This window comes from Dreissena polymorpha, chromosome 3, assembly GCF_020536995.1.
Source record: "Dreissena polymorpha isolate Duluth1 chromosome 3, UMN_Dpol_1.0, whole genome shotgun sequence".
NCBI lineage: Eukaryota > Metazoa > Mollusca > Bivalvia > Myida > Dreissenidae > Dreissena > Dreissena polymorpha.
In genome coordinates, this window is record NC_068357.1 from 35,747,586 (window position 1) to 35,881,277 (window position 133,692).

Sequence of the window (133,692 nt, forward strand, 5' to 3'; positions counted from 1 at the left end):
GACTGCATGTAACCCTAAAAACAGGAGTTCCGGTTTGGGGTTATGTGACCTATAGGCAAAGAAGCCATTTTGGTGTTAGCTTGTCTAGGTTTTCTTCCCGCTGAGCCACGTGATTAAGTGGGCGGAGCGATCACTGATATGTCAATTATCGCTTAGTCTTAACAACTTTTGATCTCGTTGACGCAAGTCGGTATATTCCCCCGGGTCAAATGTGACGCATGACGTAATTTTCTCAAGAGTCAAAAAGGGGTCTTCTGTAATTTTCAAGCGTCAAAACCCGGGAGCTCGGGTCAAAGGAAAGCCCCTGTCAGACAATAAAGATAACGCAAAAATTATTGCAAAACGGATTTATTGCAAACCGGGTTGTAATAAAAATATCAAATTGCAATAAGACACCGCAACCCGTTTTGCAATAAAATTATTGCATTTCTGGGTTTTCTTTACTTCAGTACGAACTTGGTTGAAATCACTTTCTATACACATTTTGCAATGTTTTATCATATTTATCATGAAATCGATCACTTATGTCGTTTTTTTTGTCTACACTTATACTTATGTCTTATTTTGAAAAAGAAAATCCATAAATACGACAGTTTTTTTAGACTTTATTTTCACAGTATCCAATAAATATAAATCAATTAGTACATGTGTGATGCGTTTATTGCAAAACGGGTTTAATCCAAAACGGGTTGTTATAAAAATTGCAAATTTCAATAAGACACTCCAACCCATTTTGCAATAAATTTATTGCAAAACGGGTTGTTATAAAAATTGCAAATGCAATAAGACAGTCTAACACGTTTTGAAATAAATTTATTGCAAAACGAGTTTATTCCAAAACGGGTTGTTATAAAAAATTCAAATTGCTATAAGACACTACAACCCTTTTTGCAATAAATTTATTGCAAAACGGGTTTATTGCAAAACGGGTCGTTATAAAAATTTCAAATTGCAATAAGAAACTCCAATCCGTTTTGCAATAAATTTATTGCACAACGGGTTTATTGCAAAACGGGTGGTAGTAGCAAAGACTCTTTACACGTAATGACGGAGTTTTAAATAACTGGTACCCGCTAAACGCTAAATACGTTAAATGTTTGAAATTAAATTTCCTAATTATTGAGAACTGTATTTTTTCATAAATTTAACGGGATAGTATGTTTACAGTGAATAGTTTCAGATAAGCTGCTTTGAACAAATGACTTATTTTTTACAGTGTGTCACATAAGTTATTGTAGTAACCGTTTAGTATTTCGGCATTAAATTACTCAACCAAATGACTGCTAAATACTAATACCAGGGAAAACATGTTATAGTATCATTATACAGACGATGTAAGTAATAAAACGATGTGTTAAGGTTCGTTCCTTTAATTCAACTAACAATAACATAATAATAGGATATGACGTTACTTACAAAACAACGTTACATAAATTGGCGCGATGTTACGTTAACGCGCCAAAACCGCGACAATCATAAATTGTGTTTAATGACCAGACTTACGTGCCACCTGTGGTTTATGACACTTTGTTGTAAGTTAGTCTCAACAATACATATAAAAACAGTGTATACTGTTTGTTTACGTCCCTGATCAGAACGAGATTATCGCTTTTTGCTGAACAAAGGGGCAAGTAACCACCGAAATATACATGCTAAAACGAGTTTATGATAAATGCAAACTCAAACTATCAAATCAAAATTACTCAAGAAAAGGTATTTAAATTGTTACAGTGATGGTTTTCCCAGACAAATACCGTAACAGTCAGTTATTATATTTTGTGTGCATGGAGTCGATCTTTTTTAATCCTTATTTGATTCAGTACATTAACTTAAATTTATTCTGAAAGTTGTTCGATTTTTGAGGGGTTTTCTTGTAGAAAAAGGGTCGCAAATTATGTGGATGTGTGATCACGAAGATGTGCGGATTTTTGTAACTACATAATACATAAAAACGAACAGCGTGTTCAGTACATATTTCATTCTAAGTAAAAAAATAATTACAACAATATAATAGTTTGAAAATGCATTTACTTTTACTCAAATCTTTCACGCAGACATCGGTGTGTAAAATAATATTAAATGTATTGAATTATTGTTAATATTGACTATGATGATGTCAACTTTTTTCTATATTCGCTTATATGGATACAATGCTTTTGCCAACCACTCGTCAACTGGTCTATTGGTGGACCGAATGTTCTGACATGTTTTTATTATATGTTATTTATTGTAGATTTTCAACCTACATGTATAGGTTGGGTTTCCTTCGGGTACTGCAGACCCCCCCCCTCCCCCTCCCCTCACACACATAACACAACTTTCTTGAGTCAAATAGTAAAGAAGGTATGAGTGCTGGGAGACACTCCAGGTCCTCACATAATGCAGCCTCAGGACCTCGTAAACTTCGAAAAACACACAACTATTAGTGGACTGTCCGGTTAGCGCAGTGGATTGTACATCACGCGCTGTGAAACGGTTTCAATTCCCGTTCCCGATGGCATGTGAGTTTGGTTAGTGGTCACCATACCGGACAGGTGGGGTTTCCTCTGGGTACCTCTCTCCCCCCCCCCCCCCCCCCGCGAACACAAGACCGCACTAGAATGAAAAATCTTTCACTAACACGTAAATATCTGAAAATTCCAGCTTGAATTAAAAATGCCACCCAGCTTTCGTGAGTCTTTTAAGTTAATTAGATAGGAGTAAATGCACTCACGCCGGGTCCACACGTAATGCACTCCCATGCACATAAGGACCTCAGAAACTTTCAAATATACATAACAGTTAGTTTATAGTTACTGACAAAGAGTAGTCGCGGAGACGCTGAATTGAACTGTTAAAAATAAACTCTGACTTACACAATGACAGAACGGAAAGTTCTGCCCCCGCCGAGTTAACACCTCAACAAACACCATAGGGTTATTACAATTAAATTATTAACAAAATATTAAGGACTTTGAGCAAAAAGAGACTAGCAATCTTCCTCGAGCGACGTAAGAGCCTTAAAAAAGTTTCCTACCCCTCACTAGCTTGGGTCGCAAATTAAGAAATAGGAAACCTCACTGAGGGCCCTATGGCAGAACAGTGACCAGCCAGGCAGCCCCAAATAGTATATGGACCGAAGCCGAAGGCTGATTGAGACGTATCTACGTGACCGGATGTATTGACCGGAGCTCCTGTTTTACTGACACTGAGTCGTATGCTTCAGTATTAAAGCTCGAGGTGAAGTGAATAAGAGCAGACCCAATGTTAAATCTTACGCTAGTGCACTGTGCATAGTGTTGTATATAATGCTCGAAATCAGAGTTTAATAGCATTTTATTACAATATTTTTTACTGTTCCAAACTATTCAATTTATCAATTGCTTATCATATACTTAGAAAGCTTGAGGAAAGTTATATTTTTATTTTGTTTTTCCAATTTATGATATAATTATTGTCTGGAGCCATACTTAATCAAAGCGCTTAAGGCACTAAAGTTGTTCGCAATTGCTTAATCTTAGACGCATGTTTTCAAAATTATATTATAGCTTTTTATATCGCAAGTTTGAAATGAACACAGCCCATTTATAAAGAGTGTGTCTTAAAGCACATGTGGAGATGTGTGTGCACTGTTTATCCCTATATGAATGTTATAGAGATAACTTAGACAAAATAACAACAATATGTCTCTTTTTTTCGCAATTGGTTGCTGCACTGGCAACCATCTTTAGATTTTTTGGTTGCCTTGCTAAAGAATAACAAGCCTAGAATCATGTACGTGTTGTGTTATGTGTATCTAATACTTTATTTATTTTCATTAAATTATTGAGCAACAATTTTGCCAACTTGACAGACTTTTAATGCATCATGTCTTGTTGTGAGCCGGAATTGAATCATTTCCTAGGCCCAATTGATCAACAGTCGCCAATTTGTATTCTATGTTTAATTGGATTGAGTTGTTCAAGCTTTGAAAAAGCTAGTTGACTGCTTTTTAGCCCAACCGTAACCAACTTTTGAAATTGAGTTTCCTTGGCTTAAGTCTGCTGGCCCCAGGCTAACAGGTAACCACTAAACCTGTAAGATAATACTGATCATAATTACTGATAACAAACAAAGAGTTCTTTAGTGTGTTTTGTTTTTGATGTAGGAAGCCATTCAGGCTATGATAAACAAGGTGGAGAAGACTATTATGCGTGGTAGATGTTTGAAAAAACAGGTCGTTCTTGACATGTTTTTCAGTGTAAAAAGGAACTAAATTAAACTAACAAATGCATACATATACCATTGTTTGTTTTTCAGGGTGCACTGTTTGATTTATGTTGTGCTTTCGAAACAACAGATTAAAGCGGGTATATACGATTTTGTCAAATATTAATGAATTTATATAAACTGTGTAAAAAACTTATTATATATATATTTCAATATAAATTAAAATAAAAGTTAAGAAGAACATGTGTCGAAAAATGCGAAATAAGCCAGATATTTAATTCTGAAATTGAAAACGGCTGTACAGCCGAATTCGCCAGCATGTATGCCATACATGTACGATGTGCATCTAAACTTACGAGGGGTGTTCAGAAGTTAGTGGATTTTCGCTATAACTTTCATTTGGTAACATAAATGGACAAACAAATAGCATGTTAAGAATATTTCGTCCTTCCAAATCTACTCTCCAAATATCATGGAAATACATAAAACAATAAATATATATCAGAGATTTAAACGTGTGCACAATGCGCACACCGACGCACGTGTAACGTTTCTGTTCAACGTCAATGACGCTATGAAGTTAACAACTGTCAAATCTTTTCCACATAATCACCTCCAACGCGAATGCACTATATGTGTCGGGAAATCCACTTGTCAAAAGTGTCTCTATACCAGTCAGCGTCAAAAGACGACACGATTCGCTTTGCTGCAACTGTAAGTTCCTGTTTACTTGCAAAGCGAATACCGCGCAACTGTGATTTAACTTCCGAGAAGACGCGGAAGTCCATAGGGGCCAAATACGGGCTGTAAGGAGGACTTAGGCGCTGTAACGTGAATTTTGCCGTAAATTCTGTTTATCAACAACATTTAAACCAAATTTAAATTCGCGTAACGCTCATACTTATAATAAAATACACGCGTGCGCCGCATGTCGTTACTGAGGTCTCTATGGCAACGCGTTTCAAACGCGCTTTATGGAATTCATGCACTTTTAGCTTATATATAAAGTCCGTAATAATTGGTTTGTATAATATGTAAATTTCATTGACTATTACCAGCAAACTAATAACTTATAGCGAAAATCCACGAACTTCTGGAACACCCCTCGTAGTTTAACGGATTATAATACAAAGACGAATGCTTCGGTTATTGTAGGAAAATATGTACGTCACTATCGGCTCGGTGCGCTAATTTGTCTTTGCTGCATTTTATGAAATTCGGCTTTAATGTATAATTTTTCTTGCCTATTTTGTGTTATTGTAACATATTTTATCAATATATTACAATTAAACACACAATTTGCTGAAAGTGTTTTTTCCCACATTAGACTATGTAATTGACCTTCTGAAACTAAAATTTTCAATCTACCCTTTAAACCGGAATCCTCTCTAAACCGGACTTTTCTCTCGGTCCTGGGTTCCACTGTATTCATAATGTAAGATCTGACAGTGTTTTGAACTCATTCAATTTGCAAGTCTGAAGACATTAAAGGGACCTTTTCAAGTTTTGGTAAATTGACAAAATTAAACAATTTAATAATTTGGATAGTTATGTTGTTGTCGTTATATTTTTTTATACTACGAGGCTATTGCTTATATAAAGTATAAAATACATCTCTCATTGTATGAGCATGGATGGCCGAGCGGTCTAAACGATAGACTTTATTCCAGGGGTCATTGGTTCGAGCCCAGTTGAGGTTAAACTTTTTTGTTTCTTTAATTTTATTCTCGGTTTTTTTAATGGAGCTTTTAAGATCAAATGTTTACATTTATCAATATTAAGCATTTAACGACAAACTGTGAAAAGGTCACTTTTAGATGTTTACTAAAAAATGCCAAAATGTAAAAATGTACAACTCGTTCGTTGTTTATTCGATTCAAAAGTGATTTTGTTTATTTGCCTTTCCAGCCAGGTTACTTTGAAGTTATTATCACTTTTATCTTTTTTTTTTCATATATTAATATAAAAGATAATTTAAGCTTCATTTTGGGATAACAGGGCTTAATGCATATGCATTGATTGTCATCCCAGTACCAGAGACTTTCTTTAAATGAAAAACACCATAAAATCAGACAATGTCGTCCTTGATTAGCATGTGCAAATTGCACAGGCTAATCAGTGTGCACCGGCTTATCTGGGACACCACTTATTTGACATGCATTAAGCCCCGTTTTCCCTAAAAGCAGCCAATATGTACAGATTTCAATGACAAACTAACCGATGTCCTCCCACAAGCTGTTAAACCCTATTGATTACATACACATCCTCACTGTCTGCAGTGTATCAGTGGTAAAGTACAAACAGGCAGATGCCGTGGTTATCGTTTTTAGCGTAGTTAAGAGCAGACCGACTTGCAATGCATACCACTAACATTAGTTATTCGCAAGCGAACAACTAAAAACAAAAGCTCGATAGACCGACACATTTCAAAAGTTGATGGCACAGGTGCGATTGCATGATATCAGATCGTTATCAATAACTCACAGCGACAGTGTGGCGTCAGGTAGGACCCACGACCGAGAGCTCAGTGTTGTGCGCTGTATGCAGAGCTGGACCACCTGCAGTTAAAACCAAAGGCGAAGACTAGAAATTGATATATCAAGGCTACAGTTAGAAATAGACTACATGGGCAGATGGTAAGCAGACCCTTAAAGATGTGCGGGTATGCAACAAGAAGCACCAAGCCCATGTACTGTCGTGAATATTATATGAGATTTTATATGTACCGTTAATTAACAATTTCCGCGAATGAGCACGTTATTATTATTATTATTTGACGTAATATATATTTGTATTGTTGACGCTCAGTTGAATTAAAGGATCGAACCTGAACAGTTATGGTTTGCATATCAACTCAAAGTACACCATTATACCTTCGTGAAATGTACCTCTGAGCATAATCGCACATCAGACCCGAGGTATGTTGATGATACCACGCAGTATGATCCAAAAGACGGGGCACATCACGACTTCAGGCAAAGAACCAGAGCAAGGAACGCACCACTATAATGAGACCAGCGATGTATGATGGTCCCGTGTTCTAGTCCGATTATAAAAAACATTTCGATGATTATGAAAAATTGAAAATATGGACTAAAAAGAGAAAGGACTTTGCCTTGCTGTGTCGTTGACAGGTTAGGTCCATGATGTATTTGGGAATGTGTTCAAGCAATGCAATTACTATACAGAACTAGTGAAAGATATACAAGAGATACTACAGCCGCTCAATCAAACACAATTGTACCGAGTAAAGATTCGATAACCAAAACAGCGTGAATCGGAAAACTTTTCAAAACCGGCACAGTACATCAGAGGACTGACACATTTGGCTTATCCAACAGCCCCAGCCGAAAAACACTTGCAAAATAGCAGTTTCTGGATTCGCTACGCAGTGTAGAATTGAGAATTTGTACAAAACACCTCAGATACTCAAGTCGAAATGCAGTCATGCAGTCGAAATGCAAGCTTACTACAATGGTCAGCAAAAGCTCTTTCCCTCAAGTCAATTTCTGACAACAAGAACTGCTGAATTCATTGTCCAGATCAAACAGCAGAACGACCCCAAGTCATTGAAGCCTGCAATACAGCAATTTCAACACCAGTTGCTTGCATGGAAAAGATATATAAAAAAAAAACAAGGAAGAAAAAGTCAGTCAGTAGGAATACGGACTCAGACAGACCACCGTATAACTTTCAAACACCTAGAAAGAATCACAGGCGTACTGAAGTTCGCATATACATTAATAACCAAATGCCAACAGCAAATAAATCATATTAAAAGGACCAAAGAAGAGGTGACAATGGTGGTGAAGTTAATAAATCCACGTTCAATAGGGCCGGATTATTCTTTGTAGCGGCGCAAATCTATGGGTATACTTTTAAGCTGTCCGATATACACAGGTGATACACTTTTCCTGATGTCAACACGAACCTGGACATATTTTGAAAAGGGCATTTTCATGGCATCTGGCACGCAGCCTACTATCAAATGTCAAACCATAGTAGGCCTACGAATTAATGAAAAAACCTACCCGATTACGACGGTAGTGGCGGACATCAACGGAGAAATAGTGTAAGGTCTTGACTGTTTCAATCAGTATCAGTGTGCTATTGACTTGACGACTTGAGCAGATATGTATTAATGGAGACATATTTTCTCTCTATTGTCAGTGAGCTTCAGGATGCTTGGGTAGTAAACAAGCGGGGTATGACTTAGAGGGTTCAAACATGCATAAGGCAGCTTTGTGAAAACACGCCATTCAAATCGTCTGTGACCGGATCAAAGCACACAGGAAGCAGTTCGTCAGTGACAAAAAAGGAACTGATATATCAGATACATTGACTGTTGTGAACATTGCACAAGTCATCACTGTGGTATAAACTTCCAGGACATGTTCTATAGTCATCAGGTTTGCCATAGATATGGACAACCATGGAGATGCAATGTTTGTGGAGTTGGCAGTCAGTCTTTAGATACTGTATACATAATGCAGTTGCTAAAAGAGGACTATGTGTATTGACTATGTTTCTGTAGTGCGATATTTACAGGACTCAGAGGAGTGTTCTTACCCATTTTGATAATTCTGTACGCATAATCACTCACATTTTTAGGCGTGGCTGTCTTAATATCTTAATTTGCGATGTATTGCCATGGAATTAATTGTATACGTTTGTGTTGTCTGGAATTCTTGTCATATGTTCATAAAATACATAACTCCCAGTGCTTGTACTTCTTTTTGCACAAAATTTGTCTTACGACCTCAGATATATAATGACAACATTTCACATCAGTTTTCGTTTTGCTTTCAAAACAACTAGGCTGAATCCCCCGACTGAATATAATATAACTGGCATCATGCTGGCTGCATGTTACTAGTTTTTTACTTATACCACTGACAACCATAACATAATGATGTATCTGCATTATATATCTTTTTAAATCGTCCCTTGTAACTGCGGATTTGTTGTACCAAATCGCATGTTAAAGGGGCCTTTTCACAGATTTTGGCATGTTTTGAAGTTTGTCATTAAATGCTATATATTGATAAATGTTAACATTGGATCTTAAAAGCTCCAGTAACAAATAAAGAATAAAATTAAAACAAGAGGGCCATGGTGGCCCTGAATTGCTCACCTGACTAACCAAATACAATCCCAACCCAGATTTCATCAAGATAAACATTCTGACCAAATTTCGTAAAGATTGGATGAAAACTGTGACCTCTATTGTCTACACAAGGTTTTTCTATTATTTGACCTAGTGACCTAGTTTTTTACCCAAAGTGACCCAAATACAATCCCAACCCATATTTCATCAAGATAAACATTCTGATCAAATTTTATAAAGATTGGATGAAAACTGTGACCTCTATTGTTTACACAAGGTTTTTCTAATATTTGCCCTAGTAACCTAGTTTTTGACCCCAGATGACCCAAATACAATCCCAACCCAGATTTCATCAAAATAAACATTCTGACCAAATTTCATAAATATTAGATGAAAACTGTGACCTCTACTGTCTACACATACAAATTGTTGACGGTTTTTCTATTATTTGACCTAGTGAACTAGTTTTTGACCTCAGATGACCCAAATACAATCCCACTCCAGATTTTATTAAGATAAACATTCTGACCAAATTTCATAAAGATTGGATGAAAACTGCGACCTCTATTGTCTACACAAGGTTTTTCTATTATTTGACCTAGTTTTTGACCCCAGATAACCCAAATACAATCCCAACCCAGATTTCATCAAGATAAACATTCTGACCAAATTTCATAAAGATTGGATGAAAACTGTGACCTCTACTGTCTACACAAGGTTTTTCTATTATTTGACCTAGTTTTTGACCTAGTGACCTAGTTTTTGACCCCAGATGACCCAAATACAATCCCAACCCAAATTTTATCAAGATAAACATTCTGACCAAATTTCATAAAGATTGGATGAAAACTGTGACCTCTAATGTCTACACAAACAAATTGTTGACGTTTTTTCTATTATTTGACCTAGTGAACTAGTTTTTGACCTCAGATGACCTAAATACAATCCCAACCCTGATTTCATCAAGATAAACATTTATACCAAATTTTATAAAGATTGGATGAAAACTGCAACCTCTATTGTCTACACAAGGTTTTTCTATTATTTGACCTAGTTTCTGACCTAGTGACCTAGTTTTTGACCCCAGATGACCAAAATACAATCACAACCCAGATTTCATCAAGATAAACATTCTGACCAAATTTCATAAAAATTGGATGAAAACTGTGACCTCTACTGTCTACAGACTGACTAATGGGGTAATTTACCCTCGGGACTTCGGTTAAAAACCATTGCCCGAGCACACTGCTTAACATATAACTCTGCTTAAAAAGGTCGAAAACGGCCATAAAATGGACAGCCCGATTTTACTGGGCTGTACCATTGATATAAATATAAAACTTTGCAGTGTTGGTGCGGTGCCTTAATAAAAATCTATTGGTTTAAAAATATATAGCCTTTATAGACGAGTTAACGCGTGACGTCACACGCACCTGCAAAGTTTAGTCTCCGCCCACTGGTTGGCAAAAGAGGTGGAATTTATATAAGCGCATATAGAGAAGGTTGACGAAATCTTCGTTTTTAATGATAATCATGCACAATATCAAATATAATTTTACTAATTATGTCTGAATAAAACATTAGCATGCAAGGAAATGCATCTTTGGAACGATTACATTGTTGTTATTATTATTTGTTTTTACTGACAACGAACTCGGGAGTGGAACACAATCTAAGAGTTCGGTATGTGGTTAAACAAAAATCTCTCTATTCTTGGCACTTCCTCGCGACCATTTTTAGTTAAAAAATGCTCAGAAATTGAAATTCTTTCAGAATAAATTAAATTTAATGAACGAAAACAAAAAAGGATAAAAACAAACGACGAATAGGTCAATTGTATGTACGCGACTTATAGGGTAACTGATTTGAACCTTATATGTCTGGAAAAACTTACCTTCTTACACATTCAATAAATTATATTGTTTAATGTAATTGTTTTATTTAATTGTTCACACTAATTTAGGCACTCTTTGTAGCAGCATTTATATCCCGGTGTTTAATTGCACCTTTGTTATCACTAACCGATTATCTCGTTATGATCGGATACTGTCCAGACAATTACAAAGAAAACATGGTGTCATAAACCCAGGGACCTATACTTGGGCCCCTGCATAAACCACATGTTGCAGACGAGTGTCTGGTCAGTAAACATAAGTCACGATACCTCAATGTCATCTCTTGGCATATTGAGCAATCATTTAAGCCACATTTTAAAGCTTAAAATACTGATAAGTTAATGTTAAAATGAAATATTTTAAAATTTTAACAAAAATGAAGTAATTTGTCGGAAATGTATTAACGGGAACGAGTGTATAAATTTATTAGCCAGTTAAACTTAATAATACATTGTTTAATAACTATACATTTTAAATATTGGGCAATTTTACTGCTATGCAATTAAGGTATTAAACGGGTACCGGCAAAAGTTAACTCCGCTATTACGTGTAAAGATTGTACATTACTGCAGATTCCGAAACACGATCATGAACATAAGCATTCACAAAAGGGGCCGTTAGATAAATTAAATATATGCATTTATCATAAAATGCTATATTTTCATCACTCCTTATTACTAATAGAGATTTCAATAGACATGCAAAAATAGTTCAATTTGCGTAATTAATATGCAGGGTTTTTCCGTTTGCATGCTAAATTGAATTTATATTCATTCAATGTAAACAAAACGTAAATTCATTCAATGTAAAAGAAAATTACCACAATATTTAAAAACAGTACTGTATGCCGCTTTTTAGGGCTTTGTTTTTATAATTGATTAAATGCACCTCTGACTCTATCGATCGCTGATGAAATAAAATACTATCCACACCACTATTAATTATAATACAATTAATATATGTTTTATTAGTGTTGAAATATAATTTATTCAAGTCTTATTATCAGAAAGAATACGGATAATGTATTATTTTGTTTTGCGGAATTGTCAGTATTAAATCTTCCGATCACGTTTACTATATGCTAATAACTACTTCGTATTTTTATGAAGAGGAAATTTTATTTGTGAATATACATTTATTTGGTACTAAATATGCTATACTTGCACTTTTTTAAAAAGGGTTTTAATGTTTATTTCGTTTTTATTATCAATTTATTGACTAAACAAAAGCCCTTTATACATGTTTTACGTTACTGTAACCAGTGTTTTTGCCAACCAGTCAGTGCGCATGCGCGGAAAATCCCGAATGTAAACAATAACAATTAACTCGTCTATATGAAGCGTTAAAAAGACGCAGTACTTTACAGTGGATATGCCTATCGCTGTTAAAAAGCGGCGTTTTAATTGGTTGATGCGCTTATAGAACGATGGCGCTGATTGGCCGAAATTTCTTATTACGGATTGCCAGTAGGTCAATCCGTTTTATAAATAGATTTTCCCACGGCTGAATTTGTACTTTAAGAAAAAGTAAACAATAATAGTTTATATGCAAAAAATATAAATGAAAGAAAAAGATGATAAATCCAAAAGAACTTGGACTTATTTTATAGTTATAAATTATTATGTTTATGTAATGTTACTGTGCTTATTTTTAATTATTATCATATGATGTTGTTATTGTATGTTATTGTTTGTTTTGTTTTTTTAAGGAGGAGAGAGAGAAAGAATAGCCCAATTTTTATAAGTAAAGATGGTGAAAACACACATACTGTTGTATGTGGCATCATCATTACCAGACCCATTGTTCAGTATATACTGCAATGGGTTTTGTTGGAGTCTTTAGACTTTGTGATCTGTGTTTTAAATGTTAGAGTCCAAATAGGACTATTTAAATATAAGTCTTATAGATAAAAGGGATACACATATGTGTAATATGTTTGAATAATACAATAATAATACTCGAGGGTTTTCCAGATCACAAAGTGGTTGAACATTGCCACAATATGTTTACATACACAGTCAAGTACCATTTTTATGAGTATATTTAAGGTTTAAACTAAATGCCACACAACAAGATCTAATCATTGGTGAGATATGTTTATATATATGAACTTTAATTAATAGGGATGCCAGAGCCTGATTTAACAGCTCTCAAATGTAAAGTGAAGTTGCATGTGTACATGTAATTATATGAAAAGGAAAGGAAAAAAAGACAATATATGATAACACATAGGGAGTGTAACTCTCAATTATATATTAATGTTGCAGTTGAGTATTGAGTTGTTAAAAAGTAATGAGTACAAGTTTATGTATGTGGCTCAATGTTGAACACTTGCAGACAGGGAATATAGCCGTAATGCTCCAACGTAAGACCCTGTCTGTATGGAACTTAAGGAAGATTGGGCTATGGCGAAGAGAGGTCCCCCCAGAGTGGCGTTAAAACAATATTTAAAAGTGGGTTTAGTAAAAAACCCGTATATGTTAAGGGCAATAACTTACGTGTCTCCAAACGGTCACCTTCATAGGGCCACATAAAAATTAAGGATAAGACAATGTGCTTTACAGTTTAAAAATGAGACAAAAACAGCTAAATTTGTACAAGAAGGTACATTATTTACAATATGTACAGAACTATATGCATTTATATATTTAAAATACATATTGCCACCCTGGAGGGATGAAAGAAGGAGAGATTTTTTGGAAGTGTAGGCCGATGTGGGTGGGGGAAAAGAAGAGCCAGCAGAGGTGGTGTCACTCAGTTGTACTAAGGGAGGTAATTGTGGTGATGGAGTCTTCAATGGTTGTTTCCCCTGGACCAGAGGGAGTGCACGGTAAATGAAAAATAGTTTGTATACTATTGAAGGAAAATTGATAATGGTAAGATATAAAATGGTAAAAAGACCAAATATTACCTAGATGCATTAAAATAAACCCAAAAAGCTCTAGTCTAACCAACATTATTAATATATTGGTGGTAACAATGGAGGAAATAATACTATAGTACCTTGTATGGTATGCAAAATGACAATTAAACAGAAAAACTGAGGCAATTTGCTATATAAAATAGCAATTTAATATAAAAAATAAGGATATTTGCTCTAAAAGTAGCAATTTTTAACATGAGTTAATGCAATACAAAGTAAAATGGTTGCTATGGTGTAGGAATAGCAATATTGAGATAAAAATTAAGGCAATTTGCTATATAAAATAGCAGTTTTTCACAAAAATAATGAAATTGCTACACAAAATAGCAGTTATAACAATATTTAATGTACTCCAAGGATCAAAATTAGCAGTTTCAACAAAGTCGACAATACTTTGTCCTGGATAGGGCTAAATAGGTATTTATCAAGGTATAAGGCCCTGTACCGTGCACTCCAGTCCGACATGGTTCTTCGAGTTTGAAGGGGAAAGGATGGGGTGTCAAAGAGGAAGGGAGGGGGTGCAATTCAGCCAACAATCCCAGGTTACTGGACAGCCTCGTCCTTTCTTGCAGTAAGAAATGCCATAAAATATGATTTTATTAAAAAACTGAAAAATGTAAATGGTGGACTAACGTCATACTCTCATAAAAAATGTATTAAAATAAAGAAGACCAGGTCAATGCCATTGGCCTGATTTAGAAAGGGCGGGGTAGAACAATAAACCCATTAAAAGCTAAAATAAAGGTTGTGTAAAAGCGACACAAATCCAACACAATTATTTGATTACATCAGGTTTGTGCAGAGATTACACATTTTTAAAAGAAAACAGTCACAAGACTGTATAATTAGGTGGGTGTTGGCTGCTCTCCCTCCCCCAATGACCTAGATTTTGTCAGTTATTTGACAATCTAGTAAGTATTTGGCGAGGGCAGAGAAGACCGGGCCCCTAGCTGCTCCCTTGGGGTCTAGCACGTTGGTAAGGTTAAAAACTAGTCCATGGGAGTGCAATGCAGCTTCGAGGTGGTCCCTCTGCGCCTTATGGTTAGGACTGTGTAGCAGCATGTGGGGCGCAGTGAGAGGTTCCTGGCACCTAGGACATGCAGGGTCTATACCGAGGACATACTTTCCTGCGCCACCGGGTAATAGGGTGGTTCCCATCCTCAGGCGCGTGATGGCTCTGTCAAGCACAATGCTTGCTGAGTATCTGTCAGGCGGCCTGAGGATTTTCGCATGTCTAGTAAAAGTATGTCGACGGGAAGACAAATTGTCAGTCCGGAGATTCCACTCCCCCAAAACAAATTTCTTTGTCAAGGAGTAGATCTCAGAAGGTGCCTGGGGTTCCCCAACATCTACGGCCCCCCTCAAGAGGCCCTCTTTGGCCCCCCTGTCGGCCTGTTCATTCCCACTGATGTTGACATGTGCTGGACACCATACTTATGTGACCTTTAAAGATTTATCTAGGCACTGTTGATGAAGTTCCAAAATGCTAGCTAAAATATCAGGCCTAGATCTGCTATTTCTGTTTTTTATGGACTCAAGAGATGACATTGAGTCTGATAAAATAGCAGTTTTAGTAGGTTTATTGACCAATATCCAGCACAGAGAGAATTTAATTGCCAAAAGTTCTGCTGTAAAAATAGAGAGATTGTTGCTGAGCCTGTGCGTTTTACTAATGTTTTTTGAAGGGATTACAAAAGAGTTGGCTACCAAACCAGAGTTAGGGCATTTGGAGCCGTCAGTGTAGATTTTTAGATGCTCAGCATACATATTATCTATAAGAGAGAGAGCTTCTGACTTGATGAGTTGTGGCAAGTCAGTTTTCGTTCTTTTATTAGAGAGTGATAGGTCAACATCAATGGGTCCAAGCGTCCAGGGGGGGGCCTTGGAGGGCCTCAGGTCTGCTACATGTACCTTGTCGAGACCGGCATCCTCAACCAGGGTCCTAATACTCGCACCAAAAGGTAGGGCGACATGCTTACGCTTAAGTATTTTCCCCTTGACGAAGGTGCCAGTCCCGACAAGTTTGTTAACGGGGTTTGAACCATGCCGAGACTTAACCCTGGCCCAGAAATTGAGGGACTGTTGTTTTCTACGCAAGTCAAGAGGTAACACACCGGCCTCCTCCTCTAGCAGTGCACCCGGTGTACAGTTTAGGGCTCTCACAGCTTTCCTTAGGGCCTTGTGTTGAATGGCATCAACCATTTTTAGGGCGTTTGGCTTAGCACATGCATAGATTTGGGCTCCATAATCTAGCTTTGGACGTATAAGGGACTTGTAGAGTGTTAAGAGGCTATTTTTATCTGATCCGAAACCTGTGCCTCTTAACATTCTCATTAAATTTAGGTCCCTTTCGCACCTTTCTGCCAAATATTTGAAGTGGTGAGTAAAAGTTAACTGTTTATCTAGGAACATACCTAGAAATTTCACCACTTTTTCAAAGATAATTTTGGTGCCGCCTAAATTTAAGTCCAAAGAGTGCTGAAATTGTTCGCCAAATAGTACTCCTACTGTTTTGGTTGGAGAAATTTTGAATCCCCATTCAATTGCCCATTTCCATATGGAGTCTAAGCCTGCTTGAGCCCTCTTTTGCAGGCGTAACATGTTAGACCCCTTTAACCAAGTGCCTGAGTCATCGGCAAACTGGGAGATAACCATTCCTGAGTCTTTTACGGCATCAGGTAGACCGTTTACGATGAGGGAGAACAGAGTTGGGGATATTACGGACCCCTGAGGGGTTCCGCGGTCAGTTATGGCTACCTCTGATAACTCCCCATCGACCCTGACCTGGATTTTACGGCCCTCTAGGAATGCTCTGAGGTAGTGGAAACAGTATCCAGTGCTTCCATAGTCAGCTAGCTTTTTTAGTATGCCGAAGGTCCATGTTAAATCAAAGGCGGCCTGAAGGTCCAAAAAAATTGCTAATACTGATTGCCCTTGATTTTTTGCAGAAAGAATATCATGTTGTAATCTAGCTAGCTGATCAAGAGTAGATCGCCCCTTCCTAAAGCCAGACTGGAAGGGGTTTAGTATATTATTTGATTCCAATAAGTGTTCTAATCTATTTTTGACCATTATTTCTAGTAATTTACCTGCATGTGATGTTAGACTTATTGGACGATATGAGTTTGGATCATTTTTGTCTTTACCGGGTTTAGGAATTGGAATCACTGTGGCCTGCTTCCACTCGGGAGGTATCCTGCCTGTCCTATACACCTGATTGAATAGGTTAAGCCAGATTTTTAGAGTTATGGCTGGCATATTTTTAAACATTAAATATGCTATCTTGTCAGGCCCCCTGGCGGTGTTGCTCCTGCTGTTAATGGCACTTAATAATTCTGTAATAGTGAATGGTAAATTGAGAGGCGTGCTGTTATCCCCAGGCTCATTTAAAATATTTCGGTGCTCAGTCTCAAACCGCTTTTGATAATTCAAAGTTTCAACGGGAAGGTTTGAGTCACTGGAGACAGATTGGAAATGTCGTACCAAAAATTGAGCCTTGTCCCTTGGGTTAGTGGCAATTTCGCCTTTGTATTTAAGTAGCGGTACAGGGGTGAATGAATTTCCTTTAATTCTGTGAATTTTTTGCCAAAAATCCCTAGTATTTTTCTTATTAATGATAGCTGAATCACAAAATTCTTTCCAATTTTGAGTTTTTGCGTCCAAAATAACCCGCTTTGCCTGATTTTCGAGGGACCTATAATTAAGAAGATTATGCTCAGCGGGGTTCTTTTTAAGAATTTTTAAAGCATTTTTACGTTCCTGTACCGCATTGGAGCACGCCTCATTCCACCACGGGACCCTATTTCTGGCTTTGACCTTGCCGGAGGAGACCGGTATGCTACATTCCGCCATGGACAGTATCCTGCTGGTTAAGTTAATACAAAACAGATTTGGATCCTGGGAGTGAACATCTGCAAGGGAGAGATCTGAGCAGAGGTCCCTAAACTGAGCCCAATTAGCTTTTTCCAATAAAAACTTTTGCTCTCCTGAGCATTGGGCCTCAGTTCCCTGTGCAATATAGTTGAGCAGGGTAACCAGTTGTGGGAGGTGATCAGATCCCATGGTATCTTTAACAGTTGCCCATGCAGACGCACTTGCTATCCTGGCATTAACAGCAGTAAGGTCAATGTGGGAGTTTAAACCAGTGGGGTTAAGCCTGGTTGGAGAACCGTCATTGAGCAGTATAAGATCTTGCTCGTCCAACCATTCTATTACCGCCCGACCTTCTGCATCTGAATTTATGGAACCCCAAGCAGGGTGATGTGCATTAAAGTCGCCTGTGAATATTACATCAAAGGGTCCTTTAATGGTCCTTAAAGGTGCCTTTTCACAGATTTTGGCATTTTTTAACTTATTCATTAAATGCTTTATATCGATAAATGTAAACATTGGATCGTAAAAGCTCGAGTAAAAAATCAAGAATAAAAGTAAAAAAAGGAAAAGAACATTGCCCGGACCAGGTTTCGAACCAGTGACCCCTGGAGTCCTGCCAGAGTCCTGAAGTAAAAACGCTTTAGCCTACTGAGCTATTCCGCCGAGTACACATAGTAGACGTATTTTATACCTTATTTAAGCAATCTTCGTAGTTTCACAAAACTTAACGACAAAAACAGAACTCTCCAAATTATTCAATCGTTTCGCGTTGCAACGCTTTATAATTTTTAGGTTTTAAAATCGTCAAAAGATGCATATAATGGCTATATTAGACCATGGTAAATGTTCAGTATTACTGTTTCCTCACAAATATCATAACTAAAACGAAAATTTGCGAATCTGAAACAACTTTTTTCAATTTTGTCAATTTACCAAAGCGTGAAAAGATCCCTTTAATTCCTTAAAGAGGCCGTTCAGGGTTTCAAGATCACATCCTCTTGAATATAAATTGACCAGGATAAGAGGCCGGTTCTTGTCAATAACCAATTTAATTGCTAATGCCTCAATAGCAGTGCTACCATCAGATTTAAATTGGTTGTTCACTCCCAGGTGTTCATAATTAATTGTATTTTTAATATATATGGCAAGACCACCAGCAATATTTTGGTTTGAAGTAACATAATTCTTAAATTCGCAGTTATACCCTGGTATTTGTTTTACAAAAATATTTGAAAATTTAGTTTCCTGTAAACATATGATATGGGTATTAGGGTTGCAGTCAATAAAATATTTTAATTCTGTAAATTTGTTGGCGGAAAGACCACCAACATTGAATGAAATTATTTGCAGGTTACTGTCCATAGTGGTACAAAATTAACTTGCGTTTAATCTGATTTATTGAGTGGTGAGGAGATTTAACTCCTAGTTTGTGGCCTGCACAGGCCCCTTTGAGTTTCGCGGGGGTCCTGGCAAGCCTAACGTGTTTCTTATTTGCAGGGAGGGTACCGCTGGCCGGGGGGGGGGGGGGGCATCCTGGATCTGCTACTACTATTGGAGGATCCCCAGTTCCAGAATGGATTTTATTAGTTAAAATTTTATCAGGGGGGATGACCTTTGTTATTGATTTTCGGCAATTTTTGAATCGAGAATCAATTTTGTTATAAATGTAAGATATAACTCGACTCCCAGTGGGCCTTTTCTGGTCCTTTATTATCTCAGCAACCAGATCCGCCAGCTCGCTGAGATATATTTTCCTATATGTGGGACCTGTTGCTGGCGGATCCTTGATTTTAATAAATGAGTCCCCAGCAAACGAGTTACGTCTGCTGGTGTTGTCGGTAGGGGAGCTCATTGGGGATGTCTGGGAGTCGACCATTCTGGGACGGTTAGGGGGGACACTAACTCGGGGTTCCTCCTCTATTTCACAGATACCAGAGATAGAAAGGTTCTCCAATATACTGGAGTGCACTGACACCAGAGAGTCTCTCCCCGTGATATCAAACATAGAGTCGTCCGACAGTGTAGGACCACTACAGGTGGTGTCGCTAGCACCGTCGGTCAACGTGGTGGACGGGGAGGACCCCCTGGTAGCCACAGGAGGGCGTCTCTGAGTGGGTGGATCCCCCTGGATAGGCGATACAGGGGGGGTGGTGCATAAATCGGGTGTGTGTTAGGTTACCGGTTCCGCAAAGGTAACCTTGGGGGGGGATTCCCTATTTCTAGGTTGAGGGGGGGTACTCTTACCCACTAGCCCCTCAACTGTGGTGCATGTCCTCCCGGCTTGGGGCGAGATAGAACCGGGAGAGGCATGTTTAGGTGAAGAAGCGGAACCGGTTGTGATGATGGTGTTTAGGGCGCCCACGCTGTGGCTCACAGTGTCAGGTGCAAGTAGCCTGCTCTCCGCCTCGGACCAGGTGACCCCATAAAAATTGGCATAGGTGGCTATATGGATAGCCTTCTTATAGGAGGGGCACCCCTGGTAAGTAGCGCCGGCGCAGCGGCAGCAAGAGGTGGTATTAGAGCATTTACCCCTGCTGGCTATATGACCAAAGCCCTGACAATTGAAACAACGGGCAGGTGTGACGGGGCAGGGACGAATGTCAAGGGTGATACTGGTGTCCTTGACTAAGATTTTATTTGGGACTGGTACGGACGCTAAAAAAGAGATTTTGACCAGTCTCGGAAAGCCAGGTGGGGCAGGGCGATAAGGCTCAACCCTTTCCAAATTAGTGATGAGGATATCAGAGATAGAGATTGCAGGTTTAAATGAAAGAGATGTCTGAAGTTCCATCAAATCCTGGCTTTCCGGGATCCCTGCTATATAACCATGAACCGTCCTCATGTTCGACGGGGATAAGGCCCGCACCGCGACTTTGCCAAGATAGAAAGTACCCCTAGAAAGGAGGGTGGCAAGCGCTTGAGCGGACTTGAGCTGCAAAAGCACGCAGCCAGACGCCAGGGGCACCGCCCGCTCAACTAGTCCGGGGAGTACCCCCGCCAAACCTGAGGCCAATTGAAAAATGGTAAGAAGAGACATGATGGGGGCTACACTTCCAGCTGACTGGAGGAGGCACTTAAAGGGCATGGTGTTATGAGATAGGTGATGCCTATCCGACCCTGAACGTGCCTCCCCTAGTAAAGGGGTCAGGTTTTGACACTGCCCCTTAGATGGGTAGATGGATGCTCTTGTAGGACGACATATTGTAGAAATGAAAATGAAATAAAGAAGGAACAACGCTAGTTTCGTGGGAATCTTAGATGTTATGTGTGTGATATAATAATGGTTTTTATTTGACACAGCTCTTAATACGTGTAAAGCACTAAATGCAGGCACCGCACCGGTAAACAACCCAATATAGTTTATATAAGTAAATAAGGTAGTTAATTTGTCATTTGGTAATGTTTATACGATGAAGAAGCCAAAAATAATTCCGAATACCAAATGACGTCCGAAATGCTGCAAGTTTTAGAAATTTACGAAAAAACAAAACAAGAGCACCGCCTTGCGGGTGCAGACCGCTCATCTATTTTCTTTTTAAAGGTGAAGGGACTCTCATTTTCAATCACAAGGGGGAGGAGTGGAGTGAAGAGGGGTGTATAGTGTGGACATTTATTACATTATCGTCCAAAAAAGCGAAAAAAAAAAAAAAAAAAAAGCGAAATAACAAAAAAAAAAATCGGGGGGGGGGGGGGGTGGGGGGGGGGGGGGTTTGGGTGCGATGGTTGGACGGTATTTCAAACATAGCCGTTTTAAAAAAAAAATGGGGGGGGGTATAGTGTGAGGGTGTGGTGATAATTTGTGAGATGATCTTAAAAAAAAAAAAAAAAAAAAAAAAAAAAAAATCAAAAAAAAAAATTGGGGGGGGGGGTGGGGTGGGGGGGGTGGTGTGGGGGTATAGTGTGAGGGTGTGGTGGTCATTTGTAAGATGATCTTAAAAAAAAAAAAAAAAAAAAAAAAAAAAAAATTAGGGGGGGGGGGAGGGGGGAGGGGGGGAGGGGGGGGAGGGCACGGGGGATGGTTTGGGTGAAGTCTATTGTGGTATGTCAGGTAAGAGTAGTTTCATCAAAGTATCAATCAAATCTAATCATAAATAAAGAAGTTATGGCAATTTTAGCAAAATTTAATAATTTGACCTTGAGAGTCAAGGTCATTCAAAGGTCAAAGTAAAATTCAAGTTGCCAGGTACAGTAACCTCATGATAGCATGTAAGTATTTGAAGTTTGAAAGCAATAGCCTTGATACTTCGAGTGGATCGAAACACAAAATTTAACCATATATTAAAAGTTACTAAGTCAAAAAAGGGCCATAATTCTGTAACAATGACAACCAGAGTTATGCAACTTGTCCTTTTACTGTACCCTTATGATAGTTTGTGAGTGTTCCAAGTATGAAAGCAATATCTATGATACTTTAGGGGTAAAGTGGACCAAAACATAAATCTTAACCAAATTTTCAATTTTCTAAGTATAAAGGGCCCATAATTCCGTCCAAATGCCAGTCAGAGTTACATAACTTTGCCTGCACCGTCCCCTTATGATAGTTCATAAATCTTGCAAGTATGAAAGCAATAGCTTTGATACTGTAGGAATAAAGTGGACCTAAACACAAAACTTAATCAAATTTTCAATTTTCTAAGTATAAAAAGGGCACATAATTCTGTCAAAATGCCAGTCAGAGTTACATTACTTTGCCTGCACAGTCCCCTTATGATAGTTAGTAAGTGTTGCAAGTATGAAAGCAATAGCTTTGATGCTTAAGGAATAAAATGGACCTAAACACAAAACTTAACCAAAATTGTCAATTTTCTAAGTATAAAAAGGGCACATAATTCTGTCAAAATGCATGCCAGAGTTATCTAACTTTGCCTGCCCAGTCCCCTCATGATAGTAAGTAAGTGTACCAAGTTTGAATGCAATAGTATTGATACTTACTGAGAAAAGTGGAACTAAACGCAAAACTTAACCAAAATTTTCAATTTTTTAAGTATAAAAAGGGCACATAATTCTGTCAAAATGCACGCCAGAGTTATCTAACTTTGCCTGCCCAGTCCCCTCATGATAGTAAGTAAGTGTACCAAGTTTGAATGCAATAGCATTGATACTTTCTGAGAAAAGTGGACCTAAACGCAAAACTTAACCGGACGCCGACGCCAACGCCAACGCCAACGCCGACGCCGACGCCAACGCCGACGCCAAGGTGATGACAATAGCTCATAATTTTTTTTCAAAAAATAGATGAGCTAAAAAAGAATCAATGGACGGGTAAGGGACAGTGCAGCGAAGTGGATAGATGTTCTGGTATTGTTGTGGCTCTCTGGTTCGTCTGTTTCTCTTTGTTTTCTTTGAAGTGGCGGTTAATCTTTATTTACAAAAAATGAGCTCTGTTCAAAATGGCTGCCGGAAACACGATGATGATACTGTCTACACAAGGTTTTTCTATTATTTGACCAAGTTTTTGACCTAGTGACCTAGTTTTTGACCTCAGATGACCCAAGTACAATCCCAACCCAGATTTCATCAAGATAAACATTCTGACCAAATTTCATAAAGATTGGATGAAAACTGTGACCTCTACTGTCTACACAAGGTTTTTCTATTATTTGACCTAGTGACCTAGTTTTTGACCCCAGATGACCCAAATACAATCCCAACCCAGATTGTATCAATATACACATTCTGACCAAATTTCATAAAGATTGGATGAAAACTGTGACCTCTACTGTCTACACAAACAAATTGTTGATGGACGCACACACGCACAACGGACGCCGGACATCACACGGTCACATAAGCTCACCATGTCACTTTGTGACAGGTGAGCTAAAAAGGAAAAAAAAGTAGCCCACAGCAGGGCTCAAACCAGTGACCCCCGGAATCCTTTAGTAAAAACCAATTAGACCGCTCGGCCATCCTGCCAATTAAATATAGGCGACGTATTTTATAATTTATATAAGCAATCTTCGTAGTTTCACAAAATTAAACGACAACAACAGAACTCTCCAAATTATTAAATCGTTTCGCGTTGCAACGCTTTATAATTTTAATGTTTTTAAATCGTCAAAAGATGCATATAATTGCTATATTAGACCATGGTTAATGTTCAGTATTACTGTTTCCTCACAAAAATCATAACTTAATTGAAAATTTGCGAATCTGAAACAACTTTTTTCAATTTTGTCAATTTATCAAAACGTGAAAAGAGCCCTTTAATACTGGTTGTACTTATCGTAATAAGTTAAAATGATAGATTAAGACACTGGATTTCATATTATCATTTTAATAGCACATAAACCAGGCAGTTCATTTCTGCTTAACAAAACGCAAAACACATTTTTACTTACAAAAAAATGGCACACATAAAAATACATATTATTAAGAACATATCATTTAACATGATGTTGTCATTATAATGTAATATATTAAAGGATGATGGGATTTGTTGCCTTCTGGATGCAGATTACACAATTGATTACTTTACAAAAGGTGTGTTCACTACGATATATGAAATCCATATATCGTTGAACGCAAAATACTCAAAAACAGAGATTTGTGTATGAATATTATCTTTTTAAATCTTGTAGGCATATGTAGCCATTGAAATCATTTCATGTTGTTATTATACTTCAAACTTTCCACTCACTAGCAGATGCAATTATATGCACAGCCAAGAATGTTTACAGAATAAAAATAAACAGTTAAAAAACAAACATAAAATGCAGATCTCACAGTGATCATGTGAAAGATTCATGAACCGCACTGGTAACCATGGTAACTGCATCAATAACATAAACAGACACATATTATGAACTCCTACCCAACAAAAATATTACAAGTTTGAAAACATGAACAATTTATGAACCACTTATTAAATAATGTCAATGGCAAAATGATGTCATAATAGTGATTTATACCTAATAAATATATCATCACACAAAGTTTAGTACTACGCATTTCCGGCATCTTTCCATAAAACAAGACACAACATAAGTTCATATCTTCAATATCCAAAACATGTTTTCACTAAGTCTCAGTGCACCGTCAGTAGTTCTCATACACTTCTGCTGCTACATGCTGTACACTTCTAAATGTCTTGCTGGCCATCATGAGTTGTAATACTGTCCGTACGTGCCCCACCCCTGGGGGTAGTAGGCTGCTGCGTGGTTCTGCAATCAGGTCAACATAAAATAGATACAGCTGCCAAATAATCATGGGTTCCTTTGGATTTAAAACTAATATTACACTTTTTTGTACATTTATTATCACTTCAAAAATGCGCTTGAAATTACTAGAATATTTATATACCAAGATGTTTTTCTATATTAAACCTAGTCTGAACAGAATTCCCCATGTTGAACGATAGCACAAGCACATTAGCCTTGCACTGGTTGAATAAGAGCTAGACATTCTATGTTATATATAAACTGGCTTATATGATTTCATGATGCACTTTCTTACAGTATAAACTATAAATATGAACACATTACTATTAATTTTGATTAATATAACATTTGTTGGTTAATTTTAGATGTTTTGCTGCATTCATATAACAGTAGTCAGTCAACATGCTCATACTCTTCCTGGGCAAGCATTGCTGGTCAAATCAGTACGTCACACATACTTATACAAATAACTGACAATTGTCCTACTTGAATCAGAGGTACTGAGAGAATGCCTATATATATAATGTCCAGACAATCTCTTAGTGTCTTGGCAATGAAGCGAACTCACAAACCCCATGTTAACTGTGCCTACACTCTAACCAATTGATATGGGCGAACCAACATTTCAAGCTAGCTTCAACTTGCAAGCTCCATTAAGAGGTGTGTACAAGACAAATATTATTGAGTGACCAATATGCATGCCTTGTGGGTTATATATAGGCTATTTTGTAGTTCAATGTCTTCACTATAATGCTAATGTCTTTGTATATTGTTTAACAAAAAAAAACTGCCTGATTAAGATTTGGTCAAGAAATTTGACTGTCAAGTCCGTCAGAGCGACAGTTTCGCAGGCGTGTGTCCTACCTGATACTGTTGCCAGTAGGCAGTGTAGTCATGCATCATCTGTGACTGGTCCACCGCCCCGTTGACCGCCACGTTGGACTTTGGCTTCTTTTCTGGGGGAGGGGCTTGCACCTGGGCGGCGATGGTTAGTTCCTCACTGGAAAACAAGCAGAACAGAGCCCAGTAAAATAAACATTCTTAAGTCAATATTATAAGGGTTTGTTCCAATTTTGGAGAAAAGTTTGATCATCATGCTCTGATGTTCTCACAAGTTTTCAGAGTTTTTAGTGTGATTCTACCCTGAATTTGAGGAGAAATACGTATATTCTTATAGCTGAGATTTAAGATTTTTGTTCCCTGAACTACATTTTCTTCTCCACACACAGTTGAATGGAAACTCAAGTCTCATCTTCTGAGTTGAGCTCTAAAATTGATATTGGGCAAAGGGGTAAGAGCAGAAGCAGTGAGGAATCGCGATTAAACAGGACTCATTTAGATTTAGCCAATGGCTTCATATGTCTTCGTTTCATGATTTTGCTTCAATTATTTATAATAGATAACAAGAGATGTCAGAAACACAATGCCCCCTATTGTGCCGCTTTGAAGCCATATATTTGACCTTTGACCTTGAAGGGTGACCTTGACCTTTCACCACTGAAAATGTGCTGCTCCATGAGATACACATGCATGCCAAATATCAAGTTGCTATCTTCAATATTCAAAAAGTTATGACCAAACTTTAACGAAGGCTAAATTTTAGGAAAGAAAAATACAATGATATTTGACCTTGAAGGATGACCGTGACCTTGACATTTCACCACTCAAAAAGTGCAGCTCCGTGAGATACACATGCATGCCAAATATGAAGTTGCTATCTTCAATATTGCAAAAGTTATCAAACTTTAGCCAAGGTTAAAGTTTTGGGACACACACATACAATGAATGACAGACACAGACAGACAGACAGGCCAAAAACAATATACCTCCGATCTTTCGATTTGGGGGCATATAAAACTAGTATGAATTGTATGAACTTTTATAATAAGGACTTTAACTTCACATCCGCCGAACAAATTTTCTACTGAAAAGGTTTCTTTATACTATAAAACATCCCTCCAAAACATTTATAAGAAGCTATTTATAGCTCATAAACAATTTACACATACAACATTCTCAAAATGCTTTTTTTTGGCAAACAGATATGGCAAAGTGAACAGTATACTGAGGAGAGTAGTAAGTTGTATTTAGTATAGCAAGGTCGCACTGGGCCATGTGTGTTGTCTGTGGACTGGGCCATGTGGTAATAAGTTGTAATAGTATAGTAATATTCCACTGGGTCATGAAGGTACCTTGAGTTCTCGGTGGATGCCTTCCTCTTCTTCTCCGAGGACTGCATGTCCTTGATCAGCTTCTGATGCTCTTCATAACACTCCTTTAACCTGAAATGGTGCGAACCTCGTTCTGGCATAACAGGGTTTAATGCATGTGCGTAAAGGCTGCACAGGCTTATCTAGGACACCACTTTCCGCCTTAACTGGATTTTCACTTAGAAGAGACTTCCTTTCAAAGAAAAATACCGTAAAACCATTTATTTTTGTAACCACGAATTTCGCCATTTAAAAAAAAAAGACTTATTCTCCAAATTCGCCAATTTCGTCATGTCAATATCCGATTTGTTTGTAATACATGCCCGCGATAAATCCATTTTTGCAGTTGCGACAAATCATGGTGGGGAAAAGGGGGGACACTTGGGAGTCCTGTTTGTCACATGCCATTTAAATAGTCGTGTTATCAGGTGATAGTAATTGGCCCTTATTATAAAATGCCATTGACAAGTTCATTGTTATGATTAGCGGATTAGCGGGACCGAATAACCATTAACAAGTGTTTGAAACAACAAAGCCAATACCCAATTAGTCAACACCGTTGAAAAACACAATACACACAATGGGGAATGAAGTAGTTAACCATTAGGGCTAATCATTACTATTCTACCTAAACGAAGTAAAACGCACTAGATACAGCTTAACTGCATCCGTATTTTACAGCAATGCCACATGTCAGTTAAATACACTGTGTTATGTGCACCCCTTTGGGTCAAAGCGGGATTTATATTGACTACGAAACAGACTAAGTATGCATGCGTGGACTACATTGAATTTGTATGTCTCATACCTACGGTAATTCAGTCATAGTTTTGTTTAAACAGTGGACACAATTATTTGTTACGATCGTAAATTTGTCGCTCGGTCAACTGACAAAATAGACCAAAATTAATGCCAGACGAATAATAATGGTCTCACAGTACCATAAAAGTGGAAAGTGTCGTCCCTGATTTGATTAGTCTATGCAGACTGCACAGACTAATCTGGCACAACACTTTAAGCACAAGCAAAAGGCAAAGTTTTCCCAGAACATGAATCATAACAGAAATATTTTTGTTGTTCACAACAGTATTTTAGTCCTATCATGGCTGTGACTTAACCAACTTACTTCTCCTGGGTAAGGTGGTTTACCAGTCCTTACTGCACATACTTATACCTGTAGCCGAAACTACCCTCCTTGAATCAGAGGAAGGGGAGAAAGTCCCTACAAAATGTGCTCTTCAGATATGTAACCCACTGCTCTACCAACTGAGCCAGCTGGCTGGATCAGGTAAAGATTTAAGTCTAAAAAAAGGTACAGGGTGGAAATACAGACCAGATGGGAGAATTTTTTTTACAAAAAGCAAAATCCTAAAAATGCCTTAGTCTAACACTTGTAATTTCCGTAATGTTTAAGCATAGTTTTTTTATTTGATTAAATGTATTAAGTTTCAAAATATTTTCACACTTAATGTCCATGTGAGCAGTCCAGAGAGGCAGCTAGGGGTTAAGAAATTGGATATGGAGCTGTCCCAAACGATATTCCATAATGATATCTGGTATTTAAGAATACTACAGGCATAAACCCCAGTACACTCACTGCACGATGCTGGAGCCAAAGTCCTCAAGGAACTCAAGCCTGCGCTGGGACATCTTGATCTTGGTGTTCATGGTGAGGTCGGCGCTGGTCATGGCACGTGAGAAGATTTCAAGGGCACTGTCCACGTTTATTGGTCTCTTCTGATACTCCATGTCCAGCAAGTGCACGTACAACTTCTCATTGCGCTGAGCAGTGAAAACAGAGAGGCATGTGATCAGTGTAAAAAGCACGATAAATGTGACAAGTATGATAAATGTGAAATGTATGATTAATGCGAAATATATGATTTATGTCAACGTTATAGTTAATGTCAAAGGTATGATTAATGTCAAAGATACAGTTAATATCAAAGGTATAGTTAATGTCAAAGGTATGATTAATGTCAAAGGTACAGTTAATGTCAAAGTTATAGTTAATGTCAAAGGCATAGTTTATGTCAAAGGTATGATTAATGTCAAAGGTTTAAACCATGCAGTTTTCAACATTAGGTTGGTTGGATATCTTATAAAAAAATTCTTCAAGGTGATTTTAGGGAAAGGGTGTATTTGGGAAGTGGAGAAGTAATCAGTTACAATTTTCTACTTTGAAGCTACAAATACTACAGAATAATGCAAATAATTCAAATGGCTCCAGGTGGCTATCAAGGGATGAGCAATTGTACAATATTTGTATACTCAGTCTCCACCCATACATGGCCCCTACTCACTGTGTCCTTCTCAAGAGCCTCCATGAGGATCTTCCTGGCCCGGATCTCATCTCCAAGAACCTGGAAAACAATCAAAACCAGACGTGACTTATAGCCCACCAAGCACCTGACAATGCAATCAGAACTAAACGTAACTAAATGGCCGCGCATCGCATTGTCAGCTATATTCAAAGGTAAGTAACTGATGTGTCAATCACTGAGAATTTAAGTTTCGCACATCTACAGTTCATGGCGATAAAGTTTCAATTTAATTGCCTGAGAAATGTGGGAAAAGTTTGTTCCAAAGAAATAAGATAGATCAATACTTAGAGTTACTCATATAACCCGTGGAGTGTGGAAATATGACAATTTTCAAAAATTATCTGTACTTTGCAGGTAACATAATGTTTGGTATGAAAAACTATGTTATTTTGTTTTTTAACAATACTTAATCAACAATATTCTTTACAAAGGCATACTATCTTACTTGTTTTGTTTTAATTTCTTAAGTTATATAAGTAGTAAGATTTTAAACAAAACAAAATATTTCTGCAGTCTAACATTGCTTCAGATGTGAAGAAATCAGTTAGACAGAACTTTACACTTGTTTCAGAGTGAAAATAAAAGTATATTTGCATTCAAAATTCTGAAACAAAATTATTTACCTTAAACAGATATCTTGCATATTTGATGACATAGAAAGTGCGGACATTCATGTCTGTGGCCTTATCAATGTATTCTTGGAAGAGCATCTCTGTTTTCTCGCGGTTGCCGATGCGTCGCTCCAGACTGATCCGTCGCATAGCAACCATAACCATACCCGGCAATGCGTCCTCCAGATTGGACAGGATCTTCCAGGCATCGTTGTGGCGACCTGGGCACAGTAAACATTTTTATAAAATGTGATTTATAACAGCAGTTATTTAAGACTGGTTGTATAGTAAAACAGATAAATGTTATTTACAGAGATTGAACCTGTTTTAGACAATAATCTACCATGACTTAAGCACATACATGCAGGGGTGGCGAAATCAAATGTCCGAGTTGCCCGAGTCGTACATTTGCTTGTCTGGGCAACTGATTTTTTTCAATTAAGTTGTCCGTGGACAACAAGTTTGTTAAAAGTCGGGTCCAGGTATACAAAAAAATACATTGTATTAAAGCCGTAATTAAGTTTTACAAAACCGGATGTTGACATGCGATTACATTGTCAGTGCTATTTGCGGAGCAATCAAACTAAAATACGGGCACTCTCCTGCGCAGTGATCTCCCTTATTCTATAAGAGACCAGGAGCATGCCGCATTTTAAACATTCGGCCCGACTGTTAGACAGTGTACAGACTGGTTTCTTTATTTTTACAATCAGACGGAAATAAAAAGTATCAAAGTAAGATAATCAAAACACGGTCTACCTTGTTATTTAAGACGACTTTAATGGTAAAAATGGAACATTTAGTTTTTTTAAATCTTCAACAACGGAGCAGAAACCCGAAGCTTTGAGCAGTCCACCTCCAAAAAAAACTAAGAAAGATTATGATAAAAATATGATCTAAGTATACGCACCAGAACTTTTCAAGAAACTTGGCTCACAGATTTTCAATGGTTACCAGTTGATGATAATCTGTTAATCAAATTGCTACCAGTAGCGGCGCAGAGCCTCAGTCTGATGAGGTCGACATATTGGATTAGTTTAATTTGTTAAGATTACGATGTACTTATGTTCAACACATGGTTTAACACTAGCTTTTCAAGATTAATAGTTTTAGAAAGTCTTTATATTGTTTATAATATACTGCTATAATGAATGTACTATTGAAATACAACTATAAACAAAACTAGCAAATCATACTCATTTTGGTATATTCCACATTGTTTTACATTAATCAATAAATGCGTTTATAATTTATATAAACATTAACGGACAAGTGTAGTTCAGCAACGGACAAGTTAAATTTCCTAAATGGTTGTCCGTGGACTAGTATAGTTTTTTGAGATTTCGCCACCCCTGACATGTAAAAAGGGCAATTCCTTTCCAATGTCAACATGAATTACATTTTTTATGAAAAACAGCTAGTTAAGAAATTATCAACAAGAGATGTGTTTGTCAGAAACACTATGCCCCCTATTGCGCCGCTTTATAATAAAATTTTAATATATCATGGCAAGTTTAGAAATTATCTCCCTTTTAAAGCTTATTACTTCCCTTGGATTGTATATTTTGACTTTGACCTTGAAGGATGACCTTGACCTTTCACCACTCAAAATGTGCAGCTTCATGAGATACATGCGCATGCCAAATATCAAGTTGCTATATTCAATATTGCAAAAGTTAGGGCCAATGTTAAATTTTTCGGACGAACACACAGATAGACAAACAGACTGACAGTTCAACTGCTATTACCACCCTACCGGGGGCATAAAAACCGTTGATAATCCCCTGTACTCTGAAATTGACAGCAACAAATACTTTTGAAGGCTTTCCATCAAGTTTTATGACTAATTGAGCCACGCTCTGGTAAAATGGGGCTTAATGCACGTGCATAAACTGTTGTCCCAAGTTAGCCTGTGCAGTCTGCAAAGGCTGATCAGGGACCACACTTACAGCCCAGACTCAATTTTTGTGAGAAAAGAATTCCTTTCAACAAAAAATTCCTTCACAGCAGAAAGTTTCATCCCTGATGAGCATGTGCTCACAGCACAGGCTAATCTGGGTCAGAACCTCATGAACATCCATAAAGCCTTGTTTTCACAGAGCATGGTGTGATATTCAGCCAATCCTTATGTTACCTTGTCTCTCCTCAAAGGCTGCCCATGCCAGGTGCACGTAGGGTTTCTTGGGGAGGTGTATGGTGCAGGCTCTCTTGTACACACTCTTCACAGCCTCCAGGCCTGTGTCATCCAGGGGGACACTGCGCTCTGTGGAGTCTGTGGCTGCCTTCTTCAAGTTGGAGAAATGGTCTTCCAGGTATCGCGCATACTAGATAGCAGAAACACAAACCACGCATACTGAGGTAGCAGAAACACAAAATTGAGCTTCAATATTGGAAAATCGGGGCTAAATGCATGTGCAAAAAAGTAGTTCCAAATAAGCCTGTGGAGACTACACTTTCTGCTTGTATGCTATTTTTTGTTTTAAGGAAGTCTTTTCTAAGCGTAAATCGAGTTTAGGTGGAAAGTGTCGTCCCTGATTAATCTGTGCTGACAGCACAGGCTAATCTGGGACAACACTTAATGCAAATGCATTAATCTCTGTTTTCCCAGATACAGGCTAAGCTGCCTTATCAAAATACTGAGGAACATAGGCACCAAGATCTAGGTAGGGGGCATTTTAAGTGATCATTGGAATACAGGGACTTGCTAACATTGTTAGCAATATGTTAACTTAAGCTTGTTACAAAGCCTGGATCAATTAATATGAACAATCTTAACTTGATGTTAGAAAATCTTCAATAAATGTCAATCAAAGCTTTAATGATTACAAGTAAGGTAAATGGTCTATATTTCAGTTGAGGCTAATGTTGAGATTGATAACTATCTTAGTTGTGGGGCCTGGTCCATATTTTAGTTGAGACTAAGGTTGAGATTGATAACTATCTTAGTTGTGGGGTCAGGTCCATATTTCAGTTGAGATTAACGTTGAAATTTATAACTATCTTAGTTGTGGGGCCAGGTCCATATTTCAGTTGAGGCTAACATTGAGATTGATAACTATCTTAGTTGTGAGGCCAGGTCCGTATTTCAGTTGAGGCTAACGTTGAAATTTATAACTATCTTGGTTATAGGGCCAGGTCCATATTTCAGTTGAGGCTATCATTGAGATTGATAACTATCTCAGTTGTGGGGCCAGGTCCAAATTTCAGATCAGGCTAACATTGAGATTGATAACTATCTCAGTTGCAGGGTCAGGTCCATATTTCAGTTGAGGCTATCATTGAGATTGATAACTATCTTAGTTGTGGGGCCAGGTCCATATTTCAGATGAGGCTAACATTGAGATTGATAACTATCTTAGTTGTGGTGCCAGGTCCATATTTCAGTTGATGCTATCATTGAGATTGAAAACTATCTTAGTTGTGGGGCCAGGTCCATATTTCAGTTGAAGCTAACATTGAGATTGATAACTATCTCAGTTGCGGGGCCAGGTCCATATTTCAGTTGAGGCTAACATTGAGATTGATGACTATCTCAGTTGTGGGGCCTGGTCCATATTTCAGTTGAGGCTAACGTTGAGATTGATAACTATCTCAGTTGTGGGGCCTAGTCCATATTTCAGTTGAGGCTAACGTTGAGATTGATAACTATCTCAGTTGTGGGGCCAGGTCCATATTTCAGTTGAGGCTAACATTGAGATTGATAACTATCTAAGTTGTGGAGCCAGGTCCATATTTAAGTTGAGGCTAATATTGAGATTGATAACTATCTTAGTTGTGGGGCCAGGTCCATATTTCAGTTGAGGCTAATATTGAGATTGATAACTATCTTAATTGTGGGGCCTGGTCCATATTTCAGTTGAGGCTAATATTGAGATTGATAACTATCTAAGTTGTGGAGCCAGGTCCATATTTCAGTAGAGGCTAACATTGAGATTGATAACTATCTAAGTTGTGGGGCCAGGTCCATATTTCAGTTGAGGCTACTATTGAGATTGATAACTATCTAAGTTGTGGGGCCAGGTCCATATTTCAGTTGAGGCTATCATTGAGATTGATAACTATCTTAGTTGTGGGGCCAGGTCCATATTTCAGATGAGGCTAACATTGAGATTGATAACTATCTTAGTTAAGGGGCCAGGTCCATATTTCAGTTGAGGCTAAGGTTGAGATTTATAACTATCTCAGTAGTTGGAGCCACTCTTTCCTTCTCGATTAAGTTAATTGATCTTAAGTTGTGACTCACACAATATAATGCTGACTGAAAACATCAATGTAGATGTGCCTTCAGAGAAGTTTTTAAACATGGCTGCCACAATAATATTATACAATGTGTAATTGCTAGTTTAAAAGTTTCAGAAATATATTGGTGCACACACACAAAATGTTTAAGCAGGATTTTGCAAACCATTTCATGAAAATAACCAGTGTTTGATAAATGATGCAATACAATTAAAATATTCCATGAATGTAAAGTTCCATATATTGTCATAGTTGAGTTGACAGTGAGTCAGCCATGTACCCAGGGTATTCCAGGTTTGATCCTCACTCAGGTCACATTCACAAGATCTTTCCATAGACTTGTATCACAACTCTTTATACATAGACACGGAGTATTGGTACCTCCCATGCAGGACGCATAAACAATAAGTACGTTTTTTCAGCTCCATAAAAAAGACTCAATTGTGTGTTTCAAGGCTTTGGCTTTTGCTGCAAAAATGCATTAATAAATATGTTGAATGGTTCCCGACCCACCTTCAACCAGAAGTCCTCATACAGAGCTGCACATTAATAACAAGGGACAAAATTGTCACAAAACCAGGTTTTCATTGTGAAAAAAAAATCTGATAAAGGGAGAAAATTAAAACTGAAGTTTTGAAATGAACAAACAAAATTAACCCCCTTTGTAAGTTTGTTTTTTAAAAAAATCTATTTTTAGTCGTGGCGACCTTGACATTGGAGATATTGACGTGATTCTTTCGTGCGACACACCGTCCCATGATGGTGAACAAATGTGCCAAATGATTTTAAAATCTCACAATGAATGACATAGTTATGGCCAGGACAAGCTCATTTATGGCCATTTTTGACCTTTGAACTCAAAGTGTGACCTTGACCTTGGAGATATCGACGTAATTATTTCGCGCGACACACCGTCCAATGATGGTGAACAAATGTGCCAAATGATATTAAAATCTGACAATGAACGACATAGTTATGGCCCGGACAAGCTTGTTCCGCCCGCCCGCCAGCCCGCCTGCCAGCCCGCCCGCATTCGCCAATCTAATAACCAGTTTTTTCCTTCGGAAAACCTGGTTAAAAACCTGGTTAAAAATGTTGAACGGTTCCTGACCCACCTTCAACCAGAAGTCCTCATACAGAGCTGCACATTAATAAAAATGTTGAACGGTTCCCGACCCACCTTCAACCAGAAGTCCTCATACAGAGCTGCACATTAATAAATATGTTGAATGGTTCCCGACCCACCTTCAACCAGAAGTCCTCATACAGAGCTGCACATTAATAAATATGTTGAATGGTTCCCGACCCACCTTCAACCAGAAGTCCTCATACAGAGCTGCAGCAATCATGCACCTCTCAAAGAGCACGACCACCCTCTCGTGGGTCCCGAACTGGATCTCAAAGTCCAGGTACTCTCTCCAGTTCTTCAACTGGGACCTTTCTAGAGGCTTCACATGGAAATAGGGCCGCTTTATCTGAAAACATGCCAATAAACAAGGATCAGCAGCATGTCTGACTTAAATTGACAATTGTATAACAAATTTAAGTTACCATTATACGTTGCCATGTGGCGCCATTTTATGAAAAGTATAGACGAGTTAACGCGTGACGTCTGACGCACCTGCGAGTTTAGACTCCGCCCACTGGTTGGCAAAAAGAGGTGGAATTCATATAAGCGCATATAGAGAAGGTTGACATAATCATCGTTTTCATTGATAATCACGAACTGTATCAAATATAATTTTACTATTTATGTCTGAATAAAACATGCATGGAAATTCATTTTTGAAAGGATTATATTGTTGTTATTTATTTTTACTAAAAACGAGCTCTGGAGTGGATCGTACACTATCTACGAGCTCGGTATGTGGTTACCACAAAAATCTCTACTATACGCATCTTCACGTCCATATAGATACAAAATTTCAGAAATGAAAATTCTTTTAGAATAAATTAAATTTAATGAAAGAACACAAATAAGGATGAAAATAAACAACAAATAGATCGCTCTTTGTTCGCAACATATAGTAACTGATTTTAACCTTAATATATCTGTACAAACTTACCTTGTTACACAACAAATACATTCATGAATCTAATTGTTTTATTTAATTGTGCACACCAATTTTGACACTTTTGTTTCAGCATTTCTAACCTGGTGTTTAATTGCACTGTTGTTCGTTACAAGCATATTATCTCGTCATGATCGGAGACCGCCCAGACAATTACACAGAAAACATGCCGGTGTCATAAACATAGGGACCTAAACTTTAAATGGGTCGCTGCATAGACCACATGTGGCAGACTTTATGATACCTCCATGTCATCTCTTTGCATATTGAGCAGTCATATTGAGCAAGCCAAATATTAAAGCCAAAATACGTAACATTTGCTTTAATAAATAATTTAACATATTAAATAAAGAAGATATTTGTCCGAAACGGATTAACAGGAACATGTGTATTTATATGTTAGCCAGTTTAATCATAATAATACAGTGCTTTATAACTTTAAATTTAAAATATTGTTCAATATTACTGCTACACAATTGATGTATTTAACGCGGGTACCGGCAAATGTAAACTCAGCAATTTATTGTAAAGATTGTACGTTCTTGCAGTGAACGTAACACCATCATTAAACCAAGCAATCACAATGGATAAACAATATTTGCGTAAAATAAATTAAATAAATATATATATTTATCATAAAATGCTAGATTGTCAATTGTATCACTCCTTATTACTTGTTAAGAGATTTCAATATACATGCAAAGACAGTTCAATTTGCACAAGATGCAGGTTTTATTTCCATTTGTATATTAAAATTTATTAATATTGTAATTCAATGGAAACGAAACGAAAATTCATTCTATGGAAAAGAAAATTACCACAACATTTAACTATTGTGATGCAATCCGTTTTTTATGGCTTTGTTTTATAATTGATTAAATGCGCCCCTTATAATACACTTTCGATCGCTGATGAGCAATAACGATTTCCACACTGTTTATAGTTATAATCAAATTAATATATCTTTTATAAGTTTTGAAATATCATATTTTAAAGTCTTACTATAAAAAAGAATACGGCAAATTTATTGTTTTGTTGTGTGGTATTGTCAGTATTTAGTCTTCCGACCACGTTTACTCTGATGCTAATAACTAATTTGTATTTTTAAAAGGGGAAATTATATATATGAATATACATTTATTGGTACTAAATATGATATATTTGCACTATTGTTTAAGAGTTGTAATGTTTATTTCGGATTTTTTATCGTTTAATTGACTAAACAAAAGCCCTTTAGACATGTTTTACGTGACTGTAACCAGTGTTTTTGCCAACCAGTCAGTGCGCATGTGCAGAAAATCCCGAATGTAAACAATAACAATTAACTCGTCGATTATTGCTAATCACCAATTTTTATAAATAGTTATTTTTGGTAATTATATTTTTATCTTTATCTGTCTTTTATTTTAGGAACATAGTTATACTGACCATAGGATCATTTCCTTCGAGCTATGTGCCTCAGTGAAGATAACTTTCTTCTATTGAGTATGAGATAATATTCCATTGCCCTCTCGTCAACAAGTTTCTACTATACACCCTACAAACCCCCTCATTATAGACCCATCTCCTGCTGAATGCCTCCACATAACTCTTAAACCTGCTCACCCCCTCCTTATAAACCCATCTCATGCTGACCTCCTCAATACTCTCGAACCTTTCTCACCCCCTCCTCATAAACCAATCTCATGCTGACCTCCTCCTGATTACCCTTGAACCCAACTCACCCGTTCCTTATAGACCCATTTCTTGCTTACCTCCTCCTCATTACTCTTAAACCCGGCTCACCCGCTCCACATAAACCCATCTCATGCTCACCTCCTCATTACTCTTGAACCCTGCTCACCCTTCCTCATAAACCAATCTCATGCTCGCCTCCTCATTACTCTTGAACCTGCTCACCCCCTCCTTATAAACCCATCTCATGCTGACCTTCTCATTACTCTTAAACCCTGCTCACCCCTCCTCATAGACCCATCTCTTGCTGGCCTCCTCATTACTCTTGAACCCTGCTCACCCCTCCTCATAAACCCATCTCATGCTGACCTCCTCATTATCCTTGAACCCTGCTAACCCCCTCCTCATAAACCCATCTCATGCTCACTTCCTCATTACTCTTGAACCCTGCTCACCCCTCTTCATAAAACCATCTCATGCTGACCTCCTCATTACTCATGAACCCTGCTCACCCCTCCTCTTAAACCCATCTCTTGCTGACCTCCTCATAACTCTAGAACCCTGCTCACCCCCTCCTCATATACCCATCTCATGCTGACCTGCTACTGATTACTCTTATGTTCTGTTCTGTTCTTAAACCCTACTCACCCCCTCCTCATTAACCCATATCATGCTGACCTCCTAATTACTCTTGAACTCTGCTCGACCCCTCCTAATAGACCCATCTCATGCTGACCTCCTACTCATTACTCTTGAACCCTACTCACCCCCTCCTCACAGACCCATCTTTTGCTGATTTCTCATTACTCTTGAACCCTACTCACCCCCTCCTCATAGACCCATCTCATGCTGACCTCCTCATTACTCTTGAACCCTGCTCACCCCTCCTCATAAATCCATCTCATGCTGACCTCCTAATTACCCTTGAACCCTGCTAACCCCTCCTCATAAACCCATCTCATGCTCACCTCCTTATTACTCTTGAACCCTGCTCACCCCTCCTCATAAACCTATCTCATGCTGACCTCCTCATTACTCTTGAACCCTGCTCACCCCTCCTCTTAAACCCATCTCTTGCTGACCTCCTCATTACTCTTGAAACCTACTCACCCCCTCCTCATAGACCCATCTCATGCTGACCTGCTACTGATTACTCTTATGTTCTGTTCTGTTCTTAAACCCTACTCACCCCCTCCTCATTAACCCATCTCTTGCTGACCTCCTCATTACTCTTGAACCCTGCTCGACCCCTCCTAATAGACCCATCTCATGCTGATCTCCTTCTCATTACTCTTGAACCCTACTCACCCCCTCCTCATAAACCCATCTCATGCTGACCACCTCATTACTCTTGAACCCTACTCACCCCCTCCTCACAAACCCATCTCTTGCTGACCTCCTCATTACTATTGAACCCCGCTCACCCACTCCTCATAAACCCATCTCATGCTGAACTCCTACTTATTACTCTTAAACCCTACTCACCCCCTCTTCATAAACCCATCTCTTGCTGACCTCCTGCTTATTACTTTTGAACCTTACTCACCCCCTCCTCATAAACCCATCTTGTGCTGACCTCCTACTCAGTGATAATTTTTCATGTGCGTTTTGCGCATTAAAATTACCAAAAGCGCATACGACAAAATTATCTGCATCTAAAAAAGCGCATTGATTCTCAAGAAAGACAAAATCGGAAAGATACTTGTCAATACTTAACACGGCCCAAATTTTTCCGCATTTTATCAGAACGCAAAAGGTGATTTTTACTGTAACACTGGCTGTATGTGTACATCATACTACGTCATTTGTATCTGCGTTTTATATTGGTTGTCTGCTTTGTGAATGAACTATAAGGTTGAATAAGACAGCGTAGAGCCATCCAAATGTTCGCATCCACTTTCGCTCTCTGAAATGTCAAAATGCCACCCCAAAAAACATTAAACCCTGTCAAGATAAATTAACTTTGAAGGCTGCACTTTGAATTGCGGAAAGTAATGAACATGTAGCATCATCCGAGAGCATCAGCGAGGCAAGTACATCTACTATTTCGAACAAGTTTTTGCCTAAATGGCAAATAACTTACAGTTGCTTAAAATACGAAAGTGAAGATGACTTTATGTACTGTGGGGTATGCACTGACACTGGCATGAGAAACGGCATGCACCAACGTTTCCGAAATCAGACATTTAATCATACAATATGAAAACCAAAAAAACTAATTGTTTTTGGAAAAATCTCATTGTTTCAGCACATGTGCACTTTAAAAACTCATCAGTTAAAAATGAAAAATTATCACTGCCTACTGATTACTCTTTTATGTTCTGTTCTTAAACCCTACTCACCCCCTCCTCATAAACCCATCTCATGCTGATCTCCTACTCATTACTCTTGAACCCTACTTACCCCCTCCTCATAAAACCATCTCACGCTGACAACCTCCTCATTACTCTTAAACCCTACTCACCCCCTCCTCATGTACCCTTCTCATGCTGACCACCTACTCATTACTCTTGAACCCTACTCACCCCCTCCTCATAAACTCATCTAATGCTGACCTCCTACTCATTACTCTTAAACCCTACTCAACCCTCTTCATAAACTCACCTTGTGCTGACCACCTGCTCATTACTCTTGAACCCTACTCACCCCCTCCTCATAAACCCATCTCTTGCTGACCACCTCCTCATTACTCTTATGTTCAGTTCTGTTCTTAAACCCTACTCACCCCCTCCTCATAATCTTGTGCTGACCTCCTACTGAACATAACTCTTAAGTTCTGTTCTGTTCTTAAACCCTACTCACCCCCTCCTCGTAGACCCATCTCTTGCTGACTTCCTCCTCATTACTCTTGAATGTGCTCTCTCTCTGCTTGAGGATCTTATCTCGTATCTTGTTCGTCTCTTCAGGATTCTCCTATGGATCATACAACTGTTGGTTCACCAAAACACAGATAACAAAGGACAAAATTGTCACAAAACCAGGTTCTCAATTTGAAAAAAAAATTCTGATAAAGGGAGATAACTCAAACTGAACTGATTGTTCATAGTTACCCCCTTGTTTGACAATAGATCTATTTTTAGTCGTGACGTTCTTGACCTTGGAGATATTGACATTATTCTTTCGTGTGACACACCGTCCAATGATGGTGAACAAATGTGCCAAATGATTTTAAAATCTCACAATGAACAACAAAGTTATGGCCCGGACAAGCTTGTTCCGCCCGCCAACATTCGCCACTCTAATAACCATTTTTTTCCTTCGAAAAACCTGGTTAACAAGACTATTGCTAAGCAATATAAGTCACTAACCGGTGAAACTTCACCATTTTCAGATTTTTTTCTTTATATTATTGTTGCCATAGCAACCAGAATTCTTGACGTAGGAACAAAATGAAATGAAGTGCATAATGCCCATATTGCCATCAATCCATGCTTCAAGTTTCATGAAAAAATATGAAGTACTTTTAAAGGGATCTTTTCACGCTTTGGTAAATTGACAAAATTGAAAAAAGTTGTTTCAGATTCGTAAGTTTTCGTTTTAGTTATGATATTTGTGAGGAAACAGTAATACTGAACATTATCCATGCTCTAATATAGCCATTATATGCATCTTTTGACGATTTTAAAACCTGAAAATTATAAAGCGTTGCAACGCGAAACGATTGAATAATTTGGAGAGTTCTGTTTTTGTCGTTAAATTTTGTGAAACTACGAAGATTGCTTATATAAGGTATTAAATATGTCAAGAATGTGTACTCGGCGGAATAGCTCAGTAGGCTAAAGCGTTTTTACTTCAGGACTCTGGCAGGACTCCAGGGGTCACTGGTTCGAAACCTGCTCCGGGCAATGTTCTTTTCCTTTTTTTAATTTTTTTCTTGATTTTTTACTGGAGCTTTTACGATCCAATGTTTACATTTATCAATATAAAGCATTTAATGAATAAGTTTAAAAAATGCCAAAATCTGTGAAAAGGCCCCTTTAAAGTTATAGCAGGATCCAGAAAAGTGTGACGGACAGACTGACAGACAGAGTGCAAACCATAAGTCCCCACCCGTTTCATCGGTAGGGGACACAAATCTCATAAACACCCGGTACAGAACACCTTCAAGATTCCAGCTTGCTCACTCGCCAATTAAATAAAAATAAAAATATCAACAATATCACAAAGTACTTATTTGAAACCATATTTTTCAATGGAATTAATTAAAATTTGTAAAAGTCACCTCGCACCAGGTCCTCACACATCAAACAATTGATTCTTAATGCTTGGGCCAACAGGCTAGTAAAAGGTTGTCTTTAAGAAAACTATCCTGAACCGCTGGTCATTTCAATGACTGCACCAAGTACAGACCACACAGTACAGACCACAAGCACATTGCTATGAGCTTTTTAACCATATCTACTCAGGTCTATCACTCACAAACACTGGTTACATTATACAATTTTTTTGTCAAGAATGATGCGATTTATTCAGACAGGTTAAAAAATGAACATAGCTTTAGCAGAAATCTGTATCAACCAGACTATTGTCAAGCAATATGGTCCCCTACTGGTGAAACTCCATCATTGTCAGATTAAACAAGAGCTGTCACCATAGGATGACTTATGCCCCCTATAAACGCTTAATGAGCTTTTTTCGAAACCGAAACACAGATATCTAAACCTAAACGCGAACCCTAAGTTCAAGGTCAAGGTCACAGGGGTAAAAATTTGTGTGCGTATGGAAAGGCCTTGTCCATATACACATGCATACCAAATATGAAGGTTATTTCTCAAGGGACAAAGAAGTTATGAGCCTTTTTCGAAACTTTAACGCAGATTTCGAAACCTAAACGCGGACCCTAAGTTCAAGGTCAAGGTCACAGGGGTAAAAAATTTTGTGCGTATGGAAAGGCCTTGTCCATATACACATGCATACCAAATATGAAGGTTACATCTCAAGGGACATAGCAGTTATATGCATTTTTCGAAACCTTAACGCAGATTTCAAAACCTAAACGCGGACCCTAAGTTCAAGGTCTAGGTCACAGGGGTAAAAATTTGTGTACGTATGGAAAGGCCTTGTCCATATACACATGCATACCAAACATGAAGGTTATATCTCAAGGGACATAGAAGAAATGAGCATTTTTCGAAACCTAAACGCAGATTTCAAAACCTAACCGCGGACCCCAAGTTCAAGGTCAAGGTCACAGGGGTAAAAAACAGCGGACAACATGCTCAATTTTTAAAACGCACTAAGTGACTCCTTGACTCCTTGACCTAGTTTTTGACCCAGAAAGGCCCATGTTCTAACTTGGCCTTAACATTATCTCCATAAAACTTCTGACCAAATTTGGTGAAATCGGATGTAAACTACTTGTATTAGAGAGCGGACACCATGCTGAATGTTAAAAAATGCACTAAGTGACCCCGTAACCTAATTTTAGGCCCGGAATGTCCCATGCTCAAACTTGTTCTAGAGATCATTTAGATAAAACTTGTGACCAAGTTTGGTGAGGATTGGATGAAAACTACTTGAATCAGAGAGCGGACAACATGGTGAGGTTTAAAATGCACTAAGATACCCCGTGACCTAGTTTTTGAACCGGCATGACCCATATTGAAATTTGGCCTAGACATCATCTAGATACAGCTTCTGACAAAGTTTGGTGAAGATTGGATGAAAACTACTTGAATTAGAGAGCGGACAACATTGTGATGTTTTAAGTGACCCCCTGACCTTGTTTTTGACCCGGCATGACCCATATTCAAACTTGCTCTAGACATTATCAAGATACAACTTCTGACTAATTTTGGTTAAGATTGGATAAAAACTACTTGAATTAGAGAGCGGACAACATCAGGCGGTTTAAAACACACTAAGTGACCCCGTGACCTAGTTTTTGACCCGGCATGGCCCATGTCCCAACTTGACCTACACATCATCTAGTTACAACTTCTGACCAAGTGTGGTGAAGATCGGATTTAAACTACTTGAAATAGAGAGCGGACACCATGCTCAATATGTAAAACGTACTCAGTGACCCTGTGACCTAGTTTTTGACCCTGCAAGGCCCATGTTCGAGCTTGGCCTTAAGATCATCTAGATAAAACTTCTGACAAAGTTTGGTGAAGATCAGATGAAAACAACTTGAATTAGAAAGCGGACAACATGCTGAATGTTTAAAACGCACTAAGTGACCCCGTGACCTAGTTTTTGACCCGGCAAGACCCATGTTCGAACTTGTCCTTAAGATCATCTAGATACAACTTCTGACCAAGTTTGGTGACAATCGGATGAAAACTACTTGAATTAGAGAGCGGACAACATTGTGATGTTTAAAACGCCCTAAGTGACCCCGTGACCGTGTTTTTGACCCAGCATGACCCATATTCAAACTTGCTCTAGACATTATCAAGATACAACTTCTGACCAATTTTGGTGAAGATTGGATAAAAACTACTTGAATTAGAGAGCGGCCAACATGGTGGGTTTAAAACACACTAAGTGACCCCGTGACCAAGTTTTTGACCCGGCATGGCGCATGTTCGAACTTGACCTACATATCATCTAGTTACAACTGTTGACCCTGTGTGGTGAAGATCGGATTTAAACTACTTGAAAGAGTGCGGACACCATGCTCAATGTGTAAAACATTCTAAGTTACCCCGTGACCTAGTTTTTGACCAGGCAAAAACCATGTTCGAACTTGGCCTAGACATCATCTAGATACAACTTCTGACCAAGATTGGTGAAGATAGGATGAAAACTACTTGAATTAGAGAGCGGACAACATGCTGAATGTTTAAAACGCACTTAGTGACCATGTGACCTAGTTTTTGACCCGGCAAGGCCCATGTTCGAACTTAGCCTTAAGATCATCTAGATACAACTTCTGACCAAGTTTGGTGAAGATCAGATGAAAACTACTTGAAATAGAGAGCGGACAACATGCTGAATGTTTAAAACGCACTAAGTGACCCCGTTACCTAGTTTTTGACCCGACAAGGCCCATGTTCGAACTTGGCCAAGACATCATGTAGATACAACTTCTGACCAAGTTTGGTGAAGATCGGATGAAAACTACTTGAAATAGAGAGCGGACACTGAATACGGACCGACCGACAGACAGACAGACAGACAAGCTCACTCCTATATACCCCCCTAAACTTTGTTTGTGGGGGTATAATAATGACATACATAATCTCCATATTGCCATCTATCCATGTTACAAGTTCAGTGCCTTCCCCAGGAATTTTTTCAGGCGCCCCGGGGCCGAGTGGGGGTGGGTTTGCGAGGGGTGTCCCCTGCCGACGTTGATTTTATTTAATTTAACATGTCAATTCACGTTCTGTGGTGCGTTATAACTCAAAGAAAAACAGCGTCAAAAGACGTCATTTGGTGCGCTATGACTCTTCAAAAAAATCCCCCAGTCATTTAAAAATATATTTTTTTATATTGTTTGTTTTAAAACTTTTCCGCACAGATAGTAAAATCCCGACTCGAACGATTCCCCAATACATCCGTTTCAACCCAACTCTTTTACTGTATACTTACTTTTTTCAAGTTTCTGTTTATTACCCAATTATCCCGTTTACTCCGTTTTTATCAATCTCTTTCTGGTAAATATTTACGATAAAAGCTTTATAGTTTAATTCTTTAACACAAACCTTGCCATTTTTTAAGTGACTATTTATAGATTTAATGAAATATTGCCTCTGAATATGCGTCAATCACCTAACCTGTTGTGCGCTTGTTAAAACGCTCAATACACGCCATTTGTATGCAATAGACGCGACGTTGTACATGCTGCATAATTTTTGCGCTCTTTTTAATTGAGAAAAAGATTCGACACAAAATAAATTTGCACTGCTAATTTGAAGCAAAAATATTTAACGTTGCGGTAACATTTACATTCAGAAGTGTGTTTCGGATTAAAAACGCGTTAACATCGACATTTGAGATTTCAACAAATAATAACCGTTGCGTTATAAATTCAACGATAATTTGTTTAAACACTTTACGAGTCGAATAAATGTTTTGACGGAATTATGCATGAAATTCACGTTGTCCACGAGGATCACGGCCGGTTGCCATCATCAGTCGTTTAACTATCGATTATCGGACGAAACATTTACAAGTGTGCGTAATTTATTCAATGAAAATTTGTTAAAGCGCATAACGTGTCGAATAAATGTCAGAAAAACGAGGTGAATTAGTTCTATAAATGGACATTTTGAAATATACATGTACTGGAATTAAATAAATTGTTATCACATAATTGTAACCAGGAGTCATTTGCACAACTTACTCGCTATAATAATTAATTGTTTACCACTTGCAATTAATTTCTCCTATTAATTATGAGTCATAGGTAACACTTGTTTACAGTAAAAAGGTGTGATGATGATGCCCGAAACCGTCCTTAATGTTCTGTACTGTACTAATTACCGGTTTTATATTACTCAAATGGTACAACTTCTTGCTTATCAAGCTGCGATAAACTCTTACCGGTACTTCATGCCCGACGTCAATCAAAAATAATGGTCGATAGTTAACCCCGCCCTCATAAGCATTCGCGTAACCGATTGGACGATGAACTTCACAGTTTGACGACTGGAAAGTTACCAAATACATCCTTTTCAGCATTTAAATGACCGTGTAATGTGGCTAAAATAATCGATACGCGCGCCATGCTATTCTCTTATCAGTGGATTATCCATTACCCCATGTGGTGTTTATGGCTATTACTTGTGAAAGTAGGTACCGAGTGCTCTTTTAAAACAGGGAATATTGATACACTGATAGGGAAACCTTGATTTTTTTGGACAATCTACACTTTCTTTTACTGAAGAATACACTGATCGCTTAAATGTCCTGGGGAAGACCCTGAAGTTTCATGGAAAAATATGAATAACTTATTAAGTTATCACAGGATCCAGAAAAGTGTGACAGACTGACTGACTGACAGACAGACTCACAATAATATGTTGTATGAAACCCTCTGCATTGACGTTTCACTTTCGGCAGTCACTCAACTTGTGCACATAGACAACTAGTACCTCTTTCTTGTCATCTATCCCTGGGGGTGCCTCGACACCGGGTGGAGCATCGTCGCTAGGGGCCACTGACGTGGGGTCAGTCTCACTCACGACCTCGAGTCTCAGTCGAATGAACTCATCCACGACGAGGATGTCCTTGGGGTGGTGGTTTAGCACGTGCTTCTTGAAACTGAGACATGGTGAACAATTTATTATATCATTATGATGCTTCTTGAAACTGAGATGTGTACAACAAATTGTAACATCATAAGGACTGTTGACCCACTGAATTCTTAAAGTCAAAACAAGAATTAAACCAGAATCATGGCAAAGCCACAAAAACCAGGTTGTCAACGTTTCAAATATTAAAATAAATACTTCAGCAATCCCAAGCTAGGTCTAAGTTGCCACTAAAAAAAAATTCAGAATAATACCTCCATCCAAACTCAAGTTATTTAGCAGAATTTTTTTTTTTTTTTTTAATTGCAATTACCTTGACCCAAAGCTTGGTTTACATTTAAGCTACCTTCACTTAAAAGTTCAACACAATTTCTCTTCTGTTTCTTTCTAAGTTTAGTAACAGTGACATTGACCTTGAATAAACTGGGTCAAATGAAATCCCATTTGAGGTCAGCAACCTACACACAAAATTTCAGTGCAATATCTCCATACATCTTTTTTATCCGAAGCATGTTTCTATGTTAAGTAACAGTGATCTTGACCTGACTTGCCTCAAATGCAAGCCCATGCTAGATATGTGTGTAGTCTAACTGCACACACAATTTCAGTACAATGCACGCATCTGAACTCAATTTACTGAGAGTCAGCCATTTTTCTATTTTTAGTAATTTCAAGTCATGATCTTGACCTTTATTGAGCGAACACCGTTTTTCTTATTTTTTTGGCAAGCAGTGACCTTGACCATGCCTCAAGCACAATCCCAAGCTAGATTTTAATGCAAGGTTAGTAAATCCAAATTTTATCAGTTAAATTTCTAGCCATAATATTTTATTTGAGAAGGAAAGCAATCATAAGGGAATATAGTGTTTGGCCGATTTTAATTTAAAAATACCAGTGTTTAGTGCACATACCTATGGACATGTAACTAAATCTACTGGAGTTAGAAGATGGACACTCACAAATGTTTTATTTGGTTCAATTCAAGGCCAGAATAAGGCCCCATTCCCAATATTAAAAAGTATATATTTTTTCCCATATGGGACCTTAAAAATTCTCAATTGAAGGTTTCCACACACACACACACACAAATATATTTTAATAACAATTTTATTTTTTTATAGATCTCAACATAAAATTACCATCCAGCTCTAAGTTACACTTTGGGAAGTATAATATTGAAAACACACATATTTTCCAATTTTACAATTTTAGACAAAATGCTGAAAATTTTCATGATCAAAAGGGACCCAAACCCATTCTCAAAATGATGGGAAAAAAAACAACACTACTCACTTTTCATAGTGGTGACTGTACAACTGTGTAGGGATGTGGAAAAGTCGGTCATAGATGTTGGTCACCCTCTTGAGATCTGTTATCTTCTCCCAGTTGATGTAGCTGTCCCACAGCTTGTCAGAGCGGAATTCTGTGCCCGCAGCGATGATTGCTTTCTCATACAATCTGTGGTGAGTAAACAGACATTGTCTTAAAACTTCTTGAAATGGTTGTTTAAAGTTGTAACCGTTTGTTTAAATAATCATAGTAAAGGTTATTAAAAGAAATATATCTTTCTGAATTGAATACACTTTGCTACGAAAGCTAAATTCTGCAGTACTAGTTAATACTTTGTGATGATTCTCTACAGATTAATTGCTCACAAATATCCAATCTGCATTTGAATGTTAACCACAGTTAACCTATAGGTAAGAGTTTTTACAACTAAGCCATGTAGTACAGATGAGAGAAAAAGGCGAAGATTGTTCTGACATTCACAAATATGTACCTTGAGATTTTGTTTCATACCATGTTTATGTTGTTAGCAGAGCGATAAACTTGACATGAATTATAACCATTACCCATTTAATTGGAACCTTACATATTTGAAACTACCCTCATTCCACCATTACTGAAAGTCATTAAAGAACTGCTTAAATAAGTTTGCCTTAACTTTTTAGATACTTTGAGTTGTCATGTTAAAATAATTGTTTTAAGCAGTCTAAAATATTTACCCATTGCCTGATCACCAGCATGAATGAAGTTTCAGCTTGAGCAATATAAAAACTGTCTATTGATTGCTCGGTTTAGCTTTGTCCTTTTTTGTCAAGCTTTAAAATTAGATTTGAAAACCATGAAAAAAAGATTTAAAAGTTCAGTGTAGAACTCACAGAGTGAATTTACTCCTGAATGGGAGAATATAAATAATGTAAGTAAAGAGTGAACACCGCTACTTTGTTTACAACTTTAACTCCCAATTGATATACAAATATATATCTATAAATGTTTTACATATTGTCACTATAGAATAAATATAAATAATTTTCGCTATAAAAATTTGCCTCTGGCTATGAAATCTTTAAAGTTTCATAGCCATATTGGCTATGAAGACAAAAAAATATGTTTTGTAGACTTATTTCAAGGCAGTGGTATTTGTCATGAATACCCTATGTATACATGATGACATATCATGTAGAGTACAAACAACTAGTACCTTTGATTGTGGGGCCGTTTTATCTGCAGAAAAAATCCTAATGTAAAACAACATGTTTGGTGTAAAGTAATAAACTATTGATAAGTAATTCATAAGTGTACTTACTTTATATAAAGATTGATCATATTATATGTCAAGGTATGAAATCATGTTTATAAGAGCCATGCTCTGTGAAATCTGGGCATAATTCATGTGCGTTCAATGTTGTCTCGGACTAGCCTGTGCAGTCTACACAGTCTTCTCAGGGACAACACTTTGTGTTAAATTGATTTTTCAATTAGAGGAAGAATCTTCAAAACAACAAGAAATGTGTTTGTCAGAAACACAATGCCCACTAATGCGCCGCTTTTTTTGTTGACCTTTGACCTTGAAGGATGACCTTGACCTTTCACCACTCAAAATGTGCAGCTCCATGAGATACACATGCATGCCAAATATCAAGTTGCTATGTTGAATATTAACAAGAGCACCGCCTTGCGGGTGCAGACCGCTCATCTATTTTCTTTTTAAAGGTGAAGGGACTCTCATTTTCAATCACAAAGGAGGGAGGAGTGGAGTGAAGAGGGGTGTATAGTGTGGGGTTGTGGACATTTATTACATTATCTTCCAAAAAAGCGAAAAAAAAAAAAAAAAAAAAAAAAATTCGGGGGGGGGGGGGGGGGGGGGGGGTTGGGGGGGGGATGGGGGGGGGGGGGGGGGTTTGGGTGCGATGGTTGGACGGTATTTCAAACATAACCATTTTTAAAAATAAAATGGGGGGGGCATAGTGTGAGGGTGTGGTGGTAATTTGTGAGATGATCTTAAAAAAAAAAAAAAAAAAAAAAAAAAAAAAAAAAAATTAGGGGGGGAGGGGGTGGGTGGGGGGGGGGGGGGTATAGTGTGAGGGTGTGGTGGTCATTTGTGAGATGATCTTAAAAAAAAAAAAAAAAAAAAAAAAAAAAAAAAAAAACAGGGGGGGAGGGGGGGAGGGGGGAGGGGGGGAGGGGAGGGCACGGGGGATGGTTTGGGTGGAGTCTATTGTGGTATGTCAGGTAAGAGTAGTTTCATCAAAGTATCAATCAAATCTAATCATAAATAAAGAAGTTATGGCAATTTTAGCAAAATTTAATAATTTGACCTTGAGAGTCAAGGTCATTCAAAGGTCAAAGTAAAATTAAAGTTGCCAGGTACAGTAACCTCATGATAGCATGTAAGTATTTGAAGTTTGAAAGCAATAGCCTTGATACTTAAGAAGTAAAGTGGATCGAAACACAAAATTTAACCATATATTAAAAGTTACTAAGTCAAAAAAGGGCCATAATTCCGTAACAATGACAACCAGAGTTATGCAACTTGTCCTTTTACTGTACCCTTATGATAGTTTGTGAGTGTTCCAAGTATGAAAGCAATATCTATGATACTTTAGGGGTAAAGTGGACCAAAACATAAATCTTAACCAAATTTTCAATTTTCTAAGTATAAAGGGCCCATAATTCCGTTCAAATGCCAGTCAGAGTTACATAACTTTGCCTGCACGGTCCCCTTATGATAGTTCATAAATCTTGCAAGTATGAAAGCAATAGCTTTGATACTGTAGGAATAAAGTGGACCTAAACACAAAACTTAATCAAATTTTCAATTTTCTAAGTATAAAAAGGGCACATAATTCTGTCAAAATGCCAGTCAGAGTTACATTACTTTGCCTGCACAGTCCCCTTATGATAGTTAGTAAGTGTTGCAAGTATGAAAGCAATAGCTTTAATGCTTAAGGAATAAAATGGACCTAAACACAAAACTTAACCAAAATTGTCAATTTTCTAAGTATAAAAAGGGCACATAATTCTGTCAAAATGCATGCCAGAGTTATCTAAATTTGCCTGCCCAGTCCCCTCATGATAGTAAGTAAGTGTACCAAGTTTGAATGCAATAGCATTGATACTTACTGAGAAAAGTGGAACTAAACGCAAAACTTAACCAAAATTTTCAATTTTTTAAGTATAAAAAGGGCACATAATTCTGTCAAAATGCACGCCAGAGTTATCTAACTTTGCCTGCCCAGTCCCCTCATGATAGTAAGTAAGTGTACCAAGTTTGAATGCAATAGCATTGATACTTTCTGAGAAAAGTGGACCTAAACGCAAAACTTAACCGGACGCCGACGCCAACGCCAACGCCGACGCCGACGCCAAGGTGATGACAATAGCTCATAATTTTTTTTCAAAAAATAGATGAGCTAAAAATGTTATTGCAAAACTTTACTGTACAGTAAAGATTTGCGACAGAATTTGTATGCCCTTTGACCATGAAGGATGACCTTGACCTTTCACCACTCAAAATGTGCAGCTCCATGAGATACACATGCATGCCAAATATCAAGTTGCTATGTTCAATATTTCAAAAGTTATTGCAAAACTTTACTGTACAGTAAAATTTTGGGACAGAATGACAGACAGAAAGAAAGAAAGACAGGCCAAAAACAATATACTCCCGATCTATCGATCCGGACACATAAAAATCCAGTCAAGGCATCAAGTGTAATCTCCGATTAGTCTGTTCTCAATTTGCAGGCTAATCTGGGACTACACTATGCACAGTCATGAATTAAACCACATTGTCCCACAGCATGGCTAATATTTCTGTACTACCTCCTGGTCTCTTCAATATTCTGAAGCTCCTTGATGTAGAACTGAATGTAGTGTAGCCACAGCTCCACACTCAGGGGCACCGCCTTCACCCCGCGCTCAAACACCTGTCAAACAACAACCACAAGCCTGCGCGTTACTAACTGGCAACCAGCATTCTACGCAATACAGATGACCTCGTGAGAGTGACCCCACAGGTATAATACAGTCATTTCAATCAATCATACGAGCACAGGAATCGGTCATGTGACAGTGTCAGTAGCGCGAATTACCATCAAACCCAAGGGAAGTAATCTAGCCCCACTGTAAAATGTGTCACCATCCAAAGTTGCGGCCCCTTGCGCCTCTGAGAGGGGTTAGCTAGAGGGAGCTAACTCCTCAACAGAATTACCAAAGCAGATCATTTTATTGATGTGACAAGGGTGAAATTCTCTGGAATAAAAACATGTCCAGTGATAATACCCTTTCAAATGTGTTCACTCATAATGATGTATGTAGAGCAGCATTCTGGATTAAATCTGGGCTTAATGCACTTGCATAAAGTGCCATAACAATTTGCCTGTGCAGACATCACAGGCTAATCAGGGATGACATTTTCTGCTTTTATGGAAGTTTCGTTCAAAGGAAGTCTCTTTTAAACAAAAAAAACAACAATTTAAGCAGAAAGTGTTGCCCCTGATTATCCTATGCAATTTGTACAGGCTAATCTGGGACAACATTTGAGCCACATGCATTAAGCCCAGTTATCAAAGAACGCCACATATGGATCTGAACTTCCAGATTCTCTTTAAAAAAAGAACAATTCATTGGTCAACATATGACACAAAATTTTCAAACATTTGGCAATTCTTTTGTTCTAGCACTAGAAAGGAATAGGTAAGAAATTCTAAGATACATACTTAAGTATTTGTTACAGAAATATCAAGACTTTTAGATACAGATGGAAATGTAAATTCGCTAGAAAAATAAGCAAATAGAATAACATGAATGTTAAGACACACTAACAGCTCACAAAAATGGACACAAGCAATTACTTCAATTGATTAGTTTTCACAATGCAAATTGTTTTTAAAATTAAGCATCAGAATGCAGAGTATTCTTTAAAAAAACAGCAAAAAATAGCTCTCAAATGAAAATTGTTTTTAAAAAAAGAAACAAAATTGAAATGATAATCCTTTTGCCGTTATTATTGAAAATAGCAATTTGTTAAAAATAAAATTGAAATGATTTACAAACAGCTAGTTATTCCATATTAAAAACAAGAGCACCGCATAACGGGTGCCACGCTCAGCTACGGGTGCAGTTTTGATTTAGAGGCCACAGTGACCTTGACCTTTGACCTAGTGACCCCAAAATGGGTGTGGCGTGTAAAACTCATCAAGGTGCATCTACATATGAAGTTTCAAAGTTGTAGGTGGAAGCACTTTGATTTTAGAGCCAATGTTAAGGTTTTAGCACGACGCGGACAGCGGACGTCAGACAGCGGACGACAGGACGAGCTGTCAATGACAATACCTCGAGTTTTCTCCGAGCTCAAAATGGACATAAGAAATTGTTAAATGATTGGTGCACTATTGCATAAGGAATATATTCAACATTTGGCAAAATATTCATAATGATAATGCATCCAAAATGACTATTTTATTTGAAGTCTCAACAAAATCTTGATTTTAAAAAACACTTACATCAATGGCGTTAGCTAGTTCATTATGTCGTTTCTCAAGGTCTGCATATTTCTTCCAGTATCCATAGCAATACGGGTAGTTGGAGAGAAACTCTTCATATGCTTCCCTAGCGTTATCGATATCATCCTGTCAGTATACATCAATAACACTCATGACATTGTGAACTAAAGGCTGCAAAACGATTAGAAGAATTATGAAATACTAAAAATATTTGTTCTCACGTTTTTTTAAATTATTAGCACCTTTATGAAGTGCTTGAATAACATGTCAAGTTATGGAAGATTCTTGTAACAAAGAAAGGTATGAATGTCAACCGAAACTTCCTTGGGCCAATAGAACTTACCTCAAACACTGAACTGGTGGACTCTTCTCTGTGTTTGCAGTATCAGACAGACCCATACACATTTTGTGTAAAATACAAAGTAAATTTCAAAATCACAACCGTTTATTCATACTATCTGTGTGGTCAAAAAAGTTAATAACAAAAACAACATCATAAATTGAAACTTATGTTAAAAACTGTAGAACAAGTTTAAACTCAAGTTCAAACACAGTAAACATTCAACATAACCCTGTATACAATACCTCTTGTTCAACATATTGCAGTAAGTAAGTCCAGCCAGTGAAGTCATTGGGGTTGCTCTTCACGGGTTTCCAGTACTTCTCCAGCTCTGCTGACGCTACCTTCACATCTGGTTTAGTCTCAGCAGGAGGGTCTGCTCTCACCTCAGGCTGGGGGTCAGGGGCAGCAGTGGGCGGGGCAGCAGTTGGCGTAGCAGGGGGAGGGGTGGGTATCGAGCTCACACTTTCTTGGACAGTTTCCATGGGCTCTTCTGTAATTTCCAAATTTTGTTGATAAGGAAACACTTAATTGTCACTTAGAACAATATTTCTAGCTTTACTTTTTCTAAAATAGCAACGGGAATAAAAGACTTTACAAATAAAAGATTTGTTGCCTTGGCACTGTGCCCTTAGGTTCTTCTGTGGAGACCCTATTTGTTTAAGTGATTTTTTGGTTGGATCTCTTATTCGTCATTATTTTCCTTATAAACATGTGCAATAGAAAGTGAACCATATGCTTCCATGGCTCATTACTTCGCCAAAAATCTAAGGACCGGAACAAATTTCATACTTTATCTGTAAGTCATGTAATGTAAAAAAAAAGTTAAGTCCAATGCCAATTACTTCGCTAAAAATAAATGGACCAGAACGAAACTCACACTTCATCTATAGGCCATGAAGGTAGACTCACATACCATTAATCAGTTCAACATCTCATAGCGTTGCCTAAAAAACCTCTGGAAAATGAAAAATTGCAAAGGCAAAGGCCCATAACTTTGCCAACAATCAATGGACTGGATTTAAACTCACACTTCATTGGTAAGCCATGTAGGTCAGGTAGCCTAGGTAGACTCACATACCAACAAGAGCATCACCTTGTGGGTGCAGACCGCTCATCTATTTTTCTTTTTAAAGGTGTAGGGGCCTATCTCAATTTTAATCACAAAGGAGGGAGGGGTGGAGTGGAGAGGGGTGTATAGTGTGGGGGTGTGGTCATTTATTACATTATCTTCCAACAAGGGACAAAATTGTCACAAAACCAGGTTTTCATTGTGAAAAAAAATCTGATTAAGGGAGACAACTCAAACTGAACTTTTGAAATGAACAAACATAATTAACCCCCTTTGTAAGTTTGTTTCAAAATAAATCTATTTTAAGTTGTGGTGACCTTGACATTGGAGATATTGACGTGATTCTTTCGTGCGACACACCATCCCATGATGGTGAACAAATGTGCCAAATAATTGTAAAAACTTACAATGAATGACATAGTTATGGCCCAGACAAGCTCATTTATTGCCAATTTTGACCTTTGAACTCAAAGTGTGACCTTGACCTTGGAGATATCGACGTAATTATTTCGCGCGACACACCGTCCAATGATGGTGAACAAATGTGCCAAATGATTTTAAAATATTACAATGAACGACATAGTTATGGCCCGGACAAGCTTGTTCCGCCCGCCCGCCAGCCCACCAGCCAGCCAGCCAGCCCGCCCGCATTCGCCAATCTAATAGCCAGTTTTTTCCTTCGGAAAACCTGGTTAAAAATGCAAAACAAATGCAAAAAAAAATATTAAAAAAAATTGAAGGGGGGGGGGGGGGGGGGAGATTCTTGGGTGGGATGGTTGGAAGGTATTTAAAAAACGAGAGCGCCGATGGCGTTAAAAGCATAGGTGCAAGATACAGGGAAGAATGGCGTCACGTGGTATAATGTAGTTCGATATCGCCATCCGCGAATTTCTCAAATCAATAATTTCAAACAATTACCGACTATTTAAATAGATAATCTTTCCATTTACATCAGTGTTTGAAACGCTTATGAAAAATAATTACCCAAGCCTTTCAAAATTTAAGCACGGACAGATCTGTATCTTTTCACAAATGAAAATAGACGCTACCCTATTCGTCTGCGTCAAGAATTTGTCGTAAAACTTGTGGTAAGCGTTAGATGCAGACGTGCACAACAGATTGAGTTCTGAATACAGATTTCTGAATGCAGATTTTTATAGAAACTCCTCAAAGCAGTTACTTCCCTTGCTTCGCCCGGTCAGGAACTTCTAGTATAAGGGAGGCCACTGCGTAGGAGATTGAGATTTATAGTGCAGATAGAATTGTTTTACGAACGAAATTTGTTTTAGGTTATAAGAAGATTTTTTGACATAAAACGGTCTTAGAAAAATTCACTAAAAACGGTGTCAGCAATATTCTTGGAAGAAAACGTTAGAAAAACGTTTCCAATTTTTTTTTGTAAGAATGACCATATACTAAATTAAATAGATATTTCGTCTGATTTTTGATCAGGTAAGGCTTCAAAATGGGTAACCGAGCGATGTGGATTTTTGAAATGTGGTATATACCATAAGCATAGGTGCGTAAACGCACCTATGCTAATAAAACAATAAAAATAAATATTTGTGTCTTTTAACCATGTTTGAAAAAAAAAACAAGAGTAAAGTAGTGCGCCTCTTTGAAAAAAAAAATGTTTTTTTTTACCTTTGACCTTGAAAGATGGCCTTGACCTTGAACTTCCACTACTCAAAATGTGCAGCTTCATGAGAACGCCGCTTTGAATTTATTTTTTTTGACCTTCTAGGATGACCTTGACCTTTTACTTCTACCACTCAAAATGTGCAGCTTCATGAGATACACATGCATGCCAAATATCAAGTTGCTATCATCAATATTAAAAAAGTTATGGCCAATGTTAAAGTTTTCGGACGGACAGACGCCATATATTTGACATCTGACCTTGAAGGATGACCTTGACCTTCACCTTTCACCACTCAAAATGTTCAGCTCCATGAGATACACATGCATGCTTAATATCAAGTTGCTATCTTCAATATTGAAAAAGTTATGGCCAATGTTAAAGTTTTCGGACGGACAGACGCCATAAATTTGACATTTGACCTTGAAGGATGACCTTGACCTTGACCTTTCACCACTCAAAATGTGCAGCTCCATGAGATACACATGCATGAAAAATATCAAGTTGCTATCTTCAATATTGAAAAAGTTATGGCCAATGTTAAAGTTTTTTCGGACGGACGGACAGACTGACTGACATACTGACGGACAGTTGAACTGCTATATGCCACCCTATCAGGGGCATAAAAATTGAGTTGTTTTGTCAAAGAATCAATCAAATCTAATCATAAATAAAGAAGTTATGGCACTTTTAGCACAATTTAATAATTTTACCTAGAGAGTCTAGGTCATTCAAAGGTCAAGGTAAAATTCAACTTGCCAGGTACAGTACCCTGATGATAGCATGAAAGCATTATAAGTTTGAAAGCAATAGCCTTGATACTTTAGAAGTAAAGTGGATCTAAACACAAAATGTAATCATATATTCAAAGTTACTAAGTCAAAAAAGGGCCATAATTCCAAAAAATGACAACCAGAGTTATGCAACTTGTCCTTAACTGTCCCCTTATGATACCGGTAGTTTGCGAGTGTTCCAAGTATGAAAGCAATATCTATGATACTTTAGGAATAAAGTGGACCAAGACACAAAACTCAGGGTTTTTTTCTGCCTATTTTGGGAAAAGGAGTCTGGCCAAATTGGGAATTTTTATCGACAAAATTTGCCAATTTGGGAATTTTTGCTTCGATGAAACTGCTCATTTTGGAAAAAATGTGAATTTATCATGCTTAAATAATTAAGTGGTTTAACAAATAAATTGGTTTTTATTTGTTATTTTGTCTTCTTTTTATAAACAGATGCAATATTTGGCATGTTCAACGTTTATTCAAGTATTGCAGTTTTGTTTTTCAGTTACAGTTACACTCTGAGATAAGAACTGTACAGTCAAAACCTTATAGCAGATATTTTTGACCAAAACAAACACTGGTTAGTCACACAAGTTATAAGACACTTCATTCTTAAAAAAAGTTTGTTTTTTTTTGTTTTTTTTTTAATTGGGATTTTTTTTATAATTTCTGTTTGGGATCGGGTCCGTTTGCTTTGAGAGTGCCTCTGTTTTCCGGAGGCGCAGACAGTGCTGAAAAACACCTGAAACTTAACCAAATTTTCAATTTTCTAAGTAGAAAAAGGGCACATAATTCTGTCAAAATGCACGCCAGAGTTATCTTACTTTGCCTGCCCAGTCCCCTCATGATAGTAAGTAAGTGTACCAAGTTTGAATGCAATAGCTTTGATACTTTATGAGAAAAGTGGACCTAAACACAAAACTTAACCGGACGCCGACGCCGACGCCAAGGTGATGACAACAGCTCATAATTTTCTTTCAAAATAGATGAGCTAAAAAGGTAGAATATATCATGTAATCATACATACCTACAAAAAATTAATTTCCCATCTGAAGGGCTGTTTATACATGTACCTTCATTGTACATTGCTATGAAAACAATGATATCCTCCAAATTTGTCAAAATTATTGATTTAAAGCTTAACATAAATATAGCTTTAAATATGTCACTTTCACGACTCTGGTACATGTAGCTTATTGATAAGGGTTATCTTAAGCAAACAGGTCAGAGCTTTTCCCCCCAAGGGACTTCAAGCACAGTGACACCCTGTGCGAGATTTTCATATCACTATAATCAGGGGTAATCCTGTCGCTGAATTTCCAAAATGGGTACCCCAATAATTATTGACTGAATTTTCAATTCAGGAATACTTGTGCACAGGTATTGGGCGCGTGGCCAAGTCACCTTATCACTTCTTGAACTCGTAGAAATGCTAGGTCAGCTTCGATCTGACCGAACGTTCAGTGCCAATTTTTACAAGAGTAAAAGTATCGAAATACCCTAGCTACCGCATGTATTCCGCATTAGTACAATAAACAAATACGAGTTTATCAACTAACAACACAGATTTGTCTTATTGTCCACACCAAACACTAATATAATCGTTATGTTTGAATGTTTATTTCAATCGTGTATGATGATCCGTCCTTCACCTTACGCTATTTATTCAAATTTTGGTTCTGCGCCTCAGAATTACCGAAAAACTGAAACCGAGAACCGTATTTAACTTAGAGCGTCTAATCGACATAAAGCTTGACTCGAAATTGCCGATAAACAATTCCCGAATTACATCGATTTTGACGTAATAACGCAAGCAAAAGGAAAAATCTGTGTTTAAAGTTGATAAACTCGTATTTGTCTATTGTACTAATGCGGAATATGTTCGGTAGCTGGGATATTTCGATACTTTTACTCTTGTAAAAATTGGCACTTAACATTCGGTCAGATCGAAGCCGACCTAGATTTCTACGAGTTCGAGAAGTTTTTCTTATAGTTAATGTTGGCAAGTAGCCGTTCGTGGTCATTTTTCGTCACGAGGCATCCTTTCCCAACAAAATGGTACATAGTTTACGAAAATCGACCGCCATTTAGGCACTTAATGGCATTAAAATGTTGATGTAGGTGATTTTCCTGTGTCAAGAGATACCTACCTATGTTTATATATATTATATCAGATTTTTTTTATGAAAAAAGTTGTTTTATGACATATTGATAGTGTTTAAGTGACTTGGCCACGCACCCAATACCTGTGTACTTGTGTACCCTAATTTCCAATATTATATGCGTAAGCTACTTGTTTTAGCTCTAACGAAATTAAAATAGGAAACAATAATAAGCAATTTACAATTTGCCTTCAAAGATTTATTTATTTCCTGTGAAATCCATGTCAAATAGTTTATTTACAGCATGTTTACCTATACACACCTGCAATAACATCCACTACACGTGTTGTTTACATTGAATCAAAACATCACATCCGAATAGGAAGAGTACCTAATGCAATAGGCATTAGGCCGACAACGCTTAAAAAATTCCAATCACTAAACATATTTATACAAACTGAAACAGGAATTTAAGTTTTTTACAACTTCTATTTACTAGGTTTTTGTTAAACGGCCATTTTTCTTTTGAGTAACATTGACACGTAAAAGAGCTCAAGTATTGCAAAAACAAAAACCTTCCCCATTGTTGAAATCAATTTCAGCATATATTTTTATATAAAAAGGTTTGTTAAAAATAGCATCCAATCCGGACGGGGTTTACCAAATGAACATGTGTTTATCTTTATGTCACCTATTTTCGTGATGTGTGCACACAGTTCTTATTCTAGATTGTTTAATGAAACTTTTTCTGAGAATCGGGAGAAAGTAAAAGTACTTTCTTTAAAATAAATGATAAAAACAAATACAGAAAAGTGTTGTGTTCACACTAGCACAGTTGTCTGCTTCACTTAGCAATGTATGTGGAAGTTTAATGAAGAGAACCAAAAAAATTAAATGAAATAGGGATAAATTTGGCTTATTTCGATTGAAGTAAGAATTTGAAATGCAAATTTTATTCGGCATATGTATTCTCGCTGTATCCCAATTTCTGCAGTTTTTTGATTGCGCTGCCACAAGTTATTTACCTGTCAGATTTGGTAAACCAATTTCTTTCACCATCAGAAAACAGTATTTTCAGTTATCATGAGCAATAGTTTGGTAAGTTGTGATTGTTATACATGAGAAATACGTTTTTCACCAAATTAAACAATATTCCCATTTAATTTTTAAATACTTTATCTTTTTTCAACTTGTTACATATCGTCTGCTCATACTTTTCCGATCTCATTCATATGTAAATTTTACAAGGTCTGCCAATATGACTTAGATTAAACATCACTATTTAAAGATAAGGCCTTAGACAGTACCGGGTAATAGGCCACTTAATTTAATACTGTTGAATGAACCTGAATGATCATAAAGGTTGGGTCTTAAAGGTGAGACTATTGTCTATTATGACTTGTGTTGCACATGAAGACAAAAATTTCAACCACAACTCATAGACTTTCCTTATGTAAAGTTGATCGAATTGGAACAATATGATGTTTGTAAACATTAGGTACATCTGACACACTGCACACATGTTTAAGTGCTCAGAAGAGAAAGCACCTTTTACTTGCATCCATTGTCCAGAGGAGTAGAATTATGACTGTTGTGCAATTCAAACCATTGTTAAACTGTTAATGTTCATGTTAAAATCAAATTTAATCTTTAATAATTAATGTTATTATTCATAAAGTTTAAGCTTATTAGCAGCTATCATGTGTTAACTGTGATTTAGTGACCTAAAGCCTGTTGACCTACTTACAGCGAGAATATGAATATGGCGTCTCATATGCATCAGTGAACAGTATGGTTTATTAACTACTTGACACCAAATATAAACATTATATATGAATAACATTTAGATGGATATCAGCAGAAAAGTTTTGTATCTTTGCAAAGGAGTCCATAATTCATCAATTAAGTATTTTTTTCAACTTTAATTTTTATTTGAACGTTAGTATACAGTCAGTCAACTAGTTTAGAATCACCCAGCAAAAAACATTTATTCTTTTGACACAATAATTTCTTTCAGGATTTAGTATCAATGTGAGAAGATGTAAAAATAAAGGGTAAAATTTATTTTGTATGATAACAGGTTAGGCCAGATGGCATATGCAGTTTTTTATCAAAAAATAGCCAATTAAAGTTCACCCTTTGGAAAATTATAAAAAATAATTCAACTTACAGAATTAGTATTTCAAAAAATTGTCATGGCATTTGTTTTCAATCAGCAAAAAGTTTATTTGAAAATAATAAAGCCTTCTATGTCCATATGCACATTTTAATCTCAAACTCATTCAATCAGTTCCGGTTAACTTAATGCCGCATGTATCTCCCCTGTAAGCATAATACAAAAGCTTTCTTGCTAAAACTTAATTTATTTATTCCTTTACCTAATGTTTACCTTAGACACTTATCATTTTGTTTTTATTGGGGCATTATGGAAAATTAAATACAAATTTATCAGAACTGCTGATTATCTGGAACTGGTTGACCAACTGTACTTATTTTTTCTTCATTTTGTTTGTGTCTGTTTTTATTTTTAAGTGAAGTAATTTAATTGAAACAGAATACTCAGAGCCCATGATACGAGCCATGATTGTAATGTAAACAAAAATATCCAAATCAGGAGACACTCCATATTAAGAGAATTGTACAGGAAGTTTAAAACAAAAAGTAGACTCCTTGCCATGTATACAATATTCTAAAATCAACACATTGTTCAATACGAAATTCCATACTAAGTAAACAAGGCCTCCAAAAGAAAATGAATACATAACAGCAACGTGGTCTTGTGGAGATGTGACTTGTAATTTTATTAGCGAATTATATTAGTGTACTAAATCTCGAAACAATTATGAACTAACTCAGTAACTGATTTTAGTTTATAGCGAATGTCAAACTACGAAAACTACGTATGTCAAGTTATAAATATATTATGTTACTTATAAGTCAAATGATAATCTCTATGTGAAATGCAGTATGCCGCATAACCCACCTGTTGCAGCCGTAGACATTGCAGAATTTTCTACAGCATTGTCTGCCATCTTTGCAGGAAGTTATGTTGAAAGGCTACAAAACACTCAACTTGCGTGGCGGTAGGTTACATTTCTTTTGCAGCAGTTTTATTTGAGCATTTCTCATGATAGCTCTATCTAACGATTAAATCAAGATCAACGTAAAACAATTACTTAAGCACTGCACTTATCCCTCGGTAGTTCCCGAATTTGTTTTTTAACTCATTCTTATCTACTGGGTTTCGCTTTCTCAAACGTTCAGACTACAATGAGTTGTATATATGTAGATTTAAAGGGGCCGTCCAACAGATTGTGGCATGTATTAAAGCTTGTCATTAACTGCTTTATTTTGATAAATTTAAACATTTTAACTAGAAATCTCCAGTAAAAAATAAGAATACAATTTTAAAAAAGAAGAAAAACGTTAACCTCCACAGGGCTCGAACCACTGACCCCTAGAGTCATGGAAGCTTGGAGTAAAATGTCTCCCGACTTTACCACTCGACCATCCACGCTCACGTCAAATGCGGAGGTATTTTTTATCTATATAAGTAATCCTCGTAGTTTCCCAAAATATCGATTCGCGTCGAACGACGCTTTAATCTGTTGGACAGTCCCTTTAAAGTAAGGATTTTTGGCTGTGACAATTGTGGGCAGAAATATGTCTCTTTGTCTGTTTTGCAAACACAAATCAAATAGCATCATGAAGGTTGTGCATTTAACGTCAATTGAATATCTTGGTGGATCTCTCTTTTCTGCTTTCACTTTTTCAAATAATCACAATGAATAGCCTTAATGATCAATAAGACAGTAATTTTGGATTCCATGATGTTTACACATTATTTATGGCATCCACAATAAAAAAGAAGTTATTAAATTTAATAATGCAGGATGTTACATGCTCTCTTCCACAGCTGACCGAAAGTATAATACATGTTTGATCAGAATCATATGAAAAAAGAAGAGGGCCAAGATGGCCCTAGTTCGCTCACCTGAGAGGAGTCAGTTCATTCAATCTTTACCAAATGTCAAACTTTACTTAGATATTGTCTAGACAAAAATCCTGGTCAAGTTTCATCATTATTGAACCAAAACTCTGGCACATGGAGTGTTTTTATTTTTGTAAGATTTGACCTGGTTACCTATATTTTGAGTTGACCCCCTTAACCCTAACCAAACATCAAACTTTGCTTACAAAAATAAATATGACCATGATTCATAAGATCTGAAACAAAATTGTGACCTCTAGAGTCAGGGTTCCCAGCTTTTTGTATGAACAAAATTCCCTGATATTTCCCTGATTTTTCCCTGATGGAAAATAAGAATTCCAGGATCATAATTTCGACCTATTTCTTGTTTTAGACAACCTCAATAAATATATACAGGTGCATCACAGCTGTTATATAAACAGAGAGAAAGAAGTAGGTATTTACTAATACATGTAGTACACTAAGCTACATGTATACTACAAAGCCACCATAGCCATGCAGATGAATCAATTAGCCGTTTTAATTGTATGGACTTTTCGACACAAGTCGGGAAAGTCTGACCAAACAAAATTCCCTGATTTTTCGCTGATTTTACAAACTTTTCCCAAATTCCCTTACTTTTCCCTGACTGGAAAAAGTGAAAGTCTTTTTCCAGGTTTTCCCCGATTTCCAGGTTGGCCGGGAACCCTGACTCAGAGTGTTTACAAGGATTTTGTATAATATAATGAAAAGTTGGACAATCTAAGGGCAACAAGCAAATTCGTTGAATTGATATCCCCCGCCATTATACTTCTGGACACAAGATATGGCTCCAGACACACACAAAAAGCATTTTTTCAAAATACAAAGGGCCAAAACTCTGTTATTATTCGATGGTGTACAATGCCATTTGGCGTGCATCATCCTCTTATCCATATATATACTCATACCAAGTTTCAATGAAATCTGCCAAAGCACATCCAAGATATGGCTCCGGACACAAGTGCCGGACGGACGGACGGACAACGCCAAAACAATATCCCTCCGCCTATGGCGGGGGATAATAATTATGGCATTAATGTGATTTTGCTCATTATCAAACTTGACTGAAATCTTTCAGCATATTTGATAAAGAATGCTTGAGAAATGTGAATGCTAGAGTGTTTATAAACCAAATGTGGACGGACGGATGGCGGACAAAGACCAATCCTAAAACCTCACCTGAGCAATCAGGTGAGCTAACAAGTGTGTTTCGGCGATCTGAGCAATTTTTCAAATTGTCCGAGAAATCAATAAAACCAATGTATTGACTAAGTTTCACGATGATTAGGCAAAAAATGTGACTTCTAGTGTTCGATCACAAGGTTTCTCTCTAGTCACATAAGGAAAACTGCCCCACCCCCCTGGTGGCCATGTTTTTTTACCGATCGGGACCATTTGCGAACTCATCTGAGATATATATAAAACCAATCTTTTCACCAAGTTTCATGATGATTGGGCAAATAATGTGACTTCTAGAATGTTCACAAGCTTTTTTTACTATATAAATATAATAAAACTGCCCCCCCGGCAGCCATGTTATTCAACTGACCGGAACCATTTTCAATCTCAACTCTTGTATCAAGGAAACAAATGTTCTGACCAAATTTCATGAAAATTGGGCCAAAAATGAGACTTCTAAAGTGTTCACATGTTTTCACTATATACATATGGAGAAAAATGCCCCGCCCACTGGCGTCCATGCTTTTTCACCTATCTGGACCATTTTCAATCTCGTCAGAGATATCAATAAAACCAATGTTTTGACCAACTTTCATGATGATTGGGCAAAAATTGTGACTTCTAGAGTGTTTACAAGGTTTCTCTATAGCCAAATAAGGAAAACTGCCCCGCCCACTGGCGGCCATGTTTTTCAACGGACCGGAACCACTTTTGAACTCAACCAACATATTATTAAGGCAAACATTTTGACCAAATTTCATGAAAATTGGGCCAAAAATGTGACTTCTAGAGTGTTCACATGTTTTCACTATATACATATAGAGAAAAATGCCCACCCCATCCCCCCGGCAGCCATGTTATTCAACTGACCGGAACCATTTTCGAACTCAACTCTTGTATCAAGGAAACAAATGTTCTGACCAAATTTCATGAAAATTGGGCCAAAAATGTGACTTCTAGAGAGTTCACATGTTTTCACTATATACATACAGAGAAAAATGCCCCGCCCACTGGCGTCCATGTTTTTTCACCGATCTGGACCATTTTCGAACTCGTCCGAGATATCAATAAAACCAATGTTTTTACCAACTTTCATGATGATTGGGCAAAAATTGTGACTTCTAGTGTTTACAAGGTTTCTCTATAGCCAAATAAGGAAAACTGCCCCACCCACTGGCGGCCATGTTTTTCAACGGACCGGAACCACTTTTGAACTCAACCAACATATCATTAAGGCAAACATTTTGACAAAGTTACATGAAGATTGGGCATGAAATGTGACTTCTACACTGTTTACAAGGTTTTTCTCTTTTTTTGACCTAGTGGCCTAGTTTTTGACCCAGCATGACCCAGTTTCGAACTCGATCGAGATATCATTGGGACAAATCTTCTGACCAAGTTTCATAAAGATCCGACAATAAATGTGGCCTCTAGAGTGTTTACGAACAAATGTGGATGGACGGACGACGGACGGAAGGATGATTGACAAAGACCGGTCACAAAAGCTCACCTGAGCAATCAGGTGAGCTAACAAGACACGTGTTATTATGGGTCACACCTTTAAACTGACCAAATATGTTTCTACTAATACAACCAACATTAAGGATGGTACAAAACTAGTATGGACATGTGCTCACAGCTATAAAGAAATCATAGAACCTAGACTGCACTGTTTATATGACACTGCACGTTGTCCAGTGAAAATGAAATTGCACACTACGCGACTGATTCATCAAAATCAACATGATCACATGTACACATGGTTATAGAAACACATTGTTATTTGAAAGGTTTGTTTGTTATGACGAAGCATTTGTTGAATGTTCTTTCGTCATGTTTTTGGTGTGTACAAATATGCATGATCATACCCATAGCAGTGCTTAGTAAATAGGAATTTCAGATACCCAGGTGTAGAAATGTATCACTCATAGGGCAGCGGCTCTTCAAACAGGTCACCAAGAAACAACCATAAGACATAGCTGGATAAAATGATTTATTTTGTATTTAAATTATGTCATTCCTTCACTAAGATTATGAATGTAACATTACAGCAAAATATAACTACACCAGTGTGAATCCTCAACATTCAATCACTACATATGGGGTAAAACAGACATGTACATTTGTACAAGCAAATAAATCTCAAAACAACTACTCATTTCACAAAACAATGCATGTCCCCTAGAATGATATAGATTCACAAAACTTAAGGACTTCCTCTAAAAACAAGTTTGAAAGATCATTTAGCTACACATATTTTAATGTTGGTAACAATAAATACTGCAGCAAATTATATGATGCCTCAGTAATATACTTAAGGAAGTAGAATAAACAACAAAACAAGAGACGCAAGATCAATGTTTCCTATCTGATCGTTGGCCCAACAAGGCCGAGGCAACTGGGGATATTTAGACATGCTTTAAAGCCTGCAGGCAGCAGAACTAAATCTGTCCAAAACATGAGTTGCGTTCTGGGAAAACATTGCTTAATTCATGTGGCTGAAGAGTCACCCCAGATTAGCCTGTACAGTCTGCACAGGCTTATCAGAAACGGCACTTTCAGCTTTTTTTCTTTTCTTTTTTTTGTTTAAAAGATTTCTACTCTAAACAAAACTCCTGTCTTGGCGAATGGTGTCATCCATTATAAGCCTGTGTGGACTGCACAGGCTAATCTCTGATGACAATTTACACACATGCATTAAGCCCAGTTTTCTCAGAAAGACTCTCATATTTGAATAACAAACCTAAGTAAATAGTTCTTACCTATACATATAATACATGTGTAAACAATAAGATACAATCAGTCTGATGTGCACATCAGCTGATCCGGCACATTCTGACATCGATCATATGAGCCGCTTTCTGAGAAATCTGGGCTTAAATACATGTGCACAAAGGATCGTCCCAGATTACCCTGTGCGGTCCGCACACGAACTACACTTTCCGCTTTCATGGTATTTTTTGTTTCAAGGAAGTCAATTACAGAAAATCAAGTTTAGGCAAAAAGTGTTGTCCCTGATTAGCCTGTGCAGACTGTACAGGCTAATCATGGATGACACTTTACACACATGCATTAAGCCCAGTTTTCTCAGAACAAGGCTCGTATATGAGCGTCACTGTGCCAACATTGGTCTTAATAAATGTTCTTTAAGTGTAGATCGAGATATTCTCTGCATTCTTGTGCACAGATGGGTAGTTATGAGACTAAGCAGCCTTGCGTGAGGACAGGGCAGCTCCTACCTATTTTCGCACAATGCTGCTCATATGCTGTGAATACTTCATTATTAACTTATTTAAACACATAGAAAACCATTTTTAAGTTGGCCATTATTTGCTCTGATCCAATCACAGTATTGTCCATTTCTTTTCTCAACTGATGCATATCCGTACAATAAATTGATTGAGTTATAAGCTTCATGTACAGAGGTGGGAGAATAATCAATAATACTTATATGTGTAAACTTCCTTTGGCATATCTAATAAAGTGAACTCTATGTAATGTAATGTGCACAACATTGTGCATCATGTATACTTAGGCTTGCATTCACATTAATCTGGGTAAAATTACATAACAAAAAAACATAACAACCTCAGCTGAATATACAAGTTTTTAAAAGTTTTATACAATAATGGGTTATCTAACAACTTTATTTTAAGGGTATGTGCACATGTGATCAATCAATGAAAATGACATGCTATATAGGGTCTAGATATTGTCCTCTATGTATGAGTAAAAGACTGCATATTTTCTTCTTTTAAGTGATTTTAACTGGGATCATTGTCATTGTCCTTGCCTACATAAAGCTATTAGCAACAAGAACAACATTTACAACATTGCACGCTAAAATATTCATAAATTTATCAATCAATTATGACTTAATCACACATCAACCAATCAATGTTAACAGTAACTTGATTTTGTTAAATCAGCCTTTTACAAAAATGACTACACAATTTATGGAAAAAATAATGTAACAAACAATTGATGCAATTTTATTAAATGTGGTTTTGTTTGTAACAAACAAGACCTGTCTTTGAATTAAAAAAAAATTAAGCCATAACAAAACATATCCCTTTTTTAATAACAATCTTCAGTTTCGTTTCAGCATTTCTCAAACTTTTTTTAATATGCAAAAGAAATCAATTCATCAGAACCAACATTGTAAATGTAATCTGTGAGTCAGTTCTATGCATTTAAACAGTTTTGTAAAAAACACATTTTTATATTCACAAAACACTCTCAAAGAATGTTGCTTCTTATGATATTTTACAATAATACATACACCAAAACACATCATAAAAACATCCAAAACCTTTCCTTTATATATTATACATTTAACAAATCAACTTGTTTTGAGTAAGTAAGCGTCAAAACATTTTCTATTATTATAATTGTGCATAACATTTTGCAGTGCCTAAATGAACCACACGGCTTATAAAACATAAATATACCAGTAAATGGAGTACCAGTACATGTTCCTCAAACATAGTTGCAAAATTTAAGAAAATCCATTTACAAAAAGATATTTCAGCTTTCATTTAACATGTACCATCAAACAAGAATACATTACATTAAATATGCCTCTTTTTGAATTACAGCCACAATTTACAGTGTATAATGAATGAACAAATCTGCTTACTGTCTGTACAACATAACACGTAACCCAAATGTAAACAATTCCACTTTGAAAACTTAAGAATTAGTCATGGCAGAAAAAGTGGTATATTTTGACTCCAAAAACATATTTCATGTATTCTTAAGTGTTTGAAGAAAATTTCCACTAAGGGTTTAAAAAAGCTTAGTATATATTGGATACAAATTACTTTGTGGATTCTAGCATGTCTATCCGTAGTATCAGCCCTCTTAATGAATATGTACTAATTTTGGAAGTGAACAAATACAAAACACGCATGTGTTATGTCAATATATAGTTAAATGTGTTTTTTTGGACAGAACAACTAAAACTGCATTTAAATCGACATTGTTTTGTCAAAATACTGGCTAGACTTAGCTCCCTATAGTAATCTGTATCATGTACAATGGTTCTCATAATACATGTAGCGGCCCTTCTGATTGTTGGCTAAGATTTGTTACTATGCCCATGTTCTTGTTCTAAAAATAGTATCTTAATTGAAAAAAGAAAATATTGCTCATTATTCTTAAAATATGTTTACATTTTATTCACAAATAAGCAGCATATAAAACATCTGATAAAGCTACTATTTATCCATAAACAATTTAACATAGTTGTGTGTTATCAAATTAAAAAAATCATAGCATCACCCTGGAATAAGCATGACCTACTTTCCAATAAACACCAGAAATCATGAGAATGACAGTCACAATAGTCATGGATAACCATCAAATAAAATACAACTTTTAAACATTGAAAAAACACTAACTTTCCATTACTTTGTTTTCTTTCTTTAAAGTCACGATACTATGAGGAGGGCCGATACTTTGAGAATAAGGGATACTGATAAAATCAACCTAATTAAACAAAAATGTTTTATTAAAATCATCTTATGTGTTCTATAAATGCCTAATAGTCATACAATTAATAATTATGAATGTGGACAGATTCAATAGCATTCTTTGAATTCAAAGCTTGTATAAAAATAACACAAACATTATCTGTTTAAATGTGGATTTATAAGATATGCGATAACCTAAGCATGTCAAATTATGACTATGATCACAAGAGTTTATAGCAGAAATTCCAACAAGATCCACTATATGTGAGCCATGCTCTGGGTCAATCAGGGATTAACCCTTTGCATGCTGGGAAATTTGTCGTCTGCAAAAATGTCGTCTGCTGAATTTCTAAAATTAGCATTTTCACAGATTTTTTAAAAGAAACCTATCAGAATAGCAAACAGTTTGGATCCTGATGAGACGCCACGTTCTGTGGCGTCTCATCTGGATCCAAACTGTTTGCAAAGGCCTTCAAAATTCAGTTCCAGCACTTAAAGAGTTACGGCTTGTGTGTAAAGTTAAATCCCAGATAAGCCTGTGCAGTCTGCAGTCTCAGATTAGCCTGTGGGCGCCCATATGCATTCATTTGTCCTGATCGGCTCATATATGCACATTGAGCTTGTTGACAGGAGGCTATACCAATGTCTCACAAGTGAAATGAACTTTGCCACACAGATGGGGTTATTGCCACAAGTTAATGATATTAAGCAAGAATGAGAAAAACAATTGTTACACTGTGAAAAGCATGTGTTTACCTGTAGTGTTCCTTCAAACAAAAAGGCATTAATTTCATATTTTATCAGCACTGTTTTGTTGAAGATTTGAAGGATAATGTGTGCAGTGAACAAACATGTAAACACACGATTAATATTGACAATATGGACGGAAAACTAAACAATGATTTCACTAACAACGCTGCAGTCAACTTCAGTGGAACACAGGATGTAATGCATAATGTACTTAGACAAAGCAGACATGGAAGGAGAATTAGTAGAACGTAACCACATAATTACCAAACTCAAGTAGAAATCATACAAATTCTTAAGGTCATTGTAACAAAGCAAAATACATAGAAGCATGCACTTGTATTTGCCAATTTCCTAAACAGGGAATTTCTTACATCTTTTCTCTTAAAAACATTAAACTACATAATTTAAAATTGTGTACAATTTATTATAAGTAATTTAACATGCAGTTGAGCAAATGAGGCTTGTAAAGTTTAACATAAAATGCAGCAAAGTGTTTGAACATTCAGCCATACATATGTGATAGTGTAACAGTTTCAATGTACTTAAGATACTGCATTGGACAAAATGCCCAAACAATAAGTCAATTAGCTCACACATTTTCCTCTAATGGAACATATAAAAGCACAATAAATGGGATGCCGGCTACACAACAACATCAAATCACATAATACGAGTCCGGTTCATGGAAAACTGGGCTTATGCATGTGTTCAGTGTTGTCAAAGATAAGCATGGCAGTCCGCAGAGGCTAGTCAGGGACAACACTTAGGTCTAAAATGGATTTTCCCATAAAAAGACTTTCTCTAAACCAAAAAATACCATAAAAATAGGAAAGTGTGGTCCCTGATTAGCCTCTGCAGACTACACAAGCCAATTAAGGACTACACTTTATGCAAATTCACTAAACCATGTTTTCCAGAGCATGGCTTATATATAAAACACATTATTTAACTACTCATTCAATAGCCACAGCCCTGTGATATGCTTCACACATATGCTGACCTATGAGACTGTTGTATACGTTTATCAAGCTCATTAAAGATACCATAGTCTCACCAGCAACCTTAAATATATACGCACCACAGCAAAAATAAATACCCCTAGATGAGTCTGAATGCATTACAGGAATTACACTGCACTTGTCACAGATCAATAGTACAGAACTGAAGTGCAGAAATCAACCTCGGCTTACTCAGGAATTGTTTCCACAAACATAGCTCCACGCATTATGCTGTCAGAGAATTACCCTTTTTAGGGAAGCAAAAGCAGTCAGTAATTCAAAGGATTGACAATAATTGATGTAACAAATCAAACAAGCTGACGGCTAATTGTTCCATAACTATCTTTCATTTTCTTATAACACCAAAATCACACCATTTACAATTCTATAAGGCCTAGTATTACAATAAATTATGTAGAGATTTTACTTTTTCATTTATTCGTCTACAAACCATTATGCCCGGTATGTACAAAGATACATCTGTTGTACTCAATTGGAATAAATAAACATCACTCAGTGACAGCCAACTGATGCACAATCTTAATCACCTGACGCCATGTTCCAGTCATCAGACACTTAATTCCACCCAGTAGATTAGCTGTAACAAAAGTTTCGAAGTTAAATACCGATGTATAATGTCACACTTGTAAAAAAGTTCATTACAAAGCCATAATAAAAAAATCTGAAATCTGCATACTACAGTCCACTATACGTCGAAACAAGCAGATATTTGTAGATAAAGCTTTTCCCTTTTCTATACCGCTGTAGGAGTCATGAAAACGTTTGTCTGTGGCCACGTATCTGTTGGCAGCCCGTAGGTGCCCCATTAGGACACATTGTTGAGAAGCTTGTTTTTATTTCCAGACTTCACTTCAAGAGTCTCCAATTTCTTCCACAGATCTTCTCGGTCCTTTTCCTTCTTCTTCTCCCTGCAACAAACATCCCAAACATTTACACTTATCTTGCAACAAACCAACATCCCACACAGTTCCACTTATCTTGCAACAAACCAACATCCCACACAGTTCCACTTACCTTGCAGCAAACAAGACATCCTACACAGTTCCACTTACCTTGCAGCAAACAAACATCCCACACAGTTTCACTTACCTTTCAGTAAACAAACATCCCACACAGTTCCACTTACCTTGCAGCAAACAAACATCCCACACAGTTCCACTTATCTTGCAACAAACCAACATCCCGTTCCACTTATCTTGCAACAAATAAACATTCCACACAGTTCCACTTATCTTGCAACAAACCAACATCCCACACAGATTCACTTCTCTTGCAACAAACCAACATCCCTCATAGTTACAGTTACCTACTTACAAACCAACATCCAACACAGTTCCACTTATCTTGCAACAAACCAACATCCCACACAGTTCCATTTATCTTGCAACAAACTAACATCTCTCAGTTACACTTATCTTGCCTCAAATGAACATCCCTCACAGTTCCACTTATCTTGCAACAAACCAACATCCCACACAGTTACACTTATCTTACAACAAACCAACATTCTATACAGTTACACTTATCTTGCACAAAACAACATCCTCACAGTTATACTTATCTTGCAACAAACCATTATCCTACACTGTTACACTTATTTTGCAACAAAACCAACATCCCCAACAGTTACACTTATCTTTCACAGGACTTTTTGCAGTTAAAACTGACTCTTTGAGTAACTCTTACCATATTAATGTGATTTAAATAAGATTTTAGTTGACACCGAATTATGCACTATGTGTTAAATCATCGCTATAGTGAATAGTTGAGAATATTATAGTATTATAACTAAAGGTCATCTACTGTCAAAGGCCAATACACAGGTGAAGTATCAAGCCAATCAGTCAATTTGTTGACGAGTTATAGATCAGAAATGATTTTCACACTTATTGTGACTGTGACCTTAACCTTTTACCAAGTGACCCAAATTTCAATGCACATGGGAAGTATCAAGCGAATCGGTACCTCCGTTCACAAGTTATTGATCGGGAACATTTTTAACTCTTAGTTTGACAATGACCTTGACCTAGTGACCTGAATTGCAATGGGGGTCATCTACTGGCAAGGCCAATGCACATGTGAAGTATCAAGCCAATTGGTCAATTCATTCATGATTGGAAACGAACTGGTCTACCAACAAACTGACAGACAGACAGACAGACACAGACAGACAGACAGACAGACACAGACAGACAGACAGACAGACAGACAGACAGACAGACAGACAGACAGACAGACAGACAGACAGACAGACAGACAGACAGACAGACAGACAGACAGACAGACAGACAGACAGAACAAAATACCTCTCTTCTTTGAAGGGGGGGGGGGAGGATAATAAGTAACCAATCAATATTGCCAATAGTCTGTCAACTGTAAATAGTTAGTGTGTACTACAAGAAACTCGCCGACATATCTGGACAAGATTCCGATAATTTACCCCTTTGTGGACTTAAAACATTAAAAATTTGATCTTTGTTACCTAAATTTTGCAGACTGTTCATCCACAAGAAGTATTGTAATATGTCACCTTTGCTATAAACATCTGATAAATCTGAGTCTTGCTCTGGGAAAACTGGGCTTAATGCACGTCTAAGCTAATTAATTAAGAGCTTTCTGCTTTGATGGTATTTTTCATTCAAAGAAGTCTCTTTTCTCAAAAAATCTAGTTTAGGCACATGCATTAAGCCCAGTTTCCCAGAAGCTCATCTTCCCCTTCTGTAAACACTTTGACTCACTTTTGCCGTTCAGACTTGTAGTTAGCAGTCAGATCGTCAAACAGCTTGCTGTTCATCTCCATGAAGGTCTTGAGGACGTTGTAGACGAGGGCCACGATGGTCTGGTTCCAGTGTTCCTTGGAGATCTTGTAGAGCGCAGGGAACATGATGGGCAGCACCACGCTCGAGTTCTCCTCAATCAGCTGGGTCACATAGTCGTTGTTCCAATAGTACAGCGCACGCTCTGCAACCTGGAACAGAATATATATCGGGTGTGCATGGGGCTATTTTAACAATTGTATTCACTGTCTTAGGAAAAGTCAATATGTGGGGGGAGAAGTGGGGTGGGTTAATAAGCTACAGCTGGGTAACATAGTTGCTGTTCTGTGATCTGGGCAGAGGCCAAGAATATAAAATGGGGTTACCATGGAGCAATTCCAGCAATTCATTCACTGCCTTTGAAGAAGAACTCCACACTTTGGACGTGTGTGTGTGTGGGGGGGGGGGGAGATGGGTTGAACAATAAGTCAGAGTTGAACGTCAACACCAAAGTAATAAATTGTCCCAAAAATATCAACATCTCTATTTGTTTGAAACTCTGAATTAATGAGAGCAACCAGAAACACCGATCTGTCTAATTTAGGCACAGAATAAGACTGTGTTTTTGGGACCAAACTGAAAGTGAGAAATATGTTATTGAGAACCAATGGAAATTTATGGGGACCAACCTGAAAGTGTGGACTGGAGACACAGCGTGCTATCTGCCTGAAGAGTGGCTCCATGATTTTCTGGAACTGTGTGGGCTCTATTACATCCAGAATCTCTTCTATTTCTCCCAGGAACATAACCTGCACAGAAAACAATGAGTCTTGTCCTGGGAAAACTGGGCTTAACGAAATGCGCACAGTCTTATTAGGGACAACACTTTTCGCCTTTACTGCAAAATCTTCAAGAGAATTAATTTAAACAAAAAAAATCCATAAAAGCGGAAAGTGTCTTCCCTAATTAGCCTGAGCGGACTGAACAGGCAATTCTAGGACGGCACTTTATGCAAATGAATTAAACCCAGTTTACTCGAAATGAGGCTCAAATATACACAAGTCTGCACATAACACACAATACACTAAAGTGAACAAGTCTAAATATTATATGTAGAGGGATGATGAGTACAATACATTCAATGAGTGCATCTTAAGCAGAAATGTCATAAAAGACTTGACTGAGCTTAAGGTCCTTATGCAATTCATGGTCAAATTTGTTGTGAAACTTGCAACAGGTTGAATGACAACACCTTCAACACCAGCTGAATAGTGAGATTTGCAATGTTAACAATAAGTTTTCAAATACTTCACTTCATCCATTTTGACTTACAACAACAGAGTCATACATACCTCTTTCTGACTACAAGTCTTTGGCCAAAACTTCAGAAGTCCCTTGATCACCTGAAATATAAGGAACAACACCCATAGAAGGAATAGCGATTGAATGGGACCAGCAGTATAAGAACATCATCACATGAACCATCAAAAATGGCTATATGCAAGCAGCAGAAAATCAGAACAGCTGCGAGTAACTCACAGTCTGTAAAGGTTTTATGCTGTTTGCTGCTCATCAATACCTTATGGCTGGAAATTAAGCATTTAAAACTTAAATATAGTAAGAAATCTAAATTTCCATTTGATTTTCTAAGGGACTAATAACAAGTCAAAGTGCGCGTCTAGGTGGTAAAGGGTTCTAACATTCATTGATATTGATATAACAAAATTTGGTATTTTGTCCGAGTGTAAACATTTCACTTTGAGAATCCTCAATAGACTTTCCACGCTTTCTGCTGGAAGAGAAATAAGCTTTAAGTTGACCAAATAACAATGAGACTACCTCTGAGAACATTTGGCTTTATGCATGTGAATATAGTATCGTTCCTGATTAACCAGTGCAATTAGCATAGGCAAATCTGGGACGACACTTTCCGTCTAAACTGGATTTTCACTAACTAGAGACTTCTTTTAAACAAGACGATTGCCAAGCAATATATGTCCCCTACCGGCTCCACCATTGTCAGAAATTCCACCATTGTCAGATTTTTTATATATATTTGTTGCCATAGCAACAAGAATTTTTGATGTAGGAACAAAATGAAATGACGTGCATAATGTCCATATTGCCATCTATCCATGTTTCAAGTTTCATGAAAAAATATGAAGAACTTTTTAAAATATCTCAGGATCCAGAAAACCACCTTTTTCAGTAGTATTTCTAGTCTATTTGTTGCCATAGCAACCAGAATTTTTGACGTAGGAACAAAATGAAATGACGTGCATTATGTCCATATTGCCATCTATCCATGTTTCAAGTTTCATGAAAAAATATGAAGATTTTTTAAAGTTATCGCAGGATCCGGAAAAGTGTGACAGACAGACAGACTCACAGAGGCACAGAGCACAAACCGGTAGGGGACAATAAAAAAATACCATAACAGCGGAAAGTGTAGTCCCTGATTAACCGTCTGTGCAGTCTGTGATGACACTACATACAGGCATTAAGCCCAATTGTCCCAGAGCACAGATCAAATTTAAAAGCCTGTTTTGAGATTAACATATACTCAACTTTAAGTAATAATTTAAGAATCAAGCAGTCAGATGTACATACATGTTGAGTTGCATATGATATTTTTCAAATGGTTTTACTAAGACGAAAAATAATTGTTACCTTTTTTCAATTAAATGTATACTATAGCTTTAAAATGAACATAGAAACTTATTATTTATAAATAAGGAACATGGAAACTTTTTTCCAGCTTATGAAGTATTGACAATAGTCATGCTTAAATGACCACTGTAGTTTGTCTAAGTTTCAATATCATACATTTCTTTGGATAGGCAAAGCAGAAACTAACTGATCATTATGTTAACAAGTGTTTGAAAAAGCTTTCGTTTGTGAAAGAATTTGCAAAAGTGAGAACTGCATTAAACACGTAAACAAGAAACACAAGTGCTCATTTCAATGAAAAAAAAGTACACCAGACTTTAGAATCAGTACAAAATACCTAAGCAATTGACGAAAGTAAATGACTTACAAGGCAAGCTTATCATAGAAAGATTATTTAACATTCTTGTCTTAAGTGAAGTCATATTTCAATTTAATTGTCAGTTAATATAATCCTTTTGCAAACATGTTACCACATTATACAGAAACAATAAAGATTTTCATTTAGCATATTCTAGAAATAAGTATGATAATGCAAACACAGAGCAATGCAAGCTTTAAGGTAAAATTTAAATTTGCACAAGTTATAGCTACCATGAAAAACTCAACTGTTTGTAATTCACATTTGGAGACTGCAAACTAGATACATCACTGTCCAGGGTGATGTTAATACAGTATAAATAGGGTAAATAAAGCAAAATCAAACAGTTATTTTTTTCACTCATATTTTTGTCACTCACACTTTCTGTTATGCTGAATTTATCATGCTTTTGTTTCGGCTTTATGAAATTAAAAAATATATATCATCTTAATATAACATTAACATACACATATTGAAAGGGTGAAACTAAGTTTATTTTTGTTTTGAAAAGTACTGGCAAACCCAAGGTAAACTTAGCATCAAACCATCCACTGCCTAACATTTAAAGCTTTTCAATGAGTTGTACATGTGTATCTTTTTCCAGACTGACACCTTTCCTAAATAGGTTGAATACACTACAATATCAATTGACTGCTTTCGTGTTTAATGCAGAAAATAGCCCTCCAAATGGATTTACCAAAGCACTATATTTAGTGTTTCTGAAGTTCTGAGAAAAGAACTTTTGTCGAGAATCCCAATCAGGTTTTAGACATAAATGAGCAATCTAAACCTTTAAGACAAGCAATAACAAGGAAAACCATAATAAATGAATTAATTAATATATGAAAAAATAATAGTCAATTGCTCAGGCATGTCAACCAACATAAAATGGAACAGACAACACATTTCACTGAGCCAAGTTCCAACTGCCCAGAACTGGGCCCGTATTCACCAACGGATTCTTAGACTTAAGTCTAAAAAACGAATATTCATAAAACTATATTGTTTTAAACCTATTTGAAAGTTATGTCTAGGATTGCAGTTAACACATTATTACACTATTCTTTGTTTTTAACAATGAAATAATGATATAAGCACCAGTTTAAGCCAGTAAATATTCAAACTCTAAAACTTGCTTTCATGATTCTTCATTCTTATGTCTACCAAACAATTCTTAGACTTAAACCATTACAATAGTTTCTGAAACTGTGATATTCTGTGCTTACATGCGGAGTCCAACTGGGCGCTTATCATTTCTTTTTACATCATTCACTTATAATTAAGAACAAAGATACCATGTATTGTAACATCAATTGTCATTAAGCACAATATGTTAAAGTGATATTATGGGCATTTTTCACTGTTGAATTGAGCTGAAAAGAATTAACTGGTCAAAAGAATTAGTTTAAATGTGATAACTGACTAATTATCTACAACTCATCTTGCTACCAGTTATTTATAAATATATATTATTTTCGATATTTTACATGACTCACCTAGTCCTCTAAGCCGAAATAATCCTTTAACCAAAATTGTGTCTTTGTGTCGTATGAACGAATCTGCATGAAAACTACATTAAGACTTGCATCGTACATCGCATAATTACTGTCGTCAGTTGTCAAAATGAAAGTACGGTTGATTTTCAAATGCATTATTTTTCTCTTTCCGGGATATTGTTTTAGTATGTTGATGCTGTATAAACAAATATAAGAGTATATGAAGTGAAAACACCAAAAATAAACTATGGTTGCGATAGACACCTATAAACTGTTAGATGCCCATAATATCACTATAATAACTACTGGTATGATACTGGTACAATTGGCAGTCTGTATACATGCAATTTCTGAGCTATTTGCTCTTGGGTCAAAGTGTATTCTTGAGTTAAAGTGTACTCTCTATTCTTAAGTCTGAGGCTGGGTTGGTGAATTAGGGCCCAGGACTGTAGAGAAGGTCATGAGCAACGTAACATATCTGCATGTTGGGGATGCTTACATCTTCTGTCAGACTGGCATCCTTCTCTAGAAACTGCACAACACAATACGCCAGCTGAAACAGACACATGCAGTTATAGAAATGGAGGGGAAAATCTTTCTTTTATCAGTTTTGGGAAACTGGGACTTAATGCATGTGCGTAAACTGTCATCCCTAATTAGCATGAGCAGTCCGCACAAACTAATCAGGTACGAAAATTTCCGCCTTAGCTGGATTTTTGCTAAAAAGAAACTTCTTTTAAACAAAAAATTATATAAAAGCGGAAAGTGTTGTCCAAGTTTAGCCTGCGCGGACAGCACAGGCTAATCTGAGACTACACTTAACACACATACAGTAAGACCAGTTTTCCCAGTGTGAGGGTCAAGTCAAAATTATAACTGTAATGGAACTGGCAAAGAGCATTTTTAAATAGGTTCTGGTTGGTAAGTTATGACTGGTTAGCCAGTTGCAATTCTTGTAACGGAACATTTTGCATGACAAACAATCAAAGCAAACTGGTCTAAAAATCATAACTCATTAATGAGGTTTAATTCAACAGTCTCTTGAATGTATTGTACTGTTATCTAATTATACTTCATTGAAATGAACTTACACAAAATTGCATTAAAGCAGCTATAAATTTACTGGAAGTTTCAAATCTTCAAACCTTTTTCATAAAGTTACAAAGCATACATAGAAGTACATTTATGTGGTTAATTTATGTTTTGTTTTTGTTTAAAAAACATTCTTACAGTAATGACTATTGTTATATAAATTAAAACATATAAATAACAGAGAAAATATGCAATTGCTAATATAAACAGTAAGCAAAAAGTCCAAATCTGTGGAAAACATACATCCTTAATTGATCATTGCTACAACAAGTGGACACAATCCCTCCACTTAATGAATGAGGCAAACATATAGAGGATATTTGTTGGGTTCGGTGGATTATCGATTTTAATTCACAAGTGATCATAGAAAATAATATTTTCACGAGTGGCGCAGCCACGAGTGAAAATATACATTTTATATGATCACGAGTTAATTAAAATCGATAATCCACCGAACCCAACAAATTTTCTTTTTATTTTATGCTTTATTTCACAGTTTATATACATTGTTAAAGAGTTTAACTAAAGAATTTCGTTGGGAAAATTGACGTCATTTCGTCAAAAAAATGACGTCATTTAACATAAACAGTGAAAATTATCGATAATTTTCACTGATAATTTTCATTGTTTGAAACAGTGAAATTATCAGTTTTAATTCACTGATATTTCTCTATAAACCACCGGAAAGCATAAAATAAAAATATCTATGATATCAAAAAGTCTGAAGAGGCTCCTGGGAAAGACATTCCACCTCAAATGAATTTTCGGATAGAACAGACTATCTTTTGTCGAACAAAAAATTAAGTGTTGTCCATGATTTGCCTGTGCAGACACTTTTTGGCACATGCATTAAGCATGGACTTCCATGAGCGAGATTCAACTCTTATGTAGCAAGAAAAATGTTACTGTTATCCTTCGAAAGATTTCTATGAAGTAGATCAAGGTGTGTCTGAAAGGGATTGTGTCTTTCATTAGCAATGATCTTGTAACAAAACAGTTACAATGACAGCATCAACTTCAACCAACCAACCTGACTTTTATACTACAAATTAATAACAATGTTTCAATGAAAAAATATGCAGGGCAATTTATTGTAGGTAAAGAATTAATAACAAACCTTGTTATCTTTAATCTCATTTTCAAATGCATCTTGAAATTAAATTTTTGGACAATATTTTGTTAACAGCTGGAGCGATATTGATAAGGATTGAGAAAATGAGTAACAGTGCATTTCAAATCTTGACAAAATGGAGACACAAATACATATACAGGAGTAACAGTTCATTTTGTGAAAATAGCTATGGTGGAGTGATTAACAACCACAATTAATTGAATGATTTTAACTTTTAACATAGTGTTACATGTGCTTCTTTTCATCAAATTGCCATGCAGCATTGATTTGGTGCCCATTTACACTGCATGCCAACACACTTGATCCGCTGTTGCAAACAGTTTCAATCTGTGTGTGTCTTGTCAATTGAGAACATTACAAGATTTTTTTAAATTTTATTTTTTGAAAATACTTAGTCACATCGTTTACCATATAACCTAGCATTTGGACAAAAATAACCATCAGAACGTACAATTGCATGTACGTTTATGAAGTTAAATATTTAAACAAACTATTATTTGGCTTGGAGTTTTTTTTTGCTGGTCGACTGACACAAGGCAAACACACTATGTGTCCATTTAAGAATACTGACATAACAATTACATCAAATAAGAATAAACCCCAAATATTATGTTTATTACAGCTAGGAGGAGGAATACATACCTGGGCATGATACAAACTCAAGCTCTTTGCTTTATGTAGGGGAATTAAAACCTTCATTAAAAACTGCTTGTGCTCCGACTTTAACGGTAACGCAAACCCGTTGATAATGCTGCAATGAGAGGTTAAGAGATGGCAAAGAATTAGTACAAACAGGCCTTCAAATGAATTCTGCATTACAACACTTTTATTAAGTTTATTAGTGTGCTGACAAATGGTTCAACTGTCAGTACTTGCAAACTTATTCATATGGAAATTATGTTGCAAATTCATTTGTTTTTTATTAGTGGATGCTATCAGGAGATAGGTTAAAATAGAATTTAAAGGTATAGTTATGTCATTGATTTGTCATTTGTGGTATGAAATAACGATCTTTTTTCAAAATCTGCATTAAACTGAACATAAAAATTAATTAAATACAAATTAAACACATCTTTGTAACAAAAATAACATCAATAAATGCATCCTATTTAAAAAACAAGAAATGTGTTTGTCAGAAACAAAATGCCCACTATTGCGCCGCTTTGAAGCCATAAATTCGACCTTGACCATGACCTTTAGCCACTCAAAATGTGCAGCTCTATGAGATACACATGCATGCCAAATATCAAGTTGCTATCTTCAATATTCAAAAAGTTATGACCAAACTTTAACGAAGGTTAAAGTTTTAGGAACAAAAAATACAATGATATTTGACCTTTGACCTTGAAGGATGACCTTGACCTTGACTTTTCACCACTAAAAATGTGCAGCTCCATGAGATACACATGCATGCCAAAAATGAAGTTGCTATCTTCAATATTGCAAAAGTTATAAAAGTTTAACCAAGGTTAAAGTTTTGTGACACACACATACAATGACAGACAGACAGGCCAAAAACAATATAACCCCGATCTATCGATCCAGGGGCATAAAAATCGATAAAATCAAAGTACTTCTTTCATTATTGACCCAAGAGGCATTAAAAAAAATTCTTGTTGCTGGTTTGATTGCTTACCTGCCTAGAATCTCTAGTAATTCACCGACTCCATTAAATGACTCTGTTTCATATATAAACCTGAAAAGAGGACAGAGATGTTAACAAATGAGCCTTAATATCGGAAAACTGGGTTGAATGCATGTGCATATAGTGCGGTCCAAAATTAGCCTCTGCAGTATGCTAATCTGGGAGGACATTTAACGCACATGCATTTAGTCCAGTTTTCCATGAACAAAGTTCATATGCTCATACTGAATATGACAAAAGCTTACTATTTCAAACAACATCATTTATCAAGTGTTCTTTTTCTAGTTTGTTACTGAAAATTATGTCCTGTTATTGCATTATATTGATACTGTTATGGTTTAATTATAAATTTAACAATCACTATTTTCAAATGAGATCAGCAAACTCTTCTTAATACCAAACCCTTTGAACATGGGATAACTTTTACTTTCTATACATTTTCAAACAATTAACATACATTTACAATTTCAATTGAAAATCTATTATGTCCCCATTCAAGGTTCTTGGTATTTGTTTCCTTTCCATTATAAAACATGCAACTACATTGGTAGCAGTCTTTTAAGTAACATCCTTCTTTTAGCACTATTACAGATGTCACTTAGAACATGAACACTAATAACTTTTTGTGTATGATATTTTAAACTGATTGTCAACAATTAAGTCATCATTGACACTGCTAACTCTACAATTATCACAATTAAAACTAAACAGCTACCGTAATAACTCTATGTTTTCGGACACTCTAAGTTTTCGGACACCCCCTTTTTTAGCAAAAATAATTATTTTTCGTGACTCTTTATTTTCGGACACACGAGTTTTCGTCCGTTATTTATGTATCTAAGTTTTCGGACAGGATATTTTACAGCGCTATTTTACCTATTTTATCTAATGACACTTCGATCATGGGGTTTTACAACCAGATTAACATCATAAAACATTGCGGGTGCATGCCTGAGGGCAATGGACCATTACATTTGCGTTATTGGGTAAATAACCTTGTTAACAAGTATTAAACAATGGTTTCGCCCGATAGCATAAGCGTTATGACAATAACCAGGGGTAGTGCCAATTAACAGTTCAATTATCTACCGCAATGGTACTTCCCCTTCTCAGTTATATAACTGTGACAAATACTAAATGTTTCAAATTGTGATGCACCCTATTACAAGTTTTACGAACAATGGAAGGTGTTACACAACAACTATCGGAAATGAACAAACAAAGAATTCATAGTTTGCTTTTTTTATTGCGCTAATTACAGGTTTATACAAGCGTGTATCGGTACATCACATGCTCATTTTTGAACTCGTTTGTCAAAGTACAACCTTGAAGTAACTTTCTGTCAAATAAATTAAGCATTTACAATTATTTAACATGCATTGCAAACATGTATAACTGTAATTTATACTATACGGCATGGTATTTTACAAGCGCGTGCCATTACCGGTAGTCGTTGATACAATTGACGCTATTTTCGGACACTTCCATTTTCGACTCTAAGTTTTCGGACACCTGTATTTTGTGAATATTTTTCGTATCTAAGTTTTCGGACACGAAAAAAAATAATTATTTTTAAGTGTCCGAAAACATAGAGTTATTACGGTATCAACAAATTACATACCCAACTTACCTAAGAAATATATTATTAATTTGTTTCCTAATGAAAGCTCGTAAGCCTAAGAATTTGCCATATATCCGATGCAGTACAGTCTTTAAGAAGTCCCTCTCACGTGGGTCTTCACTGTCGAATAATTCTAACAACTGGAACAAACAAAGAGCATTGTTATCATAAAGTTCAAATTGATATATGACAATCATGACCTTTTTTATACTATATATTTCATAGAAAGTTACAAGTTTCAAGACTATGAGAATTGATCATAGATGTCTGATATAGGTTCATACATGTAAGAATTTTTAAACATTGACGATTAACGATATGGCAGCATTTAAATTTTACAATGTACTGAGTATACCGCATTTTCCTAATACACGCGGCAATTACAGACATCCTTTGACTTTTTTAATTTCCAAAATACATATAAATTTATACAAAGTTCATGTGAAACAAGATGTGTTTGTGAAACACTATGTCCCCTCCATATATTTGACCTTTTACCTTGAAGGATGACCTTGACCTTTCACCACTCAAAATGTGAAGCTCCATGAGATACACATGCATGCCAAATATCAAGTTGCAATCTTCAATATTGCAAAAGTTATGGCCAATCTTAAAGTTTGACGCAAACAAACAAACAATAGACAGGGCAAAAACAATATGTTCCCCAGTATAGACTGGGTGACATGAAAAGTATAATGCATTTACGTATTTTCGTTCACACCATCAAAACTACATAGCTAACAAGTAAAAATTAAGGGTGTCTTGTCTTACTCTGTTACGGCTCCTTTCAAAATATTTCACACAATTTAAGAAGCACGAAGAAAACACTGTAACGAGTAGGAAACATTAACCTTTCCTTCCAGGATATCATGGAGTTATTATCATTTAGGAAATGCCAGGGATATGATCCATGGCGTGTTTTAGGTTTGTTTGAAAAATCACGGACAAAAATTTAAACAATAATGAGCAAACATTCCATCGTTGTGTTTTTGTTTTTTGTTTTACAAAACAATAAATAGAACTTTAGGGTAGTGTCTTGATGTACTTGACATCTCAGAAAGGCTCTGCAAGCCTGGCAGTGTAAACCTGTCATTAACTCTTCTGATAAAATCAAGTACAACAAGAGATGTGTTTGTCAGAAACACAATGCCCCCTATTGCGCCGCTTTGAAGCCAAATATTTTACCATATATTTGACCTTTGACCTTGAAGGATGACCTTGACCTTTCACCACTCAAAATGTGCAGCTCCATGAGATACACATGCATGCCAAATATCAAGTTGCTATCTTCAATATAAATGCAAAAGTTATTGCAAAACTTTAACCAAGGTTAAAGTTTTGGGACACACACAATGAATGAATGAATGAATGACAGACAGACAGACAGACAGGCCAAAAACAATATCTTTCGATCCGGGGGCATAAAAAGACACTAATATTCTCTATTTTAAACATAGCAAACTATGAAAGTGCAGAAACTCTATGAAGACAAATTATTGTTTCTAACAACTACTTTTATAACAGAACACCAACTATAAATATAAAATGATTTAAACAGGGATCACCCCCTTGGACCGGTAAATTCAAAGCATTTGGGGGTTTTAATCGGTTTGAGGGCTAATCAAGCCACCCACTTACCCCAGAATATTCAAAACACATATTTTTGTTTAGTTCTGAAAATAAAATACAAGTATACTTAAAACAACAGCTTGTTCATGTCAATAGCACCTTTCAACATACTTACTTGAAGAACAAACTTTTGATCAATAAACTTTTTTGCATGGCTGGGTTGAAAGTCTGGAGATTCAAGAAATCGTAGAAAGAACTCGTACACAATCTGCAAGGAAATAATGCCAAGAAATGAGCCCTGTTCTGGTAAAAATTTGGCTTCATGCATGAGCGTATATTATTGGCCCAGATTAGCCTGAGCAGTCCACACAGGTTTATCTGGGACGACACTTTGCGCTTTTATGGAATTTTTCGTATAAAGGAGTCTATTCTTAATGAAAATCCAGTAATGGCGGACAATGTCATCCCATATAAGTGCAGACTGCACACACTAATATGGAACAACCCTTTACGCACGTGAATTGAGTCCAGTTTTCCCAGAACAAGGCTAAAATAATGCCAGGTCTGGTTTGCATAAAGAGACACATCAACTTGAAGTGTACTTAAATGAAGATGTCACATAAGATTTTGAATGCAAAATAAACTGTTTTCTGCAGGAAAGCAAACATAAAAGTAATCATTTTAGAATTTAACAAGAGATGTGTTTGTCAGAAACACAATGCCCCCTACTAACGGCTTTGATACATGTTTTTTAACCTTTGACCTTGAAGGATGACCTTGACCTTTCACCACTCAAAATGTGCAGCTTCATGAGATACACGTGCATGCCAAATATCAAGTTGCTATGTGAAGGGACATAGAAGTTATGAGAATTTTTCGAAACCTATACGCGAAACCTAAATGCAAAGTGTGACGGAAGGACAGACAGACGGACGGTCCGTTCACTATATGCCCTCCTTCGGGGGCATAAAAACACACTGTTCTGGTTTTAAACTGGTTGCATAAAGCAATTCTCACTTTTCTACTTAAGGGAAAGGGTAAAGGTACAGTAATTCTTTTCCTTCTTTATAAAGTACCCATTAAAGTTACCTCCCCAACATAGGAAAAAAAATTCCCAAATTGCAGTCTGAAAAATTCCCAAAAGGAGAAATTTTATCAATTTTGATCAAACAGTACATTATCTGCAAGTGATCAAATAAAATGCATGTAACTGAATATCTCAACTGGGTCATGCAATTTATACCAAGCAATTAAAAAGACCCATAATTCCCAATCTGAAGAGTTCATGATGCGAATATTCCCAATATCATGGTTTTCAAGCTAATTTTTCCCAATTTGAATGGCACCGGTACTTTTCCCAAATGGCAAACAAAATCACTGAGGTAGGACAAGGAGGGTGTATTACCTGTAAGTGGGGCCAAGAGGCCTCCAAGGTTGGCTCATCTTCCTCTGGGTCGAACTCCGGGTTGTCATTGGGAGGTAACGTGCGGAATATATTGCAGGCGATCTGGAATGGAACACAAGTTATATTTAACAGTTTAACATGGCACTGTAAATAGGAACTGTAGGGGATCATAGCTAGAATGAAACAAGAGCACCGCCTTGCGGGTGCAGACCGCTCATCTATTTTCTTTTTAAAGGTGAAGGGACTCTCATTTTCAATCACAAAGGAGGGAGGGGTGGAGTGAAGAGGGGTGTATAGTGTGCGGTTGTGGACATTTATTACATTATCTTCCAAAAAAAGCGGAAAAAAAAAAGAAAAACAAAATCGGGGGCGGGGGGGGGGGGGGGGGGATTTTTTAGGTGCGATGGTTGGACGGTATTTCAAACATAACCGTTTAAAAAAAATTGGGGAGGGGGTGGGGTGTAGTGTGAGGGTGTGGTGGTAATTTGTGAGATGATCTTAAAAAAAAAAAAAAAAAAAAAAAAAAACATGGGGGGTGGGTGGGGTGGGGGGGGGGGGTGGGGGTATAGTGTGAGGGTGTGGGGGTCATTTGTGAGATGATCTTAAAAAAAAAAAAAAAAAAATAGGGGGGGGGGAGGGGGGGAGGGGGGGAGGGCACGGGGGAGGGCACGGGGGACGGTTTGGGTGGAGTCTATTGTGGTATGTCAGGTAAGAGTAGTTTCGTCAAAGTATCAATCAAATCTAATCATAAATAAAGAAGTTATGGCAATTTTAGCAAAATTTAATAATTTGACCTTGAGAGTCAAGGTCATTCAAAGGTCAAGGTAAAATTCGACTTGCCAGGTACAGTAACCTCATGATAGCATGAAAGTATTTGAAGTTTGAAAGCAATAGCCTTGATACTTAAGAAGTAAAGTGGATTGAAACACAAAATTAAACCATATATTAAAAGTTACTAAGTCAAAAAAGGGCCATAATTCCGTAACAATGACAACCAGAGTTATGCAACTTGTCCTTTTACTGTACCCTTATGATAGTTTTTGAGTGTTCCAAGTATGAAAGCAATATCTATGATACTTTAGGGGTAAAGTGGACCAAAACATAAATCTTAACCAAATTTTCAATTTTCTAAGTATAAAGGGCCCATAATTCCGTCCAAATGCCAGTCAGAGTTACATAACTTTGCCTGCACGGTCCCCTTATGATAGTTAATAAGTGTTGCAAGTATGAAAGCAATAGCTTTGATACTGTAGGAATAAAGTGGACCTAAACACAAAACTTTATCAAATTTTCAATTTTCTAAGTATAAAAAGGGCACATAATTCTGTCAAAATGCCAATCAGAGTTACATTACTTTGCCTGCACAGTCCCCTTATGAAAGTTAGTAAGTGTTGCAAGTATGAAAGCAATAGCTTTGATGCTTAAGGAATAAAATGGACCTAAACACAAAACTTAACCAAAATTTTCAATTTTCTAAGTATAAAAAGGGTACATAATTCTGTCAAAATGCATGCCAGAGTTATCTAACTTTGCCTGCCCAGTCCCCTCATGATATTAAGTAAGTGTAACAAGTTTGAATGCAATAGCATTGATACTCACTGAGAAAAGTGGACCTAAACGCAAAACTTAACCAAAATTTTCAATTTTCTAAGTATAAAAAGGGCACATAATTCTGTCAAAATGCACGCCAGAGTTATCTAACTTTGCCTGCCCAGTCCCCTTCTGATAGTAAGTAAGTGTACCAAGTTTGAATGCAATAGCATTGATACTTTCTGAGAAAAGTGGACCTAAACGCAAAACTTAACCGGACGCCAACGCCGACGCCGACGCCAAGGTGATGACAATAGCTCATAATTTTTTTTCAAAAAATAGATGAGCTAAAAAGCACATGCACCGTTCTCTTGAAAAACAGGACATCATGTGTGTGTGCACTAAGTGTTGTCCCAGATTAGTCTGTGCAGTCTGTGCAGGCTGATCAAGGAGGACACTTTCCATCTAGACTAGATTTTTGCTAACAAGACGCTTACTTCAAACAAAACATTTCATGAAAGCAGAAAGAGTTGTCCCCCATTAGCCTGTGCATATAGTACAGGCTAATCTGGGATGACACTTCACAGTTTATCTTTATAGATAAGTGTTGATTCAGCCTGATGGAAATAGTTGCATCATAAACATATACATGAGCATGCAAGGAAGCAGTAGGGTTATAACTACTGAAATATGCCAACAAAAAACTTGCACAATCAATAGTCTGCCTTTATCCTTACAGCCAAGGAATGAATACTACAATGTAATACAAGCAATCAAGATTGTAGTAAACAAATTAACAATAATTGCAAAATTTATTGTAAGATGATGAACAGGGGTTCCGCTGTCGATCGCCATTGGCGCCAAATGGCGCTAAATTTTTAAATGTGGCTCCAATTTTTTAAAAGTGGCGAATTTAAAAAAATCGGTAAAATCCTATCCGAAAATGTACTGCGAGTCGAAAGCACGCGACCGAGCATTAGCGGCAAGCGTCTGTCAGTTGTTAATATTGATTTACAACGATGTAAGCGACCTACAGTGCAGAGTGCATTAGAAATCACCGAAGCGTGTAAGTGTTACAAACGGTGTTTTTACTGCTATTGTCAATTTTTATGGGGGTTATTATCGGATTAACGGCTCCTTTATGATATTGAGCAATAAGTTAAGTAACACAGAGACAAACTGTCACGACGATCAATAATTATAATGATCATTAGGGCCGCTATTTCTTTGTTAAAATCAAAACCATGGGGATGGCAAAAGCATTTAATTTCTCCACATCAACAAATAAAAACTTGTTTCAACAGGTATTTGTGAGCATTTCTGTTTAAAAGATTCATTATTGTAATGTTCTGGGAAGGATATAAATTGATTAAGATAACAAAAAATTTTGAATTAAATATAAAACATTCACTCGATGTACTATATTTCGGATATGTTAAATTCGGACATTTAAAGATAGGGACATTTGTGTGTTGGTTTGATGTTGATAGTTTGTAAAAATATGTTTTATTTATTTTATGCTTTCCGGTTGTTTATAGAGAAATATCAGTGAATTAAAACTGATAATTTCACTGTTTCAAACAATGAAAATTATCAGTGAAAATTATCGATAATTTTCACTGTTTATGTTAAATGACGTCATTTTTTTGACGAAATGACGTCATTTTCCAAGCGAAATTCTGTAGTTAAACCCTTTAACAATGTATATAAACTGTGAAAAAAAAGCATAAAATAAAAAGAAAATTTGTTGGGTTCGGTGGATTATCGACTTTAATTCACTCGTGATCATATAAAATATATATTTTCACTCGTGGCTGCGCCACTCGTGAAAATATTATTTTCTATGATCACTCGTGAATTAAAATCGATAATCCACCGAATCCAACAAATATCCTCTATGTTATTTCAGGCAACTATAATGGAGTGTGGCAATTATCTGGGCCTTTCTGTCAGGAAAAAAGGCGTGAACAACAGTCATTTGATTGAACCTGGAAATCATCCACCACTAACAGAAAACTTGTTAACAACAGAAGCTGATGTATATCATGTCCAAATTACCAAATATAACTGTTAAACAATTTGAAGTGAGATGCTTTATTTTCTGATTCCCTTTCAAATGATGAACATTGGTGTGATTTTATGTTTAAATAATTAATTTCGAAACATTTATGCAGCATACTGTTTAATACATTGATGTTAACATTATTATATTATTTTGGTCATTTGTGTTGTTTATCAAGTTGAAAAAATGTAATTATATACAAATAAAGCTTATTAAGACGTATGAAGGTATGACTTATGAAGGTACTTATTGTTTTTTTATGAAATAACATACTTTTTAAAGTGATAATATAGTCAATGACATTAATGTAGTAAGGTTTCTTAAAATGATTGTTCTTATTAATAAGGTGGAATAACCGACAGTATTCACGCCGCGAAAAAGTGGCGACAACTTTTTTTGGGCCAGTGGAACCCCTGATGAAATAGCAACCTCATTAAAAGTCAAACACATGAAAATAATAACCCCATATCTTCTTAACAGGTTCACCAAATCCAGCAAATGTACAAGTTTTTGTGTATCATAAAATCAAGCATTATGAAATCTGTCCTCATTATCAAACTGTTGTCTCAATATGTCACTTACTTAATTTTACAAATTTTATTAATCTTCTACAATTAAATTCCAATAAATGTTTGGGCATAGTCAGTCAAAACAAAAGCTGCAGTTGTAAGATGTAAGATTACAACTGCAGCAACATCACAACTTCTGAACTTGCAAACAGTTTCCCATTAATACATTTATATCTCTCAGCTGGAAATTATAGCGCATGGGAAACGAATAACTTTAGTTGTAAATCCTGCCAATTGCCAAGGGATGTTTTAAATGCTCTAAACATTTTAAGTCAAGAAAAAATATATGCATTTGCACTTACCCATATTCATTACAGACTTCCAATTATTAAGCAGGGATGTATGTCTTAAGTCAAACTGTGCTTGTCGATGTTCAAACATATCTGGCTAAAACATAACTTACATTCATTTATTGCCTTATTTATATTCACATGCAGCACACACAATTAAGCCATAGCATTCCATTCCTCCAAGACTGAAAAAAAAGGCAGGGACAAAATTCCTTAATTGGTCGTTCAACTGTGAATGTTTGAGATAGTTTGAGATAGATCAACCGAGAAGTTCAAGAGTTCAAACACAAGCTTCATGACTTACTATGTACATTATATAGTATGAACATGAAAATATAAACTCATATATTCAACCTTCAAGAGTGACCTAGACCTTGAGTTGGGAGTGATATGCCTTCTGTTTGGGTCTTAATTAGCAAGACATTTGAGCCAAGTTTGATGACAAGGGTTAAGGAGATACGGAGTGAGCACACTGGAGGCTTAAATATCTAAAACCTAAAAATGTAACATTTACTCTGAATGACTTACTTACGCCTTCTTCTTTTGTCTCAATAACCTTAACATTTCAGCCAAGTTTTATGAAAGTGTTAAAGGACATATGGAACTGGAAAAAAATGCTACTCAAATATTGACCTTCAAATGTAACCTTGACCTTGAGTTGATGCAAATGATCCATGTCTTCTGTACGTCCATGTAGACTCAATGTCATTCAATGGGTACAAGAAATATGGATGGAGCAGATACATGTATGAACATGACAGACAGTCAATTAATGCAGTATTCGTATAACCAGGGCTTAACACTAAGGCACGTCCGAACGACATTCACTGCCTGTACCTAGGTCCAGGCTAGCCAATGTCCCAGGAACATGCCCGACCGGTCGTGTGTATTTTGGGCGGGATTATGTGTTTAATATCAATAAACTGCGTTTTAAATAAGCTTTTTAAAGATGCAAAAATCTTAATACAGTATGATCAGATGACAATTAAATCCCAGAGTGAAGTCGGAGACAACAAACGGATCGTAACTCGAAATAGATTTGGAACCCCCTGATTGCAATCAAAAGAGGCCGACAATTCAGAAAATCCCCGGCGGTTTTCCTGGTAAAACACGTCAGTACCTATTTTTAAACAGAATTCGGCTAGATACGGTTTTTGATTGGTTTCCTGGAAGTGACGTGTTTTCTCGATAAAAATACGTTTTAAACTAAAAGCCGGGATAGCCCTGATCATCCGGGATCGATGGAGGTATAAAACTCGACATTAACACAAAGTTTCTGTAAAATTATTAGTTATTTATCAATTTTAAATAATTTTAATTTGTTTGATCGAATAGAAGTGTTTTGACAATCTTTTTTACGCAATTCAATTAGCAAAACTAATATTAATGGTCGATCCCGGCTTTTAGTAGAGAGTTAACCCTGTACAATTGTTACGACTAACGTAACACTTTATTTTGCAACACCTAAGATTCACTTACCGTTGGTTGTCAGACGGCAACCGCGACAATCTATGTAAAAAAAAGTTTTAACGTTTCATGTCGTTGTTTAAATTTGGCTTTACAGGTGGGGATGAGGGTTCCTCAAATAAGAAAAGAAAAGGGTAGGAGGAAGTAAGAGAAAGTATTAGGGACAAAAAAAACAAGGAAATTTCTCCCGAAATGGCGTGAAGATTACAAATAGATGTCTCAAGTAGATGAATATTGAATTCATTCGCATTAGTAAGGCAAGCTAATAAGAATGATTGAATCATAATTGCGCGTCTCCACGCACAAGAAAATACAAGTTGAATGATAAATATAAAGGTTTTGATAATACTTGGGTTGGGGCACATGAAAGATTGGTCAGGGCTAGAAGGTTCTGCATTTACTAGCCCGAATGGGCTAGTTTAAAAAAAAGTAAGTGTTAAGCCATGGTATAACTCTCCCTCCCAATTTACATAAGTGGAATAATGATTATCACATGAAAGTGTGCAATTGTAATTTAAGTTTAGCAGAAAATAACTGTCAACTTGGTTTCATTGCACATTTATACTCTATAAATGACCTGTTCTCGCAGATAGTCTTACTATTTAAGACATGCACTTATAATTATTTTAGTACTAAGATGCCATTGCTAAGCTTACTTGCAGGATGTGCATGTTCTCTGTATAAATAGGTAAGGACTGGACATACAGGGTGAATTTAATGAAGGAATATTCATTTACATATATAGAGATTTCCAAATTGTATTCAACACACATAATTGTATAAAAACTTACAAAAGTAAGCAATGTATGATAGGGTATTCCATTTAAGCAATTTTTGTTGTTGTTTAAACCAAATTAATGAATTTACAAAGACTTCAGTAATTAACAAAAATATTATAATCTAGTAAGGTTTAAATACAACTGCAAATATTTCCTTAAATATGTTTTTATTTATTGCTTTCCAATATTCTATTTCAATGGCTAAGGGAAGGAATGCACTGTGTTTGGATTATCATTACTTTTATAATGCCACTGTTACAAGGTTTTAGAAGTATTCAGGCCTGTGGTAAGTCAGACTGGGAAAGGCTATCAATGCGCTTATTCTCCCTTCAATGCCTCATTTCCAGATTCATTTAAATAAGCTGTCTTGCAGCAGTTTTCTGTGTAAATCAATACTGACAATTATTGGCTAATTATGCTAGAAAATGTCACGGATATCGGATAATTGTGTGCATTTTCACCTTGAAGAAACACTTTTTTTTGCTATTAATAGCATATTTCTTTCATAGTTAAAGGTAATAAATTTGACTTCGGTTAATAAAATACTACAGTCTAACCTGTCAATAAAGACCACTCAAGGGATTTGGTCGTTGTGGTCTTTGTTCACAGGTGGTCTTTATTCCCAGGGTCGATTGAAACTTTGCAACATATGCTAGTAGTTTTTTAATAGGTACCTTATCTATGTAGGTGCTCTTTTGTTTAAATGTTTGAATACTTATGCATGTATAATGAAATAAAGGATTGAAAACAAAGTTTTGTTTTTATATTTATTATTTCCATTTTCCCGTATGTTTTTTATTATTTATTTCATTAATCATATACATTATAAATAACTATTCACATACATGTATATGTACATGTAATTCATAATGTTCTGTATTTGATTTTTGCCTACACCAAGATAACTAGCCACTCGTCTACAACTGTGTCCTTTACCAATCAAACTAATGACCTTAACGCTTACGCTTGGAAGCCATGGTGGTAAACTTGAACTGACAATTTACTTATCAATAATCTATGCATGTCTTATTACGGAGAAATTTAAGACGGGAATGACTATCAAAATTATTGTATTTAAGGCATCGTAATTGCTATGAAACCATTAATTTCCTTGATGAGTTAATAAAAGCCCCAAATTTGTCTTTGATATTTTCGGCAATTAGTAAATTAATCGCGAGTCACTTAAATACAAAGGCAAATTTTTACACTTTTGACAAACTGTCAGATGCATAAAAGAAGCAGGCGACTACCAATTAGCAATGCGTGTTAAATAAACAACCAACTGCTATCGAGTGCAATAAACTGTCACTTGTCAATATCTCCATAGCGACCGAGGAGTCCACTGGTGAGATGTGTATCACGTGACTACACAGCGTCACGGTGGCCATTTTGTTTTTTGAAAGTTGCGAAATCATTTATTTTTATGATTGCTGTGGTCGTTGTAAGCTATCAAAATGGACTTTTGGGGATGTAAAAGGGCGGTCTTTGGTCTTTGTTCGCAAGTGGGCTTTATTCGCAGGTTCAATATATAGTGAAATCGTTCGAGAGGAAATCGGTGTTGGTCGCTATTAACAAGCGGTCGCTCAGGCAGGTTGAACTGTATACAAGCAGCAACTTAATAAGTATAGAGCAACACTTTATGACAACAATAGTGTTCGCTTCACAGTTCACTTTTTTACAAGCTTTTTCAAGCTACATTAAGATGTTAATATAAGTCTGAATTTCAATCAATAATTGTCAACAAATATTTCAAACTTACAAATACTATTGTCATGTGCAAATTTTGCAAAGAGATCTTTAAATAAAAGCACTGAAAAAATTAAGCTTGTTTGTAATGTTTTAGTAAATTATCAATGACAACATTCGACTCAAGATTCATTGATAAGCAAGTTATAATACGGGTAAATATAATCCCTGCCTACAATTGAGTGAAAAATGTGTTAAACTGGAACAAGGTGACCGCACACAAAAACTTGTTTTCAATGAAAGTAATATGAAACATAACCATGCGTAACTGCCATATCATTTAATGGTTTATGCATAAAACATGAGATCTGTAGGATCAACACAACAAAATGTTTTCATAACAATCTCATTAAGAATTACTTGAACTTCTTACTTCTCTTATCATTTCACATGAAATAACCAGAAGTGGAATCAGTAACTGTTTTCAAAAACAACTAGAGTTTTGTCACAGAGGTGACGAATACCCCCACATGCCGCATTGACACATAATATTTTACATGTCATCTTCACAAAAAACAGCGGACACCATGCTCAATTTTTAAAACGCACTTAGTGACCCCTTGACCTAGTTTTTGACCCAGAAAGGCCCATGTTCTAACTTGGCCTTAAAATCATCTCCATAAAACTTCTGACCAAGTTTGGTGAAGATCGGATGAAAACTACTTGAATTAGAGAGCGGACAACATGCTGAATGTTTAAAACGCACAAAGTGACCCCGTGACCTAGTTTTTGACCCGGCAAGGCCCATGTTTTAACTTGGCCTAGACATCATCTAGATACAACTTCTGACCAAGTTTGGTGAAGATCGGATGAAAACTACTTGAATTAGAGAGCGGACAACATGCTGAATGTTTAAAACGCACAAAGTGACCCCGTGACCCAGTTTTTGACCTGGCAAGGCCCATGTTCGATCTTGGCCTAGACATCATGTAGATACAACTTCTGACCAAGTTTGGTGAAGATCGGATGAAAACTACTTGAATTAGAGAGCGGACACTTAATACGGACCGACAGACAGACAGACACACCAACCAACAGCCCGACCGACAGACAAGTTAACTCCTATATACCCCCCTAAACTTCGTTTGTGGGGGTATAATTATAGTATTGAGGTGTTTGGTACTGTAGGTCAAAGTATTATGTTTTTTTAATAATCAGTGTTTTTTTCACCATTTCGGGAATGGGGTTAGTTACCTTTGGATTGGGAAAAATCACTTTGTTATGACTTTGTTATGTTACAAAACCATTTGACCTTGATCTTGTGACTTTAAAATAAGTACATGTCTTCCTTAAATCTTAAGTTACTAATTTTCCAAAATTCGGCGGCAGATTTGATAGATTGAGGGCCCTGCACTGTATGAGCACAAATGGCCGAGTGGTCTAAGCGATAGACTTTTACTGAGCCCAGTTGAGGGTTACTTTTTTTATTTCTTTAATGTTATTCTTGTTTTTTTTACAGGAGCTTTTTAGATCCAATTTTAGATCCAATGTTAACATTTATCAATATAAATATTAAATGACAAACTTCAATACCTGCCCAAATCTGTGAAAAGGCCCCTTTGATGTGAACATGTGATTCACATCAATTAAAGCATAATTATCTTTAAATAGTTAAAAGAGTTAATTCTTATTAATGACAAACGTTTAAAAGAATGCCTTAATAAATTGCATTCTCCAAACAAACACTCGGAGTGTTTATCCACAAGTTTCTACAACTATTAATACTATTTACTAGCTAACTTATGTTTACTTATATAAAGCTTAATTTTAACATTAAATAATCAATTTTTGAAGTGCATGTGAAATTGGCATTGAAGACTGAACTAAGTCAGGATTATATTTCAAAAGTTGGCCACAAACCAAAGCCATAAAAGGGGAAACAATCTGTACAGACAGTATAAAACAATTCATAAGTGTATCCACACTAATCTCTGGCTATTCATAAAAATATCAATGAAATATGCACCATGTTGTTGTAACAATACTTTTCAAAACAAGTTGTACAACCAGTTTAAAGTATAGAAACTGTTTAAAGCTGTTAATTTTAATGAGGTTTAATTTTAAATAAAATATTTCAACATTGGTAAGAACCATAACCAATTTTTGTGGAAATTTATTACTAGGAATGCCATTTGTTCAGCATTATAATGTCAATTGAAGAACAAAGTCATAAACCACCATAAACTTGGCTGAGAATAAGATACTCATACTTTTGATGAAAACTAGTTTACATACATGTAGAACAAAGTAAAGCACAATTATGAGTCAATTTTGCCAGCTTTAAAAAATTCTTCTTGCTAGTCTGCAGTATTAAGGACTGGTGTGCATTCAATAAATATAATAACAAGCAAATTCGTTGAATTGATATCCCCGACAATATGCTTCTCGACACAAAAGTGTTATATTTGACACTCAAAAAAGCACTTTTTTAAGATACAAAGGGCAATAACTCCGTTATAACAAGATGGTGTACAACACCACTTGGCGTGCATCATCCTCTTATCCATATATACACTCATACCAAGCTTCAATGAAATCCGCCAAAGAACTTCCAAGACATGGCTCCGGACGGACGGATGGAAAGACGGACAGACAACGCCAAAACAATATCCCTCCGCCGATGGCAAGGGATAATAAAATTAAAATTAAATGCAATCTTCATTTTTATAAAAGAAATATTATTGGAATCAAAAAGCTTAAACTTCCGTTTGGAAAAAAAAACGCACCCTGTTGTAAAGCCTAAAGGCATGGGTTTATGGGGAAATAAATAAAAATAAACAAAAACACAGACCCTCTTGTAGCATAAACCCAGTGGTTAACCGGGCTTATGAAGAAATATGTTCAATACTTTGAATGGGCTAAAAGCTAACCAGACCAACAATGTTTTCATGAATGAAATCCTCATCACTGACAGAGATGGGTGTGTCAAACCTTTTGCAAAGATGCCTCCCCATGCCTCACCCCAGTAGGCTGTTCTACTGCTGTATATGAGAATTGCTTTACGAAAACAAAGGGTAATGCTTAAGTGTCGCCCCACATTAACCTGTGCAGTCACACTTTCGGCTACACTGGATTTGGCTAAGGAGAACCACCTTTAAATGAAAAATACAATAAGAGCAGAAATTGTGTTCCTGATCAGCCTGTGCAGTGGGCATAGGACACAACCCACATGCATTAAGGCCTGTTTTCCCACAGCAAGGATCATGTATACCATACAGTACAGGTAGACACCCAACAGCCTTGCAGGCTAGATGCTGTCTTGACTATTTTGGATACTAGTTCTATAAATAGCACATCAGCATGGTACAGGTATGCATAGACAGAGTGCTCTTACAGCAATGTCAGACATACTTTCCACAGCTTGGAATGTGAACTTTGGCTTCCTTTTAAGCACAAATCAATTGTACATATTCTAGTAAAAAAAATTTTGCATAGCTGTATGTCATATCAATATATGTTTATTCTACTGTTTGTACCAAAATGCATCACCTAGTATGATTAAATGTCTAACGAGCATAAACTTAAATGAATTCAACTTTTTAAAGGAGGTACAAAAGTATAAATGTTTCTTAAGGCCACTCCAAACTGATTTGTTGGTCTACAGATTTTTTTGAAAAAAAAGTTGAAGAGGCAACGAAAAAAAATAATTTTTTTTTTGAAAACAGGAATATTCTCGAGCGAGCGAAGAGCGAAGAATTAAAAAAATCACATATCGATAGAAAAATATTGCATTATCAAGAGATTAAGGTTTAAACAGCTATATTTTACATTCAAATCAATTCTTATACAAAGAATATATATCGACCTCATATTTATAGGAGTAAGTTGCATTATGACCTTTGACCACTAAATATAGGTGTAACCATATCATTGAAGTGAGGGACACATGTCTACCTACTGCTGCTTATATTTGTTTGAAGTTTTAAACAGTGAAAGCTGTGAAAAGGTATACCATGTTGCAAGCTGTGAAAAGGTATACCATGTTGCAATATCACTTGAACTTTGAAAGGGGACAATCATCAAAATGATAATGAAAGACAGTCTGACAAAGGCAATGCATATAATCCATTGTCGCTACCTTATTTTTAAAGGGGCATATTGATGGCTAGTACAGTATTGTATTTTTCTGAAATAAATGTATACAATATAAACAAGAACTTATTTGATGTTTCTGAAATACACGGACCTTGCTGTTAAATATGTTCCGTCAACCATGTATTTTAAAAATGATAAAACATTGTCCCTGTGAAACTTTTAGAACCAGCATTTAGTGATTTTATGTTTATTTTTTGTTCACTTAAAATTGTGTTATAGGAAAAATTTGCCTACATATAGGTAAATACCGTCCATATGCCCATTTAATTAAGAAAAAGCATACAAAATCTTACGTCATGTTTCCCGATGTTGTTTGAAATTTAACATGCTTCAACGGTATCTGCTGATAGTTGCATGTTCGAACGTAAACAAACACATTCAAATAGGTAACAGACCGTCAAAGATGTGTTTATATTTTTAAGGGTTGGCTGCAGCAACTTTTCACCGCAATTTGTTAAAACTGTCACGACAGCGAAACATGTACTGGTCGTCTCGATCGAATTTTTTAGCGTCTTATCCATTAAAAAGGTTACGAAACACTATATTTGGCATTGTATTCAGCGTCAAAATCGTTCCTGCTAGATCGCGTTTTTTTTACAAATTAAAAAAACACATGCGCTTTGGTTACAGAAGGACACAAAAATGAGTGCGAGCGGTAATTTTTTTTTTTTTTTCATTTTGTAAAAATAGGTGAGGCAAATCCGACGACCAACATATCAATTTGGAGTGGCCTAAACTATATTATGCCACCCATCAACTAACCAGCACTAATACAAGCATGAAAGGCCCAATTTTTCTATCCTTAAAAATCGTTTTTTTAAATAGATCTCAACATTTAGTTCATCTCCAATCCAGCTCTTTAAATTGAACCTTAGTAAATATAGTATTGAGAACACTATTCTCAATTTTGAAGCATTTGTTAGCCAGACAACAACAACACTAATTTCCCAATGTCAGTAAAAATGACGCAATTTTTACCAATCCAAAAGGACCCGGCCACATTCCACAAAATGGTGAAAAAAACACTGAAAGGAAAAATCCATCACACTGCTGATACCATTCAACTTGTTTGTGTCTGGAAAACTGAGATTTATCTTAGGACCACCATTACACATTACTAAGGGGGTTTGCTATCTATCGCGGAATGCGACAATAAAGTTGCAAAGGTGCTGACAATGTTTTGAAAGAGGCAAATTTAATTTGCAGACAAAATAAATGCTAAGCTTGCTTATCATAATCTGTACTACAAGAACTCTTATTGAGTGCAGATACACTCAGAGTACAAAGTATATAACTATAATGTATACGATATTCATTATTGTTCTTATAATTTGAATAATTATAAAGAGATATATTTAGTTTTTCCAAACAGTGGACTTTCAGCAGAATTGGTTGTTATTTTTTTAATGGCCAGGAAATGGCTTCATGATGTATCAATATTTGTTGATAAAAAAAATATTCTAATTTGGTCCATTAAGTTCATAAAAAATTCCCAAATATACCATTTTATCAATTAAAAAATTACCAATTTGACCAGACTCCATTTTCCAATGGCTAAGAAAACCCCTGAATTACCATGACCAGAATCATTCAAAATAGATATCACAGTACTTAATGTCACAGACAATGCCAATGGCTAACAGAATCTAAACCACAGAAAGACTACCCATTTTAATATGCAAACCCAACCAAAGTCTCAACCTAGCTAATGGGAACAAACACTTAGTTCCTATCGCCAGCTGTACAGAGCCAACATATTGTTGACACAATTCTTGCCTACAGTAATAACACACAATTATTTTCATTAGAAAGATTCCGCCTGTCTCATTCAGTGTCCGACAAAAGAACAATTATTGGCGAAGTGTCAGTAGTCAACTAGGCATCACACACAAAAACATTCAACAAAGTAGCCACAAAAACAGAATGGATAAAACATTTGAAAAAAAAAACATTTTGTTTGCAAACTAATTATTTTTCTAATAATTGTACAGATGATTAGAATTTTAATTAAAGGTGCATGAGGCATTTTTTAATTAAAAAAATAAAAGGCCATAATTCAGTAAAGGTAAGCAAACTATGACCCATTTAGGGCAAATTAAAAAGATTAGGATACCATGATACACAGAAGTCATAAGTCACACAGACTTCAATACAGAGGTGATTTTCCACACAGAAGCCAGTGCATTTCACTGGAAATGTTTTGAAAGACATGGTCTACAAACTGGTAAAGTCATAACTGTTTTCTGACCAAGTCTTATAAAACATTCAGTCAGAAACTGTCAAAGGTGGTTAACTTACATAGCAGTGGTTCTGAAAACCACGGAATATTTCAATTAAATCACTTACTGAGTGTAATCCATGCAATACTTCCAGAAGAATAACTGACTCCTTGAAATTGTGCAGTATTTTGTTGCTTTTTTTTTTGTTTGTTTATGTGTGTTTATCATTCAATATGAAATGACAATCCTTCAGACTGCACCAAGTTAATACCTACAAGTACTATGACATAGTGCATCAGAGGCATTTATTTGCAAGGTCCAGCCAGTCTTAGGGTGGCTAACCTGAATTAAACTTAAAACAATACTTTTGACTGCAACTTTAAAGAAGTATCACAGTTTTTTTTGTTAGTACATGCATTATTGATGTACGTAAACAGTAATTATGGATAAACCAAGAAAGTTGACGTTCTGAATTGGTGCAAATCCAAAAGTAGGTCAATTTCAAGGTTAGAATGACGTCAGGGGTTATTGGTGAGTTGAAAGTGTTCATAGATATGATCCATGAAACTATCAAAGCTTTGTAGCAAGAGAAACAAATAATTATGGCAGCATCAATGCCAATGCTTTGAAGGAAGCATTCAACTTTTTAAGTTTTTTTTTTCCAACCCTATAATACTACTGAGCAGCAAACAGCATTAAACCTGAACAGCATGCAAAAAACATGCAGGCTGTTCTGGTTTTATGCTGGTTGCAAATAGCCATTTTCACTTTGCATTTGAGCGGAAATGGGGGTAAACCCAAAATGAAAGCCCTTACCATTCTGACAATCTCTGGATAGACAGGTTCTGCCAACACGCCACGTGTTGCTGTGATGTAGTCTACAAGTTCGTTGAGACACGCTCGCTTCACCTCCTTGCTCTTGAGGTCCGACACGGGGTCCATGAAGTCGAACACCGCGCAACATTGCTGCAGCTTCTTGGTGAACAGCTCTTGTTGATCCGACGGTGCAGTATCTAAAACACAACAGATAAGTGAAAATATGGCTGACATTATCAGGTTGTTGTGTGTTGTTTGTTGTTTTTTTTAGAAATTTAATGAACATTATTTCTTTCCAGGGTTATGGAGGCTGCAGATGAAAAAAGCTCTGAGTTTTTGGGAAATAATTTCACCAAAAACAAGAGGGCCAGAACAAATGTTCTGACCAAGTTTCATTAAGATTGGACCATAAATGCGACTTCTAGAGAGATAACAAGGTTTTACAATTGCATACAAGGAAAATGCCCTGCCCCCCTGGCGGCCATGTTTTTCAACAGATGGGATCCATTTTCAAACTCGGCCCAGGTATCATAAGAACAAAATTTAATGTTCTGACCAAGTTTCGTGAAGATCAGACTAAAAATTTGACTTCTAGACTGAAAACAAAGTTTTACTATAGCCATATTAGAAACAAGAAATGTATTTGTCAGAAACAATATGTCCCCTTCTGCGCCGCTTTGACTTTTTTTCTTGAAGAATGACCTTGACCTTCTACCACTCAAAATGTGCAGCTCCATGAGATACACATGCATGCCAAATATGAAGTTGCTATTTTCAATATTGCAAAAGTTATGGCAAATGTTAAAGTTTGACCAAACCAACAGACCAACAGACAGGGCAAAAACAGTATGTCCCCCTCCATAGTAGTGGGGGACATACAGTACAGGCACCGTGTACTTAAACAAACGCCACTCCCACTTGCCGCGGTGTTCATTTCACTGTGTTCGCTTACCAATATGAACCCCGCAAGGGTGCTTAGATCAAATGTCACGGGGGCCGTTTTCAATATGGCGAACACCGCTGACCCATAATATCTACCGCAGTGTTCATCGTGTCTGCTAAAAAAATGATAATTGAACATAGACGTATTGTATTGATCCCTTTCATTTAAAAGTGAAAATGAATAATGTATTTCACACCAATGCTCATGACAGTGTTTTCTGTCTTTTTAAACGCCGCGTATAAAAGAAAACCGTGTTCGCACCTAGCTATATGATACCGCACCTGGAGGAGTGATAATTGCATGTTTGATTTTGCAATTAACAGTTTGCAGCCATGGATAACTCATAACTGATTGTAGTAATTGTATTATCCAGAGTCTCTTGATTCCCCGATACATACATGTCAACTGTCTCAATCGCATACATGCAACTTCTCCCTTCTTTATCCATTACTCTATAATCCCATATATGCCCGATTTCCATATTAAAAGCAAATTATGGGTATGTAACAATATATAGACGATAATATTGACAAGATTGTCAATAACACAAACGTTGGTTATTATCGAAAGTATCAAATGAATTTCGGCAAATGATTCTATTTCAAGATTTGATGAAATAAGCGTCCAATCGGGACAAGGGTATTCCAACGTGCGTAAATCACTTAATGTGGTGTGAGCGCATAGTGTACAGTTCATGTTCTGTTACAAATTGTGGTCACAAATAAAAACATGCATATGCCCATGATATTTTCGTGTCCAGTTTTTGTCAAGACAAAAAGCGCGTGAAAATAGGCATGGGTGTATTAATTTATACACAAACAAGGGACAAAATTGTCACAAAACCAGGTTTTCATTGTGAAAAAAAATCTGATTAAGGGAGACAACTCAAACTGAACTTTTGAAATGAACAAACAAAATTAACCCCCTTTGTAAGTTTGTTTCAAAATAAATCTATTTTAAGTTGTGGTGACCTTGACATTGGAGATATTGACGTGATTCTTTCGTGCGACACACCGTCCCATGATGGTGAACAAATGTGCCAAATAATTGTAAAATCTCACAATGAATGACATAGTTATGGCCCAGACAAGCTCATTTATTGCCAATTTTGACCTTTTAACTCAAAGTGTGACCTTGACCTTGGAGATATCGACGTAATTATTTCGCGCGACACACCGTCCAATGATGGTGAACAAATGTGCCAAATGATTTTAAAATATGACAATGAACGACATAGTTATGGCCCGGACAAGCTTGTTCCGCCCGCCCGCCAGCCAGCCCGCCCGCATTCGCCAATCTAATAACCAGTTTTTTCCTTCGGAAAACCTGGTTAAAAACTGCGAAGAGCAGACAACATTGTAAAAGCTTCGTATTGAATTTCCATTTCAGTATCGGGGTATCTCGCAAATGATTTGGAATTGGCATTGCACATTAAGTGCCGTGTACAGTTCATGAATATTCTTTTACAACGACCAATGAACAGCGCCATCTATATTTAGATTTCATTCAACATGTATGAGTCATTTTCTGGAAATCGGGAGAAAGTTAAAGCGATTTTTCGAAAATAAACCAACGTTTTTTTTTTATTTAATTTGTGATAATTATTTATATTTTGTGTTGTCTGTGTACGTTTGTTTGGTTCTCATTTGTTTTCAGCAAATCTTATTAAAATAAAAATCGTAATTATAAATGTTTAAACCAAGTCCCGTTTCCAACATCATATACTTCGATATGTTAACTGACATGTACCATTATTCTTTGACAGACGACACGTGCTTATCTAAAGTTTGTGTTTCGTAATACATAGAATATTGGATTTTCGGTGCTTGTTTGGAAATAAAACAAAGACGCAGTCGGTGGTTTTCTATAGGCCTTTTGTACTGACAAACAAATAATTAATAGTGCAATATTTAACATTTAGGGATAAGAAACACAGGTTCTAGACACATTGGAAGAAAGTTATCGCAGTGATCACGGTTGTTCCTGTTATCGATAGCATGAAATTGTGGCGATTTCGGGTGTTTGCTGAACACAGCGGTCAGTAGCGTGTCCGCCCCCCGCGAAATGTCAACCATCAGGTTAAGTCAACACGGCGGACAGGCGTTTTTGTTTACATTGTAAGTACATGGTGCCTGTACTATGAAAATGCCCCTTTGAACTCGGTGGAAATATCATTACAAAAGAATAAAACCCTGTCATTTGTAGGAATGTTATTTTATATCTGTGCTGTTTTTTCACCATTTTGAGGGCCCTTTAGATTTGGAACAATTGCATTGTTTTTACTAACATTTAGAAATTTAAAGTGTAGTAATATTTGCAAACAAGAAATATCTTTTAAAAAGATATACGGCGTTGATTGTGGTCGATGTTTATGAACGATCAAAAGTTATCTCTATGAGATAAAAGTAGCGGATGCCTTTTATTTGCGCAGTTCTTAGCTACATCATAAGCAAATCAATTACGGGGTGTTGCGCCAGATTTCGTGGCTTATTTTGCTTTATGTGATATTATTACTCAGATATCTATATTTACAGAATAGAAAAACACAAGAAACATGAAAATAAACGATTGCATATAGGTCAGCCGGCAATACTCGAATCTTATTTAATTGCATAATTATAGTATAGTGAATTATTGTGCTCATGCTTAATAAACTGGTCTAAATGGATAAATATTTCTAATTATTTTTATAAAAATTGGTCCTTATCATGCAAATGTTAAAACCATATTAAAAATCGATGATTGACATACCACAATAATATCGCCGAATATCTTTATTTAGTATCTTTCTGATCAAAACAGACTTCAAGTGCACAAAGTTTACGAGACGGCGTTTATATAAAGATTTCTGCAACTGACCGCAAACTGACCTTGATACCTTGCGGATTGGAATGCAATGCATTACAGTCAGTACGTTATTGTCAGTAAGACCGGTGTAACACAATGATCGCAACCCCTTCTGCGAACTCCGGTGATGAACTGTATATAAACTCTGACTTTCACAAATGGCCGGGAGTTGACCCGAAACCTCGCGGGTTGAAATGCAATGCAAGTAAGTACTAAATATGACAACATAGCTACTAGTATAAACGCTTTTGCGCTGGTAATTTTCTGAAAATAAAAGGTGAACGCACAAACTGTATTTATGTCGAAAATTGATTGTAAAACTGTTCTATCTATTGAGCCTTTTCATTAGAGATAAAATTGTTTCATGCAGTAAAACAGTGTTACAAAGACGCGGATATGTTTCCAATGTTATGGTGTTATACTCAAATCAGCCAATGGAATAAATGAAGTGTATTCATTCGTACCTAGCCGCGGGAAATTTTATTTGAGTATTATTGGACACTTACAAAGGTCAAGTCAGGGTGAAAAGCTGGCTTATTCAGCTAACGCCGAAAAAAATCTATAAATATGGGAATTAAAAGTGTTTTCATAATAATATTTGCTTAAGTTCACCTCACAGAGCTTGAAAGGGAGGTGAATTAGACTTTATGATTGCTTAAACATACTCTCAAATGGGGAAAATTGCTGGAAGTTATTAGGGAAGATATAATATGCTTTTTTGAGATTGGATATGGGGTCAAAATCTGGCTACAAACTGGACAAAACACACACACTGTATTATATATAAGTTCAAGCTAGAAGTGATGCTCAAATATATTTCTTTTTAATTGGTTCAGGTTATTTTTCATTGATAAATTTTGGGAGTGTCAGATGGCCATAAAAATACCTAAAAATAAAATAGTAAACATGTTTTGATAAAAAATGTCATAATGTTAGCATTACAAAATAATTGTTGCTAAGCTCTTAACTTTACAGTGAGAGAAAACATGTAAATATGATAAACAGAGATGTTACAACTACACTTCTATTTATTTCCTTCTATTAAGCAATCTTTCTCAAGTCTCTATAAAACCAACTCGAACTGTCAGCCACAGTGATAATATTTCATTATGCCATGACCATTCACAGAGCTAAATCAATGAAGTGGGGCATGGCATGAAACTACTCTATCTGGATAACACACTGATAAGAAGATACTATTCTACGCTCTTAACTTGCCATGTATTTCCAGGAACTAGTGTCACTGAACGTAACCATCACTTGCACACTGAACAAAACTTCACAGAAAACCGCATGTAATGTGATGTTCTGGTGATTACATGCCTTAATTAGGAAACACCACCCCCTACACATTATGTCAATGAAGCATCCATGTTTAGTTTTTACTGTAGTTCAGATATTGATCATGATCTAAAATGTTTGCAGAACACAGCTGCATAACAATTTGTTGATATTTTTTTCACAATCTTTTTTTTTTAACAATCTCTGATCTCCTTTGATTTTCCCAACCTTGTCCTGTTATGTTCTGCTGATTCCATTCAACACTTAAAATTGCTATATTTTAATGTTATTTACATAAATATACATTTAATCAAAGGTAATAGCACGATAACAGCTGGTAACATAAGTATAGAAGAGGGCCATGATGGCCCTGAATTGCTCACCTGACTAACCAAATACAATCCCAACCCAGATTTCATCAAGATAAACATTCTGACCAAATTTCATAAAGATTAGATGAAAACTGTGACCTCTATTGTCTACACAAGGTTTTTCTATTATTTGACCTAGTGACCTAGTTTTTGACCCCAGTTGACTCAAATACAATCCCAACCCAGATTTCATCAAGACAAACATTCTGATCAAATTTTATATTCGTGAGCAAAATTAAGACTATTTGTTGTCTGAAATTAGCCCATTTTTTGCATAAAAATTTTTCTTTGCTGGTGAGCCACTTGCTGACATTTTGCAGCCGATTTTTTTTTGTTTACATAGACACCGGTGGCATAGTGTTAATGATACATTAACACCGTAAAACAGTTTTCAGTTCATGTGGTATTGAGGTTAGAAACCATTAAAACAACCCGCCGTCTCAGTAGTAATTATATGAGATTTTATGAAATCCAAACATTACTTTTTTTCTTCTTTTTTTTGTTTTCCAAGAAATGCGTGAGAAATTACTTAAGTCAGCATTAGACCGTCATTGCATGTCAAAAACCGTGAGACTCACTGCGAAACCGTGAGACTTGACAGGTAGACGTTTCTGATTCTGCATTCATGTCTGCACTATTTTAGACGTCCTCAGAACTCAAATCTAACATTTGGTCATTTCCTGAGTTTACATTATTCTGTCCGCTTTCTTTTCTAAAGAATTGTGTAAATTTCTGTGGCTTCAACTTTCCATTTTTGTTCCCAGCATCCATTTTTCCCAGGAATCTGCAACTCACTTTCTAAATCGGTCTTTCAAGTCGCATATCGACCGTAAAGGGAAGTTACTCATATCTACTTTTTTAGCCAATCAAAATCGTTGTTCCTTGGGAAATTAGTTAAAAGTGGGTATGTCAATGCCATAACTCCACCCATCTGATTAAATGACAATTCCGTACTGGTCGATTCAATAACATTGAATCGTAACATCTATAGCATAATCATTACACGGCACGCTTCAGTGATTCAGTTACTGCGCCCTCACACTACTTTGGGGGAAGGGATCCGCAGCCCTAGGGAGGGGGGAATTTTTTGTAAATGGGGGAATTTTTATAAAAAACACAACAACAACTGTGTTTAACTGTTATATATATATATATATTCCTATATGTGACTGTCTATAGCACAGAAAGGTGGACTTTTACTCAATCTAATGACTATATAACAGTAATCTAATTTAAATGTGTGTCGGTAGGTACGCTTTTTTTTCTTACCACAACACTTAATTGAATATTTAACTCAATGAGAATGTCATTATTTTCAGGTTTCAGCAGTGTGAAATGCATGACGACATAGTACTAACTTTCAGATATAGTTCTTAATAAGAAGATGTTTGATCCACATTGTCTTTCTCTGTAAATTATTGTACAAATAAATATTGTATTAAAACTAAAGATTTGCATTTTAAATAAGCATTTATTGACTAGAATAAATGTAAATAAAACAAAACATTTACAAAAATAGCAGTTCTGAAAGATTCAGATGCTTTCCGCAGTTGCGTAAATTTCTGACATAAAATTCGGACGCGGAATTTGTAACAGAAAAAGCTTTTGTCTTTATCTGTAAATTGCTGTACACATAAATATTCTTTGAAAACTGAAGACTGCATTTTGAATAAAGCATTTATTGATAAGAATAAATGTCAATGAAACAAAACATTACTAAACAACAGTTCTGAACAATCCAGACGCTTTCCGCAGTTGCGTAAATTTCGGACATTAAATTCGGATGCAGATTTTATAACAGAAACAACTTTTGAGTCGGCGGTTAAAAAACATGGTCGATGGGTAACCGGAAACAATACTTCTTTTTAGTAAGGACTATATTGGACAAAGCGATATAATGGACGGTGATACATTGGAGTCAATTTTCAACTATAAATCGGCAATTTTTTGTTGTAGATTTTTTTTTACATTTTCTGAGGGGGAAAAAATCAGTTTTAGGGGAAAAAAAAACTTTTCATGTGGGGGACTGCAGCCGAAATTCGGCGATAGATTGAGGACCCCGAGTTATCACGTAAATCGCCAAGTAACCCAACTGTTCGAAAAGTCTGGTCGCATTGTAAAGCGTGACCAATTAAGACATTAGCCATGTGGATTATCGACCTAGGCGGTCGTCATTATCCCCTGGGGCCTTTCCGGTTGGGGCGTTATCAGTGTAATCTTAGCGATGTTTCTGGCAATTTATACGAATACCGATCTATACGGCCTGAAAACAGGCATTTAGAGTATGCATTTGTAAAGCAAATGGTCTATTTTTTCAATCGCCAATTTCATGAAAATCTTATTTTTAATTTTAATCGCCTGCCAGGAATTGAAATCGCCAATGGCAATTTTGGCGATCGGTAACGCTAACGTTGAATATTATAGGGCCCATTTATTGCCATGCTGTGTTGTCATTCGCCAAAACATGCATACAGTTCCTTCCCCAGGAATTTTTTCAGGCGCCCCGGGGCGGATCGGGGGTGGGTTCGGGTGTCCCCTCCCGACGTTTTTTTTTTTTATTTAACGTGTCAATTCACATTCTGTGGTGCGTTATAACTCAAAGAAAAACAGCGTCAAAAGACGTCATTTGGTGCGCTATGACTCTTCAAAAAAATCCCCCAGTCATTTAAAAATATATTTTTCTATATTGTTTAATTGTTTTAAAACTTTTCCGCACAGATAGTGAAATCCCGACTCGAACGATTCCCCAATACATCTGTTTCAACCCGACTCTATTACTGTATACTTACTATTTTTCAAGTATCTATATTATTATTACCCGATAATCCCGTTTATTCCGTTTTTATCAATCTCTTTCTGGTAAATATTTACGATAAAAGCTTTCAGTTATTTCTTTAACACAAACCTTGCCATTTTTTAAGTGACTATTTATAGATTTGATGAAATATTGCCTCTGAATTTGCGTCAATCCCCTGACCTGTTGTGGGCTTGTTAAAACGCTCAATACACGCCATTTGTATGCAATAGACGCGACGTTGTACATGCTGCATAATTTTCGCGCTCTTTTTAATTGAGAAAAAGATTCGACAAAAAATAAATTTGCACTGCTAATTTGAAGCAAAAATATTTAACGTTGCGGTAACATTTACATTCGGAAGTGTGTTTCGGATTAAAAACGCGTTAACATCGACTTACGGGAATGGGTTTCGGATTACAAATTTAATCATTCCCATTTGAGATTTCAACAAATATTAACCGTTGCGTTATAAATTCAACGATAATTTGTTTAAACACTTTACGAGTCAAATAAATGTTTTGACGGAATTATGCATGAAATTCACGTTGTCCACGAGGATCACGGCCGGTTGCCATCATCAGTCTTCTAACTATCGATTATCGGACGAAACATTTTCACAGTTTGACGACTGGAAAGTTACCAGATACATCATTGTCAGCATTTAAATCAGGGTTGGCACCAATCGTCCGCCCCCGGTTTTAACCGGAGGTTTTTACCGGTTAAAACCGCCCCGGTCAATACTCCCGAAGTGGTCATTACTGGTCAATACTGGTCGATTGAACTTTACCCCCAATTTTAATTTATATTCCATGCCTAATTAAACAATATTGATAATATAAATTAAACAGACATGTTGCCAATAATGTCTTAAGCTATTAATACCCACTATTTTATACATGTTCATGCAATTTTTAGGCCAATCTCTCAAAATTTTGCAAATAAGTCAAAGTTGGTCAATTTGATTTTTCTGGTTGATTAATTTTTTTTCCAATTCTAATGAATTATGATGCTCATATAATTCTGTGCTTGATTCAACAAGAACCTGTCAATTACTGTGTATGAGTTGTTCCTCATACCCCACTGTCCCCACAGTCTTCTAACAGTCTTCTCACCTATACAGGTTGGGGCAGCCAAAACTGATAATAGGGCCTTAAATGGCACCTTTTTGACACAATCCTTACTTGTCGTGTATTTTTGCATTGATTTCTTTAAATACTTTTTAACAAAATAGTGTAAAAAACTTCAATTTTTATTGATATAAGAATAAAAAACATAATAAGAAATAATTATTAAAAGAAAAAAACAATTGAAAAGAAGAGTAGACCCACAATTGGAAATTATTTATTGGCAAAATCAAGAACTTTGATTGTTTATTCATTTGAATACCAATTGAACTTTTTAATATGAAAGGGAAAAAACACCTCTAAATACAGAAAGGAAACAAGTTAAAAGTAACTATTAAATTAATAGCAAGTACAATGTAATCTTCTTGTGTGAGTGATATGAAATAGCCTAAGGGCAGATTTGCTTAATTGTCAATATCAGAGACATAACACTGCATGCATTTTATTACCAACTAAGAGGCTAGATTTATAACCCTAGAATACACAAGAGTTCTGTTTGTCCTTCTGCGTATCATATAGATATATCAATAGTTAAGTGAAATGGTACCTACAATAGTAATAATACTTTAGTAACAGATGTGATACACTGAGATAAAGATATTGCCTTAGTCCTTATGTATTTGAGGCTGTTTCCATAAATAATAAAGAAGTAACTTTTTACAGCTTTAAAAAAAAATTTACAATAAATAACTCAGAAAAAAGTTAATCAATTACAGAATAATTATTGATTTAATATAACATGGCTCCTTTGTAATGTTTAAATGCTACAATTTTCAATCGACCAGTATTGACCAGTAATGACCAGTATTGACCGGTTTTAACCGGGTATTGACCGCCGGCCCGGTCAATACTCAATTGACCGGTCAATATGCCAACCCTGATTTAAATGACCGTGTAATGTGGCTAAAATAATCGATACGCGCGTCATGCTATTCTCTTATCAGTGGATTATCCATTACCCCATGTGGTGTTTATGGCGATTACTTGTGAAAGTAGGTACCGAGTGCTCTTTTAAAACAGGGAATATTGATACACTGATAGGGAAACCTTGATTTTTTTGGACAATCTACACTTTCTTTTACTGAAGAATACACTGATCAGAAAATTTCAGGCGCCCCGGGGACTCTGATTTCGAAATTTAAGCGCCCCGGTAAGGGGCGCTTAAATGGCCTGGGGAAGACCCTGCATGCATATACCAAATCGTTACGATAACAGTATACATACAATTACTGCTTTTCTAATGTGCACATTTATCCGATAATCTGACATATAAAATTACAACATAACATACAAAAAAATAATCTTGAACATTTATGACGATAAATATGTTTAAGAATTTCATAAACACAACCATATGCATATGCCATTTTTAAGAAGTGTAGAGTACAGTTCAATATAGGGCAAACCTTTGATTGGACAAGGGAATTTAAATTAACACCCATTGCGGGTTTCATATTGGTAAGCAACACAGTGAGATGGCACAGCGTGGCTAGTGGCGTTTGTTTAAGTACACGGTGTCTGTAATGTACGTTTTGATTTATTCCAAATGACATTTTGTTAAAAAAAAAACAATTGATTATCTCAGCTTCTTTGACAGTTTCCACCAACAATATTTGGTTAATATGTAAGCGCCTCTTTCCCAGACAAAAATCCCTTTAAAAGGCGCTGTTTTCCTATCCATTTCTCATGGTGCATCTGTGTCAAGGTTGTGTAATGTGACTTCATTATTCGATATATCTCTTATCAGTGGGTGATCTATTACCCCATGTCACTTTTATTGCGATTAAGCGCTGAGCGTGGTTATAATAGTGACTGATCAGATTAACTGTTATGATTTGTACGTCCTGTGTATTAGAAAACAGTATACATGAGGGTTATCAGACGTCCAAGTGACTTCTACCACTTGTTAAACGAATGTACGCCTGCAGATCTTGTCCATTAATGGAAGCGCTGTATCAAGGACTCTTGCAGATTACTATACTAAAACAAATGAATACTAAAAAGCTAGTAAGGTCAATCTGATTTGTCAGTTGGTAGCACTGCAGGGCCAATGACCCTAAACACATGTTTACACACCTGAACTTACATGACCTGACACATATTCCTGGCTTTGGGTTACAGTTTTTTACATTCACTTATGCAGTATGCACAAACAGATACAACAATTATAGTTGGTTATATATTTATAATTAGAAACTAGTCACTACATTCACGTGATATACCTTTTAAATGTGGCAATGCCTGCAATTCTGGGGCATTTTTAGTTCTGTAATGAGATGAACCCTGAGATCTTTTCTGCTTTTTCGATTTAATAGCAGCCTTATTCACAAAAGGGTCTATTCTGTCTGTGATCCCTGCCTTGGAGGTCATTGTGGCTGTAAAAGGACTTTAAATAGTCCTTAATTAATAAAAGGAGGTCTGATAAAATGTTCAAAACATAACTATTCTCTCATTGTCGAAAATTCCGTGGAAACCATTTCACGACTTCCTTTCGATTTTGGACAAGGTTTATAGGACGGAATCCGTATTAAACGCGTTGCCAGATATTCACAGTTTGATGATGCGTAATCCAAATAAAACTAGGAGGGAAAACAACGATATAATGTCAGTTTTTATTCAATTTTATCCCGTTTTATGTTGCTAGTTCGGTTGTGCACTTAGTTGAAATCACGTCACGTGATTTTTATGCGAGAGATTGTGAGACTTTCCGTTCCGGTGAAACATTAATGATAATATTACCACGGAGCGAATGTCTTGAACACGGAGCGATCCCGTTTTATGTATGTGTTTCTCCGACATTTTTTTTATAATAAAACGGTATCTGTGTCTGTTTTAAAACCACATGCAAACTAACATGTAAATATTGCGAGAATAAACATTTATAAGAAATAACATTAACATTTTCTCAACGACGGACAGTGTTAAGTCAATGCATATTTTACATGGCAGATACACTTTTTTGTTGATTGCATTATAATAACTGCTGATACTACAGCAACGTCTACTACTTATACTACGTCTACCAGCACTTGCACCGTACCAGCACCAGCACCTCTACCACCACCACCACCACCACCACCACCACCACCACCACCACCACCACCACCACCACCACCACCACCACCACCACCACCACCACCACCACCACCACCACCACCACCACCACCACCACCACCACCACCACCACCACCACCACCACCACCACCACCACCACCACCACCACCACCACCACCACCGACACCACCACCACCACCACAACCACCACCACCACCACCACCAACACAGTCGCCACTGCCGCCACCGCCGTCGCCACCGCCGCCGCCACCACCACCACCACCACCACCACCACCACCACCACCACCAAAAAGAGTTGCAAACAAATAGAGATATAGTACAAATTAACATACTCGCTAATTTGCCTTCATATGATGATGTTCATTTTTTGTACATGCTCACTGATCAACCTTGAAATCCGCGGACACTCGAAGGCTATATTAGTAGAAGTAAGTAAGTTTATTGTAAACAAAGGCCTCCGGCCCATAATACATCATGTTTACAAAATATATATATACAGATAATACAGAGAGTTGTCCCAACCTATATATATATATATATATATATATATATATATATATATATATATATATATATATATATATATATATATATATATATATATATATATATATATATATATATATATATTCATCCTCTGTTTTTACAGATTCATTTTCTAATTGACAATGTGCACATATTCTAAGATTTCTTGGTATTCCTAATTGTCTACCTAACTCTATTTGAAACCTATGGCTTGAACAACGAAATCTCGCTAACGCTTGTGTGCAATGAAATGGCATAATGTCTAAATATCGTTCCGTGTTTAATAAACTTTTTAATTGTCTGTAAGTATCGCATCTTGAAGAGTCATTTATATTTTCGTGCCAGGTTTGAGTTGCACAATCAGTAAGGCGTTGTTTAAAACGGAGCATGAATAAATCAATATCACCAACATCCTGTGAGAGCCAAATAAAGCCGAACCCATATTTAAAAAGAAGCTCCTTTACATCCGTAGCCCAATTTCGCCTTCCAATATCATCTAATGACTTTAACATTTTATAACAGTATTTTTGGATATCTTCTATCAGGCATCTGGAGAAGTTTACACCAGTATTTTATACATTTTGAGTGATAAATGACGTACATTGGTAAACGACCACATTCTCCTAAAGCTACACAGTTATTGACCGTAGTTTTTACGCCCAGAAGCACGCTGGTGCACGCTCTATTGAATCAATATATGTGAATCCCCAGATTTCTGATCCGAATGTGAGTATGGGTGTTACCATGGCATCAAATAATTTAAAGAACTCTGTACAGCAGAAATATCCGAACGGAATTTGGTATTCTTTAATGGCAAATAATGCTTTTCTCCCCTGCGCGGCTAATTTAGTTTTTGCAGCCGACCAGCATAACTTTGGGGTATATAGAATGCCCATATATTTATAGACGGACGTTATATTTATTGGACAATTATTGAAATACCATTTTTCATAGTGACGTAATGGACCCCCATTTCTAAATACCATAACCTCAGTTTTTTTTTAAGATTTAAATTCATGCTTGTTAAGGTACAAAATTCTGCAATAGCATTTATCTGCAACTGAAGATTTACAGCAGTATCTGCACAATTTGCAATATCATCAGCAAAAAGTATACAAAATATGTCAGGGATATCGTTTGTTACAAATATTCCAGTATCGCACTTTTGTCGAATAAATGAACACAGATCATTTATATATAAAATCAAAATAAATGGCGAGCACAAGTCGCCCTGTCTAGTGCCGATATTACAAGTAAACGGGCTCGAAATAGCACCGGGGCTCGTGCGTACATAACTTTTAAGTTTAGAAAACATTGAGGTCAATACTTTAAGTACGTTGCCCTGTATTCCTTTACGCTTAAGCATGTGAACAGTTTATGATGCACCAAGGAATCGAACGCCTTAAAAAAATCCACATATAACACATAGAATCTACCCCGAGGCTTAGAAATATATTTTTGCACCAAGCTCTGTAAAATAAACATATTATCGGTAACCGAATATCCTGCTCTAAACCCAGATTGCTGCCTCATCAATTAAATCTAATTCATTTGCAAACCTGGTTAATCTATTATTAATGATGCCTGCACATATTTTGTACATAACGTCAACTAAGTCAACTAAAGATATACCTCGATAATTTGAAGGATCACTTCGCGAACCCGATTTATATAAAGGTACGATAATACTTTCACTCCAAGCATCAGGAAAGCTGCCGTAGGATAAAATCTTATTGAAAAGTACATTTAAAATAGGAGTTATAACGTGTTTAGTATTTATGTAAAATTCCGCCCCGATCCCGTCTTTACCTTGAGATTTTCCACGTTTAAGCTTACTAATACTTGTTTTTATTTCGTCGTCTGTAATTGGCGAATTAAATATATAATCGTCCTGGTCGTTATTATACGCATTTGCATGTACATCAACATTTAGTAGTGGGTTTTCTGATTCTTTAAATAGCAAAGATTTAAAGTATTTAACCCACTCATTGGGATTGATAGGTGCATTTGTTGTTGCTGAAAACCTATTTTTTCTAATAACCGACCAAAAATACTGCGGATCTTTACGGGAGTCAATTAAAACTTAACGTTTTTTATTTTGGTATAGAATTTTTTTTTGCATGACATAAGTTTTTGAAAGACCGACGTGCATTTTTGTACAAATGAAAAATCGACCGGTTCATTGGACCAACGAAAACGCCTGAGCAACGAATATTTTTCTCGCTTGGCCTTACTACACGCGCTATCCCACCAGAGCGGATTATTTTGGTATTTATTAAAATTGCGCCTTCTTGTGTGCATATCCTCCGCAGCGGTTTTGTAAATAGAGATAATCGTTTGCACAGCATCGTTTACATTTCCATTTATGCAATTTAAAATATAATCGCGGCATCTTTGTAAGTTTTCTGTCAATATTTTTTTTAATGAATCACAATGTTTTTCATTCCATTTATAGGTGTCATAGTGTTGGGTATCGTTTGGTGAAGAATCGGCATCATGCTTTTCGTGATTTAGGGAACCGGTAAACTGTAATTGGCAGTATACAGGAAAATGATCAGAAATATCATATGGTTCTACATTAAAGTTAGAAACAAATGGAAATAATTCTGTAGATACAATATGATAATCTACTACACTGTGGCCCCCATTTGCCACGCAGGTAAAATTTCCAAATTTATCCGAATGCAACCTGCCATTTAAAATGTGAATATTATGCGTACAACATACTTCAGCTAATGTTTTTCCAAAATTATTATAATACATATTATCCTTATTTTCCCTAGGCATGTTAAAAGAATCTTCGTCATACTCTACCTCAGCATCAAAAATATGTTCTTATGTATCAAAAGGGATATAATCTAAACAATCTTTTGTTCTTGCATTAAAGTCTCCCGCTAAAAACAAGTAACACTCAGGATAGCTGGATTTTAAAACAGAAATATTGCTTTCAAACAATAGAATACCATTACTTTCATTTTCTTTTAAATATATAGGAGAACCTTCATGGGAAACATACACAATATATAAAATAATATCTTTCATGGCATGAAAAATACTCGACTTAATATATAAAACAATACCATCAACAATATCATTATTAATTCTTCTCACAAAACTTGACTGGATTAAATGTTCTCTCACAAAAACACTCACACCACCACTATTTCGAATAGCATTTACAGGTTTAGATCGAACAGAATCAAAGTGGACATACGAGTTTAGAAACGTATCAAATTCCCCAGTAAGATTACTCCAAGTTTCTAATAAGCCGCAAATATCGTAGTTATTTAAAATGTGCTTGACTTCCGCGTCATTTTTATATTTCAATAGTCCGTTTATATTCCAGGTTAAAATGCCTAAATGTTTATACACGATATCGGGCTGTGTGTTTGGACCTTGGCCAGATTCCTAGTCGACGTCCGTCTCCCCACCCGCCGACTGTTGATCATCATCGCACTGTGCGCGCCCACTCCGCTGTTCGTCGCCTATGAAATTCCTCGCGCCTATGTTTTCCCGCCTTTCCTGCCCGCGCGTCCTTGAGTTGCGCTCGTCTTTTTGTATTACACTTACGTCGAGCCGATTTCTAAGGGTATTTTTTATTGACGCATAATCATAATTTAATTGTATCATTGTTTGCATATCTAGAAACTGTAAATTGGATTATGACGAGAGTTTTTCATATGTGGCTATAATGTATCTGAGTTTTCACAAGTCCTCGATATTATATGTTTGAATAATATAAACATAACATATCATAACATATCATAACACAACTATCAAATGACCGTGCAAAAAATGCAGGGGTATTTATATGGATATACAAGTTGCAAGTGCCATTCCGTGATAACATCATGATTTGTGGTCCAGGATACTTCGAACACGGTTCGGTGCACACTGACACGAAAATTGGTGGAGCGTCGCCCATATCTGTTAACGAAAATAGTGTGTTGTAAAAATTGGAAGGTCAACAACAACAATGTGCTAGAGTGAATAATTTCCAGTGGTCTTTGCACAAAATGTAAGTTATTAGCTGATAATGTCATCGAAATAACAACGATATTTTAGAAAGAAACTTAAAACATGCTCAAAGCAAGTGATCAGTTTAAGGTTATTGCAAAGCTCATATTGAACATTGGTTCGGATGGATTTTTCGGACATAACACTAAAGTCCTGATTAAACCATTAGCTTTAGTACTAAAATACCAGCCATTTAATGAATATTAAACTAAAAAATCAAATAATATTATTCATATATGTGGTATGTTTGAATCTTTTCTTAAATGTTTTTAAATATTGATAGCATGGTCTTCTTAAAAGTTCTTTTGATCAACGTATGAAGTTCAGCATTTCATCCATTTATGAATTTTCAGGAAAAATGGTTCCAACTTTAAATTTCAAAAGAGAATGTTCTGCAAAGGCAAATATTTCAACGAGTTTGCAAATGTTCACTAACTGAGCAGATTGTTTACATCAAACATTGACCATTTAAAGCGGGTATATACGATTTTGTCAAATATTTATGAATTTATATAAACTGTGTAAAAAACTTATTATATATATATTTCAATATAAATTTAAATAAAAGTTAAGAAGAACATGTGTCGAAAAATGCGAAATAAGCCAGATATTTAATTCTGAAATTGAAAACGGCTGTACAGCCGAATTCGCCAGCATGTATACCATACATGTACGATGTGCATCTAAATTTACGAGGGGTGTTCCAGAAGTTTGTGGGTTTTCGCTATAACTTTCATTTGGTTACATAAATGGACAAACAAATAGCATGTTAAGAATATTTCGTCCTTTCCAAATCTACTTTCCAAATATCATGGCAGCGATTTTCCTCCTTCTTTATAAAGTACCGGTAAACGGTACTTTCCCAATCGAACGAAAATTCCCAAATTCCCAAAACGGTACTTTCCCAATCAAGCGAAAATTCCCAAATTCCCAATCGGCATCTGGAAAAATCCCAATCAGCGTCCGAATTTTTTCTCAAAACGATAGAAAGTTTCGTAAAAAACCAACTTTCGGCGAGCGAACAAAGAAAATCGTATAGTTGTGTGTAACCACGCGCTCGATTAATTTCGGGTTTTATTATTCAGCGCATTCAATCAATAGAGTTGTTACTGTTTCCGGTTCTTTTGCCAGGCAGCCAGCGTACTGTTTTACGTCGGTTTGTAACCTTATCGCAGTTTGAAATGAGTCATAATAGCAAATATTATGCCAAAAAACCAATCGGAACCATCTATCACAGGACACATTGACAGCAATAATGATGCTGTGCAGGGAGGGATGCAAGCAACTGAGTGATGATCAAACATCAAAGATTGTTGAAATTTTCACAAAAATGAAAGAGAGAGACATTGCTTTAAAAGAGATTAAAACAACTAGTAATTGATTTGGTGTGTTCTTTATAATATTTTGTTATTTATATAAACTTTATAACTTAATGGTCATTAAGGCATGCCTGCAAATGATTATTTAAATGGGTATGTTCAATTAAGTATGAACTGTATGATGTATTCAATAAGACCCAAACTTCACGACGCGATTTTCCCAATTTCAGGATTTCACGACTCGATTTTTCCCAATTTTGAGGTTTTCACGACTCAATTTTTCCCAATCGGACCGGTACGGGTACTTTTCCCAATTGGACAAGGAAAATCGCTGCATGGTAATACATAAAACTATAAATATATATCAGAGATTTAAACATGTGCACAATGCGCACACCGACGCACGTGTAACGTTTCTGTTCAACGTCAATGACGTTATAAAGTTAAAAACTGTCAAATCTTTTCCGCATAATCACCTCCAACGCGAATGCATTGTATGTGTCGGGAAATCCACTTGTCAAAAGTGTCTCTATACCAGTCAGCGTCAAAAGACGACACGATTCGCTTTACTGCAACTGTAAGTTGCTGTTTACTTGCAAAGCGAATACAGCGCAACTGTGATTTAACTTCAGGGAAGACGCGGAAGTCCATAGGGGCCAAATCTGGGCTGTAAGGAGGACTTAGGCGCTGTAACGTGAAATTTGCCGTACATTCTGTTTATCAACGACATTTAAACCAAATTTAAATTCGCGTAACGCTCATACTTATAATAAAATACACGCATGCGCCGCATGATGTTACTGAGGTCTCTATGGCAACGCGTTTCAAACGCGCTTTATGGAATTCATGCATTTTTAGCTTATATATAAAGTCTGTGATAATTGGTTTGTATAATATGTAAATTTCATTGACTTTTACCAGCAAACTAATAAGTTATAGCGAAAATCCACGAACTTCTGGAACACCCCTCGTAGTTTAACAGTTTATAATACAAAGACGAATGCTTCGGTTATTGTAGGAAAATATGTACGTCACTATCGGCTCGGGGCGCTAATTTGTCTTTGCTGCATTTTATGAAATTCGGCTTTAATATATAATTTTTCTTGCCTATTTTGTGTTATTGTTACATATTTTATCAATATATTACAATTAAACACATATAAAAAAAATCGTATATACCCGCTTTAAGCATAGTCGCTAGGTTAGGTTGTTTACTTATAAACCAAAACAAACTGAGGGTTATGTTGTCCCAGGGCAACAGATAAGGATCGTTTTTACGATTTGTATTTGACAGAAAACGCATTTAAATAAAAAATCAATTGTACAATAAATGATTACAAAATTGGAAAACAAATTGCAATCGATTCTTTGTCGTTTTATTTTACCGATTCCCTCCGTACTGTGTTTGATTTTAATAAGTACATTGTAACCTTTAGTGCGATCGTAATATTAGTGAAAAGTTTATATGAACACCGGTTCAGAACAGTGTCTACATAAAAAATTTCTTCCGTCGAAAAAAGTATGCGAAAATGTCAGCATCTAGTTCCGAACGCGGGCGTTCTACGAGAATTTCATTAGCGTCGTGCGTGCCTAATATGTTTCAGTTTGTAACGCGAAACGAACCGTCGGGTAAAGTCGAAATTAATATCACAGGTTGTGATAGAAAAGGAAAAATTCAGTGCAAAACACAGCGGCGAATCTGTGTCCGAGAATCAATTAACCACGTGGAAAAAGGAATTCCCCTGGCTTGTCTTACATGAAGAGGTCTTTCAAATGCACCTTAAGTTTAACCGAACATTAAAAAGCTCATCTCATCCAGAAATAAAGGGAAGTTTTTTATCAACTTAAAAAAAAACTTTTTGACAAATTGATTTGAGGGAAAAAACTAATTCTTTCAAAAAGCTTGTAGTGAAAACTAATTGACATCAAATCTTATCTGTTGCCCTGGTTGTCCTGGATCTGATTTATGACAACAGTGATTTTTTGCTTTATATAATACAACCTGCCTTTTTGATTGGGAAAAAAGTGCAACAGACCATGTCATTGAAAAAAATCCATGATAAATTTTTTATAATGGATTTTTTCCAATCATATTTATTAAATATGATTATACATTAGAGTATACCAATTGTTTATAAGTGCATGTTTAACTGCTTTCTAAAATTTACATTATAAAGTGCTAAGGAATGAAATTGCTGTATATTGAATTCAGTACACCAATTATTGAGTTTAATAGAAAAGTTTGGCATATTTCACTGCGGAGTATCACGTGTTCACAAAAGTACATTGTACGCACAAAATGGCGGAAAAAAATCTCGCTTTATGACAAAAATCAAGGTATTCTCATATTTTATAATATCTAAATTAATGATAACTATGCGCAAAGTACCCGCTTAGTCTCCTTATGTACTCTGGTAATTGTCGTTTTTCTTAGATTTCTGTAGTTTTCTGAAACATTCAGACACAATAAACAATGAAAATTGTACATCGTCTGAACATACTTTGTTTTGACACGTTTGCTATTCAAGATGACAAACAAACAAATAAATACAACAGTTTTTGCTTTCTGACATGCTTAGAATATTTCGTTCAAGGTTTTCCACGTTGTTTAAGCTTTTTTAGATCTGTGGCGAGGGATTTGGAAAATAGTACATCGTCTGAATGTTTTTTGTTTGAGTACATCGTCTGAACGGTTTTGAGTACATTATCTGAACTGCTTCTGTTTTTACTTTTAATGCGATGTTTATAATAATAAAATTGTAATAACATCTGTGATCAGCCAAGCGATTTTTCGTCCAAATGGTGTTCCGTTCTATGATCAGAAAACACAAAATCCTGTGGAATTGTTTACATAGTGTTTAATTTTATTAAATTAAATTAATTAAATTAAATACAAGTCACACTCGAAAAATGTTTTTATTTATATATATAAAAGCACGAAAATAATGTAATAGGAGGTATGTCATTTGGACGAAAGATCCTTGGCTTTTCACATATTTACATTTAAAAAGACCAAATGTAGTTTGCAGTAAAACTAAACTGAACTTAACATTTCTATTTACATACTTGGCGCATGTGACATTTCTTTTTACATACTTGGCGCATATGAGAACTTATTAAAAATATAATGCTCGGCTCGAAGCAGTGGCAGCTCTGAGCTTGCGGTGATTTTGCCAAGCTTCAATAATATATGTAGTATATAATATTAAATGTAAATGTTAGTCTGAATTACATATATGTGGTAATCGATATATAATTATTTTTGTGAAGATAAAATATTGATGTCATAAAATAAATTGGTTTAATTAGATGTCTGTTATATAAAGCTGTTTTGTATTTCAGAATGCGCCAAAAGTCAAGTCTATCGCTTCATCGCTTGAAGAGAAAGCGCTTGAAAACATCGCAAACAATACGATTAGTTACACCAAAATGCATTTCGTCAACTGCATATCACACTGGAGTTTGTCTGCAACAAATTACACCTGTGCTAACGCCCATTAAGTCACCATTTCGTTCACCATTGTATAAAGTATCTCCACCCAAAAAGCGAGCAAAGAAAAGTATTTCTGCAAGGGCTCTTTTTGAGCAGCAGCCTTGTGAAAAATATGCCGTCGCATTCATGACGCTACTGAATCAGATTTTCTTCTAAACATTAACAATGGATCAGTCAAAACGAAAAGCGAACAGTTAAGTGGAATCGATATCGTATGAATCTCAAAGCTATGAGAATACTACAACACAAGCAGACAATTTAACGAGATACATATTTGTAAAATAGTTTGTACTAATGTATCTAAGATATGAAATAGTTGTATATCTACATCTCAAATATTAACTCTTATCAGATTCTACCACCTTTTTTTATACCAATTTTATGAATTGTTATAGACTTTCCGAATGCTTTAAGAATGCTTTGTGCTATTTTATGCCAAATACAAATTATGTTTATGTTATGTCATGAAATAAAGTTTAATGTTAATAAAGAAGTCATTATGACCTAGTGTTATATTTTATATGCAACATCATATAGAGGCCCTCGAATACATGTATGTGTTATTTAATCTTGACTGGGGTCAGTCTTCCCAGTTGCCACACGCAGGAAGTAAAATATTTTATTGAAGCTAAATAACTGATAAAATAACTTCCTACCGGACATGTGCTGGGGACAATTTGATGGGGGAGCAGATATAAGACATTAGCAAAAAACAGCAAATACACTTTAAAAAAGTTATGATGCTTCAAGAGAAATCTACTGGTTTAAAGCAAAAACTGTTGTATTTATTTGTTTGTTTGTCATCTTGAATAGCAAACGCGTCAAAATAAAGTATGTTCAGACGATGTACAATTTTCATTGTTTACTGTGTCTGAATGTTTGAGAAAACTACAGAAATCTCAGAAAAACGACAATTACCAGAGTACAAAAGGAGACTAAGCGGGTACTTTGCGCATAGTTATCATTAATTTAGATAATATAAAATATGAGAATACCTTGATTTTCGTCATTAAGCAAGAGCTTTTTCCGCCATTTTGTGCGTACAATATACTTTTGAGATCACGTGATTCCCCGCAGTGTATTTGGGGTGAAATTTTGATGAGCTTTTGGGGGGGAAAATGTTACTTTTTGCAATTGGGAAACAGCTTTTGTTTACTTTTTGGAATTGGAAAATAGCCTGTAACATGTTGTAATTTAGGGCAAAGAAATCACTGGATAGATATGTCAAAGGTACAAATTCTAGCTTTTAAATGACAGTGGACAGCTTTCGAGTCTGTTTCCTGTGTAGAACCAGTACTTTGGTGTCTTTGAGGGAGATCTGAATAATGCTCCCACAGAGGGAATCAAATCCATGACCTCCTGGTCGCTAGGTGGACACCATATCAACTACGTCATGGTGACCTTTTTGTTATTGTACTATTAAAGGGATCTTTTCACGGTTTGGTAAATTGACAAAATTGAAAAAAGTTGTTTCAGATTCGCAAATTTTCGTTTTAGCTATGATATTTGTGAGGAAACAGTATTACTTAACATTTACCATAGTCCAATATAGCCATTATATGTATCTTTTGACGATTTGAAAACCTAAAAATTATAAAGCGTTGCAACGCGAAACGATTGAATAATTTGGAGAGTTCTGTTGTTGTCGTTTAAATTTACGAAACTACGAAGATTGCTTATATAAGGTATAAAATACTTATCAAGTGTCTACACGGCGGAATAGCCGAGAGGGCTAATGCGTTTTTACTTCAGACTAACTCCAGGACTCCGGGGGTCACTGGTTCGAGCCCTGGTACCGGCTACTTTTTTTTCCTTTTTTAAATTTTATTCTTGATTTTTTACTGGAGCTTTTAAGATCCAATGTTTACATCTATCAATATAAAGCATTTAATGACAAACTTCAAAATATGCCAAAATCTGTGAAAAGGCCCCTTTAAATTACAGTTATACATTTATATAGTTATTATGTGCATCAACATTGTTGAATACCGAAGTAATTGATAACAATTCTAATATTTACTTTATATTTGAAAATGTTATTTCACATGCTTGCAATCATAATGCATCTTAATTCTAAATGTGTGGTTATATCTTAACTATCTCATTGTTCTAAATAGCTTAATACAGATTAAAAAGTGATTAAGAACGGTCACTGTAAGTAAGTCAACCAAAAGACACATTTATGCATACCGATATTTAAGATTTTATTTTCCGCACAGTTGAAATAGTGAAGTAAAAACTATTAAATTTTCAAAATTACAATTCAAAAGCAGATAATTATAAGCTGTAATTTTCACTTTATGCAACTGACTTTCAGATTCTAATAATTTTTTGGCTAACCATAAACATTTGCACCTTTTAAACAATGATGTCATTTTCTTTTACATGAAATATTTTACAGACATATTAAATAAAAGTGTCAGTTTATTTTGCATACAATATGGGTTCATTTGAGTATAAAACATGGATCACAGGTGCAGACCGTCCAATCAGAATGCTGCTTCTAAATGAAAATGCTAGAAATTGAAATCAATTGTGAATGAACCATAACATTAAATATGTGCTGTAGGGATTTCAAAGGGCGATTTAAGGGCCCTGGTCACAAGATAGAGTTTAGCAGTTAAGGTTTATATTAATGATAATGACTTAAGAATGCACAGGGCTCCTAAAATAACTGATGCCCCTGTGAGATTGTATTGAACATGTGTATTTTATAATTCATCAGCTGTGTTGGCTATTTTAGATCATTTGTTTTTTCAACATAAGCAGACATATTGCCCTTTTGTAGCTGTTTTTTTATTTGTGTCACATCTGATGCATTTTTAAAAAAATGAAGAAACTTCCTGAACATATAAAGCAGAATGTGAAGTTGTTTTTTACAGAAGCAGGGTCAAGCCCCTTTTTAAGAAAAAAGAAACAACAGCTGTTTTTGGATCTAATGTCTTTCATAACTTAAAATTATTGTGGCTAGACTTGGGACAATATTAATACGCACCATACTGTATATGCTAAAGCAGTTAATAAAATAAATGTTTAAACAATATTAATTTATTGCCATGCACCAGCTTAACTTTAACCACTCATGCATCATGAAAATATTATGTTTCTGATATTCTAACTGTATTATTGTCCAGATTGACAGCACCAACCATCATGTTGTTGGGAAAGCTGACACGTCCATTTGCAGCAATCACATCCAGGATACAATGTATGTACTGCAGCATGAACCTGGCCATCTGATTGCTCTGTCAACTTAATTTTCAGTAATTAATATATTAATACATGTATATTGAGTTATTTATTTCAAAGAGTTCATAATAAATCTTTCCTAGGCTGTATCAGAGTAACATTGTACATATTTATTATGTAACGCCAAAAGGCTCAAGGATATAGAAACAGTGTGTATCATTTATTGCTTGTGTGCATGCTTGTTTCTGTCTGTCACACTCTTACAATGGCAATTTCTCCTACATTGTGCATGCCATTTTCGTCACACGTACACTTTGATTAGCTCCAAGTGCTACAGAGCACATTATCAAGGTTTCTGGATTTAATCATTTTGTAAGAAGTAATTTGACATTGCTTAAAGTATCTTAATGTCAGAGCCTTGTGAATCCAGTTTCCTTTAGCAAAATCTTTCACTTGTCCATGCAAGCTATGAAACAAACATGGAATAGAGCTCCTAGGTTTTGCTTTCAGCATATATTGGCTTCAATCTTGACTTCAGGTTTGTCCTCCCATGGGAGTACACAGATTAGCAGCCATCTGTTACAGACCACCAGCCCATGTGAACCACAGCTGCTCAGTCGGTGTATGGCCAGTCTAGCACGCATGCACAAAGTGGGCGAACGGAAAAGAACCAAACAAAAGCAAGCCCCAATTCTCGGTGGATGTCCACAGCTCAAAGGGGTGGTTATTAAAGTGATGATCAGGAAACCTAAAAAGCCGAACTCTGCCAATAGAAAATGTGTCAGAGTGAGACTGTCCAATGGTGCGGAGGCTTCAGCGTATGTGCCAGGGGAGGGTCATAACTTGCAGGAGCACAGCATAGTGATGGTGGAGGGGGGCAGGGTGCAGGATGTGCCCGGTGTGAAACTGAACTGTGTCAGAGGGAAGTATGACCTGCCGCATGTGAAAAAGAAACCTACGTAACAATTATGATAGTATGATAACATTCAGTATTTTACTATAGAAAATTGTGTCTTTTATATGTACTGAACAATTGGACATCAGTCTGTACGACAGTAAATCTGGTAATGCACTCAGAACACAAGCTACCATACACTGTGGAGTGACCAATATTGATTTTTCATACTCCCCCTACAATCCAGTTATCAGTATCTCGCTAATCAAATCAGCAGTTAATTTGTTTCTTCAGACGGCACGCATAATTGTTACCATGTCATTTATGACCGCCAATTTAAACTAGGCCCTTATATGTATTATTCTTGGCTGCATGTTGGGTGCATCGTGCCAAAGTATGAGCATTCTGTACTTCGAGTGTCATATTCTGTGTTTTGATGAGCATAATTAAATTTGTAATCGGATATGTAATACATATCTGAACTTAAATGTTAACACTCTTTGTACAAATTCTAGTTTCAAATAAACAATGCTCATGTGTTTATTGATAATTTGTCCTGATAAAAGCAATTGAAAATTGTGCCACATGAACAGTGCCACGTTATCAACATGGAAAGAGTGTGTGTATTTTTTGTAAAAGAAACTTTGTAGCGTAGAGATCATTGATATCATATTATATGGATTACAAGTTTTGAAGTTCATTTTTATGAAATAATTTATTGTAAACAATTTAAGGGCTTTACATGATACATTGAAACAAGTAAGTTTCATTTAAAACAGACAAGTTTTAAATTGCTACTCTGTAAGATTGACAGAAAGGAGCTTTTTTAATTCTCAGAAAATCTTGTTCACATTTGCAAAATTTTGTGATACATTCAATCTGAATTTAAATTCACTTGTAGATTTGTCTATATAACCAACATTAATATGAACAGTGCTTGATGCTAGCATACTGCATTACTTGATTCACCCATGTTCAATGGGAATTCCCCAATAAAACAATTCACTTTATATATGCACAGAGCACTTACGTAAAAAGGCAGGCGTTTCGTGTTAATCAAATTCTTAATCACATTATTTTCAACATTGGTCATTGTTTAGTTTTGAAAATAAATATCATAATTATACTGGATTATAGGGTTATAGCTAGAGTTGAAACATGTATCCAGAAATCAACACATACGGTAAGGTTAACTAAAATATTAATTGAACTAAATGTGGGACTTCCACTTATTTCTGGGACATCCAAATGTAAGGCTTGGAAGTGAGGCAACTTTTGAAAGCTAGTGGAAGCTCTTAAAGGTATTAAATTATAAAACAAATGCTCACAGCAAATGTTTGTTTTTTCACAGTGCATGTTTTGCTTTACTTAGTGCTTCAACAACATTAAGAGCAGAGCTGTTGTATACCATACATTCTGTAGTTCACTGTTGGTTCCAGATTCACACAGCCACTACAATTGAGCGTTTTGACAATGTGTTAAGCTTTTTAGCTCACCTGATTGCTCAGGTGAGCTTTTGTGACAGGTCTTTGTCTGTCGTATGTCCGTCCGTCCGTTAACATTTGCTCGTAAACACTCTAGAGGCCACATTTCTTGTCCCATCTTCATGAAACTTGGTCCGAAGCTTTGTCCCAATGAAATCTCAACCGAGTTCGAAACTGGGTTGTGCCGGGTAAAAAACTAGGTCATAGGTCAAAAAAAAAGAAAAACCTTGTTAACACTGTAGAAGTCACATTTCATGCCCAATCTTCATGCAACTTTGTCAAAATGTTTGTCTTAATGATATCTTGGTTAAGTTCAAAAGTGGTTCCAATCCGTTGAAAAACATGGCCGCCAGTGGGCAGGGCAGTTTTCCTTATTTGGCTATAGAGAAACCTTGTAAACACTCTAGAAGTCACAATTTTTGCCCAATCATCATGAAAGTTGGTCAAAACATTGGTTCAATTGTTGTCTCAGGCGAGTTCGAAAATGGTCGAGATTGGTGAAAAAACATGGCCGCCAGTGGGCGGGGCATTTTTCTCTATATGTATATAGTGGCAGTTTTCCCTATTTGGCTATAGAGAAACCTTGTAAACACTCTAGAAGTCACAATTTTTGCCCAATCATCATGAAAGGTGGTCAAAACATTGGTTTTATTGATATCTCGGACGAGTTTGAAAATGGTCGGGATCGGTGAAAAAACATGGCCGCCAGTGGGCGGGGCATTTTTCTCTATATGTATAGTGAAAACATGTAAACACAGTAGAAGTCACATTTTTGGCCCAATTTTCATGAAATTTGCTCAGTACATTTGTTTCCTTGATACGAGAATCGAGTGAAAAAATGGTTCCGGTCAGTTGAATAACATGGCTGCTGGGAGGGGGGCAGTTTTCTCATTATGTTTTGCACAAGTCGGTCCGTCCGTCCACCAGATGGTTTCCGGATGATAACTCAAGAGCGCTTATGCCAAGGTTCATGAAACTTCATAGGTACATTGATCATGACTGGCAGATGACCCCTATTGATTTTCAGGTCACTAGGTCAAAGGTCAAGGTCACGATGACCCGAAATAGTAAAATGGTTTCCGGATGATTACTCAAGAACACGTATGCCTAGGATCATGAAACTTCATAGATACATTGATCATGACTCGCAGATGACCCCTATTTATTTTCAGGTCACTAGGTCAAAGGTCAAGGTCACGGTGACCCAAAGCAGTAAAATGGTGTCCGGATGATAACACAAGAACGCTTATGCCTAGGATCATGAAACTTCATAGATACATTGATCATGACTCGCAGATAACCCCTATTGATTTTCAGGTCACTAGGCCAAAGGTCAAGGTCACGATGACCCGAAATAGTAAAATGGTTTCCGGATGATAACTCAAGAACGCTTAGGCCTGGGATCATGAAACTTCATAGGTACATTGATCATCATTCGTAGATGACCCCTATTGATTTTTAGATCACTAGGTCAAAGGTCAAGGTCACGATGACCCGAAATAGTAAAATAGTTTCCAGATGATAACTCAAGAACGCTTATGCCTAGGATCATGAAACTTCATCGGTACATTGATCATGACTCGAAGATGACCACTATTGATTTTCAGATCACTAGGTCAAAGGTCGAGGTCACAGTGACCTGAAATAGTAAAATGGTTTCTGGATAACTCAAATACGCTTATTCCTAGGATTATGAAACTTCATAGGTACAATGATCATGACTCGCAGATGACCCCTATTGATTTTCAGGTCACTAGGTCAAAGGTCAAGGTCACGGTGACCTGAAATAGTAAAATGGTTTCTGGATGATAACTCAAGAACGCCTATGCCTAGGATCATGAAACTTCATAGGTATATTGATTATGACTCGAAGATGACCCTTATTGATTTTCAGGTCACTAGGTCAAAGTTCAAGGTCACGGTGACCTGAAATAGTAAAATGGTTTCTGGATGATAACCTAAGAACACTTATGCCTAGGATCATGAAACTTCATAGGTACAATGATCATGACTAGCAGATGTCCCCTATTAATTTTCAGGTCACTAGGTCAAAGGTCAAAGTCATGGTGACCTGAAATAGTAAAATGGTTTCTGGATGATAACTCAAGAACGCTTATGCCTAGGTTCATGAAACTTCATAAGTATATTGATCATGACTCCCAGATGACCCCTATTGATTATCAGGTCACTAGGTCAAAGGTCAAGGTCACAGTTCCAAAAAACGTATGCACACAATGGCTGTCAAGGTCATGAAAACTCAGTTTAGAAAAATGGTTTCCAGATGATAACTCAAGAATGCTTACGCCTAGGTTCATGAAACTTCATAGGTACATTGATCATAACTCGCAGATAAATAATAATGAAACTTGACCA

At 36.3% G+C, this 133,692-nt stretch overlaps 3 protein-coding genes across 6 annotated transcripts; 1 reads left to right on the forward strand and 2 right to left on the reverse strand.

Annotated features, from left to right (window-relative positions):
* Positions 1-24,247: 24,247 nt before the first annotated feature.
* LOC127873677 (pre-mRNA-processing factor 39-like) lies at positions 24,248-63,324 on the reverse strand. The gene is made up of 15 exons (XM_052417608.1): positions 63,192-63,324; positions 54,856-55,103; positions 54,271-54,396; positions 52,589-52,692; positions 48,773-48,937; positions 47,321-47,489; positions 41,079-41,189; positions 35,841-36,005; positions 32,426-32,615; positions 30,304-30,512; positions 29,660-29,719; positions 28,954-29,138; positions 27,339-27,428; positions 26,011-26,146; positions 24,248-25,149 (listed from the first exon to the last, which is right to left on the reverse strand). The coding sequence occupies exons 1-15, from the start codon at positions 63,238-63,240 to the stop codon at positions 25,087-25,089; spliced, it is 2,070 nt and encodes a 689-aa protein (XP_052273568.1). The 5' UTR covers positions 63,241-63,324; the 3' UTR covers positions 24,248-25,086.
* Positions 63,325-67,378: 4,054 nt separating this feature from the next.
* Positions 67,379-115,997, reverse strand: LOC127873678 (serine/threonine-protein phosphatase 2A 56 kDa regulatory subunit epsilon isoform-like). Of its 3 annotated transcripts, XR_008046322.1 has the most exons (14): positions 115,545-115,997; positions 103,960-104,156; positions 88,387-88,488; positions 87,157-87,249; positions 85,422-85,552; positions 83,783-83,842; positions 82,789-82,897; positions 80,422-80,475; positions 78,806-78,844; positions 76,751-76,801; positions 76,088-76,207; positions 75,381-75,610; positions 69,466-73,550; positions 67,379-69,426 (listed from the first exon to the last, which is right to left on the reverse strand). XR_008046322.1 is itself a non-coding variant. In XM_052417609.1 (13 exons), the coding sequence occupies exons 1-13, from the start codon at positions 115,690-115,692 to the stop codon at positions 73,448-73,450; spliced, it is 1,437 nt and encodes a 478-aa protein (XP_052273569.1). In that variant the 5' UTR covers positions 115,693-115,997; the 3' UTR covers positions 67,379-73,447. The 3 variants fall into 3 exon arrangements, 2 of the variants coding, with proteins under 2 accessions (XP_052273569.1, XP_052273570.1); XM_052417609.1 differs by having other exon boundaries at positions 67,379-73,550; XM_052417610.1 differs by lacking the exon at positions 78,806-78,844 and having other exon boundaries at positions 67,379-73,550.
* A 4,807-nt stretch (positions 115,998-120,804) lies between these two features.
* Positions 120,805-130,378, forward strand: LOC127873680 (28S ribosomal protein S12, mitochondrial-like). 2 transcript variants are annotated; one of them, XM_052417615.1, is made up of 3 exons: positions 120,805-120,940; positions 128,886-128,959; positions 129,479-130,378. In XM_052417615.1, exons 2-3 carry the CDS (start codon positions 128,905-128,907, stop codon positions 129,901-129,903), a joined length of 480 nt encoding a protein of 159 aa, XP_052273575.1. In that variant the 5' UTR covers positions 120,805-120,940; positions 128,886-128,904; the 3' UTR covers positions 129,904-130,378. The 2 variants fall into 2 exon arrangements, with proteins under 2 accessions (XP_052273575.1, XP_052273576.1); XM_052417616.1 differs by lacking the exon at positions 120,805-120,940 and adding an exon at positions 121,047-121,180.
* The last annotated feature ends 3,314 nt before the right edge of the window (positions 130,379-133,692 follow it).

Coding starts and splice junctions, on each gene's coding strand:
- LOC127873677 (XM_052417608.1), bottom strand. CDS start 63,240: ATGGCAGACAATGCTGTAGAAAATTCTGCAATGTCTACGGCTGCAACA. Junction 55,104..63,191: donor AATGTCTACGGCTGCAACAG/GTGGGTTATGCG, acceptor TGGAAATTACAG/AAGAGCCCATGGAAACTGTC. Junction 25,150..26,010: donor CCTACTGGCAACAGTATCAG/GTAGGACACACG, acceptor ACCTGATTGCAG/AACCACGCAGCAGCCTACTA.
- LOC127873678 (XM_052417609.1), bottom strand. CDS start 115,692: ATGACCTCCAAGGCAGGGATCACAGACAGAATAGACCCTTTTGTGAAT. Junction 78,845..80,421: donor ATGCCAGTCTGACAGAAGAT/GTAAGCATCCCC, acceptor AATTTCATAAAG/CCGAAACAAAAGCATGATAA. Junction 76,208..76,750: donor AGACTTGTAGTCAGAAAGAG/GTATGTATGACT, acceptor TTTTCTGTGCAG/GTTATGTTCCTGGGAGAAAT.
- LOC127873680 (XM_052417615.1), top strand. CDS start 128,905: ATGTTGTTGGGAAAGCTGACACGTCCATTTGCAGCAATCACATCCAGG. Junction 128,960..129,478: donor AATCACATCCAGGATACAAT/GTATGTACTGCA, acceptor TCTTGACTTCAG/GTTTGTCCTCCCATGGGAGT.